Here is a 142,224-nt window from a genome sequence, read left to right as displayed (position 1 = left end):
ACAAAATTAAATTCATACTTTTTCTATCTCACTGTCCTTTCAGTGACGTCCTGAGAAAGTAGGAAAGTGCTTTCTGCACGTTCCAGAAAGTTGGTGCAAAAGTTGAGGAAATCTGCCCTCTGTGATGTCATAAAGGGGCATGAGTACACATCCACTCAGCTATTGGCTCCGTCCTCCGACACCGCCTCATTTTTGTCCAAGATCCAAGAAAGCATCAGCTATGGAAAGCCTTCTCCCTTTCCGTGGACTATTTACTGGAGTCGCGAATGGAAAATAAAATTCACATTTAATTTTTTTTAATTACTGTGGGACCTTTTAAGGCGTATTGATGAATAACGCTGCAGACTTGTAGATAATCTAATATGTCGTGGGCTTTAGGAATCCCACGAGAGCGCCCACCTTGAACGAACGCCCCCATGTTGTTATTTTTTGGGATCATTTACGGACCTCTAATTGAGACGTAAGTCGCGAGGTGATCCATCGTCGCAGCCCCGAGCCTCCAACTGTTGCTCCACCTCCCCAACCCCCTCCCACTCTCGCCTGGGGTTTTCACATACCTGACCCGCCCCTTCCAATCCTCGAATCCCTCTGCTGCACGCTGTTTTCATTCCCCCCTCCTCCTCCCCCCTCGGGCGCATCTCAGGTAAAAAGCATCTTCACCCCCACCACCCGCCGTTCCACCGCTCTCCTCCGCCTGCAGGCGCTCCCTCTTCTCGCTTCTCCGTTGCCGCTCAGCCTCGACTCCTCTTTTTATTTTATTTCACACCCCTTTTTCCGCTCGTCCTCGGGCATACATTATAACCAGCGGGGGCGCCCGGTGCTCCATCTTCTTTATTTATCCTTTCTGTGATTTATTCCCGATTTTTTTATTTTTTATTTCTTTCTCAGCTTCTCCTCGCCACTTCGTCATTCAACTAAACCCTCCTTTGTCTACAGCCGCTCACGTCGGCGGCGGCGGCGTAGCGGCGGCAAGCGAGCTCGCACTTGCGCCACTCGTCGGCCGTCGACCCCCCCTTGAGTTCTTTTCCTCAACACCCCCCACACCCCCTCCCAGCTCTCCCCCCGACCTCTCCCTCACCCCCCGCCCCCCTCCCACAACCCAGCCCCCGGTGCCTTTCGGGTTCGGTTTCCAGCTGCTCTGACCGTCCCAGTGGAGGTGTCAGCGAGAGCGCTATTAGTCTTCCCGCCACCCCACTACCCACCGCTACCTCCACCACCACCCTCCACCACCACCCTCACCACCGCCGCCGCCGCTTCCCACTCTCTCGCGCTCCCCAGTTGATCCGGGCAGGTTGGCTCGCAGAGCCAGTGGACTGTGTAAGACAGAATAATTGGTTCGCCGTAAAATGTAAGAGTGTCATTTTGAACAATGAGGTATGGGGAAGTGGAACAAATTGGAGGCTGGATTCGGAACATGAGGAAGAGGAAGGTGGTGGTGGTGGGGGGGGGGGGGGGGGGGTAGAGTGTTGAGCGTAGGGCGAGTGAGGGAAGGAGGAAGGAAGGAGAGAGAGAAGGTTGCTCATTTGCATCGCTGCGACGGGGACAGTCCACGCCTCTGCATCGGTGATGCGCCGCTGTGGTTTTGTGTTTCCTCACGTCTGATCCTCTCTGTCCAGATGATATCCATCCATCCATCCATTTTCAATGCGCGCTTATTCCTGAGATCAGGGTCACGGGGGTCTGCTGGAGCCTCTCCCAGCTATCATAGGGGCGAAGGCAGGGTGACCCCCTGGACAAGTCGCCAGTTCATCGCAGGGCCACGTAGACACAAACAACCATTCGCACTCACATGCACACCTACGAACAATGTAGAGTTTCCACTTCACCTCACATGCATGTTTTTGGACTGTGGGAGGAAGTCGGAAACCCATAGAGAACCTACAGGGAGAACATGCAAACTCCACACAGAAAGGTCCCATGCCCGGAATCGAACCCACAACCCTCTTGCTGTGAGGCGACAGCGCTAACCACTGCGCCCCCAAATGATATCGAAAGAAGAAGAAAAAAACGATTATAATTCAGTCGTTTATTAATAGTTTTGAAAACAAAGCTAGATCAGTTTTACAAATGTACCAAAAATCTCACAACAGGAGGCTAAATAATAAAGCAAATGATCAAAAATAAATATCAAAAGCCGCTGGAGATTTTTTTTTTTTTTTTGCCTTTTTTTTCCCCATCTGTCTCGGTTTATTTCCCTTCCAGTTGCGGAGACTCTGCACTGTTCATTACAATCTGCTGTGGCTGCGCTCAAAGTGCAAGCTGTTCCTTTGTGAGTCAATTACTCTCATTGAAACCTGCTCCTTGAGATGTGATTCCAGACAAAAACCACGTTACTGACGTTATCGCGCTCGCATCTAGCGTGTCGGTTCACTCGCAAGAAAAAAAAAGAGAGGTCAAGTTTTGTTTTTTGTTTATTATTTGCAGAAAGTTTGTAGTGAAAGAGGCAGACACAGGAAATTGGGTTTTTGTCCCGTCACAGAGACCTTCACTACTTCAGAGTTTTCAGATGTCAACAGAAGGTTAAGTATGCAGCTTTCTGGAAAAACATTTTCTTTTGTTTAGGGTAAGTAATTGTTTGAGAGTCTGGAATAAAAAAATAAAAATGTGAAAAATAAAATGTGGTTAGGGTTGTCTTGACCCTGTATACACTTGTGTTATTGCACGCTTGAGTTTAATTTCCTGAAAAAGGAGGGAAACTGCATTTAATTAGAAGTTTTGCAAAGCAAATAAAGGCCTCCCTAAATGTCTGTGCGAGATGGATAGAAACCAGCTGCTGGATCTTAAGTGGAGAATCAATCAGAGAATTTATGATAAGTTTCAGGAAATTTGCCAGCAGCGATGTAAAGCGTACGCACAGCGTGTGGTGTGCGCACAGTTTGACGCTAATGGGCGAGGACACGAGGACGGCGTCTGAGGTTCGTTCAGTGATGCCGTTTTATCCGCGCCATGATATCAGCAGATATCTCGCACGTCTGGCGGAATTACTAAAAGCTGCGCCTGCCGTCGGGGTCAAGATGATTTCTTCTTTTTTTTTTTATTTTGGTCCAAAGACACTGAAATATGTAACTTGGCTCCGCTACGGCGTGTTTGCACCGCCCGAGGCTGACAGATTCGAGGCGGATCAAAAGATTGCAGGCCTGTGAACTGTGGGACAGTTCGTGTTAACCTCAGGTATGCTGATTGGATTCATGAAAAGATTGGAAATAATCAAACTCGCAGCAGATGGTCGGCTGTAGTGGCGTACAGTACGACAAAAAAAGATGTTTCAAATAGTTTAACAATTGAAATTTGGCTTTAGAAAACAAACAGAAAACAACAGGTTCATGTCCATTTGATCATATTTCATAGAAGCTGACAGATTCAGTTAAGTCCTTGGGGAGTATACGTGTGAAGTGCACGATGAGGAACTGAAAGATCCAAGGCAACTCTGTTGTATATGGAAAATTAAAAAGCCTTTATTTTGGCATGGCTGCACAGATTAAAAATGACTGGAGCCACGCGTCACAGCTTTGTGCCTTCATCAGGGTTAAAGTCCAAATAAGTCATGAACACATCTCATACACACATAACATATATTATACTACAGAGAGACTTCAGTTAGTAATAAATCAGAGATCATGACACACCCAACCATGTAGGCTGCACCACAAATAAACAACCAATCAAATCTACACGAGGAATGAATCATTCAAAAAAACAAAATCTGATTCAGTACATGTAGAAAAAGGGGGGAAAAATGGTTACCCCGTAAAAAAGGAAGACAAAGGGCCAAAGGTTGGATTCATCAGTCCCTCATCCTGCACTTCACTCGTTCACTCCCCATTTTTTTGTGCAAGGACCTAATTGAATCTGTCAGCTTCAATGAATCCACCCCAACCAAAGAGCACCTGTTTTTGTTTTTTTTACTAATTTTATTTAAAGGACCCAAGCAGCTCCTTCTCCTTTCTTCTTTCATTCCATAGTGTGACTTTTTTTTTCCATTCAAAGCATTGAAAACTGCAGAGTGAGTTTGATCAGACATCAGACATCCATAAAGGTGGGAAACTGTAGATGTTTGATGGGCCAATCAGGCAAAACGGCTGTAAAAAAAAAAAAAAAAAAAAAGTAAGATGACTGGCTTCGACTGCGCAGCGTGATATGATTTTTTTTTATCCCCTTCATCGCTTGAGGTGAAAATTGCGCCTCTGTTTATGGCGCGCGAGCGAGTGCGCTTCCTCGGATGCAAATGCCCAGAGTTGAGTCGGCATAAACGCTCGGCTTTGCTGCCAAGCGAGCGTTAAAATCGCTTCTTGAAAGGAAAAGAAGAAGGAAAAAAAAAAAAAAAAAAGGCCGTCCACCGGTTCCTTCATGTATAATTTGAAACGTGGCCGTTCGCGATCGATGCGGCACAATATCGCTGTGAAGAGCCCTCACCCTGGAGAATAACACCTTATGAAGTGTAATGACTGGGAATGGCCGCGCAGCATGTCTTTTATGTTAAGGTCAAGGACTGTCTCGAGCGGCTCGCCACTCTCGCCGGCGAGAGGGTGAGAGTGGAGGGTGTAAAGGTGGGGGTGGGGAGGTGGAGGAGGAGGAGGAAGGAGAAGATGGAGTGGAGAAGGAGCGTCTTTGTCCTCTGCTTCGTGTTTGACGGCCCGCGTCTCTTCCTGGTGGACCTTGGAGTGCAGCTGCCACCACCGCCGCCACCACCTGCTACTGCACGTGCGCGCCCACCTGTGTGTCTGTCTCTGTGTGTGTGTGTGTGTGTGTGTGTGTGTGTGTGTGTGGAGAAGCCCCGTGGCGCGTTTGCCTTTTTTTACCCCCCCCAACCGACCAACCAACATCTGGATGAGCGGAGCAGAGAAGGCGAAGGAGGTGGAGAGAATGGACGGATGCGTCGGGGGGGTTTGGTTGGGAGGAGCTGAGCTGTCTCTCCTCTTTCCTCTCCCACTTCTCTCTCGGAGGCGAAGGAGGGGAGGAAAAAAAATATATATATATATATATATATATGGATGAAGGGAGATGTGGTGGTGGAGGAGGCGGGGCTAGGTTCCTGAGCTAGCGTCTGCCCCCTTCGCCCACCGCATTAAATGCATGGGGTCTCCTTGGCAACGGAGGGGAAAAAAAAACGCCACCATGGCAACGCTCATAGTATCAGGCAGGTGCTGAGTGAGTGCGTGTGTGAGTGAGAGAGAGAGGAGGAGGAGGAGAGAGTGGTAGAAGGAGGAAAAAAGGAGAGAGAGGGGAGGAGGGAGGGGAGGAGGAGGAGGAGGAGGGAGGGGATGGTGGGGGGGTCGGTAGGAAAACAGACAGGCTGTTAGCCCAGGAAAAATATGTTATTGCCGTGGCAACGCAACGTGGCAACTCTCCATGGCAACAGCAGGTGGTGACGCTGCGTGCATGTGTGCCCGTCTGCACGTGAGGACCCCACAAGTGACCGACCGCCAAATAAATAAATAAGTCAAATGAGCGGCCCCAATGTGGGGAGGGAACGTGTGTGTGTGTGTGTGTGTGTGTGTCATTCTAAATACGTCGTTGTGAGGACCACAGTATATTTTGTGATGTCCTCGCAACCTCAACATTCGATTGTGGGCCTTAAAAAAAAAAGTCACTGACTCATTTGATTTAAGTTCTTTTTTTTTTTTCATTTCAATTATTTTATTTTTATTTCAATTCTGTTCAACATTTTTTTTTTTTTAAACAATCAAATTCTCTCCCAAATCTGCTCATCCACGCTTCAAGACGCTTGTGTCGGTCGCACCATGTGACAAAATCCAAACCATGAGCTAGCTGGTATGTTTTACGCAACATTTTTGTCGTCTCAAACAACATGATTTTTTGAGTGAGACAAACTTATAAGACAAGACTAAACTTGATGAGCAACACTTTGTTGGTGTCGAGCTTTCCGACCGCTCCTACCTGAGACAGTCAAGTTGCAGAGAAACGATCCTCCCGCCTTCTTTCCTTGTTACGCTAATGGGCCTCATGTTACTGCCTTTCTTTTGTTGTTGTTTTATTTCTCTGTATGTTTCCACACCTCAAACGGCAGGTCTGAGCCCTTTACTGTGTTTGGTATTGTCTGTCCTGACACCGGTTGGTGCAACAAAGGCTGGCGGGTGCTGATTTATAGTCCTGTTTTGACTGAGGTTATATAGCATATCTGCACCGAATGTATGGCCCAGAAAGTGTGCGGGCCTGATAAGGGAGAACAATAAGTTTGTGTTTTTGCGTGTTCCTTCCTTATCCTGCCGCATGTTCTTAGTTCTGAGCTCTGTCGTGATACAACCGTGTGTGTGTGTGTGTGTGTGTGTGTGTGTGTGTGTGTGTGTGTGTGTGTGTGTGTGTGTGTGTGTGTGTGTGTGTGTGTTCACGGATGACCAAAATGTTGTCAGGCACGTGCGCAAAACCCCGGTCGAGCACTCAGCCTGGGAAAGCCTCTTCCTCTCCCTCACTCTCTTTTCTGCATCCCTTCATTTCCCTCCTTCCCGTCCTGCCTTATAGATCCGCCAGCGCGACCGTATCCATTGTCTCCCTTTGTGTGTGTGCGCACGTTTCCGACGACACGTGTGTGTGTGTGTGTCTGAGTGAAGACGTCTCCGTCTGTGTGAGAAATGCCGTCATTACCTCCCTCATTAGTGGCGCAATGATCACCTTAAGTGAGTCCCTGGCTTTGTGCCTTTGTGTGCCCGCGTGTGTGTGAGTGTGTGTGTGTGTGTGTGTGTGTGCGCGCCTGTGGTGGTAAAGCGCTTGTCTTGGTGTGTCGCCGCGCACCTATTGTGTCTTGGAACGCCCCCTACGTGACGCGGGCGCACGTTAAAACCCGACAAGTGCGTCTTCTTGGTCTTTAATCTCTGGGTTTGTTTTGTGTGTGTGTGTGTGTGTGTGTGTGTGTGTGTGTGTGTGTGTGTGTGTGTGTGTGTGTGTGTGTGTGTGTGTGTGTGTGTGTGTGAGGGAACTGTGTGTAACTGTGTTGAGGGAGAAGGGGAGCGTGGCAGGCGGGCGGATGGCAGCATTTGGGGGGGGGCGGTGGGGTTGGAGGGAGGGAGGGTGGGTGGTGGAGGGGGTTTGCTGTCATGAGAAATTACCCCCATAGACTGGAGCGGCGAGGCTGTAATTCTCCGAGGTAATCACAGGGAATAATGGCAACAGTGGGACACCCGGGAATCTAATCACTATAATCAGAAGCACTTGCTTATGGGCTCAAATTCCCGCCTCACTATCTGCGGCGCGGCGGAGCCCCCGCCGCTGGGTCGCTCGCGCCGCTGTAAGGCGATCTCATGATTGACCAGTCTCTCTCTCTCTCTCTCTCTCCCTCTCTCTCCCTCTCTCTCTTCTTTTTTCCCTGTAGTCCCCAGCTGTGGTCGGGGAGTCCCCTCTTCAGAAAGAACGGAGGAGTCCTGCTACAAGGTACCGTATCAGCGCCCGTCTGATCTCCCAGCCTCCCGCTTCCTTTCTTTCCCCGCCTCCTCCTCCTCCTCCTCGCCCCTCAACTCCCCCCCCCCCCCACCCCACGCCGCACTCCACCCTCGACAGATGTGCCAACTCCAATCATCTCAATTCCAAATCCCTCTTTTCAGCGGGGCACCTTGAGAATACCCAGAGCCGAGTTCTGACACTTGGCTCGGCTCCAGAGGAGGGATGCTTTTCTCACGGAGGCGTAACTGAAAGTTTTTCTCCCCATCTTTTTTCGGGGCGGGAATGAAAAAAAAAAAAAAAAAAAGAGTGAAGACCCGAGAGAGAAGAGAGAGGCGGGAAGATACCGCCGAATTTCCCTCTTTCTTCCCGTCTGAAACCAAGTAGAACCGAAGGTGCTGCTTGCCGATGCCAACACGCCGTCGGTGTGTTTGTGTATGAAGCTTTAAGTGATGCTCGGGCCAAAATTGAAATGTCGCCCCTTTCGCCGCGAACCACTTTGTCGAGAAGTTCCGGTGACATTTCATAATCCGCGTAACAACTCTGGACTTTGAGAGAGGCTGTGAATTCCACCCTGTATGAAGTACTGTAGCATGAAATTGGAACATCCAAGTGTCTTGTACTCATTTTTGAGTGTGTGTTGTGTGAAAACATCGACATTTGCATTGCGCTCTGTTGTTAGCCACAATATCCACTGTAGGCTCCTAGCACGGCCACCGTTTTCATCCAAACGTGCTCGGGATTGGAAAGATTTCCACGCAGGGAGAACTCCTCCACTTATATCTTATGACTTTGACACAAGCCGCCCTCTCTTGCTGTATCTAATGCAGCCTTTGCACAGCGACTTCCTGTAGTGTTTAAACACCAGTAGCAAGGGTGCAACATCTGCTCGATAGGGTTCAGAGGATATTTACGCTGTGTTCGCGGCGCTTTTTCAAATTTTTTTTTCAGAAATCCACTGAACACTTAGCTGAGCTCTAGTGAGGTATTTGAAGGCATGTGATGTTTTTTGTTGAGTGTTTTTACGTCGTAGTTTTTGTTTTTTTTAAAAGTTGGAGTCCATCGCAACCAAATCCTCCAGCGATACAGAGAAGGGTTCCAAGTGGTCGCAGTGTCAACTTTAGGTGAACAGGAAGGACATCAACCAAAAAACATTTGGCCATTTCAAATTGTAGCTGCCAAAAAGAAACTGATCTGCCCGACTCTTCCACTGGAAAGAATTTTTCAGCGCATTCAAAAACAGAGCCGAGCTATCGGCGAACACTCTGAACAATCCCCCCCCTGGGAAAAAGCCACATGCCAAAGGACGGAAAGAGATGGAAGTGGATCCATACGGAGGGAAAAATAGCGCAGACCTGTGTAAACACCGAAACTTACGGTACGACAGGTGATCCTCAAAGGGATACGTTTGGTATCGGCGACATCGATGTTTGAGTATCGACCCGCACAGCACTGGGTGAGAGGGAGGCAAAGAGAGGACGTGAAAACCGGAGCTCTCACTCCGAGCCTCGAGGCCGTCCTCCTCCCACCCGCCCCGTCCGCCCCGTCCTCGTTAAACACAGCTCATCCTCGCTCCTGTTTTTTATTATTTTATTTTTTCCATCCCGTGAGCTCCCATCTCCCATTTTATCCCCCTGGAACGCTCGCACACACCCCTCCGAAGCCGTCCCTCCCACCCCCCCGGTGGCCGGACGGCAGTTTAAATGGACATTCAATCCCAATCAGGCAGCACTCCGGGAGCTGCGCCGGGCTGCCGAGCCCTAAATGGAGGGGGAAATGGATACATTAGGCGTCTGCGGCGCGCCCTCCATCGCCGCCGATAATGGAGTAGTAATGGTCAAGGAGCCGAGGGCTGTGGAGGGTGGAGGAGGGGGGTAGTCTGAAAACCTGGACTCTCGCTGGACGTGGCAGAGTGTGAGGTGGGATGGACGCAGAGGGAGGGGAGGAAGGAGGCAGGACTCCGTCGGGTTGCCGTTGGTGACGTTTTCCTGGACGGAGGGAGTCTCGATGTGACGTTCGGTGGCTGCCGAGAGGGGACAAACTCTTGACGGAGGGGTCAGAGGCGAAGACGCGGTGGAGTGCGGGGGCGTTTTAAGGCTGTTATTACATCCGCGTCCTGTTCCCAGAGCTTTCAGCTCCGTTCTGAGGTGACGGGGCCCCGAATGGTGCCGCCTCCCGTGGGCTGGCAGTACGACGGAGTGTCCTAACCCAACCTCTCTCTCATTTAATGCAGATTTCTCCCCGGTTTATTTCAAAGGACAAGGCTGAATGTATCCGGTGGCTTTCAATTGCAAACCCAAGGTTTTTATCCACCTGTTGGCTGCGACGGAACTGGATTTGAATTGAACTGAGTCCTTGAGTGGTTGTAAATGATCACTCTCAGACTGGGTACGGCGTGTGTTATTGTGTTCTCCGTTGGGTAAGTGGATGTATCAGCCCAGCTCTCTCACGTTCTAATCACTGCAGCCGTGTTTACACCCCATCCGACTGCAACGCCAAAGGGCGAACTACACAACTGGATGTCCCGCTACGGGTCCTGCCGTGTTAATTGCTTACAAGGCCCTTGCTTCACAGTTTAGACAGGAACACCGGATTTAGGCGCGACCCCATTTCACCCTTTGCCTTTACCATTTAACCCCTTCCCCTGTGCTGTGTATGTCCGCGTTTACCTACAGGTTGGGCTAAATCTTACACAGAGGAAAGGCTGAAGGCATCAAACTTCATGTGATGGGCTGAGAGACATTTCGCCTTGAGACTCCATTGCGAGAGGTTTTCATTGTGATTTAGTTTAACATCATTCCAATGGATTTCTGCAAAAGTTCATTTTTAGTCACTTGTCAATGCGTCCGTAGCTACCTATCCAACGGCAGCAACTATAGCTGATGTTAACGTTCTATTTTACTACTGTTTTGTGCTTGACGGTGCCATTTTAAGCATACTTATAGCATGGCATGGCATGGAATGTTGGATCTCCATTTAAAAACACAGCGCTAAGCGAACAGCTACTTCCAGCAATAGGCCGGACTTGTTTTTGAAGGGATGTCCCATTTTGCAGTCGCAGATTTCCAACTCAGGCCCCTTGTGACTCAGTGCCAGAGGTCAAGGGTTAAAAATGGGAAACGCGACCAGACCTCGCTGTGCATACATCCTTACTGACACCAAGCCAAGAATGGCGTCAAAGCCCAGAGTCTCACATACTTTACACAGGCTTCTCAGTCTGCTATGTTGTTTTGGTGTCGGGCTGCGTCACATGGACCACAAAGGAGCCACCATTGAAAATGAATTGGAGGTTGTGGAGGCAAATAAATGGGGGGGGGGAATGAATGAAAAAAAAAAAAAAGTTTTTTTTTTTTTTTTTCTTACTGCCGTCAAAGAGGTCTCAGTAGAGTGTGTAGTACTGCTGTATAAAAAATAAGAATGTTACACTCCAGGCTGTGCTCTATCTATCGCTTAACAACATCGCTGAGGTGATGCAGTTGCGGGCATGAAGCCTGAGGCAGAGAGTCGAACTGCCTCTTGTTTGATACTGCTAAGTAACAGTCTGCGGAAGGGTTTTTACATTTTTCTAACACTCACTCTCTTTTTCGAAGAGACAATGGTGGTGATTGCACAAAGAGTTTGCGGTCTGCGATTTGTTCTAAAATTAAGTTAGTAGATAAAAGTGCGTAAATTTCCTCTGAAGAGGGACAGGAAACGCAAGAGAGACGAGGCCGCCCTCATTCACCCTGACTAGAGTGTAAATTGAGCTTCTAGGTAAGGCGACAAGTTTAATTATGGCAAATATCTTGAGTGCTTTCTTGCCACTGGTGGACAAAAGTTAATTAAGTAATGAAACGGTTGTTTATCCGAAGTTTACATTAAACTTTGAATGGACCGCAGTGCTTTTGAAAGAGTGAAGAGTCGCTCTTATCCTACCTTGGTTTCAAAATTTAAGAGGTTCTCATCGTTTGATCTCAAATTCGGTATGTGAGAATGTCAGAAAAATATTGGGGTGGGGGCGGAGGGTCTGGTGGGACTTGAAGAACCCAGAGCCAAGCTGAAGTGGTGGAGAAGGAAGAGGCGTGAGTGCAAGCTGGAGGATGTTGGAGAGCGTGCGGCGGCCACTGCAAGCGTTTCTTGGAGCCGTCTTTCCAGGCCTTATTAAGTTCCCAGTCAATTAGTGTTGCTTTTTAATTCAACCAACACCGTTAGTCATGCTGCGTGCCACTCAGCCCTTCACTTAGACGCTCGGCTGGAGCCGTCCGGTCAGGCTGCCAGCGCACGAAGAAGAGGGACGCTTCGCCCCAAACTGAAACGTAGCCGCTGTGTTTATGTTCGGTGGAATCGTCTCCCGAAACATCAGCCGGAATGCGAAATCTGCCTGGAGTTGGCGCGTGCAGGTCCTGCGTGAAGCCTGAATGCTTGTGTAAAGTTGTGTCAGACGCGACCTACAAGTTGCAATGCAGTGAGGAGAAGTCAGTGCAGTGCATGTTTTTGTCTGTTTTGTCTGTTTCTGCTTTCTTGGTATTGATTTCAAGGTTTTAAGATGACAAGATTTGAAGATTTCTAGAGTTTGACTGTCATATACGCAGTAAGCCAGGTAGGTATACTAAGCAGTGAACTTCTCAGTCTGTTCATTCTCCCCCACAAAAAATTGCAGTTCACACAAAAAAAAAAATAGATAGAAAGATGAAAATAGATAAGATAAAAACGATGACAGTAAACACATTGCAGAGTAAAATGGATTGTTGTGTATGTATTGTGTGGAAGATGCGCAGTGCAATATTATATATATCGGCGGCAGAAACAGACAGGGTAGCTTGCGTGTGCTTGCTCCCATGAGAAAATGAGCGGCGGGGGCCTCTGTCGTCATGTAGCAGTGTACGAGTTAAATAGGTGGCGAACTGTCCCTTTAACGGACCGCAATCCGAGCAAACGCCAGCGGGGCAGGCGGGGGGGATTTGGTGGGTGGTGGTGTTTTGACTGAGCAAGGATCCCCTTTCAAACAGTTGCCTTCTCGCTGTCTGCTGGGAGCGACCTTTGAACCTCTCTCGGCCGTCTGCATGTCTGCCCGTGTGTGTGACTTTCCCGTCGTGCTTTTTCTTCTTTCTTTTTTTTTTGTTTTTTTCTTTGTCGGCGCGCGCCTGTCTGCCGAGGCTGCAGCCCTGCAGGGCCATGTGGAACTCATTTAGCGGGAGAGCAGGGCGGCGGCGGAGGGGAGAGGCGGCGGAGGCTGGGAGAACGACGGCGAGGAGGAGACGCTCTGGTCGGGCAAAACAGGCGGGCGGGCGAGCGAGCGAGCGGGCGACGGGCGGCAAGAGAGAGAGAGAGAGAGAGAGAGAGAGAGAGAGATAGGGGGAGAGGAAGCAGACAGAGGAGAAGAGCAGACGTCGAAAGGGTTGGGAGGGGGGAGGAGGGGGAGGAGTTGTTTCATCTCCAGGAAATAAAAAAGAATAAAGCAAAAAAGGCAGAGACGCAGACAGACGTCCCTCCTCTTCCTCCTCCTCTTCCTCCCCTTCCTCCTCCTCCTCTTTTTTCTCCCCTCCCCTGTATTTACTTTGCTTCCATCGCCGTGACCCGCTTTCTCTCGCCCCCCCCCCCTCCCTCCTCCTCCCCCCACAGCCCCCATTTCACCACTTCCCTGGCGAACTGGTTTCCCCCCCTGGCGGCGTCTTCCTCGCCTCCGTTTGTCACCTCGTCTCCTCCGGCATATGTCCCCGGCCTTTATTTATTTTAACACTTTGCGGGGACGGGCGGGCGGGCGGGCGGACAGGCGGGTGGGCTCAGCGTGGGGTGACGGTCGGTGGGTGGGTGGGGGGGTGTAGCGCATGAGTCACCGCCGCACGTTAGAGCGCGACTGGCGGCGGTCGGCGGCGGCGGCGGGGATCGATGCTGTTGAGGCCGGTGTCAGTCGGGGGAGGGGGGGAGAAATAAAAAACAGAAGGGAGGAAAGACGCGAGAGGAGGAGGAGGAGGAGGATGGAAGACGGAGCGAAAGCTGAGGAATGTAAAACCAGGAGTTGTGCGTTGAACGCCAGCGCTCCTCGCCGAACGCCGCCGCCGAGCTGCGAGAGGCCGCGTCAAATAAAAAAAGAGAGTCCGGCATTTCCTCCCTCCCTCCCTCCCTCCCTCCGCCGCTCTCCTCCCCTCTATCACTTTCTCTGCTGATGCATGATCTACCACTCTGTGGCATGTGGAAGGGGAGCCGTTGCCATGGCAACCCAAAGCCCCGACTAGAGCGGGAGAGGTGGGAGCGGTGGGGCTGGGGGTGGCGGCCGGGGTAGCAGCGCACGCCGACCCTAATGCACTGCCCCGCGCGTGCACGGCCGCGCACGCTCGCGCACGTGCACGTGCACAGCCGTGCAGCCAGTGATCAAGATTATGAGAGAGAGAGAGAGAGAGAGAGAGAGAGAGAGAGACTGCGCTGGGACCTACTTATAAGGTTATGGAGAGCAGAGCTGGAGATATCAGGGGCAGAGCCGCACTAACTGGAGTCAATAAGATTACCGCGGACGCTGCCGGCCTGTCGGGGGTGGGGAGGAGGGGCGGGTCGGACGGTGAGGGGGTGGGGGGGGGGGCGGCGTTGGTGGCGACAGCCGTTGCAGCAGCGGCGGCGGCAACTGCAGGAGCCCAGCGACAAACAGATCCGTCATAATTCATCGGCGCGTGTTGCAACATGAGATCAATACGCGGCAACGGCGGTCGTCCACGGGGTGGGCGGGTGGGCGGCCGGGGGCCTCGCCGTGGACGCCTTGTAGGTTTTAATGAGCGCGCAGGTTCCCGACTCGGCTGGAATTACATTTCCGCCGCGTGACGTCGGCCGTAAATTTGACTGAGATTCTAAATCGAGGGCTGACATTTATTTTAAAGCAGTCGTGCTTTTTTTTTTTTTGTCGTTGTGTTTTGTTTTTTTTTTGCGCACAACCCAGATCTCATGTTAGCAAGTCTGGCTATCTAAAAGATTCATAACTACAGACAGATTGTTGTTGTTGTTGTTGTTAGTGTAGCTGTTGATTTTTATTTTTGGCCTAGTGTGTGAAGTGGTGTGTTTCAGGTACCATTCTTCTGTAATGTGCTGTGCAAAAATGCACCATGTATTTGCAAACTCCTGGTGGGTGAGATAGAAGCTGCACAACGTGGTATTACAGTATTGAGAGCATAAATTAAAGTATAAGTAAATAAATACATTTTGCATAAATGTCACTTTGTGTATTAGCTTTGTTTTATTTCCTTTAGAAATGTTTACCTTTGCTGCCTTTCCTGTCTGTTTTCAAGTTGCGACTGTAAAGAAAAGTAGTAAAAGTAAAACTTTGCATCCTAATTTCAAAACAGCAGTGCACTTTTGAGACAAAACTCAACGTTTGTGCACCTCACAATACTGTGTGAGTGAGTGTGGTGCACTAAGGGGTACTGACTCAACGTTGAAGGTTCAGGTTGCTCCCACCAGCTAATTGTGGTTAGTACGCGTTCAGAACTAGCCCCGTTTCCGTGACAGTTTGTCACAAAATAAAAGCGATAGTTCTAAAATTTCGACAAAGTACAATTGCTATTTGCAGGTTTTTCCATGATTGGTGTGAAGCGCATAAGCCGTAATTCGAGAATTATCTTTGCTTTTGTTTGTTTACGTTTGTTTGCTGTCAAGAATGGTTGTTCTATTTTTCTCTTTGATAACTTGAAGTGAACTGGTCACATGACGTGTAAATGCGAAACAGGTGTTTCCACTATATACCCCGCGATATACCTCTATATCGATATGCCAAAACCTTTTAGTTACATTTGAGAGATTTCTCGAAGTTTAGATGTTTCCATTAGCAGTTTTATTGCGATATTTAGGTTTTGCACAATTCCAGGGGTAATGGAAATGCAGCTAATTTTGCGCCGACCCTCCTGTCCATCTCCTGACATACGAAGCTAATCAGCGGGAGGGTTTGCTCCAGATTGCAGATAAACTCAAAGCGAGAAAGAGAAAAATTGCCGCCTCGGCGCCGACAGCGACGTCGAGTCTGCGAACTGTCACATCGAATCAGGGGCCTCGGTAAACATGATCCTCAGTCTCCCCGTGGATTTCTCAAATGGCCTGCGCTCCCGGCTCTAGGTGAGCCATTCCAAGGACGTGGAGGGATTGTTCCCAAAGCCGCTCCATTATCCCGGGCCGCGTGACGCTCGGCGTCGCTGGAAGACGTATCGCTGCGACGTCCCGCGGCCTTCCAGCCGGCGCTCGCTGGCCATCGAGCGGCACCTGGCAGGCGCCGGTCGAGACGCTCTGCTCTTTTTCCGGCGAGAAGAATTAAATTTTTGTCTCGTTAGGCGGTAAAAAAAAAAAAAAATGAAGCTCTTTTGTAAACTCCAGGTGGGCGGCCATATGCCTGTTTAGCCGTTGTGGCTCGCGGATGTCTGAAGCTTGGTTAGAACTGAAACGCTCTCCAACGACCAGAGTCTCCTCCTCTCCTGGGGGAAGCTCACTGTGCTTCAGACTTTACTTTTTTAGTTTGACCATAAGAGGCCCAGAGTGCTGTGTTCTGCCTCGCTGATGTGACCAATGAACAAATCTGAAGAGTGAGCGTTTTGGTTGTTTTACTCACAGATGAAAGTCCAATTGGTAGTTAATCATACAAACGACCTGAAGGTCGGTGAATCAACAACTGTAAGGACCTCTGAGTAGTGTTTTAGTACTCGAGATTGGTCTTGGTCTCGGCCTAGTCTCATCTCGGACTCTGTGGTATTCTTACTCGGTCCTGTCTCAGGTCTCGGACTGGGCGGACGGGGGATTTTTGATCAACGCCGGTCGTGACTCAGCCAACACTACAATGACAGATAATAACGGAATAACTCTTTATCATAAGGTCTTGGTCTCGTCTCGATCTCGATACTCACTGGACTCGTTAATGTCTTTGTCTCGGTTGGTGCAGTCTTGACTACAACACAACCTCTGTGTTGATCCTCTCTTGTAAACTCTTCAAAAAAAAAAAAAATGTAGCATAATAGAAGTGTTTTTCTGTTAGTTCGCTACCGACTGCCTCTCGAATCCGTTTGTTTCCTCCTGGAAGGCCTCCTGACGCTCGGGCCCCCCGCAGCATCAGACAAGGCTGGATCTCGCCGAGCCCCGCGGTCGTTGGTAATTGAATGATTCGCGGCGGCCTTAACTCATTTATGACGCTTTCCCGCTCAATTTAACCTTGCTCTGCTCATCAATATTGCCCTGTTGGCCTCCTCGGACGCACGGCGAATGCTCATCGAGCTGCTCCGGGGTCGAATCTGGAACACCGATTGGCTTTTTTGGAGGAGCTCCTCCTGTGTTGTTTCCGACCTGACGTGTGTGTGTGTATGTGTGTGTGTGGGTGTGTTTTTCTGTCTGCCTAATGTAGTGCGGTTCTTGTATCCACTGGTTGTTATCTTGAACTGTCATTTAGAACCTGAATGCTGTGAAAACGCCTCAGCTCATCGCAGCCCCTGTGATATGATAGGAAAGGGAAAAAATCCACTGTGAGCCAAAATTATTTTCTCCAGAGACCAGAGTTCTAAAAAAACGACTGTTGACAGCACATCTTGAAGCTTTATTTTGACTGTTACTAATTTCAAACGGTGAAGTTTTACAGTTTCCAGTCAGTTTTTGTCAGTTCTCAAAACTGAACGTCATGACATCATCTCAGTGTGAAGTAGAGCTGTAGCCACCATGTGAAACGCTGCGCGGCACGCTCAGTAGACCTCATATTACCTTGCGGCGCTAATGTACTGCTGAGATGTCTAGATTTGAAATCTTGCCCGTCCATCTCGCCGTGGTTACAACCCAAGACATTTCTGTAACCAATTAGCCTCAGAAACCGACAGAGCCTCGAAGCCGAACTGCGGCTAATGAAATTAGCATGCTAGGACCTGGACGAAGACACTAGCTGTGTTTCCATTACCCTTAGAATTGCACAGTACCTAAATATCGCAATAAAAAAAAACTGTAATGGAAACGCGGCTACTGCCGCTGAAGACTTTCCTCGGTGGGAAAGATGTTATCAGCGTGGCATGTTGCAGCTTGTATCGGGACCTCTTGACCAGTAGGAAGCTGCAAAACTGCTGCTAAGTTGCTGAACTTGCATTTCAATGTGGAAGACAGGCTGGTTGTTCATCCGAAGTTTAATTTAAAAAAAAAAACGAAAAAGTTACTCGATCAGATTTTACACAAAGCGGAGTTGGACTGTTCTTGTTCTCGCATTAATAGATTCCCATGTTCCTTCCTCTTTTTCCTCTTCTTCCAGTTCCTCGCGGTGTGATCCAGAACGGCGCCCGTGTCAGGAGCCAGGCGCTCTTCCCCGTGATAAGGCCTGTGCCTGTGAGCCCCGTGGGCAGCAGGACCTCGGCCATAAGGTGAGGAACGTTTTCCCTCCCTCTCGGCACCACAGACGTACAATTAATGTCAGTCAGCTCATCGGGGGCCGACGGACACAGACTCTCCCACGTGCCCCGCATGGACTGCCAAACAAACCCCCCCCCCCCCCCCCCCAAAAAAAAACCAAAAAAATAACTTTCCACTCCCACTATTTACGTAATTGCATCTTCGCTGTGTCCAAGCGAGGCTGTGGAGCATATCTCCCAATCTCTCACGCTGCTCCCTGTGTTCGTGACGTTTTATCCAGGTGCTTGCATGTAATGTCTCCCTCGCACGCACGCACGCACGCACACACACACACACGCGCAATGCACACGCGCACGCAGATTTATTAGTGGGTGAGGCCGTGTGATCCAAACAACATCGGGAGCATGCACGGACATGCGCGTCTATCACTGGGAAGCAGCACGAAAGAGCGCGACGGCCCGCGCGATAAATTAAACATAGCCAAAGTCTCAGTGAAGGTACGCAGTGAATATTTGATCGCTGTAAGAGGCGCGTGTTTTTTTCTTATAAGATATTAATATGCCAACTCCCTCATTCCAAAAGGGAGGACGCTTCGAGGTGGGGTGGGGTGAGGGGACTGCTGCTGCTGCTGCTGCTGCTGCTGCTGCTGCTGCTGCTGCTGCTGACGCTCCCTGTGATTTATGATTGGATGCCAGAAAGCTCTCCTGTCCTTTTAAAGGCTTACGGAGGGCCAATAGAGCTAAATATGTTTTTGCAATGTGTTACACAAGCTCGCTAGTCGCGCAGCGCCGCCAGACGGACCGGCGGGAAGCTGCTGCCTTGACTTTCTCTCAAGGACCCGCAGGTGCCGAGCAAGTTAGCGAAGCTCCTTAAAAGTTTCAGTTGTGTGCGGGACGGTTTTGTTTTTGTTACTTGAAGTGCTCGTGTTCTTGGTTTATCTCAGACTGGGCTCAGAAAGCAGCACATTGTCCTGACACATGTTAATGCAGGTGTGGTCATGTTGTTGTATTGTGTCCAGACTGTAATGAAAAACACAAGGTCAGCTGAAACATTAATTGGCAAAAAGTGAGGCAAAATAGAAAAAAAAAAGCCTTTGATTTTATGTATGAAATGCATTTTATTTTTCCAAGGTTCCGGGCAGCAGTTTGCAAATTTCACCGTGAAATATTTTATCACAGCCGCGCGTTTTTTTTCGCCATCAGAGGTGAAAATAAAACATGTGAATGTTATCCCGGCGCGCTGGACGAACTCTGCTGCTGGCATTGAAACACACCCTTTTTCTTTGGATAATTTAGCTTGTGAGACTGCAGAACCGGAATCTGGGTTGGGAAAAAAAGAGAAGATAAGATAGTGAGGGATCTAAACAGGAGACCTTTAACAGCCGCCAGTGAGGCTCAGTGGGTGGTTTTTTTTCAGCGTTGTGCTTTCTTGCTGTATAAATGCTGCTGAGAACGGTGTTGCTGGTACTTTTCTTTTTTTAAAAGGTCCAAGGTGAGTGAAATTTAGTAAGTAAGCCTATCTGTCAGCGCACAGTCTCGGAGCAAGACCCTCGGTCTGTGTATATTCTTGTATATATGCAAATCATTTTAAGGGTAGGAAAACCAAAAAGGCCTTTAAAGGTCAAGTGTGTAATATTTGGAGATATTGAAGAAGAAACAGTGACATCAAGTGGTTACATTTTAGATTGCAGCGTCTTTCACTCCATCCCCTACTGAGCTCGCCGGTTAGCTACGGTGGCCTGCACACCCAAATCAAACCTACTTGGTCCACCTTCTTGTATGTACGTATGTATATATATGTATGTGTGTGTGTGTGTGTGTGTGTGTGTGTGTGTGTGTGTGTGTGTGTGTGTGTGTGTGTGTGTGTGCATGTATATATATACATGTACTGTATATGTATATGGACACTGGACCAAGTTTTCAATCCGTCAGGGCAGGGATGAGGTTTTCTGTGTGGCCTGCAGGGGGCAGTAGGCATTGACGAACTGTATTCTGTGTCCACAGATCATCGCTGGGAGATTACCTGAGCCGAGGGCAGGAGAGCCCCTCCTGCTACTCCCCGCCCCTCTGCGGCGAGGACCTCCAGGACGACCACACCTACAGCACCGCCAAATCCCCCAGCGGGCTTTCCTCCCCGGAGGCCGACGCCCCGTCCTCCCCTCTGGACGACGACATCATCGCCGTGGAGATCCAGTCGGACGTGAAGGCCGAGCCGCGGGAGATCCCGCTGGATCCGCACGTGGCCGCCACGGCCGCCGCCGCCGCCGCCGCCTACATTTCCCAGCAGCCCCTGCGCGAAAAGAGACGCAACTCCGGCTCAGGGGTGGGGACCCTGGCGGGCAGCAGTTTGCCCTGGACCAAAAGCCGAGCGGCGAGGGCCGTCGGCGACACGCTGCCGCTGAAGAAGCGGCGGGCGGCGGTGGACAAGCCGCCGGAGAGCGACGACGAGGAGATGAAGGAGGCGGCGGGGTCGCTGCTGCACCTGGCGGGGGTCCGAGCCTGCCTCAACAACATCACAAACCGCGCCGCCAAGGCGGCCCAGAAGGAGCAGAAAGAGGCCCTGAGAAACTAAGGCGAGGCCGACGCGCCGCCAGATGCGCGGCCGCACGTGCACGCACTCGCGCGCGCGCGCGCACACACACACACACACACACACACACACACACACACACACACAGACAGACAAGCACTAACACCGCTCAAAAGCACGCACACACTGACACAGACACAGAAACACTCACGACTAGGTCAACAGGTATCGTTACTACAGCATTAGTCTCAACAGACACTTCTCATCTCCCTCTATCTATCTATCTATCTATCTATCTATCTATCTATCTATCTATCTGCAGGGCATTAGGTGAATCCTACTTATTTGTGGCAATATCAAAAATCTATGTTTTCCTACATGTTCAGCAACACTAACATCAAATGGGTATTTCTCATGTGTCTTTTATGTTGTTTTAAAAACGGGGATGAAAGCCATAAGTTTTCAAAAAAAACAAAAAACGAACAAACGGAGCATGTTTTTCTTTTCTTTTCTCTCTCTCTCTCTCTCTCTCTCTCCCTGTCGCTCTCTCTCCTTTGTTTTGTCACAAATTGGGACGAGCTCAGCGGCGCCGCATCACAGCGAGGAGCACACCTGACCCGAACACGCACGCAGAGGGGGGGAGGGGGAAAAACAAAAAAACGTACGTCAGTCTGTCCCGTCCGTCCGTCCGTCCGTCTGTCCGTCTCCGTGTGAATCTGTAGCAAAATCTCTCGCAAAGTGAAGCCAGCCATTAATTTAAAAGACACACAAGAGAAAAAAAAAATATATAAAGATGCTGAGTCAGCGTAACTTTTTTGGGGCGGCGCGGCCGAGCCGCTACGCTACGCTAGGCTAGGCCGGCCGGCGCTGCTCGCGCCCACCCATCCACGAGCACAAACGTGAGACTGTGCCAAAGATAAGCGACCAGGTTGCTCTCATGTAGCCGATACGACAGCCGACAAAAAAGAAAAGAAAGAAAACCGACAACACACACGCAACGCGCGCACAGCACACACACACACTCACGAACAGAGAAGAAGAAGAAGAAGACGAGGAAGAAGGAGGAGAAGAAAGTCGAGGCGAGCCAGGAACAATGAGCTTCAGTGTCGAGATAATTGTAAAACCCGATGTGATATATATCCATGCACTTAAGATTATTTAACGCCACTTATTAAAGGAGCATCATGGGTAAAAGACATGGTTTATTTCAAAGAGCACTCATAGTATTTAAGAATAGATATTTTAAAAGGATTAAAATTAAAAAAAAAAAAAAAAAAAAAAAAAAAGAGGGGAGGGGCGGGGCTCATGTTTATCACCATAGAAATGGATAGCGTGCCGGGTCTGAGGCAATATCTCCTTCATTTTGTTGTTGTTGTTGTTGCATAATGTAAAACGTCCTTTAAAAAAAAGAAACTCCCACCCCCAGTACTTCTTCTGTCCATAGTCGTAGACACCCGGTTATAGATACTCAGAGCTGCCAGTAGCTGCCACACCTTCCTGCTCATTTCTTTTTTGACAGTTGTCGCAGATAAACTATATACATAAACTCTGTGTGTGGGGGGGTGGGGGGGTTGGGGTTGTTTCGGGGCGGGGCGGGGCGGGGTGGGAGCGGGGGGATTTCTGTTCGTGTCTGTTTTACCCTCACTTCTACCCTCATAAAGATATAAGCAATTTGTCCCGCCGCGGGCAACTCTGTACAAAGGTTAGAAAATATTTTATTTTTGTTTTCCTTTTCTTAATTGAAGCAATTTGACCTGCAGGACTTTCTCAGTTATATTGCATGGGTGCTTGTAAATAAGATAAAAAGCAAATCTTTTTTTATTCAAAGATCATGTAAGATAAACGATGTATTTAGCATGAAGCATGACTTATTTTCATATAAACCTTGATCCTAGAGGAAAGAAAAAAAAAGTTTTGCCACCAATTCTTATACCCGTGATTCTAATGGAGGTTTTTTTTCTTTCTTTCTTTCTTTCTTTTTTTTGGCTGTTGTTGTTTTTGTTTGTTTGTTTGTTTGTTTGTTTGTTTTGTTTTTTTAATTCTTCGTATTCTAAGCGAGGACACGTCTTCAGGGAGGAACTTGGGACGTTTCTCCGACAGGGGGAGGGGCTTTTTTCCGGGTTCGGCCTTTGTAGGCCAGCAGAATCACATTTTCCGTCTTCTTCCTGCCTGTACAGTGGGTTCTTTTTGTTCTGTTTAGGTTTTTTTTTTTTTCTTCTGTTGTAATGTTCAGTTTTAAACGCCCCTGCCCACTTCTCTCTTTCAAATGTTATTACAGCAGCACACATCCGTAAAAGTGTGTGAGTTTGTGTGCCAAGGGAACACACGCACACCCTTTAACATTGTGCCTGCCTGCCTGCCAACCTGCCTGCCCTCAGTACCTCTGTGGTCATGTCTCATGACGTACTCCCACCTGTCTTTATTTATAACAGTGTTGTCTTCTTTTCCTCCTGTCTGTCCATGTTCTCGTGTCCTCTCCAATTTTTTTTTTTTTTTGTATTACTATTATTATCTGCATCATTTCTTGGATGCACGGGAGAACAATGTGGAGGTTTACCGCTCGTTAAAGGCCCAGTGTGTGTGATTTAGCGCCATTGTACCGCTGAGGATGCAGAATGCAACTGCAGCCTCTTTTTCCCCATTATATTATGTTCCTTTCCTCATAAGCTGTGCGGTTCGCGTGTCCTCCCCCAACTCAAAGTTCTGGAAAATTTCTTCAAATGGGGCTGGTCAAGCCGGTCATTCCACTTGCTAGCGCTGCGGTTGCACCCGCTGCAACTGTTGTGGTATCATTGCCCAAGTTTCTGAAACGGCCCACGAATTTGTCTTGAAGTGTGCCCTACATTTAGCTTCACCGTCGTCTTGGCTATTCTTCCACAGACTCTGTCATTTCGAGCCTATGGAAGGAACCTTTTCCGACTGGAAAGTCCTACACCCCCAAACCCACTAGGGTTTTTTGTGTTTTTGTTTTTCAGGGAAAGTCTCTGGTTTTGGGTAAAGTTGTTCCCTATAGTAATTTTGGTGCCAAGATTTTTTAAAATCCAGGGTAAATAAAAATACTGAAAGATCCTGCGACGAAAAAAGGGGCCTCAGTTAAAGCTGACCTGAGCCCTACTTCCCTTTGAACGATGGGCACGACAAAATTGCCCTCGAACAGCATCTATAAATGCTTCCAGTCAGGCGGTTTGTGTATGTACAAATATTGGCATTTGTGACTTGAATTTTAACTGTTCATCAGACTTGGATTTCATTTTATTTTGTACCGTAAACGTGTTAAAAAAAAAAGAAGACCAAACACGTTGAACCTTTTAAAGTTTGTTTATGAATAGGTAAGACTGCTGCTTGTTCCCTCTAGGCTTCCGTAGAAACATGGCAACTTCCATGAAATGAGACCTACAGCGAGGTACTCAGAATTGGCTTGTTTTAGGCAAAGAAAAACACAATGACGACTACAGGAAGGGTATTATAAACTGCAATAGCTACGCACAGTATATCGCATTCCTCACAGTATATTGTCCTAAATCTTACAGACGGGACCTTTTAAAAGTGTTGTATCTAATAAAAGGTGACTTTATCAGTGTTACTCATCCAAGGTATTAACTGCCAGTCAGAATGTCAACTTTCCAATTTTTCATGCTTTTTTTTTCTTTTTCGAGCCAAGAATATTATTTTTTTTTTTTAAATAACATTATGTCACTCTAAAAGTACTTTTTAATTGAAATCTCTAAAGTGAATACTGAGCTTTGAAGGCATTATAGTCATAAGCCCCTGATGCGCTCTGACACACACAGAGCCAGCCGTGCAGGAGGCTGCGTTCGCTTGCAGCAGCACAGTCACCCAAAGTACCATCAGACAAAAAGCTGCGTGTCGCGCATCCGCTGCTGCTCTTCCACCTCTGGCGAGCGTCCCCGACTTTAGCTGTGTCCCGCATTACATACTTTTGTCGTTGTTATACTTCCACGCCCTGCACTTACATGTGTGGCGCACTGATCTCGGTAGCGTTGTACTACCATTTTGCACTTAGCGCCACTTGTTCTTCATTGTCGTCTAATACTGGTACACATAAAAACAAGCAAATTGCAAACGGACAGTTAAGATGGTAGAGGACGCGTTTTGACCAACAACATTTGACCAAACACACAACATTAATGCTTAATGCCTGATTTAAAACAAAGACAAAAGTGCCTCTGCAGCATGCAGTGATTAGCTAGCTTTCGCTATATGCTATACGCTAGTATGCTGATGACATTGTACTACTTCCACAGCACTTCTTGTATGTACGGTTGAGCGTGTGGATTGTCCCACCCGTTATTTTGACCGTACTGAGCGCGTTGACAATTGTCACAAACTTCCCTGTGTTTTCACAGACTTTGCGCACTTGCGAAAGTACAGAAACAAGTGTTTCTGTACAGGAGTATGTGATTCGGGACACAACTAGCAAAAAGGCTAAAGGGAGACGCTGTCGAGGTTGTTGTTATTGTTGTTGTGTGCCATCTTTTGTTCGACAAAATCTTCCATCGTGCGCCTTTTTCTTCCCCCGTTGTATCCTGTCCACTGATGTGGTGTGAAGGTGTGGAACCCGTTGCTCTAGAAACCACACAGTTTTCCCCTCTGACTCACTCAGTGACATGCAGGGAACAATGAACTCCTGACCTCTGAATCCTAGGAAAAAAGAACTCGGGCAACACATAAAAATATGTGGGATGCCTTGAAGCAACAGGAAAACATTTACTGCCTAAACCTCCCAGAAAAACTAGTGCTTCTTATCAGTCTGCCGCGCAACTAATGCTTTCCAACAAAAAATGCTGCCATCTTTTTTATTTGCCTTTTTCATTTTCATGTATTTTTGTTTGTGTTGTTTTCTCGCTGGAAAAATAATCTTCACTGCCATGATTTTTTTTTTTTTCTGTGACTGTCTGAGCTAAACCGTGGAAAGCCATAGGTTAGAGATGTCAAAACCCCAAACAGGTTACTGATCCGTAAGATGTGATGCAGAGTCCACCCAGTTGTTGCTTTACCTTATGTTATTCTATTGTTTATTTCTTTTCTCGGTAAATGTTCTGATTCCCTCCTTATTGTGCAATCATATTGCCAAAGAATGATTTCAAGACCTATTTCATCACTACATGTAAATATCAACGTTGTCCAATACCGTGGCAAAAAAAGTATATAAATGTTGTTTTATTTTTGTTTTCCTTTTTTTTTGAAAAATTGCAATGATGTTTATGTGATGTATTGTCTTCCAGTTGGTTGCAATAATAAAAAAAAAAAAAGTAAACGAGTTGGAGAAGATCGCTTTGGCTTGTGTACTGTTTCCATGACTAGGATCAGACTCGACACAGTAAAATAGCCGGTTCACATTCCACGTGAGACTAGGAAAACGTAAGTAAGTAATGCCTTGAAAGAAAGCAGTATCGGCCTCCCCTTCCCCCTTTCCTTTCCTTGTTCTTCATCCCTTCATCTCGCAATCCCCCCATCCACCTCTGGGTAAGTGAGGGAAAGTGCTGTCTTTGTGAGGCTGTGTACTCTTTAATTTACTCTCAAGGCTGACCCCAATCATTAACCTCTCCTATTCCCATCAACAGGGGGCCTTATCATACCCGGTGCCTCTTCCACTGTTAATTATTCATTTACTTATTCTAATCATTTAAGTTCAATACTTAGTGATTAGAGTCCAAAGTCCCCTCCCCCCCTACCAAACCAACCCCTTAAGGGAAAGAGGTAAAAACCAAAGAGCTCCTCCGTCCCTTTATCGGTGCCATTTTGAGACCGCCTGGCAGTGGAAGCCCATTCATAATTGAAGCCGAGACGGGCTTAATCTGGAGCCCGGTGCCTCCTCGTGCAGCGCGCTCCCACCACCAACACAACTGGAGCTGTGTAGCAGCAGCAGCTCCTCTGTTGCTATGCAACTACAGCAAAGAAAGGGAGGAGTTGGGGGGTGGGGTGCTGCCTGTAGGAAGAAAAAAAAAAAGTGAGCTGTTCTCCAGATCTTTAGAGGGCATCACACTACTCGGTTACCAGGAGGCAGTCTCAAAGGCGGCAGCAGCGGTGTGACAAGCAGGGGTTTGAATTCGGCTCCCAGACACGTCTCCCCACAGAACTTTTTCTTTATGATTCCAGGTGGATGAGACAAGCGGTTTACCTCTGGGAGATGTGTTGAGAATTGAGGCAGGTGTCTTCTGTGGTGCCACACTGTCTGTTGTGTCAGGTGGACAGGTGGATGGACAGACAGCCTTTGATTTGCTGCGTAGAATCTGCTCTGTTTGCTAAAATGCGGGGTCAGCTTTCATCAATGGACAAGATTTATTGCTCTGTGTTTATTTTTAATCGTGTAGCTCAGGTAAAATAACTTACACAGCTTTTTGTAAAATACATGATACAAAAATCTCTGCCACACACTGTGCGTGTGTGCCTGTGTATGACGGAATCAGAGACCTACAGGACTTTCACTGAGTTCAGGTATGTGGTGTGATCTCACTCTTGTGGCGAAATGGCGTTACTACATGATAATCAATTTTGTTTTTGTTTTTTGTTTGTGTTTTTTTTTTTTTTTTAAATACAACGACATCGTTGCATCTGCTCTTAAAAAGGTCAATGAAGAAAATAATTGGGAAGGGTTAGGAAAGGAAAGTGACCCACAAAATAGTCATTGACAGGAAATAATGAAACGAATAAACACCATTATTAATTACTGTGGTAATTAATTTATGTAGAGTAGTTATTAGCATTATATTGTAAACATTGTCATTGTTGTTGGGAATATTTTCTCCTTGACGCATCAAAATCACTTTCCCTTTTCTGACCCATGGTGCCCTCCTTTTTGTTCTTATATGTCTTGCCATCCTATCAACCTATTTACCTGCTGACGTCGAACTGCAAAGACAGCAAATATGTACTGAATGTATATATATATATATATATATATATACACACACACTACCAGTCAAAGGTTTGGACACATACTTCTGATTTTATGTTTTATTTTCATGACTATTTACATTGTAGACCATTGGTTCTCAAACTTTCTCTGTCACGCCCCACCTTGGAGGAAGAAAATTGTCACCCCCCCCCCCCCACCCCCCCCAAAAAAAAAGATCCCGATGAACCTGCAAGTGACCCCATGTCTCTAGGACAAAGTTGACTTTTGACCCCATAGACTTGCATGGCATTAGGGTTAGCGATAAGGCTGCAATTAGGGTTAGGGTTAGGGTTAGCTGGAATTAGGGTTAGGGTTTCGGGGTTCCTCATGGGCTAGAAGCCCGAAATTTGACGTGGCTGTGTCTTGAAGGATCCGGATGAACCTGCAAGTGGCCCCATGTCTCTAGGACAAAGTTGACTTTTGACCCCATAGACTTGCATGGCATTAGGCCCTAATGCCATGGCTCAAGGCATCAAAACTATGAATGAACACATATGTAATATGTATTGTGGTATGTGGTATATGTAAGTGTGAAATAACTCAAACAAGTTTTATATTTTAGATGATCTAGAATAGCCTTCCTTCATATAAAATAACAAAACATATTTAGGCATTTAACATTTCTTTTCTTTTGCCGCATTAATCCGCTTTTCATTTTCTTATTTTATTTTCCCCCACTGCAGGTACAGTACATGTAATCGTCGAACCTTCGCCAGACCCTCCATTAGGTTACTAACGAGTTCGGTTGGTTTTACAGATCACACGAGTGCCGCTTGCAGCGCAACCCCAGACCACACTCAATTTCCCAGCAGCCCACGGATCGACTCTTCATCCGCTCCAAGTCTCGCGTGACGTGAGTCATGACTCTGCCCTATGTCTCGCGCACTCGCAGCGCCATCGCTCAGTATATAAAGCAGGACAACGACGGACGGAGGACGGCTGGGAACTTGCAGCCCGGGATTGTAAATAAGACCGCTGATAGTGTTTTATTTACAAAAAGTGATGCCGGCTGTTTTAAAACATCGCTCCCAGTTATTTTGAGCCGTTTTTACATAATTTTTGGCTTTATTTCTCGCCTCATTGCCGTGTGGTTTTTACACTACGCGTATAATGGCGAACTCGGCTAACTCGAACCCAGTGGTAAGGATGAATCTCTAAAAGGCTTGTCAGCGGGGGAAAAACGGGGTGAAAGATATTGGGGGAGCTGCCGACGAGCTGGTTTGTCTTTAATAGTCTGCTTTAATCAACACTTCACTTATGTATGAAGCAAAAAATAATACTATTAATAATTTCGGCCAATCAGCCATTTCCTCAGTTTTTGCGAAACTAACAGATTGCCACCTCAAGAGAACTCAATGAGGCAAAGCCGATGGCTGAGTTGTGTCTTGGTTAATTTCGAAAAATGGCCGAAGTGAAAGTGGCCCAGGGAATTAATAGTAGCAACGTTAAAGTTGTGATATATGCTCTGTGTGTCAGGTTAACGCAGGGACTGGCTGTCCGTTAGTGGGCTCTTGTGACCTAATCTTCCAGAGAGAAATCTTAACTCTAGCAGAAAGCAATCTGGAAAATGACGTTGAGCGTGCATAGATGGTATGTGTCACTGTACTTTAAAACCGTTGAGAGTTGTGCCGTGTATATATATCAAAGTAGACCTTAGCCAGCTGTATACGTACGCAAAGCACCTCGTTTCTACTCACTACAGACGCAATAACATAAACGTAAGACTCAAGAATCGTGTCGAGAGAGCGAGAGACGGAGTCTCCGTGGTCGTCAACGGTTGCAAATTCAACCGTTGTTGGCCACCATTCCGGGACTGACAAAAAAGAAAAGACAGTCAATTCGCCCCCCACTCAAAGAAAGAATCACTTCTATCCATCTCACAACACTTCTGTCCTGTCCCCCTTGCGAAAAACCACAACGGCTACGGAAAATTCGGGCGCCGGTGCGGTTCTCAAAGCGAAAATATGTCACGGTGGAGGCTCTCCGGAGTGCGCGCCCTGCCGCTCGAGCAAAATGGCCTCCACGTCTGCCTTCGCTCCGACTCTGGCCCTCCTCCTTTGCGCCGCCTGGGTTTTATACCGCCATATTGGCTCTCTAATATAGACTGCCGGGGATGGGAAGGTGCTACTCGTCGCTACGTCACCCGGCTGTACATATAAACACCAGACTGTGCTTTAAATAGTGGAGCAGACGGGGCCAAAGGGGGAGGGAGAGGAGAGGCCGACAGTCCGTGCTGCGGACACCGGGCACAGAGCGTCGACGGCGACGCAGTGTGGTGCTCTGCGTGTCGGCCGCCTGGAACCGTACGGTTACATTGTGTATTCACTTTGTTGCAATTTTTTTTTTGTGTGTGTGTGTGAGACAAATGTGCGCGGCACTGCAATAGCCGTCGCCACTTTGTTGCTCGTTGCGTTTAGACTTGAAGTTGTTGTAGTTCTTGATTCGCAACGTACGTGATATTGCAACGTGTCGTGGGAGCTTTTGTTTGACGTTTGTTTTTGAGTAGTTTTAGAGTTAAGCCAACCACAACTACCAATATGTACAACTCTCACAAATGTCTGTACTATGTGCCCATTTAAAATGATTAAACAGTTAAAAATGTACTCTGCTTTGGCAGCTTTGAAGCAGTACAATTTAAACATATCTGGTTATATTTTGTCATCATTGAAAATACAATAATTCGGGACTGTAATGGTAATTATAGTTATTTCCAATTTGCTTAATAAACTCTTTCTTCTGTTCTATTAACCATCACTTCAACAGGCCATAACAACCCTGCCAAACAATGTTGTAAAATCTGTATGTTCTCTTTTTTCCTTTCTTTCATTGGTGCCCCGCAGCCTAAACTGTATAAGTCTGTGATTGAGGACGTGATCAACGAGGTGCGAGAGCTGTTTCTGGACGAGGGTGTGGACGAGCAAGTTCTTCTGGAGCTGAAAACGGTAACAGGCTGCAGGACTGTTCTTTCCTCTTACAACTTCCTGAAGAGGAAATGGCATTATTCCCTCAAGTGTCTTCAGCTGGTTCATTGGTGTTTACATTTGTTATAAAAACAACAACAAAAAATAAAAATGAGTGCAGATGAATAGCATATGACTAATAAAGGTTTATTCAATTATATTTATTCCGAAAGTAAAATGGAATTTCTCACTGGAACGCACGTCCTGTCTTTTTACGTAGCTATGGGAAAACAAACTGCTGCAGTCAAAGGCAGTGGAGGGCTTCCACACTGAGGAGCAGGCAGCCCTGCAGGCCGCTCAGCAGCATCATCAGCAACCACAACATGTTCAACAAGTGCAACAAGTTCAGCAGGTGACACAGCCCGCGCAGTCGCAGCAAATCGTCCTGCCGGCCCAACAGCAGCCGCAAGGTTAGTGTGCACCTCACAGATAAACACCCCAGGCCTGTCATCGTCTCATGCAGCCGGTAGTTTTTTGTTTCTCTCTCTGTGTAAATTATCAATTTTGTCGAAACTCACAAACTATGAAGGCTTAATGACTTTTGAGATTAAGCTGCTAGTGTTGGTCAAATCCACTGTTTGTTTGAACCACAGAGGGTCTTGTTAATAATCAATGAGTAAAGTGTCAACACATCTGTCCTTGCAGCTCCCCAGCAGCAAGTCATTGTTCAGGATTCCAAAATGCTGCAACACATGAGTACTACAGGGATGGTGAGTCTTTTCATTGTCTGCCACCAGATAGTGATGTTACCAGCCTGACTGTGACTTCCACTTGAGTCTCTGCACATTAGATTTCAAGTCCTAAAGGCAGCAAACCTGGTTAGAAAATTTGAGGTTTCATTTTTATTCAATGGGACATCAGCTGCATTTCCATTCCCTCGTATTGCACAAAACCTAAATATCGCAATAAGAAACTGGTAGTAATGGTAACACCTTAACTTTGAAAAACCTCTCAAATCTCACTAAAAGGTTTTTACGCTCTCATGAGGAGGTTTTTCGGACGTATCGATGTAGCACAACATAAAACACAACAAAGCGACATGACAAGGCCCCCCACTGCATGAGACACATAGTAAGGTATTAGTGAATGACAAGTGGGGACAACTCCCCTGATACCAGCCATCCCACGCTACTCCTGTCTCACTGTTTGGGTTGTGCTCAGAGAAGCCATGCGGCACAAACTAAAAGCCGCGCGTTCAAAAAGTAACAAGCACTTGGTTGTGTCCCTGCTGGCTTTTACCTCCACACTGGTTTGGTTAAGACACAGATTGAGGGACATGAAAAGCTAAAGAGGGAGAGGCGAAGAGAGACCTTTTGAGATGGGGTTTGTCGGGGGAGGAGGGAGAGGGGGGCTACACCAACCAACAGGCTCGTGTTGTGTCTCACGCATATGCTGACAAACAAACCTTTTATTTCACGACGCTCAGCGCCGACACGTATTGCTTTTAGCGCTTCCTCCTACCCACAAGCCATCTGTTAATATCAATGCAGGCACCTGCGCTGTCACAGGAAACCTTGAGGGTTTTGTTTGTGAGGCTTTTTGTTTTGGTCCAAATGCGCAAAACGCCTTACCTCTGAAGCTCCACTTTCTAACTTTCCAACCTTTTTGCCGCCAAACTCAGCTTGTCGCTTAAACTCGTCCAAATAAGCGAGGTAAAAAACCCGGGGGGGACAGACTCTAAAACTTAAGTTAAGACATGTGTCTGTGTGTGTTTTGCGTATTTTTCAAACACCTCTGCAGAGACTTTTGCAGCTTGGACTTCAATACTTCAACACCCCCCCCCCCCTTTTTTTTTTTCTTCTTTCTCTTGCAAAGGCTGACATCACCCCTTGGGGCTTCTTCCTGTAAACCTCCTGCATGCATTTTCTCCTTTTCTCCTCTAGAGTGCAGCAGCTACCGCCGCAACCCTGGCTCTGCCCACCGGGGTCACTCCGTGCCAGCAGCTCATCACCAGCCAAGGTATGTCGCCTGGTGCAGCGCGGCTGCGGTTGCTCTCTCAAACGGTTGTAAACGGGCCCTCACGCGTCTTCCGTGTGCCCGCCCCTCCAGGTCAGCTCCTGCAGGTGTTTCGCGCTCCGAACGGGACTCAGTACATCATCCCGCAGACCCAGCAGCCGATCCTCCTGCAGCAGCAGATGCAGCACGGCGGCGTGCAGGCACCTGTCATACAGCAGGTAACAGACTGGAAGTGTTAGACAGGTGAACCTTTGAAAGGCAGAATTTTTTGTGTGTTTTAAAGCCCAATTAAATTAAACTTTTCCTCAATTCCTTTTTATTTTTTCTGGATTTATTTTTTGTGCATTATGTCTGTTTATATTATTTGAGATTTTTTTCTTAATTAGAATTTTTAAAACAATTTTACTGTTATTACTGTGTTAAATTTACTGTTATCAGTGGATAATATATTCACAGAATCTGCCAAGCTCAATCTGTATTTTAGGATAAGTAATGAATGCCATCTTTTATCTGCCATTTTTTTGTGAAAGTCAAATTTTGCAGAAAGCGTTGGGCTTGCGCCCTCAAGGTTAGCATCCAGCTACACAGAGTAGGACGACTGTGGCTAATTGGCGAGACTGTACCATTGTGTGATTCACCTGTACCATCCGCGCAGGTCCTGACTCCCCTGCAGGGAGGCCTACCCCAGCAGACCGGAGTCATCATCCAGCCGCCGCAGATCGTCTTGGCTTCAGGGAACAAAGTCCCCGGCAACACACAGGTCAGCATCTCCTCATCCCTTGCCTTCACGTTGGTTATCCAGGGTGTCTCAAAAAAAATTTGGCTGCAGAATAAAATCCAGTTTTCGAAGCAGCTCGCAGAGTTGTGCCCGCGGCCACCGTGTTGGTGACCCTGCAATCGTATTCATTGATTATCTTTTCTTTACCGCCATTCATAGCACCAGCTGATGCAGGCGGCGGCAGCCATCACGCAGCAGCAGCAGCAGCCCAGCCAGGCAGCGATGGCTCAGGTGCAGCAGGTGCAGCAGGCCCAGGCCGCAGCCGTGCCCCAGGCGGCGGCACCGCAGCAGCAGCAGCAGCAGCAGCAGGCGCAGCCTCAGGCCCAGCAGCCTCCCATGATGCTGCAGGTCGACGGCGCCGGGGACACCTCCTCCGAGGAGGATGAGGACGAGGAGGAGGAGTACGACGAGGATGAGGAGGAGGAGAAGGACAAGGACGGCGGGGAGGACGGGCAGGTGGAGGAGGTGGGCGCGCACTGTTGGTTTTTTTTTTTTCCTCCCAAGTTGATCCTCGGTTGAAAAGCAATACGCCCCGAGATGTTTTTCGCCTTCCTCTTCATTCCTGCGAGAATAAACACGGATGATTTGCCAGTGGTTGTCTGTCTGACAGCAAAATCAATGGGACATTTTGTTTACCAGGCACCCTGGCCTGTCTGCTATTGTGCTTGTTGGGCTTTTTTTCTTAATGTCTTATAAAGCAAGAAATCTCCTCTCAAAGACTGTCAAACACGTCTGGAACATGTTTTCATTGTTGAACTTTGCCGGCTTATGTGGGTTTTTTCCCTCCCTATGTCAGGAGCCGCTGAACAGTGGTGATGATGTCAGCGACGAGGAGGACAATGAGCTGTTTGATACAGAGAATGTAGTTGTGTGCCAGTACGACAAGGTAAGAGATGATTTGTCACCATGCACTTCGAGCTCCACGGTAGCAATTGAGTGCATGACAATTTGACCTCTTGAGAGTCGACATTGTGACCCCACGCCAACCGTTTGTCTCCGTTCCCCCCCAGATTCACAGAAGTAAGAACAAATGGAAATTCCACCTGAAGGACGGCATCATGAACCTGAACGGGAGAGACTACGTCTTCTCCAAAGCCATCGGGGACGCCGAGTGGTGAAGGCGGCGCAGGGTCGTGACCTAGAAACAAAAAGAAGAAGAAGAAAAAAGAGACAGAGACGCAGGAGCGGGAACTCACTAACTCCTTCTGTCCTGCTCAAAGACACTTCAGTATCCTTCCATATCCTGAGACTGGATTTGTTTCAGGAAACTTCTGCAGAGTCTTTGAGAACTCTCGACCAAACCCAAAGGACTGTGAGGTACCGTTACAGAGAAGAAAAAAAGAAAAGAAAAACAAAAAAAAAGCAACCCGGGTGTCTTGGAAAGACGCTGGGCCGGCCTTGCGGGACGTGAAAAACCGACAGGGGAAGAACAGCTTGCGAACAGAGCGTCCTTTATCCACTTCTCCTTTTTTTTTTTTTGTGCTTCTTCCAGGAGTTTTGTGCTTTCTGCTCCCCCACACAACCACCCACAGGCCACCTGAGAGTGTTTCATTTGAAAGTTAGCCATTTTTACGTCGCGCAGGTGTAGTGGACCAGAGTTGACCAGAAAACCCCTCCTCCTTTGGGGTCAGAGGTCATTCATTGTAACCCTCTAGACGAGCAACACCCATCGCGCTGAGCTGTAGCCGGTTGACTGAATTGAAACGGACTCGTGTCCTTTCCCCTGCAGTCCAGTCTTAGTGCCACCAGTCACAATCGCTGCCTTTAGAAGGACCAGAAAAAAAGATTCTGGCTGCTCAAGTTTTCTTTTGTTTTTTCGTCCTGGAATCGCCGTCGTTTTGTCCCAAAATACTCGTCACATGCAAATTGACGCTCCTAAATATTCTTTTTTTATGTTTCATATAGTTAAGAGCCGGTTATTTTAAAATATTTTTTAAAAAAATATTTCCATTTGAAGGTTAAAATGTAATCGTATAAGTTTAATTAATTGTTGAAAGTGCATTTTGGCCGTGCACGTTGATGGCGCCGAATGCGTAAAAAAAAACAAAAAAAAAACTGTCCGTTCGCCGCGTGTTTCGTCTTCTGCGGAGCGTCATTCCATCTCCATCCCAAATACGGTTCCAAAAGAGGAAAGTTTTAAAAAGTGAAACACTTATTTTTGAGGGGGGGGCGGATTGTGGGCACTGAAGGCGTTAAAGAAGTGTACAAAAAGTGCTGAAGGTTGTTGCGTCCGTGTTTTCTCTGGTTTTATTTCTGTAGAAGCTGTCTAAAGATTTTTTGCACTGTCTTGTTTTATCAGTGTGTCCTGGAATCAGTCGGTTGATTAATAAGCCAGTGTGTGTTCTGTTTGCGTGCACGAGTTTGAGTGTGTGCATGTGTGTGCGAGAGAGAGAGAGAAACAAACAGGGACCGGCTGTGCAAACATGTGGGGGTGTGACTGAAGCGTTGTCACTGCTTTTTTCCTGCTTTGCATCTTTTCTTGTCCCCCACTTAATCTTCCAATTGCAGTTCAATTGGTGAAAAAAAACGGAAAAACTTGTGTTGTGACGGCAGGATGCTTTATTTTATATTTGCGTATAAAATTGAGTAAGAAAATTGATAAGATGCTCCAGGTTTGCCGAGATTGGAAATCCACACCAATTTGTGCTCTTATAATCTTATGAAGTGTTCCTTTTTTTTTTCTTCTGTTGGCTTCTTTTTTTCTTTTTCTTTTTCTCCAAAACACTTTCGTCCACCAGATGTTTGTCTGTGCTTATATTTTATTACAACTTTTAACTTTTCTATTGAAGTGAGTGAACTCTTTGGAAGGGCGGGAGGGTTAGCTCGTGTGTTTCTCTGCAGTTTGTTTTTAGTGCCCTTGTTGCAAGAAATTTGAAATAAAATATGTGTTTTTTGGCTGTTCACTCCGTTGATGGTTTTCTCCGTAGAGCAATAGGTTTCGGGAAATACAATTTAACAAGAAGTGCCGACAACACTGAGAAACGAAGTAACGTGAATTGCTTCATTCCATTTTCTGTCTCCTTTGACTGAAAAAAATATTTGCACCTATTTTGTGTGCGCGTGTTTGTGTGTTCCACGATAAACAGGGTTGTGCGAAGTCGTGATCCCCTTCCTCCAATTGTGACGCTTGACTGGATGGTTCCATCACATTCAAAGACTCTCTGGTTGTTTTCGAACACTCAATGGCGACCTCGCTGAAGTCAAGTTCCTCCTATTTCATGTTCATCTGCAACCACTGAATGTTGAGTGTGCCTTTTTGAAAATTATTTCGGGTTTCCTAATATACTCACACGTGGTAGATGAGCTCATTAAAAAAAAAAAGGATGTCTATTAAACTATATCCACTGCTTTCTAAATGTTCTGTTGTCTGTGATTATAACTGTGCGATTTTATTTCTTTAAAATTAAAAGCAAATTTTGGGGAAATTATCAAAGCTTACCGTAGTTGTACCGTTGTGACAAATCAGTGTCTTTTAGCTTTATTTCAGTTCAAAAGACAAAGTTCTGTGTAGTCTGTAAATATCAGATACGCTGTACAGATTTATTACAACAATCTTCTGTTTAATAAAATAAACATAATTTATCAAAAAAAAAAAATTATGTTGCACATGGCAAGATTGCGTTGTATTATTTGATATGAAAACAAGTTGGTTCAAATTTACCATCCAGGCACATTTTCATCGGTATGTGAGCCGTATGCCAATACTTTGGATTCACCCCTTGATTCCTCCCAGCTTCAAATGACGCCACAGATGACAGTGCAGGTATTTGGGATATATAAACTACGTCTTTAACACTTTTCTAGGCTTAGCAACCGCTCGATCTTAGCCAAGCTATGCTTGCGCATGCCATACGCTGAATGTGCAATTTGATGCTATGCTGCAATCAAATGGCACTATCGCTAACTTAGTCTGTGTTAAACCACATTAGACGTTTGTTGAATCGACCCAGGAATAGCATCGTAAACTAAATTTCTGCAACTGAAATTACAACTACAGAGACGTTATAGCTTTAGCTTGCAGGCTAATGGTTTTGCCGGTAATGCTAGTGTTGGAAACTGTTATGTAACATAAACACATTACCTGAACTTTGTCTGTGCTATATAGAGCCTTTGCTAGTAGCTTCATGTCAGTTATTGTGGGCCGTCTTTTGCAATTGGATTTTGACCAGGAAGTTGACTCGCGCGTTTGAAAGCATAATTTTGTGTCCTGATTTACTTTAAAATTTCGCTTCCCTCCCCCCCCCCCCCGGTAAAAGACATTGAAAACGATCAGTAGAAATAGTTTAATTGCCGGGTATTGAAGTGAGTGATCATGCACCATTGGTACCTCCCACAGGAAAAGAAGCCCTGATTGGGAACACACCACCACCACCACCCACTGCTCGTCTTCAATTCCCGCCTCCTGTCGGTGTAAGCCAGCGTCTGGATGGCTGTCAGGGTAAGCACACCGTAGGCGCTGCTTTTGCCTCACCGCTAAGCCCTAGTCAAACTTGAGGAATCCCCCAGTATTTCCTTGTGTGTAATTATGAGCTAAAGGTGTGCTGCTGTCTGGAATTAGAGGTAAATCAAAAGACAACACAGAGATTTTTGCCCTTGATTGTGAATGGATTTAAACAAGCTGTCACATCTCCGTTTTTTTCTCTCTTTTCTTTTCTTTTTTTTTTTTTTTTTTTAACATCACAAAGACTTATTCAACCCCAAAACAGACCTAGCCAGGGAAGAATGTATCCCTGGCGGCCCCTGATGAAGTGGACTCTGTTGCTGCTCCTGGGCACTCAGACATAAAGAGTCTGCGCTGCTGGCGAATGAGCCCTATAATGAGGCCCTGGAGATGTGTAGCTCAGACTCCACAGCTCTTTCTACTTACCAGCTAACTGATGGGGGTTGCCAATCAGCTGGCAAAGTGGAGTTTTCTAAGCCTTGAGAGGAATGTGGTAGTTACATCTGTTGACTTTACCTTTGGCCTCGGAAAATGTGCGGCATGTAGCGACAAAGCACCTCTAACCGGTCCCCACTGAGGCTCCTCCTTTCCTGTTTTTGTCCTCAGATGTCTTTTACAGTGTTTTATGTACTGTCTCTGTGCTCAAGAGCTGCACGAGGGAAGAGGAGTTCAACTTCGAAATGAATTCACGTCCCGACAGTCGATATCATGTCGCTATGTGTTTGTGGACTTCCAAATGCGCCTATGTCCCAGCTTGTGCAGCGTGATGTTATTTTCCCCCACAAGTTGCCGACTAGAAACAGGTGCCGGTATTAAAACAAATGACGAACGAGCGAAGAATTGAGCGTGCCGTGTTCTTATTTGTAACACCTGTGTTTTTCCCAGTGTGACGTGTCCGTATATCTGCCAGGCCGTGACTCAAGGTGGCTTGAGTCGTGCATTATTGTCCTTGGCAGTTGAGTGCTTGAGTGCACAAAGTGTTTTGAAACTAAGAATTCAAAATGCAGTATATTATCCAAACATGATTAAAAAATTTGTGTGAAGTGATGCACACCTTTATATAAAACCCATACAAGCAGAATGTCACAAACATCTCAAATTCCAAATATGTACATATATATATATACACATATATATATATATATGGGTTAGTAATGTTTGCTATCGGTAATGTTGCACTCAAATTAGCCGGCTATCTACCGTCGGCATCGCCTAGCATAGCTACCAAAAGTACTCCTATCCATACAGTTTAACCAGGAATTAATGTTGTGGTACCCATTTGGTTTTCCCATAAGAGAATCCACTTTTGAAACAAGAGACACTGAAAAGTTGTGCTGAGACTGCATGGCTCGCTCTAGTAAACATTCAAGAGTTCTGTGAGAGGTAAGGCTTTGACTCTTTGAGAGCATTGCCCATGCCTACTGGCCCACGAAATAACGCAAAATTTAAAATGCTTGGATTTTCGCAGACCCGACGAGATTAACCGGACAGATACCTGAATGCTTTTGCCTCCTTGAGCTGCAAAAACAGAAGGTCCAGTTTCTTTATTTGGTTGTGCTTTTCTCTTTGTACTTAATTTGACCTCAGCAACCCAATTTGGTGTGTTGCGTTTTCGGTTCCTGCCCGTGCTTGTTTGAGGAATGACTCAGAGATGCGTTTATTTGAAATACTGAGCAAGGAATGATCAGAAAAGCCTGAGAACCAGCTACATGAAGAATGTCCAAATAAATTTCCTCCAAGTCTTAATCAGTTCATTTGGCCCCATCTTTCCTCTCTTGTAGGTTATGATCCCGCGTGCACACATCTTCAAATTCTGTGATGTGCTCTATGAAAATCCTGATGGATCTTTGGAGAGGGGGAAAAACTCGCGAATGTGCAGCCGTTTTGATTTTTACGAACCCTGACACGCAGACACTTGTGAAACAACTGTGAGCTAACGCTAACTGGCAGTGGAAGTGAGGGACATGCTCGCAAATGAAGCGAGGCACATCAAGCACCGGCTCTGAATGCTTAACGTTTGAAGGGATCCACAGTGGGTTGTGGTTAATGGGTGATTGGAAGGGATGGATGTAAAGCCTTGGAAAACTTTCAGCCGAAAATAATGTGGACTGGAACATACTAAGCAGGGGCTGTTGCGATTATGATTACAATTATTATTATTTATCAAAGGAGACATCCTTTAACGCACTGATGCATGGAAAATACATTAGTGTGATACAGACTTTGGAATGTTAGTCTTTAAGAAAAAAAAAAAATGGACACATTCTTATGCTGCCAGGTCAAATATCCTCGCAACGACTCAGTAATAAAAATTAAAATCTGTCTGAAACGGGGCCCCTTTCCTGGAAAGTCCCTCCCTACCCCTGAACCCTCTTCATCTGTAGATTTCATTGAAAAAAATGTCACCCAACAGATGTAACAAAACACTAACCAGATGTTAAACTGCCATTGACAGAAGGTGTCCACTTTAACCCGTAATGGCTTAATATGGTACAACTCTCAGCTCTCCATGGCTCAACTCTCCATTTTGAAAGCCTCGCCTGCCTTTGCCTCGCACTTGTCACGGAGAAAGCCGAGGCTATCTCTGCTGATTGCGTAAGCCACTTGTATCCATAAGAGGGATAAGAATAACACGGTCATGCTTGAGAAAACAACCATTCCATTCCAGCGGAGAGACGGGGCTTTAAGAGCATATATATTTGCGATAATCATAGCCGGCTGTAAAAATTGTTAATACACAAAGTATGTCTGTTGTTGACTTTTTGTAATTGGAAAGAAGTCAAAATAAGAATCCTGGGCTACATTTTTTTTTAAAAGCAACTTTTACTATAATATAGCGCTAAATCACATCTGTCAGCTAGAAACTACCTCCGCTGTAAAAATGTTCTATTCAGACAACATGGTTTACACAGATAAACTTTTGTTTATTTACAGTGAAGCTTTCAGAAATATACATTAGCAAAACCAGTTCATAGTTTTACTTCATACAGACAGTGGTTAATAAAGTTTTTCTATTAATTTATAAACCATAGTAAAGTTTTCATTGTGAACGGCACTGAGCCAGCAGGCTGTCCTCGAATACAATAACCCATTAATATGAAACTATATAATGCAAAAATTAAAGCCACATAATTCAATTTTCCTACCTTAAAATTAAATTTTCATGGTTATTACAATAATTCATTGAGTTGTAACAAGGTGAATGGCACTTCTGGACTAGAAAGATATATACATTCCTGTACCAGGTCAGCTGGGGGTTCTGTGGCAGTGATGCTACTCCTATGGCTGCCTGTCAAGGAGTTGTAAAAAAACAAAAATGTGGCACTATGGTGGACAAACTACACTGGTGTCACTTTAAACTATGTGCGCTGCATTAATTGAAGAAAACATATAGAAAAATACACAGGTGTAAGTTTTAATTCATGTTTATCACTCTGTCAAAAACTCTTTGCTCTTCTAGCAAAGAGCTCTGAATGCAAATGACAAAATGAACCTCATAACTTTGGTGACATTCGATATCTCCAACAACTGGCGCTAGAAAATCATCACAGCTGAAATTGGAAAAACAGCTGAACTTGGCCTGAATTTGAAAGCAGATTCAAAACTCTAGAGGTTTCTGTTAAGTACCCAAACAGATTTCCCCTTAAGGCCTCTCCTCTCCCACCTGAACCTGTCTCCCTTTACAACATTAACTTGCCATTTGGCTCACGTGTTCAGGCAGTGGCTCTCCTCTGGTCCTCTCTCCTTGAAAGCTGCCTGCTCCTTGCTCTGTTCGGAGCATTTCTTGAGGTGGATGGGCACTTCTTCCTGGCCTATGCTTCCACCTTTTCTAACTTTGTCCTTGCGGACTTGTGATGTCCCACTGCTGCCCTTTGACGAGACAGTCTGGCCTCTGAACAGTTGGGCTTGCTGCTGGCAAAGGCCCACCTTGCTCAGGAGGATGAATATATCCCCCCTGAATGCCTTGGTGAAGATGGCGTAGAGGAAGGGGTTGGCACAGGAATTGAGCGGGTAGAAGAGCACCAATAAGATCTTGGAGTTAGAGACAGTGATGAGTGGTCTGTCCAGCACAGCTGACATGGCATAGAAAGAGATAGGCGCCATGCACAAGAAGTCAGTAAAGATGAGCACTGCCATGCGCTTGGCAATGTTGGTATCCTTGGATCCAGAGTGGTAGTGAGGGTTGTGCACTGCACAGTAGATCTTGATGTAGCAAGCACAGATGACAAAAAAGGCTAAAATGTTGAGGACCAGAACTGACAAGATGTAGACCTGCGCCACTATGGACTGCGTGTCCATAGGGAGACAGATACTGACCTTCTGGTAACTGCTTACCCCAACCAGAGGTAGCAAGGCCAAGAACAGGCAGAAGATCCAGCCACCGAGCATCACAGCGGCAGCGTGATGCAGGTGTAATTTCCGATCCAGCCGCATTGCAAAGGTGATCGCGTACCATCTCTCTAAAGTGATCACCGTCAAAGTATAGACGGACAGTTCACTTGCAAAGACAGTAAAAAACCCTGCGAGTCCACAGCCGGGACCTGTCTGCCAGCCTATGGCGTGGTTGAAGTATTCACTGCGCGTGTGGAGGTCCACAGAGGCGATGAGCAGCAGGTAAATCCCCATGCATAGATCCGCAAAGGCCAAATGACACATGAGGAAGCGCGAGACTGACAGCTTGTAATGGCTGGTGAGCAACACCAAGAGTACCACCACGTTCCCCACAACAGCCAGCAGACTGACGAACCACACTGACACTCGCAGGAAGCCAAAACCCATGATGTCTTCGCATGGGTTGAATTCGTCAGGCTCTGGAGCACACGCCACCTCCACTCCCTCCTCACACGCCACATAATCATAACGATTGTCAAAGTCTTGGCCAGTGTCTTCCTGGGCATTTTTGAGGGTCTCTCCAAACCCCACATCTTCATCTGGCTTGCCCCCAAAGTAGGCGTGGTAATGGAGGCTGCTGTGGAAGTCCCCTATTCCCCAGTCTTGTTGGGCCTCTGTGTGGCCTTCGTCGTCTGGCACTGGGTTCACCTCGCTGTCTCCATGAAATGAGGGCATTTGTAGGTGACCGACAGAACGCTTGTGATGCTGGTCATAGAGAGCTGTGAGGTTACAGATGAGGTCCTCCAAAGGGCTGAAAAATATGCAGGAGAAGAAGTTTAATTGGGGCACATTAAATAATAATGCCATTCCAAATTTGATTTATGGCTTCAATTTAGAGTACTGCAGCTCCAAGTATTAAATCAAACTCGATCGCTCTTTCCTTCTGAAGAAAAAAGATTATTTTAACAATCATTAGTAGTCTCGTGTTAGCCTTATTCTTATACTAACAACAGTGACTGACACTAATTACAAAGAACTGTGTCGACCTTTAGGTAAACGCGTCATAAATTTGCTTTAGTTTTTTTGCTTTACAGCCAAAATCCACACCATACCCTCTCACTGTAGCACTTTCATTCACAAAAAACAAAACCAGCACCACAAGAGCAGTCTGTTGGATGCTTTTTATTTCAAGTGTTTGCGATGACACCAAATGGCCTCAGCACTCCTGGGAACACTCTATGACTAAGTGCGTAATTGAGAAAGGAGCTCACCCCCGTTTCTTTTTGACATTTTTGAACCCGCAGCAGTGGCTTGGGTAGGTGAGGTTGGCATTGGTGAGGTGCTTGAAAGTTTTGATGGGGGGGAGTTTCTTCAGGGCCCAGGCATCACGTGCCTTCAGCTCTCGGAGAGAATCCATTCCAGTAGTCGGGAGGGAGGCTATCCCCGTTTCTGACACATCTCTTCACAAAGAAAAGGAAATTAAAATAGACATATACACTAAGGTAGATATGGCAATTGGTTGGCCTGACAACCAAAGTCAAGAAGCAAGCTTTATACCAACATCAGTTAGTTTATACTGTTATTTATTTCCCCTGGCAACTTTTACCAAATGTAGATCAGCTGGCTGCATCTTTTAAGCACTTCTGAAGAGAGGTTAGTGTAGGTTTTGGGGAACTGATGGATTTTACGTTTGTTTCTTATCTTAATCTCTCCAGGAAGAGAAAATTACCAACTGAGACCATTAAAATACCATTAGGTAATCCAGCTTTCTCCAACACACAGGGAACTTGATATGACCATAGCACAGAATAGTAAATCCTCAGCTGGGTTCACATTTGGGGCAAGAGCCCTGATGCAGCTGACAACATGGGACAGAACATCATCTGAATTGCCAGATATGACGAGACAGAGTGTACAGATTAAACTGTACCTTCCATCTGTTTTCTGGAGCTCCCTACTCAATGCGTCTTAAACCCATTACTTTGTGGTATTTTCTTGCTTTTAGTCGTCATGCCAAAACCAGATCAACCTCAACCCCGAAAAGGCATGCAGGGAATTGTTGATCCCACCAATATTTGTCGGATCACAACATCAGGACACCCAGATACATACCCTTCCCCTTATGTCTATGTCAACCAAGGCAGCACCAAGTTCTCTTGAGCAATCTTTATTGTTTTTACCCAGTGAAGTGCTTAGTCATTGTGTATTCTGGTTGATTGAATTAAAATCTAGCTTTTTAAATAAAATAGTTGTTCTTTTTTAGTCACATTTGCTCTGCAAATATCTCTGCTTTCTGTTTATCTTTCCCCTCATGGGTCACATTGTGTGAGAGTGTGAAAAAAAGAGCACTTGATTTTGTCATTTGCAGATGTTTGGCTTATGACCTAATAAGTGACTCACTCAGGACAGGCTCCACAGTGGAATGCAAACCCCATTCACCTTACAGGCGCTTAATGGCTTGGTCGGAGTCAAACAGGAACCAGATAGCCGTGGTAGAGGTTTAAAAGTGGCTTTCAAATCTGGAAATCATCTTTAGAATTTTCAAGAATGATATTATCAATAATAGGGACAGTTCTCCCCACAGTCACACACAAGATGCTTTACATATTTTGTAGTCAAAGACACAGCTGTAGAGGATTGACTTGTGCCTTTTCCTGAACGTCTGTCCCATTTTGCAATAATCTGATCATTTGTCTTGTTTACTAATCTGAACATCTGGCGAAATCTGAAATTAAACTCTGTTCTTATTTAATAATAGGCTTAGTGGGTGACTGTAGCCGCAACACAACACGGAAACTATAATTTAATTCAATCATCATTGGTCATTACAGCTATCACCACATCATCATGTTTGTCAGATGACTCAAGAGATCCAGTAAATGGCCTAGCATTAAGTCTGGTGGCAAAAACAAACATCCAACCATCTCAAAAGGTAAATGGTTGGCTAGTATCGGTTAACAAGCTTGCAAGCTCCTTGCTATGGAAGCACATTTAAATCATGCGTGAAGGTGGTATGTGTTTGCTTAATGTACAGTCGAAAGTCTTTCATACAATCGTCATACAGAACAGAATTTACAAAAGGAATTAAAAAACAAAATGTTAAGTGCAAAACAGCAGTGTGCAATTTGGGACCACACTGTCCTTTTTAAGATTTGTGCATTTCTGCATCTTAAGCACACTGATGGAAGTACCAGTGTGTGATTCGGAACACAGCTGTAGTCTCATGCTCATAGTGCTTTAAAGCATTCACATCAAGATTTAAAGATGCTATACTTTTAAAGAACAGAATCTTAAGAGCATTGCCCTCACTTCTGCGTACTCACAGAAACAGTGGCCCGCTGATGGTGCCTGCAAAAGCCCTTTCATCCATCTTGGTGAGATACCTGTTCCTGTGAAGGTCTCTGGAAAGGTAAGCACATCTTAAATATTAAGAGGACAAACTTTGCATTTTCACACTGACTAAGGCAAGGCATGGCATTGTACCCTTTCCTTTACCTTGTGATGGCTTACTTTTTGCTCATGTTTTCTTGCATTTTTGAAGTGATAAAATGTAAGAAGAAGTTGCAGCTTAATCATGTTGAGTGAATTTGGAACAAATGTGATTTGATGGTGCTTTTCTTTTTTTTTACATACGACACTGCCTCACTAAACATGAGGCTGAATCGCTCTAAAATATAATAATGATAATGAACATGCAACGGGGATGTTTGTCTTGGTCAGGCTGCTCTGGGTTCACTTCCCCCCTTTGGAGCAGATCAGTGGCCAACACAAACATCTATATGCGAAAACTCGCTAGTCACAGTCTGATGGCTTAATTAGGCTCTCCTAAGGACCCGGCATGTGTGTGGGGTTGCAAAAGGGGAAATGGGTCTTAAACTGATATCATAAATACCTCATATCCTGAATATGCAGGGCTCTCATCCTGTCCTTTTATGAAGTATCCACCTGAGGCAACTGAATACAGTGTGAAATTGATTTCTTCCATTATGACAAAGGACCAAGGGTCCAACGTCAGCGTAAGGCAGGGGGAAAACTTTAAAAAGGGTGTCCTGATTTTCTCCTCTGCATAGACACTTTCACATGGGAACAGTGGCGAACCTGCCCTTTTTTCATGCTACAACTGCAATAAGGTGGTCTGGGAATGGGCCCACACGTGCCAAACACATGTCCCTAAAGTTCGCAAAACTACTATTACAGATACTGAATCAAGTTATTAACCATTTTTACAGACCATATATGGTAGAAAATACCTACACTTGGTCTAGCTTGGTCCTGTTAAAGGCATGATGATGGATTTCTCGGAAGCCGTTTCCATACAGCATTCTGGCAAAAACAGAGAAGATGTTTCCACATGAAGCGGACTCCGTTGTTGCTTCAGACTCAAGAACCGCTATCGAGCAATTGAAAACATTTTCCATGTGGGCAGGCTCCGCCGATATCTGCTCAACAGCCACAGAGATAAGTACTTACTTAGCGTATTTTTACGTGCTATGGTGAGGTCGGTGCAATTTTGCGGCCTCACCGCCTGACCAGCAGCGTCCGTAACATCCTGTTTTGCAGATTAAAAATTGCAGACCCACTTCCAGGCCTGCCAGAACTTGGCCACATACATTTCCCTGTTGTGTTGTGTTCTGGCTGTGCAATAGCTTTTGGTGCCTTGGTGAGATTTACATGAGTTAAGGGTGGAAAAAATGTTTTTAAAATTATGCAGTCTCCTTTGCCAGTGGCGATTATTTAGAGGTTTAGTTTATCAGAAAAAAAAAGTGACAGTACTTGTAATGTGTTTTGTATCAATTGCTGAAAGGTCTCAAAGCACCCTGTGTTTTTTCTGAAGGCTGTAAACAGAGGGCTAAATATACCTATTACCTGAAATCTATAGAATTACATTTTTTGGAAACAATCATGGGAGGTGACGTTGTGCATGCAGATGGCTTACACTGTTAGGACGTTGTTGGTGATGCCACGGAATGAGTTGGCCGGGATCACGGTGATGTAGGGATGATCAACAATTTCCCTGCAGAGGATGAAAGAGGACGTCAAAAGTGGAGCTGCGGTGGTGAGGCGCTCCGAAGCGGTGCGGCTCAGGAGGAATATTAAATTAGCGAGTGTCGCGAGGATGTGCCCGCGCAGTTATTCTCGGAATGACGGATGGTTATTGAGTCCAAACGGCAAATAAGGCACCCTTGCATACACACAGACATAGGGTGCAAACGCTGTGTCAATAATGCGCAATCCGATTTCTAACGGAAAAGTGTCTTGTTAGCGGCGGCGTTACTCAGATTTGAGACCACACACTCGGCGCTCCACGCGATCTCTTCTTTCTGTAAGTGCCCTTTCATTCTTCTTTGTGACAACCCAAATATTAAGGAAGCCCAGGATGTCCCTTTGCAGAGCAAGGAGCCATCCATCTTCATGAGTGTGAAGTGCACAGGGGAAGCTGATAGCGGTTATTATGACAGCTGTATTGGTCTGTAATAGGGTAATGTTCCGGGGAATGATGCCGCCCAAATATTGATCAGTGTGTCTGTTTTATAAGTTGTGAAGTTATTGCCACTTACAGTATGAAGTTCACGTCATCAGAGCGGATGCTGCTCAAGTCGGGGAAGACAGTGAGACCAGTATTGAAAATTCCCCTAAACAGAAAGAGAGCGTACAAATACAGGACATACAAAATGTTTCAAAAGGTGTCAGCACTCGTTTTGCTGTGTAATTCAAGTGAGAATTGCCCATCACGTAGCAGACCTTTGGCCAAACATGCTTTCTGCTAGAATCCATGTATTCTGTCTGGGTCATAAATTGTTTTGACCTGTGATGTCTTTATGCTCAGTCCAGAAACTCTATGTGCTTCTGGCCCTTTACGCTGCATTAAACTCAGGAGGAATCCAAAGTTGACTTGGCCCTACGTCTGCGCATGCACTCGATGTTAATAAATTGCCATGACTAAATTCTTTCCAGACATCAATACTTTTTAAATACAAAGGCGAAAGAGAAAGCAGTACTCGGTCTTACAGGTATTTGAGGTTCGGGAGGTCTTTAAAGGCCTCTCGGTGAATGTAGGTCAGACTTCTTGCGTTTCGAATCTCTCTGGAAAAAACAAAGCAAAATGCTGTGAGTATATATTATTCTGGAGGAAAAAAATAAAAAAATAAAAAAAACGTGGTAGGTAACCTTGTCAAGATATGCGTGAAGGAATAATTAGCCCTGAAGAGGCCAGATAGTTTTATTTTGGTTACTCAGGTTAACCTGACCAGACAAGCCAAACAAAATGTTCAGCGAATCCATTGGATTTATTACACATATCTATCTCTGGATCAACCCATTAATTAAAAAAGTCTGGAAAAGGAAACTACTTTGGGGTGAAGATTGGACCAAGTCTCTATCATCCCAATCAAACTGGACCTCTTGTGAGTCAACCTAAAGTGGTCGTATGCAGTTCTGGTCAGTCACTGTGGTGAATGAGCACCATTGTGATGATTACAAAATCATTATACTTATACTTTCATTTGACTTGCTTCAGTGTGTGTTCATGCCAAAAACTTTAGAATCTCCCTGTGGTCCAAACACACCCGGAGCCGCACCCTGTGCTGCCCCCCTGTGGCATGGCAGTGAAATAAACAAACAAAAAATACATACGATACCTTCTACAGAAATTAAAACTGTCTACATTGGCTTACTGCCAGCTGGCTGGGATGAGACTGAAGCTACATATTAGTGCCAGCGGTGGTGGTAGTAATCTGGACATATGCAATCAATGCGTTGCACTTTTAATGAAGTTCTTGGCCAAAGTCAGTCGGCAGTGAAGGGACAATGTCTTTTCCACCAAAGAAAGTCTTCGGTGGCGTTCTTTATTCTTCATTTAATGCAAAAACGCTTTCTAAATTTGACAGAAATTCAGTTTGTGCAAATGCCGTCCGCAGCAGCTAGCCCGTCTCTAGTTTACCTTCCTTTACATCTGCATCTTCTGTGGTATGTGAGGCAGCTCGAGGCAGTCGCTTAATGCTTCTGCCACAAGCTCTGCAAGATGGCTGTGTGAGATTTCAGAATAGAACCTTCAGCTATCCGTTGCCTTGCAAGGTTCAGGGATGACCTAGTCTCGGAACGGACAACTCTGTCTGTTGTTTGAGGCCACGCCAGCAAGCACCTGGCCACTCTTGGTAAAGAGTATCTGGCCGGGTGTGGTTCATTTTTTCAGTGCATGACTCTTATGCAGCCACGCCTCTAAACGATATGCTATTGCCTCTTATAATCACTAAATTGTTTAAAACAGAGAGATTACAGAACATCAAGGAGGCATCGCTCTACAAGCCAAAGCGGTGAGGCTACCAGGACCTTGAATCCATCACAACTCTTTGAACTCCAGATGGCTGGACAGACATGACCAATGGGAAGAGATTTTTCTTTGACATCAATTTTTATGCAGCTGGGGTTGCCAAAGATAGAGTTTTTATTTCCCCTGGCATCAGGCCGGGGAAATTTGCAACCAGAAAAGGTTTATGAGAATCTCACATCTATTCATTTCAAGAAAGAACATGAATGCTGCAAACAAGCTGCCGAGGCAAAGTTAAAGTAGACTCTTTTGGATTTAAGGGATTTTTTCCAAAAATTGATTGAAATGTGGACTCTTGAGCGCATTAGACACAGATTGAAGCATTTACCAAAACTGAGAAGTGCCCAAAAATAATTGCTTCCTGATTAAAAAAAAATGGAGAAGAAATAAATACCTAAAACCCTGCGGTTCATCTAAATGGCGGCGCGATACACAACCTCAGCACTGTGTGAATTCTCAGCTCCGGCTGCAGTCCTCGACCTGCAGCTGCCGTTGGCCTCAAGCCGCCGACAGGAAGTGGGGCATTAATTTGTGTCTGACCCTGAAGGAAACCTGAGAGAGATGCCATTATCTGATGTGTAGCGCCGCGCCAATCAGTGGCAAAATAGGCCCCCGGACAGCCAAAATACACCGTCAAAAGCACAGATACAGCCCTTAGCCAGCAGGACGAATTAGCGTTTCTGTCTTTATTTTGACATCTGGGAAGAGGGACAACTAAAGTAAACATGACAGTCAAATGATAGCCTAGTGGCTAATTACAGCCACTCTCTTAAACAGCTGCGCACCGCCACCAATTTAACTGAGCGTTTGAAGAGTAGCAAACAAATTGCCCGCGCCTGAAGTGGCGCAAACTTGGCTCAAACCATTCATGTATCATTCATGGCCGCACAAGTAGCGCATCAGGTGCTGGAAAATGCATGAACCCGCGTGTAAAGGTTCATCATAAACAAGACAAAGAACCGGGATGGTCTTCGGGCCTCTCTGCTCCAACGTGATTGGCCCAGGCAGTTTCCAACTTGGGTTAGACACAGCTTGCACGCGCCGATCCCACGGCAGGGGTATTCCTTCAGCTCTCCTTTAATTGCAGCTAAGGGCTTACGCGCTGCCTCACCCTGCAACAATGAGTAGCACTCAGTGGTGCCACGCAACGGAGGAGAGAAATTAGATTGTAATGTGTTTCTCCTGCGCTTCCTTTTGCTGCCGGCGAGCCTCAAAATGAAGCATCTGGCCCTCTCGAAAGCAGCAGCTCAGTCAATCCAGATCAATAAAGAGCGCACCTTTACTTATTAAGGTATTTTTTTTCCAACCTTCAGTTACTTACATGTGCGTGATTTTCCTCAGGCCGTAGAACGAGTGCCGTTCGAGCCTCCGCAGAGTCTCATCCACATACATATATCTGAAGGGGAAAATACAGGAATCTCAAACTCAGTGTAACGCACATATTGTCTTTTAAATAGCGAAAGAAAAAAGGGAAAAGTTTACTTTCTACCACCTGTCTGGCATGTAAGAAAGGAAGCAGTGTGCCAGCAGTGCTGTCGGTGAAATCCAAGAGGTGTTTTCATAAACCACTTTGAAACGCGTGGCTACGAAAAACGATCCCAAAAAGCCGGGAACTCCTTCCCGAATTTATCAATCTGCCAAAGTCGCAGGGCAATTTTACAGGAATGCACCTCGACATATACATTACCCAGGAATCAGTCGCCCTGCGCCCATGTGTTGGTGCTTGGAGACAAGTATGCTCTTAAAATAATCGCCCTCGGAGCTAAATGACTTACTTATGAACCAAACAAATGAAATATTTTGCCTTCAGGCAGATTGGACTGTGTGATCAAAGCTCCTCATGACAATTAACCCTTCGACTGATAGTCAATGGACTGTTTTAATCATTTTATCTAAAATGTAGATGCACTTGGTGTCTCGTGTCTTAGTCGGACTTTGTAAAAACGTCCCTTCACGCATGACTTGGAGTGAGACGGATCGAGGCACCGGTGTATATTTTACCTCTACACACGGGCTTCACCCCATACTGGGAATCTTAAAATCAACTCACACACCCATGAAGGCAGTGCTGGAATACCGGCACAATGTCCAAACCCCACTGTGGTCGAAGCGGGGTTTGGACATTCCTGCTGATGGAATGTTTTGGAGCTTCCAGGTGTGATTAGGAGCCAGCGGTGATACTAAACAGAGAGGATATCATCTGCTTGGGCGGTAGACAGGAGAAGGCTAGTTTGGAGCCAGCTTTTTCAGTTGGGGTTTTTTGGTTTTTCTTGGCAAAGCGGTGGGGAGAAAACAAGTGAATCAAAGTCAATTGCTGAAAACAGTGCACAAGACTATTAATTCACATGGACGAATCGCCACTCACATCCTGGAAATGTTGGCCATGCTGGAAAAGGCGTCCGCTTGCACCGTTGACAGTCGGGTTTCGAAAAGCCATCTGGTTAAGGAAAAAAAGGAGGGAAATTTTATTTGTCACCAGGAATATTTCTCTGCACCGCCAGCTGTTTAATGATTTCTGTCATAAAAGGATGCATAATTTTGAGTATTTTGTTTTGCAGCACACAACCAGACAACTCAGCTTGCTAGCTAAGCGTCTCCATTAAATGGCAGAAAATACCATGGCTAATAGTTGACTAATAGTTTCCCAGCACGGATAACATTTCACCTGGCACATGTTTGAGGCTAATAGATGAACCGACCCAGACTAGCATTTCTTTTCTCCTCTTTATGCTATGCTAACTGTGTCCTGGCCAGAGATTTAAGTTGTCCACTCGTAGCTTTAAATCACTTTAAACGTGACAGGTACAATTTCACAACTTTAGTAAAGGTTCTGGAGTACTATGCTATCTGGCATCTTGAAAAGCTGTCAGAACGGATGTAGGATCATGTCATCGCTCATAATTTTGAAACCGAGTCTGCTTGTAGCATTTCATTTACCTCTCTGGATACAACTTGCAAGGTGAAAGAGAACATGGGGCGGATAAAAGAATTGAGTCTCTACAATGATACATTTTTGAATGAGGTGAAAGGTTTATTTGAAGCAAATGGTGAGGCAGCTCTTCCAAGAAGATAGGAGAGAGAGAAAAAAAAAATCAAAGACCAAAGAGTTGGATTGGACTGGACCTGCAGCTGGCAGCCAAATCAAACAAAGTCTGGGGCTGTTTAGGATAACGTTTGGGGAAAAGGTTAAGGGCTGAGGTTGTGATACATGGACCAGAATGGAACTCTGCACTATTGCAGGATGAATTACAGCCCTATGTTGCAGCTACAGGTTGCAGTTTCAAATTGTTGCCTGCGATAGTAATCCTAAATTTCTTGCATAGCTGGGTACAATGGAATACATAATGATTTAAATCCCCCTATATTTTTTTCACATTCTTACTTTTTATCCTAGACATTGGTGGGACGTTCTAATTATCTCGCGTATCAAAAGATGTACATAAAGTAGCATATTTAGCCCCTTGTTTACTGCCTCCTGCAAAGATGCTTTGGCTTCCCACTAAAACTGATTTCTTTTTTTATGAAAGATTTTTCATCTGGGAGAGGTATCATCAGCGTGGGGTAAGCACAAGCAGAGGATGGACTTTCTTAATTCTCGGTGGTTGCCTAAAATTATTACTAAACATATTAATAAATGATAAACAATCGTTGCTAGACAGCCTTAAAAGAAGAAACTTTGGATAAGCGTACATCCAAACCATCTGAAAAAAATTGAGAAAAAGTGACAGTGGGAGTTTACAGAAGTCTACTTTCAAGTCTATTATTTGCCCCATGGGTGTTGGAGATGAGGGGCGTTTGGTGAGTCAGTCGGTAGAAACAGGAGCCCGCGCTCCACGCACACAGGCTTTGACAAGCTCAAACAAACAGAGAGACACTGAGCAGACCGCCGACACCAAACGCCCCCATCCGAACCACGCCGCTCCAACGTCGCTGCCGCAGCCGCCTCCTCCACCGCGCTTTAACCCAAATAACCGGTGTGTATTTTCCCTCTGGGGACCGCCGGCAGAAGACCAGCCGGCACGTCAGACGCCCGAGGAGGACGAGGAGGAGGAAGGTGCTCCCCTTCAATTTGTCATTTTGGATAGAACCCCCAAGAATAACAAACAGGCTGTGGGAATTGGGTTTGAAGTGGTGAGAGGCCGCGTAATTCATGACATTACAGGGATTGGATCCACAACGTGACTGTGTTTGCCACGACGTTGTCCCATTTGGCCGCGTTGCACCCTTGGTTTTGCGGAAAGTGGGAAGTCGTTGCTGCTTTCTTCTGTCAAAATCTTTCTGTCTTTTCTGTCTATACTTTGTTCAGGTTGTAATCGCACATCAATTTGTTCCGCCGGAAAAACTGAGATAAAAGCCGGATGTGCTGAACAGTGATTTCTACTGGTTTCATTCTCGGTCTAACGGCCCCATCGGGCTCAAGACATTTTTAATTCATCAGCATTTTCCAGCACATTCTGTGTCTGTAGCCTAAATTCCTAAGAAATTAGAAAAGTGTGTTGCCTGCGTCACTATTCAGAACTTATGTACTGAAACAATCTAAACGTCAAACCCTTTGTGATGTCACAAAGAGCACTTGACCTCATCGACAATTCTCCCAGCTTTTTAACCACACCTCCAGTCAGTTGGAGCCGCCTTGTTTTCATCCCCTTCTGAACAAACGCATTCGTTTTAGCAGAAAACTAAAAAATATTTTAGTAAATTGGAGCAAATGTGCTGTTTTCCAGAAACTTTTTTTTTTTTTCTTTAAGCGGTGAGTCGGTGTCTGGGATGAAAAATAAAGATCTGAGATTGGTTGGAATACAGGCCAGGGATACATAAAAAAAAATAAAAAAATAAAAAAATTTGCAAGCCAACTGATGGGTCCCATGAACACATTTAGCCACCGTTGCCGGGAGTAAATCGTGAACGGTAACAATTTCCACCGTGTGATCCCTCGGTGCAAACACGCAGCTCAGAAAACAGTCAGTATTTCCAGTGTTATTCAGCAAGGGTTCACAAATGCTTCTCAAATCTTATTTCCCCAATTAATGCCAGCGCTCATCTGTTACCAGTCAGGGAACGGGATTAGAATCCAACTCATCAGGCGGCTGTATTAGCAGAGAGGTTGAGGGACAGCAAGCATCACCAGCGAATTCAAACTCCAATCCAAATAACATTCTGGGGTTTATGGAAGACCGGAGCTGCCGAGCTTCTTTTTTTTTTTTTTTTGTCTCCCCTTCTTTCTTTCCCCTTGAAGCCCCCCTCCCACTCCTCACCCCCGCACTCCCCGCACACACTCCACTTTAATTATTCTCAAATGGAACTCTTGGGGTGTTTGAGAAATGTGCTGTAAAAAGTCAATATTGCGTTTGAAGGCATCGTCCAGGCGCAGTCGGCAGTCACGCTACGGCGACTCCTTCGCCGCGTCTGCGCTTTGCTTTGCACCACTCGTAGTCCCAGTGACACATGGAGCAGCCTCGACAAGTGCAAACACAAACACACACACACACACACACACACACACACACACACACACACACACACACACACACACACACACACACACACTCTAAACTCTTAGCATCCACAGGTTCACACCAACGTCTGCTGTCCAAATCACATTTTGAAAAAAAAAAAAAAAATCTGTTTCAAACTTTTTTTGACAGTTGAAAAAGACATTTATTTAATTGTAAAGCTTTAAAAAAAATTATATTTTCAAAGTTATTGTATGGATTTAAATAAAGCTGTTGATGCGAAAAAAGAGCTTTAAAAGAAACCTTATAAGGCACCAACATTCATTCATAAATATGATAAAATCTCATCCTTTATTTACAAAAAGTGTGTTCTAACACAATCTGGTCCTGATATCACCCCTTTGTGATGTCACAAACAACCCCACCGCGCCAGGTGCTGGTTTCACCCTCTTGTTTATGGCCCTTTTCTCTTTGTTGGAAATCACGCCGGGATGAAAGAATAAAGATCCGAAAAAGGAGGATCGACTTTAACGATAAATTATTCTGTGCCTTCTGTTACTTTCAAAGAATAATATCACTGTCCGCGCAGAGTTGAGGCTGTTTATTAATTCAATAGAATTTGACCAGATTTCTTTTTCAACTTTCCTTTTCACAGGCATGAAAAAATATACTTTATAAATGTAGCCCTCCACTGGAGGACGAGTTAAAATCAGTGCAGCAGCAGAATCGAGGGTGTGTGTGTGCTTGTGCGTGCGCGTGCGTGTGTGTGTTTACAGCCAGATCAGACTTTCACCGTCTAGTTCAAGTTTATCTGGCAGATATTTTTGACAGTGGGGCTGGCGCTCTGCTGCTCGGCGGCAGACTGCGGTGCCGCTCTGTCCTCCGGCGGGGGATTCTGGGTAAACTCAGGACAGGAATGTGAAGTGAAGGAATGATTGCAGCGCGCGCACCTGTGAATTGGGGCAGCGGCAGGAGGATAATTCAATGTGACGGCTTGCGCTCGGCACGGGGGGACATCCCAGACCATGATAAGAAAAACAGATCCTCACTCTCAGGCCTCCGCTTAGCACTTGATTGCTAAATTTAAAGGGCCTTTGCAGTCATTTTTTCCCCACCGCGTTTCTGTCCCCCCCCCCAGGAATCTAAAAAACCTGTCGCACAAATTGAGAGAATGTGAATACTTCAAATCAGCGGTGAAGCTGATGGTCTTCCAAGCAGATCCGAGAGGCAAAAATCACTGCCGCCACACTTCACAGCTCCGGAGAATCTGCCAAGATTATCTTTAGAACCGCTGGGCCTCGTTTGTCCTCAAGTCATTTTAAAGAAAAGATCCCTATATTGAAAAAAAAAATAAATACATAAATCTTGCCCACACTGACTTCATACACAAGCCATGCTCTCAGAGTAAGTGGCCAATCAAAAGCCTGAAGAAAAGTGGAAACTTTACACGACCGATTCAACAAAAACAACAACAATAGCCAGTAACCAGTGTGAGAATGACGACCACGTTGATTTATTCCTAATTCTAAAGCTGCAGTACAAAGTTTAACACCTAGAAAAACACAACCGTCTGATACCTTTGGTCACTTTGGAGAATAGATGTAAATATATCTGAATGTGTGTGAAAAGTGTTTTTCTTGTCTGCCATTGACATTATTGTGTAGGCAATCAAAAAAATACTTCCTTTTTTTTTTTCAAAATGCCCTTTTTAGTGAATTTTAAAATCTGTTTGCACGTAGATGAAAAGCCATAATGCATAGAAGAAGCTTGTTCAAATACCCAGGTACGTGCGGACAAGGTCTCCAGTAATCAGGCCTTATTGCTGACTGTGTTCAGACTGGTTGATCTCGTCATGTGTGCCCAATGCTTGACTCCTGCATGCTCGGCGGTTCCTCTGCAAAGGACTTGAAGACATTTCGTGTTGAGGCTGCAGAATGCGACCAAGCAAACCGCTGTTATTGCGCCTTATGCCACAGCGTCGGGCTTTAGTAAACACGCAAAATGCAAAGAGCCCTACTGTGTCCACTCGCCCACTTCAGACAAGGATCTGTCTGCTACCCTTTTGGACGCTGGGAGACTTTGCCCCAAAATGTCAACCTCAAAAAAAACCAAAACAATCAATGAATGAATCGGCTGGACGATTCTGTGCACTCTTTTGAGACATTTCAATCGGGACAGACCAGCAGGTGGACAGACACGCACCGTCCCCGGAGTGGTGCAGCCGTCGCGGCTCTGAATGTCATCAGTGAGCATTTGATGGGTTCATCTTTGGACGGATCAACATGTCACTGACCTCAATTCTGCCCGAGAAAGAGTGCCACTGGCTGGATTTACTGTGGAGTCGAGTTAAAAAAAAAAAAAAGAGAGAAAAAAAGCCAGACAGCCTCTCCTAGCGCTATGCAATTCACCACACCTGCTCCAAAACTATTAATATAAACTAAATTAAAGTACTTTCATTTAAATTTTTAAAAAAAGAAATCTACTGGCTCTTTATTTTGAGTAAAAAAAAAAACAACAACCTTTTTTTCCCAGCATAATGCATCTCAGCAAAACTCCCAAACTTTCACATGCGACAAAGGCTGCATGTGTTTCCGTCACTCAATAAAAAATAAAAAAAAGAGCACATGTCGTCGGCTGTTGCGTAATTCTCAGGCCGCGCTAAAGCAATTTCGGAAGCGTTGAGAAGCCCTGCTGCATTTCTCCGAGCTGACCCCCGCACATGACATCATGTCGGCTCCCAGGATCCCTCGCAGACACGGATTAGTTCCACGGGTCAAAAGGATTCCTATTTTTCCACGTTTTATTGCAATTTTATTAGCTATGGATTTTCAAGAGAGAGAGAGAGGGGGGAGAGAAAGCAAACACCCCTGAGTGTCAACCATCGAATGATCCAGCATTAGCATTGCTCGCGTGCGTGTTAATAGGTTCATCAAAGCTGAGGCTAACTGAATAAATGTGAGTTGGTGTGTTTAAACAGTTTCTAAGGAATTATTATTTTTAAAGGCCTTTCAATAAATGAGACACAGGGGAACATTCAAAACAGGCTTCAAAGCGCAAATTAGGAAAAGCAGTTTAAGTTTAAGTTTGTGCTATTTTCAATTCAAAAGCAACAAACGTGCCACTCGGGCCGCCGTGCATCACACAGTCTGCTGAGTAAACTGTACGAGAGCTAATTAGAAGGGCAAGCGGTCTAATAAGTGGAACACCCCCCCCCCCCCCCTCACACACACACACACACACACACACACACACACACACACACACACATCTCTGCATTTATATTAGAGACATTAAAATAACACAATAAAATACTCTGGCAAACACTGCACCCCAACCGCTGCATTTTATCACTTTCTAATTGCGGTTTGTTCATTTTGCGCCGTGCATCAATAACAGAAGTTAATGGCTCATTGCTGCTATTAATTTGCGCTCTCCAGTTATTACACATTAATAAGTTGTGTGTGTGTGTGTGTGTGTGTGTGTGTGTGTGTGTGTGTGTGTGTGTGTGTGTGTGTGTGTGCGTGCGTGCGTGCGTATGTGTGTGAGTGTGTGAGTGCGCGCACGTGCGCGCCTTTCATGCCTTTCAAAGACTGGCTTCATTTCACACTGCATTAGGAACACAAGTCACTCTGACAACTGGAACAGGGCTTGTTAGTAACACCGGGACACACACACACACACACACACACACACACACACACACACACACACACACACACACACACACACACACACACAGAATAATAATAATACCTTGAAATGGAATAACCACTTAAGATCACAGACAGCCCTCTGGTCCCTCTGGGAACACTTTGAAGGAATAATCGTGATATTATAATGATTTTTTTTTTCTTCCCCTCTCTTTCTCGGGGGTTAAGAGCACTTATTTAAAATGCATGGCTTAAGAGAAGAAGAAAAAAAAAACAGCACAAACGCCTTTCACAGATGCGCCTGGATATTCTTCTCTTTTTTTGAACGCCTACTACTCACAGAATCTCCGTGCTCGCCGGGAACCTGGGCAGAATATCAATGTCGATACAGGAGATGGTGCGGCTCATCCACTCGCTGCACTCGCACACGGCAGGGCAGGAATCGACAGCCTTCGACGCTCGGGCGCTGGCACGCAGGCTGAAGAGCGTCAACAGCGCGCACGTTATCACCTGCATCGCTGGATTGGTTGGCCTCAGAGATAAAGATAAAAAAAAAAAAAAAAAAAAGCAACAGGAGCGAAGTTTGTCACTGCAGAGCTCCACTCGGTGTCCAAAAATAAAATAAAAATGTTTGGATCCAGTTTAATTCAAGAAAATAAGACAAAAGGGTTAAACATTAATGTGCGGAATTTCCTTTCTAAGGAAAAAAGAATCCACAGGTAGCTGCAAGGAGGAGCATTGCGCACTGTGAGGTTTGCGCACAGGGGCCGCAGGAGCTCATGATGCTTCAGGACTCGTGCTGGATTTGGAGGTGGTCTTCAGTTTTGGAGGAGGGTGGAACTTATGAGTTGCACAGTGCAATCCAGACGTTTGAAGAAAGAAAAAAAAATGCTCGTTGTTCAATATCAAGGCTCGATTAATGACAAATCAATGTCTTTGAAACACTGGAGAAATTGTAATACATCTTATTTTTACGTTAGTGGAAAAATTAGACCTAAATAAACCACATACAATAGCTTATATGCTGATTAAAACATTACATTGTTTTTGTTTTGTTTTCATGTATTTGTTTTGTTTTTTCTTCTTTGTCTTTATTTTTAAGATAAAACTTTTACTTTTTTTTCCACCTGATGAGCGGCAACACAGGCGCTAAATGCATTCTTTTGGACAATGTAGTTTATCAAAGCTGCGCTGTAACGCCGTCTGTCGAGTCGACGGAATACATTTCCCGGCATGCCGTGCGGCTCACCGTGCTCGCTTGTTTTTATTGCTCCGACGCGGTTAGTTCAAGTTGCCATAGCACAGAATAGCTGGCACTGGCTCTTGCGTTTACCCGTGAACACGCAACTCGCTTTTGGACATATTAACTGCTGGTATGCGTCTGTTCCTGACCATTTTGGACGTTTGGAATTTTCAGTACTTTTCACGGTATTTGCCACAAGGCTAAACAATTTAGCTGTGTTTAGCTTTGTGTTAGCTTGCTTAGAATCAGAACTTCCACTTGTTGCTAGCCGCTGCAAGAGGAATCAAACGCGACAAACAATGAGCGACTCAGTGATTTATGAGGCACAAGACCGATTCAGTCGAGTTCCTGTGTGAGGCAGAAAGCCTCATTTGTCCGCCATGCAGCTTTTGCTAACTAAGCCCAAAGTATTTATCGCAAGGAAATGCATCAATCGGACCCTTGCGTGCGTTAATCTGCTTAAGTGGACGTCGCAGCGGACGTTGTGCCGTTTCCGTAGATGACGCCGGTGCTGGTCACCAGTCGCCAGGCGTTTGATAGTCTGCCTTTAGTCAACTGAAACCTGCCGTTGGCCAAACTATGAACACGTCAAGCGGGTCGGAGTCGTACGACCGGACCGGACGTGCGCACCGGCCCCGTGGGCGTGATGCCCACCACAGGTCGAGGGGCAGAGCCAGCGGGAGTGCAGATGGAGGTCAAGACGGAGACATCTCGGACAAAATCAGCACGCTGGCCAGCACGTTAAAGGTATTACACGTCAGGAAGAAGACGTCATGTCGATCAGATATTAAACAAGATAATAAGAATTTATTTTTTTTTGCCCCTCCCTGGTAGGACACCAGCAGGAACTTGTCCAAAGTGGACCAGATGCTGGGAGAGTACAGGGATCACACAGACGATCAAGCCCAGGCAATGACACTGGTCGGACCACCGACTGTACAATACCACACACTACCAGTCAAAAGTTTGGACACACGTGTTTCTTCTTTATTTTGACTACTTTCTACACTGTAGATACATCCTGAAGACATCAAATATGTGACCAAGACGTGGATTAATGTGGGAAAAGATATGTTATGTTATATATATTTTATATGAAGGGTGGCTATTCTGGATCATCTTAAATATAAAACCTTTTTGAGTTATTCAAACTTTTTGGTTTAATTCTTATTCCATATTTGTTCTTTCATAGTTTTGATGCCTTAACTGACAACCTACAATGTAAATAGTCAAGAAAATGAAAGAAAAAAAACATTAAACCATTATGTGTCCAAACTTTTGACTGGTAGTGCACCTTAGCATAGCTTGTCAGTGAACTCTCAAATAATGAGATGTCCATTGATGACTTTTATTGCTTGATTCGCCTTGAAGAAAGTTAATTTAAAAACATTTCTGGAAGTCTGCCCTTTGTGACATCACAGAGGGCACTTGTATTTCAATGAAACATTTCTTAGATTAGTGTCAGCCAAGTCGCTGCCTAACGTTAATATTTGGAAGTTCTGAATTCTATATTGGACTGTGTTGTATTTTTATTTTTATTTTATAAAGTACGACACATTATTTTCCTTGAATATTTTGTTTTATTCTTAATGCCTTTATTGTCATTTACCTTTCCTGCACCAGCTCAGGGAGAGCCTGGAAGAGTCCATCAGCCAGCTGCAGTCGCAGCGGCTGAGCAGATCCAACGGTGCTCGCAGTGCGTCGGCCTCCACATCTCCCCTGCACACCAGCGACTTGGACGCGTGCTCAGGATCAGGTGTGGAGAGACGGCAATTCCCTTTTCTTTTTTTTTTTTCCCTTCTCCTTTGTAGTCGTGGCGAAAACAATGTGCAATGTTATCCTAATGTTTCAGATGGTCAACGTTTCTACCCCACCTCTCCGCTGAGGGACTATACAGACACAGCACGTCGGAGGACGAGGAGGAGGTCTCACTCTGCTTGTGTTCGTTTCAAGGATGCCAGAGCGACAGAGGAGGATGTAAGGAATTCAAAGCCTGGCTTTGGATCACTGCCAATGGCTACTGTAATATTTTTTCTGCTTGTTAGCAGCATGCTAACCAGTTCTCTTCACATGCACTTGCTACACTCTTTTGTTCTCTGTTTGATTTTTCTTGATAAAGCCGCCAATGACAGGCAGCAGTGGACAAATTGCCTCTTTAATCTGCAATGATTGTGTGTCATTTGTTACACTTAGACTCACACTGTGCATCAGTCCTTGAGGGATCTGCGCTGTGATCAGCAGAGACTGTCTCAGGACCTGGATAAAGAAATTCTCAGGAGAAACAGGTAGTCGCCAACAGTCACAAATGACACTGATACAGACAATCAAGCTAAAACATTACACGTTACTTTCATATAGAAATGAGAAGTGTCAATTTTTTCTTCCACATTTTTGTCTTACATATTCTTTTTACACGGGAAGTTACCAGATGATTCAGGTTATGAACATGTGGTTTAAAGTTGGCTAAGTTTAAACTTTGAGGAGTAAAAAAAAAAGAAAAGTCTCCTACGTCTTCTCCTTGATGTGAAAATGCTCAGGTGTTGCTGGAGACGTGAGATCACTCTGAAAAGTCAAAACTCTCACAGCTTGCATTCAAATTGACATTTAAAAATAATTGGAAAAAAAAACCCACTTCTCCCTTCAGCTGCTGCTGCTGACCAGACCACATTAATCCAACATCACATATCTCAGCATCTGAAGCAGGGAGATTAATTTAACTCCTATCACATTATGCATTCATATTCTGCCCAGAGGTCTCCCAAACCAGGATTTTTTATTTTCTATTTTTAATCTACATACTTTCCCTTTTTTATTTATCTTTCCAGGTCTGATGTTGACACCAGACGAGCGATGGAAAACCTCTTGGGTCACATGACAACTTCCAAGACACAGAGCTCAGTGAGTCAATTTTCATCTCTACCTTATTTATGTTTTAAAAGTGTGTTGCTGCATGCTACTGATAACTTTAATATGCAAAAAAAAATCCTGCACATGGAAATGTTACCTCGGTTGTCTTTGTTCATGAGGTGAAACTAATGCAAAAAAAACAAAACAAAAAACATTTTGAAGCGCGACTTCCGGGCGTCATAACTGCTCCGATAAATAGACTGCTCCTGCTGACAGCTCACGCTGAATATATTTTTAATCTTGTAAACGTCTTTGGATGTGATGAGATAAGCTGACACTCCCCGATTGGATGAGGAATCCTCGCGGCGGCATGACCGCAATACCTCCAGTCACTTCTGGCAGAGCTCTAAATGTGTTTTTTCAACTCGAATTTTAAAATTCCTCGTGTTCCACCGCTCATATCTTTCTGCCATCCCTGCAACAGAGATGTCATGCGCGACTGGAGGTAAACTCATCCTCCACCTCCTCCTCCTCCTGTCTGCAGGTGTCGTCTCAGGTGGAGCAGCGTCTGGAGGAGCTGGAGAGGGAGATTCGCATGGAGGGCAGGAGTGAGGCGGGAGAGAGGAGGGCCGAGCACCGGGCGGCGGCGGCGGCTGACGAGCGGCAGGAGGTGACACGTCCCTTCAATCATTGGCTGTGATCCTGGAGTCACACGCAGTCCCCCCCAACCCCAAACCCGCTTCTGACACTGTCATGTTCTCACAGACTCAAAGAGAATAACAGAATAAAAATCTAGAGATGAAGGGCGCTCCAAGTGATTCGGGGGCTGGGACATCACGGCACGTCTTCTGGAAATGAAGAAAGTCATCAGGACCAACTTCCCACGCTATTGTTCTTCAGTATTAAAAGGGGTCGCTGACATTTACACAATTTATTGACACTCTGTCAGGCGGAGAAAAAAGAAAACTCATTTATGCTGCTTAAAATCTTGGTTTTAAAAGCACAAAAGTTCTCCAGATCACCAAAAAGTATTTAATTGGCGAAAGGGAGAACAGAGTGCGCGTCGCAGACCTCTCACTCCCCCAAATGAGACTGCGAAGCGACACCGAGGCAATTACCGCCACGCAGCCGCTAAAGAAAGTAATTGCTGCTTTCCCATTTTTCTTGCCAGTCGTCTTTCAGAAAGCGCAATTTGTCTTGAGGCAGTAATGGCTGCAAGCGCTCCGTCACTACGTGCGGCTCCAGTGTGGCAGACGCGGTGCACTCGGCGTGTCGCGCTTGTGCGCGAAAACGCATTATCATGCATTATTTTTCTTGTTGTTTTTTCCCCCCCTTACACCCCTACTTTCCATTTAGCCACATAACGCATGCATAATACGTATCATCAGGATAATGTCGGGCTTGTTTCTGAAATGCCTCGCAGGCAGCCGGCCGACGGGCTTTTGCATAAGTTAATCAGTGTCACAGCGCTCGTTTCATTTTTATTTATTTATTATTATTATTTTTTTCCGGATGCGGCAGTTCTGCCTGCACCGCACTGATGCGCCACAGAGGGGTGCTGTGGAGCTGTAACCCTGGCCGCGCCGACCCTGCTGAGGCAGACCTCTCAGCACTCTGCGAAATAATTGTGGCTACTAATTCGCTGGCAATCGACTCCTCCGTACTGCTCTAATGGGACGCCAGCGAGGCCAAAGGCGACGGGGAAATAATACATTTGTCCAAAAAAAAAAAAATAAAAAAAAATGTCAATAAAAATAAGGCTGAATAAACAAGCACAGAGTAAAATGTAGAGGAAAACAATCTCTCTTTCACTGTAGGGGAAAAGAAAAAGCCAGAGCTGTGTGGGGTGGTTGGGTGGAGGCCACAGCTATTCCCCACCAGTGGGCCCGCCGTGATGTGAATCAAACAGATGATGAGTCACTCGGGCAGAGGACGCGGTTGCGAGCGGACACTACCGCAGCCGCGCTCGGAGCCAGTGGGCTTTGAGTGGGATTTCTGAGCCGCGGCACGAATCTGCAACCGCGCCGCTCAAATCCGTTCCAGGAGGAAGATGTTGTGATGCAACCGCCGTCTTTCATCTGGCGCGCTCGCTCCGCTCCCTCCATTCATGCGAGGGATGGCGCCAGGACAATGAAAGCGTCGTGAAAATTTGCTCGGATTGTACGTGATTCCGACGCAGATTTGCACTCGTCGCACACGCTTCCGCACCCGCACCCGCACTTTTTTAATATCCCCATTCATACACGCCTAATTGTCTCCCCAACTTTATAATATTTAGCCCCCTGTTTACAGCGTCGCGCAAAAATTGGATCCTCTTTCTCAACGGCAGCAGCTTTAGACTGATTTATTTAAAAACACATCAAAAGTTCCGATTCCAAACCAAATTCAAAAATCCCTTTCTTTATATCCTTGTCTTTCATCCCAGACCCGAGCAAAGCTCAAATCTCTTCTAGAAGAAAGCTATTTAACCCTCTGTTTGCAGCCTCCTGCTAAGAAAACAACAAAAACGTGGGTCTAAACTGGGTTTTAGCGTCCTGCAAAAACTGATACATTGTTGGAGTTGGTATCATTATCTGTCATTATCAGTGACCTGTCTTTGAGTTTTGACATCTTTTTGAAATAGCAGCAGCTTCTACAACTTGAAGAATCCTTTTAAACGATGTTACAATGATGATACAGTGAGAGCATCAATATTTCCTCTTAATTTTATAACTGATTGCGCACCACAATGGCTATAGTCGCAGCTGCTTATGGATGCCATCGTGGTGCGGTGAATCATCAGCGCGGGCGCTCGGTCCATTATCCTCGCCGTGATTGTTGCCGGTTGTCGCAGATGGTTGTTTGCAGTTGTGCGTTTGTCTCTTACAGTCGGCAGCGAGGCGCCGGGTCCGAGACCACGAGCGGGGGGAGGATGTGACGGCCAGGCTTCTCAAAGCGGAGAGCGAGAGGTCAAAGGTGGGCCAAACGACTTCGCTGTTTTCGGTCGTCTTCAGCACTCATGAGCGTTCCAGACGTGCTAAAGCAATAGAAATGATTGTTCCTTCACTCTCGGAACAACAGCCGCTACTTTTTTTCACAGTTTTTTCCCTCACCATGTCACGCTCGTCTCGCCCTCTGCAGGTGGATCGGGAGCTGGAGAGAGCTCGGCGGCTGCTGGAACAGTCGGAGGACAGCAGAGAGTCGCTGGTTCAACAGGTTTGTCGCTTTGCACAACGACGAGCAGCGTCACGGCAGCATCACCGTCCGTCACTAAAACAGATGTCTTTGTCTGCCTCACCCTGGCTCCTATCTCCAGGTGGAGGGATTGCGCAGTGAGCTGCTGCGGACGACGCACGAGAAGACGGAGCTCCAGAGGACTCGGCTGGAGGCTTTCCAGCCCAGCGCGCCGCCGCATGGCAACCACATCGACGGGCAGGAGGGTGGAAGTGGACGGCGAGCGCCAGGTACTCCATGTGGGTCCGAGTCAACAGACGGGTGGGGGATGCTGGGGCTGCAGATTTTAGCCCGAGGGACGTCCTCTTTTTTTTTTTCTTCTTCTTCTTCCTTTCAAATTGCACACTAGTTCAAGTCAGCAAACGTTAATCGAGCCAAAACAAGTTTTTTTTTGAAGCGCTGCTGAACGCACCACAGCAGGAGCAGAGAGGCTTGTGATTAGACTCAAGGGCCAGCAGTGATCAAAAAAATAAATACAGTGAGGCCAGCATGATGTGAGTAGTTGAGAGAGAATAGAAAATGTATCATACCGCAGAAATAAAAAGAAATAAAAGGATAACCTCAAGGGTTTCATCTTAAAAGAAAAGAACATTGATTTTTAGATTTGAGGGGATGAATTGTTCATCAATCTCAACCATCAGCCTTCGTTTTTCTTTTTTTTCGGTTTAATCGAAGCGGCCTTATAGATATGTATATGTTTATATATATGTGTATGTATAAGTAATAATTATCTGTGGATGCTTTGCTGGTTATAAAAAAAAAAAGTCTCTAAAATGAGTGTGTTATGCAGCCTACGTTGAGAAAATGAACAGAATCTGGGTGAGTTTGCCTTTTCACTCGTCAGTTTCTAAAACGCGGAAGAACATCTACATCCGCTTCACATCTGCTTAGCCTCGATCTGTCCCCAAGTGACCCGGTTAGGTTATTGTTGGAGTGCTGAATATGAGCCGCAGATATTGGTTACGCTTGGGCACCGTAATCCCAGCGGAGCAGAAAATTCACCCGAGTGGAAAGCCATCCTGCAGAGTGGCTGTGTGTGTGTGGTTTGCAGAGGGTGGGGGGGGGGGGCATTGGGGGAAATGTGAAAATGGGGAAAATGTCTGCTTATGTTAAAGATGGTTGCACTGCTTGATAAATATTAACCGCAATTCCCACTCGGCAGTCTGTTTTGCGTCTCGTGACTTGATGGTTGGTGAGAATTAGAAAAAAAAAAGACAGCATTCTTGCTATTTTACCTTTTTCCTTAGATTCAGCAGTCGCTAGGCCACCGACCTCCTTCGTCTCACAACGCGCTTCGGTTCCCACACGTCGAAACTAATTCTGACCATTTTTTTTCTAACTAATTGATTTGTTTAGATTCAGTCAGCTTGGAGAGAGAGGTGGCGGAGCTGCGATCGCAGCTGCGCGCGGCCACGGTGCGCAACGAGACACAGGAACTGCAGAAGGCCCTGGAGCGCAAGGAGAAGGAGAGGGCGCAACTCGGCTTACAGGTGGAGGTGTGTATCCAAGGAAGCGCGTCACTACAAAAAAAAAAAAGGCCTTTGAATAAACCAACAAAGAAGAATTTGGACCAGGTATTCAGGTTTGGGTGCGCAGGGTAGTTGGGTAGCTCACCAGCAAGCTCAGGAGGAGGAAATATGCTGCAATTTTGAAATGTAACCATTTGATGTCACTGTTTCTTCTTCACAATCTCTAAATGATACACACTTAACCTTTAAGAACCCCTCTACCGGTCCCTCTAACTCAGTAGTTCTCAAACCTTCTCTGTCACGCCCCACCTTGGAGGAAGAAAATCTTTCATGAGGGTTCCTCATGGGCTAGAAGCCCCAAATTTGACGTGGCTGTGTCTTGAGAGATCCCAATGAACCTGCAAGTGGTCCCATGTCTCTAGGACAAAGTTGACTTTTCACCCCATAGACTTGCATGGCATTGGGGTTAGCGATAAGGCTGGAATTAGGGTTAGGGTTAGGGTTACTGCTGGAATTAGGGTTAGGGTTTCGGGGTTCCTCATGGGCTAGAAGGCCCAAATTTGACGTGGCTGTGTCTTGAGGGATCCCGATGAACCTGCAAGTGGTCCCATGTCTCTAGGACAAAGTTGACTTTTGACCCCATAGACTTGCATGGCATTGGGGTTAGCGATAAGGCTGGAATTAGGGTTAGGGTTTCAAGGTTCCTCATGGGCTAGAAGCCCCAAATTTGATGTGGCTGTGTCTTGAGGGATCCCGATGAACCTGCAAGTGGCCCCATGTCTCTAGGAAAAAGTTGACTTTTGACCCCATAGACTTTGCATGGCATTAACTGTTGATCGCATCCTCCACCGGCCCCAGCGCCTCAAGATCGTCAGATGACAGACAATTGGAGATCACGACTTAAACAGCAGTCATTTTATTCGTCTCGGAACCGGCGCTTCCGTCACCGCGATGAGACGCCGAGCGGAAAAGGAGTAAAAACGTGCGAGCGCTCAAGCTGCATTGACGGCGTCGTTAGAAAGTAGCCGCATTTCAAACCATTCAGTCATCACGCAGCGTTTCTTAATCTGAACATGCCTTTAAACTCCCTCACTGCCTGGTAGGTGCTGGAAGACGAGGTGAGGCAACTCTTTCTGAGTTGCTTCTTTTTTTTTCCCTAATGTCCTGATCAAAACAGACGTGAGAGTTTTTCCTTTCAGCTGCGAATGATTAAAAAAAAAAAAGACGGAATGAAGAGATTGAGTTGAAAGATGCAATTTCTCAGTGAGTGAATCCGCACACTGTCGCCGTAGACCCGCAGCTGATAACTCTGAATAATTTCTCCCAGCTGACCCCCCCCATCTCCCCCATTTACTGTGAAGCACCTCAGTGGCTCTTGGCTGACCTTATTACGACTTTAACTCTGGCATCTTTCTTACAGCAGCGCCAGCTGTGATGTCAGGGTGAAATCATGAAAGCATGAGCACAAGCACGTTCTGGGCCAAGAGGAGTGTTTTTTTTATGGGAATATAAATACTCCCTGTTAAATGAAAAACACAGGTTTCAGTGACTTTTCCTTGGCATTTTTCTGCCCCTTATAAACGCCAACAAACCGCTTTAATTACGTTACAGATTGGGCCTTTGAAGTAACTTGATTTTTTTTGTGATGATGAAAGAAATCCCGGTCGAAGTCTCCGTCTCGCTGGCGATCAGTTGAAAACATAACCTATATTCCTTTATCCCTGTTTTGTCAGTCAGCGTGCGCTGCTCCGTTCCCCCGCCGCCTGTCAGACTTGTCGCTCTGTTTATCTGCTCGTCAGAAAGGAAACCCTCACACGTGTGCAGCAGGTCCGCGTGGACGTGCAGACAAACATCTTTTGACTTCCCTCTGTCTCTTCCTCCCTCTCTGTTTCTCTCCTCTCCACGTACCAGGAGCTATCGTCGGACCTGGCGCGGCGCGAGACGCAGCAGCTCTGCCTGTTAGAGCAGCTGAGGGACGTTCAGGTATTTTATTATGAATCACCGCCGCGATCCACCAGCGGCTAGTTACTTTAATTAAAGCGCATTAATCAGGGGATGCTTTTACAAGCGGCAATTTAAAATCGCCGTGCCTACTGGACACAGGTTGACGACAACAAAAAAAAAAGTTGCTGTAATGAGATACTGCAATAAGTAGCCCTATGAGAGTTTCAGGGCTTTTTTTTGTTTTGTTTTTTTCTTTCCTGAGCAGAATAAAAAAAACACACTGGCGCAGACCGCAACGATCGAACAAACACTTTTGTTTTTTTCTCTCTCTCTCTCCCGTTATTTTCTGCGCTCCTTCTCCAGAGCCGAGGGCAAACAGAGAAGAAGGAGGCGGAGGCGCTGCTCCAGGAGAGCGTGAGGACCAGGGATGAATTGAAGACCAGGGCCCAGGAGGCCGTGCGCCAGTGGAGGGCAAAGTGTCGGAGGCTGCAGAAGGAGCTGCAGGACGCGAGGGCTGACGCTAGCTTCCACGCGGACAAGGCCTCGCAGGTCAGTGGGGGGAGGCGCGCTGCTCTTCATCAGCGACGCCTTTGAACAAGCGGCAAAGCTCGACTCCACTCGGAGCCACAACTCGGGCTCAAGGCAAACACAACAGCATTGATCCTCGCAAACACTTGGCAACACTTGGCACACACCACCACCGCCACGCTGATGCACATCAGTCTCTACTGTCGGGCCCCGAGGAATGATTAGCCTTTTGTCACTGCATCGATTTAGAGGAGGTGGTCTTTGATGAACATCCTACGGATTTCAAAAATTCAATCCTCGTGTGATACGAAGGCGGCAGTTCAAGGCGTCTACCCACTGAAATCGCCTCAGCGCTCTTAACAAAGGAATGCAGGTTGTGATGCCCTCCATCAGTATTAAAAATTCCCATGGTTGATCAGGTGCTGCAATGAATGGAATATGCTACTTTGCTGCTAAGATGGGGTTTTGGGGCTTGGAACGGTGCGAAGAACCGGGTCGTCTCAGCATTTGCGGCTTAAATTTCAACAATTTTTAAATGATTTTTTTGCCTTTGAGGATTTTCATTCGTACGTAACGAACCCGGACTGCTGCAGCTCCGTCCCACAGGCCTGCTTTGCATCTTACTTGAGGTCTGACAGTAAGCAATTATTCTTTTCAAGAAGCTGAAATCCAGCTTCCTGCATAAAATCGGACAGGCCAGCGGAACTCACAGGAGAGGAGACGAGATCAGCGATCGATCAGTAACGAGCAGAGGAAACCGTTTCCCTCCGGCGATTCCTTCAGCGTTTCCGCCGAACGCCGACTCGCACGCCACCGTTGTTCTCCTCCAGAAACACGTCGAGCAGCCGGAGGGCACCTCCCCAATCTGAAATTCATGTCAATTCTCGCCCCAGCTCTGGACCGAGTGTGGGAATCTTTTGCTGCATTTTAATGGCGGCGCCCTCGAACATAGTTGTGCTCTGACTTGCAGATGTTTGTTCTGGGGAAAGACATACAGAGAGTGAGAGAGAGAGAGAGAGAGAAAAAGAAGAAGAAGAGAAAAAAAGCAATCAATAATTCCTGTGCTGAGATGCTGTTTCTAAGCCCGCAGCAGCTGACTGGTCTGTGGTGATGCCCCGGGTGGCGAGGAGAAAAACAAAGCTTAACTCTGAGCTGAGCTCTGCTCGTGGCGCCGCGACCCACCGACGATGCTGGTGGGAGCAAAGAAAAACGTGTTTTGCCGCATTTGGTAACAGCGAGCAAAACAAACACGGCGCTCTGCAGAAAAAGTTGTTCTTCGGTTCCCTGTTTTATATTTCGAGAGGAAGGGACGCCGGCCGCTTGTTATGAGAAGACGGTATTAGGGGTGCCACTGTTTGGTATTTTTAACTTTTTTTTTTTTTTTTGAAGACTCTGTTGCCGCCTCGATGAAAAGTCTCACTCGCATTTGCTGCACCGATGCCACACTCGCATCATCCCGCACCTGCGCTTTATCACGGCTGCAGTTTATTATTTGTCCCCGTTCGTTCTGCTCTCATTCTGCGGATTGGTCTTTCTTCTTCTATGGTGCACAGAGAGCGACGTCGCCTGGTTTGCGCGGACAAACTTGGCCGATAAAGTTGTCTGTGAACCAATACTACACACACTTTTCACTTTTCATAGAGTGCAGAGTCATCACAGGGGAAATAGAGACGTTCAAATATTTATGCCCCCCGAGTCGACTCTTATTTTAGGAAACGACATGAAAATCTGACGTGGCATTGCCGTATTGTATAATGATTGCAAAATGTAGCACGTCAGCAAAAAAACAATTCTCCCAGATTCTCTTGCAGTCGCTTCGCTTGTCGAAACAAACGGTCAATGAAGTCACGCTACGATTTCATCTCACGCTGAACTCGTACATGCCGCGTTTTTACCAACGTAGCGGAGAGAGACGCCCCCTCCCCCCCCAAAAAAAAAAAAAATAACCCTCTTGAATAATTCATTTCCAATTATCTTAATTATAATTTACCCGACAAGAAGCCGAGTCATCTGGAAGCACCTTCCCTCGCGAGGGCGGCGCGGCGGCACTTTCGCTTTATTTGAATAATTAACGACCGAGCGTCGTTTGTTTTGGTTGAAAGTCACCTATCTGAGATTTCCATTCCGTTTGAAGCGAGCGAGCGAGCGGGCGGGCGAGCGAGTCACCTCCAAAACTCGCTGCCTCGCTCCGCCGAGCGCGCGCACCCAGACAGACAGACAGACAGACAGACAGAGCGACAGACAGAGCGACAGGCGGGCCGACTCCCACCTGGCGCCGCCAGACGTGACGCGAATTAATTACAAAATCGTTTCTGCCCCCTTAATGAATTAAGGGAGGAAATCAAGTGCTCAATTAAATGATTAGGTTCCGAGCTGCGGTGCCGTCTTGGAAAAATTCCCGTCAAAGCCGGAGTATTAGAGGCAATCTGCCTTGAACAGACCTGACCATTGTCCCTTATCAGCCGGCCGAGTCCGAGCGCTCCTCCTATCAGCGCCAGAGCTGCTACTGCATATGTTCCCCCCCCCCCGTCACTCTGTCATTCTCCCTCCCGCTCTCGTCAGGATTGTTACAGCCCTCTTTTTTTTCTCTCTCTCTCTCTTTCTCTCTTTTTCTTTGCCATCTTCCGCCTCTTTTTCACTTGTCATTCTTCATTTCCTCCGTTTCTCTCATCCTCTCCCTACCTCCATCCGCACCCCTCCAGGCAGCCAGGGAGAAGCAAAGCGCCCAGGCCCAGCTGAAGGCGCTGAGCCAGCAGAGCGAGGCGGCCCGCAGGGAGCTCGCCGACGTCCTGGGCCGCCTGGCCCAGCGCGAGGACGAGCTCCACCGCAAGGACGTGGAGCTGTCCGAGAGCCGCCAGCGCCACTTGTCACTGGAGCAGGAAGCGCGGGAGGTACTTGGGTGGAGGGGGAGGGGTGGGGGGGGGGACTGCCTGAGAAATAAAAATGTACATTATTTCCAAACACAGGGGACGTATGAAAACTCCCCCAGCCGCGTGCTGCAGGTCAAGGTCTCGGCTTTGGCATTAAAAATTCAAAGCGGCTGTAATGTGGGCGAGTCACACTGATGGGAACAGGAAGCATCAAGTGACACACTGGAGTTTTCTTAAAGGTCTCCTGTCAGGCTAAAGTCCGTCCAATTATTGTTTTCTTCTTCTTCTTTTTGAACAAAAAAGTGTCTCTGGCCTGTAATTCTGTCCTTTCGTTCTTTTGCCTGCTCCACTTTTCAAAGAGTCTACAGGAAGACATGCATTTCTGAAAATCAGGACGTGTCATAAAGGGCACACCCAAGCTAGGTGCTCCCTCCGCCCTTCACCGCCACCTTCATCATGTCCCCTTTCAAACATGTGGAATGTCCAAAAAAGCATCAGTTTTAGCTGGAGGCTGTAAGCAGAGGGCTAAATATCCTCTCCCTGAACAAATATAGAGAGTTTTTTTTCTATTTTGAAGGGGAGAGGAGGAACATTGTTAATCATGCAACATAGTGCCACCAAAGTCCTGGATGAAAAATAAAGACCTCTGAAACAGGCAACCTTTAAAATACCAGCGTGCTTTGTAATTTGCAGAAATAATTGTAATTCTTGCGCTGGATCCAGGTTAACCACAGAAAGAGCCGCTCCACTGGCGGCCCAGAGCGTAGCTCCAGCACAAATTATGCTAATCCGTCGTCCGAGGAGCCTCCGCGCGACTCTAACGGCACTTCTGCCCCCAGTTGAAGGAGGCCTCGGCTGCTCTGGAGGAGAAGACTCAGCACCAGGCCGCCGTCCAGGCCAGGCTGGAGGAGGAGAACCAGAGGCTGGAGGAACGAGCCAACTCCCACAACCGGCAGCGTCACAGAGATCAGGACGCGCAGGCGGAGCTCCAGGCGGCCTTGAGGAAGATGACCTCGTCCAGCGACGAGCTGTCCAAACAATTGGCCGAGGCGGAGAGGTCCCACCGGGAGCTCCAGAAGGGCTCCGCGGAGATGCAGGCCAAGCTGGCGGTGGCGCGCGAGGAGAAGGCCGCGCTCGGCCAACAGCTGCAGCTGGAGAGGGAGGTGCACCAGAAGGAGGTGCTGAGCTTGAAGGCCGCCGTGGAGGACGGCAGGACGAAGAAGGAGCGGGAGGTGCAGGAGACGCTGAAGCTCTGCCGGCGGGAGCGAGACGAGATCCACGCGCATCTGAGCGAGGTAAAGGTGAGAACCGCTTAGAAATCCCCGGCTTTTTTTTATGCTTTTGACCATGTTGAGATTTTGCATTCTCTCACTCCATGGAAGGGTGTATACTGCCTCAGAGCAGTCCTCCCAGTGAGTTTTAGAATGCGGTCTGCTTTTAAAGATGCGTCTGTCATTGTACCTTCTTTCATTGTTTTGGGCCCTCGGGGCCTCGCTGCAAATTCCTTCCAAAAAATAGATCTGTTCTGTACACTACCAGTCAAAAGTTTAGACACAACTTCTCATGCATTTTTTTTTTTTTTTTTTTAGCTTTACAACTTTTTATACTGCAGATATATACTGAAGACATATGTACATATATATATATATGTATATATATATATATATATATATATATATATATAGATAGATATATTGTTTCCTACATAATTCCATGTGTGTTCATACGTTTTCATGCCTTCAGTGAGAAACTGCAACATCAATAGTCATGAGAATGAAAGAAAAGACCTTCATTTCATAGGGTGTGTGCAAACGTTTGACTGGTAGATGAGTAGAAAGAGTAAAAAGAATAAACACAGTTTCCTGCTATTCAAACCGCTTCCGCAGACATTTTACTCCATAAATTTAAGTAAAATGTCTAAAATGGAAATGAAAGTTTTTATAAGGGCAAAATAAGCTGCCCAGGACTCTTAGCTTAGCCCAGCAGACTCATAGCTATAGAGCCTATCTTTCTAACTATTCTTGTGATTCTATTCTAGTAATTCTGAGTCACATGACTTGGGAGGGCGGCAGGGGAGAACGGCTCAGCCCCCCTGGGCTCGCCTTTACCTGCAGAGGAGCTGCAGAAAGCATTTGGTGTGCTCCGAACAAATGTAAATGATTATGCGCGCAGCTTCATTTGCAATCATCAGCACTGAGCTGAGCTTCGACCTCTGTCGTTATTATCACGGCAACGAGCAACACCAAAGGTCCCCCGTTTTGCGAAAAACACGACGACGCCGATGTTTTCCTAACAGTCCTGCACGCCTGTCGTGTCTCTGAGCTCCCAATGAATGAGAGGAGGCCATCTCTTGACTGCTCCACTTTCCATCGCCGATGCTGTCAGAAGAATAAAGTGTTTTTTTCAGCGGTAGGGGAATTTGCCACGTTTTCCTTGGGACCTCACCCAGTTTCTCAGTTTGCGCTTTTCATCATAAATGCACGATTCTTTAGAAGTGGGACGTCGTCAGCGAGGCGAACGATCAAGCTCTCCCGATGAGAACGGATTCAATGCTAATGACCAAACAACAGAGGACTTATTTAACGTTTTCATTTCACCATTGGAAACTTGAAAATATGATTTTTTTTTACGTGAACATTTTCAGTTTCCACATGAAAACCTGATCTTATTTTTTACGTGAAAATTTTCAGTTTCCGCATGAAAAACTGAATTTTTTTACGTGAAAAATTTTAGTTTCCACATGAAAACTTCCCCCCCCCCCCACACCTGGGCGAAAGTCGCCGGGTGCCACGGCCCGATTTCCGCTGAATGAATCCACACATTTCAGATTTTTTACCCAACACGGGTGAGGAAAAGAAATCACCCGCAGCCTGAGTCGCACTTCTTCCACAGAGTGAGACGTAAACGAAGTCGGCCTTCGTCGGCCCGGACATGGCCGTCCCAGCGAGGGTGAGCCGAGGACGAGCTGAGAGCGGGCCGTGCTCCCTGGTGGAGTTTTTTTTTTTTTTTTTTTGCCCCCGTGGTTCCTCTTGGCCGACTCGCAGCCCCGGGCGTGAATATTAAATTAAAAAAAACAACCCTCCCCTGACTTCAGACCTCAGAAGTCTCATCAAGGCAGCGCTGCAGATCCGGGACTTTGCATGACTCCGTCCCCTCCTCGGCCTCAGCCCCGCCCCTCAACATCTCCGGTGCCCAGGAGCCCTGGTGGGTTCGTTGTTTCTTAAAGGGCATGGTCCTCGCTGATGCGGCCCAGTTTAGCCCATTAGCCGCGCTGAATGGTGTTAATACGCCGCATAGCTCATTGTAATGGTGTCATTTCTGAGCGCGGCGAGGACAAGGGCGTTCGCCGGGATATTTCTAAGCACCGGCCCACGGCCACTGCAGATGTTCGCCCCCGAGAGGCCCAGCCGGTAATCACACGGCGGCTCGTGCTTTTTGCGGTTTTGATACAGTCAGCTGAGAGAGGGGGAGAGAGAGAGAGAGAGCTTTAAATATTCTTTCTCTTTTTTTTGCCCTTGTCCTCTCAGTCTTAATTTCTCCTCCACTCTATCTTCCCTCTCGCTGTCGCTCCCTCTGCCTTAATCCCTTTCTCAGTGCCTCCCTCCATTTCTAATTTTGCATTTTCCATCTGTTTTCTCTCCCGTCACGCACACCCTGCAGTTTTATTTTACCCTCTTTCTCTTTTTTTGGTATTTATTCATTGTCTGTGCAACTTCCATCACTGGCAGTCCTTGGCCACCGCCGCAGATTAACCCCAACTGCACCCTGAGTGTTCGATCCCTGCAGCTTAGCAGCCGATGTTTGCATCTGAAAAAATTAAGTCATAGATCTAGAATTCAAAAGACTTGGCAATATCTTTTACTGGCACAGATTGTTATGTCCTGCCTTTATGCAGATTCCATCTGCTGCCGTCAGATGTTGCTTTAAAAACGTGCAAATAGATATCTTTCAAATACAAACTGCTGCAAATGGACTCAAAATAACATCCCGCGTGTCAAGGAAACGGCAAAATTAAAAAATACTTGACATTCTCTGCTTGCGCGCGAGCAAAACATATCAGGCTATTGAATTTGCACGACTGGCCTCAAACTCACGGCGCCCCCTTTCAGGCGGACGCGGCGTCGGACAAAGAGCTGTGCGAGGCGCTGCGCGTCAAGTTGGACCGGATGAAGAGCGAATGCGATAAGCTGGCGACGCAACTTAGCACAAGAGAGGAGACGCACGCGCTGCTCCTCAGGAAGTACCAGCTGCTCAAGCAGGAACTGCACGATGGGGTAAGTAAGCCACACGTCTTCCACCTCGGGCCTGTTTTTTTTTTTTTTTTTCTTGCAAAACTTGGTGACTGGTGTCTCACGGAAACTTCCAGTGGACGTGCCGAAACGCAGCTGGGCTCTGGCTTAAGTTTCTCAAAAATCTGATCCCGATTAATTCTGACAGACCAAAAATGGTTTGACAAACTGTGCAGACATGATTGGGCTGAGCTGTACTGAAGAGTTCCATTTTCACCAGTAAATTTGGGGAGCTAGTATAGAAAGCGCTCACCAATCAAGGCAGAGTCACATCTGTGTTTTCCAGTCATTGACTTAACCTCACCGAAAGGATGTTGTCATGGGCTTTATAAATAAAGTACATTTACACTTACATTTACATTAACTTCCTGCCTGAACGATTCCCCCTGCTGCGATCGACGCGGTTGCAACGCTTACAGCGTGACCAATGAAACGGCCGCGTATTTTTCCAAAGCGCCCGGTGTGAACGGTGTGCACATTGACTTTAATGGCCGCGCTCTGCTGCGGAGCCGCGCCGCAGTCGCTTTTGGTTTGAATTTGGCGGCCGTGGACAAGATGGTTAAAAGGTCTCTTATCGTGCAAAGTTCAATTCACCAATGCTTTTGGGTCTCTAATCTGTCATTGAACTGCCCAGGGAACTGGGAAAGTTCATCTTTGACTCTGCTCTGCTTTCCGGGAGACACGTGCTAGAACACCCAGTTCTGTAAATCACCTCTTTGTGATGTCATACTAAAAGAAATACAGTGCTGCTTGCTGCAGAACTTGAGAGTTTTTTTTTTGTTTTTTTTTAAGATAAAGATAATCAATTGTGTGAAGCTGCTCCACTGGAGTCCAGGATGGGAAATAAATCTCAGAAAAAGGGGGAATTATTGAACCTTTAATCGCTGCTCTTCTTTTCTTTGAAAATTGAGGGTCGTCTTTAGAGGTCGTGTGATTGGCTTGAAAGGGGAGAGTGTTGCTAAATCAGCGCCTTTCTTTTGTTTTTTTGTTTTTCAACGAAAGCTTTATCAATAGATGTTTTACAGCAGCAGATGAAGTACTGAGGCCCCTGCTGGCCCCTCTGACAGACCACTGACAAGTTGCGCGAGCCTCTCTCGGGAGGAGGAGGGCGTGACCGTTCATCGATTTTAAAAATCAGTCGAACGGAGAAAGAGGGGCCTCTTATTAACGGAACACAGGCGCTTTATTTTCCCGCCGACGGGATAATGATCCACGGTCGCTGACCACTGCTGATCGGTCGCTTCCTGCGCTCCGGACGTATTGATTGGTAGCCGCGTCCTGGTGTGTGTGTGCGCGCGCATATCTGTCCCTCTGAACCCACCTGCGTTTCTCTCCTCCTTTATCACCTGTTTTGTTGGGACTCTTCATTCCTCCCCTCCACACTCTCTCTGCTCGTCCGGCTACTCTCCTTCTCTTTGGCTGTTTGCGAGGCCCTCTCGCTGACACCTAGATTGTAACACTTGAGTGTTCCAAAAAAGCAGAGAAGTCAAGCACATCCATTAAATAGGTGCTGGACTGAAAATGAATCACAAGTAGATAAAGAAAAAGAAGCCACCACACACTTCTGCTCCCTCTATGTCCATTTATTTCGCACATCCAAATAGTGGTAAGTCACATGATCAGGGAAATATATCACCTGTAAAAAAAAACACAGTGATAAGTAGAAATAGAAATGGTAAATATTCACATATGCACAACAATACATCAAAAGACAACATATGCACAACAATACATCAAAAGACAACATATGCACAACAATACATCAAAAGACAATAAATGAATTCTTATATATACAAAGAACTCCAAACCAGATAAAGACACATCAGGCCTACTGGCCATCATATAAATCAAGTTAAAGATGGAGGCGCCTCTTAATATTTTATTAGTAGGATGGCTAATTTAAACATTTTCAAGGTTAATACTTTTAATTTTTAAATTTTTGATTTTTTTTTTACATTTAACCAAATTTTAAAGTTAAAGTTAAAAAATGTAATCTGATATATCCTTGGATAGGACAAAAATACCCACAATACGCATGGACTCAAGTAATACAGAAACATAAATTAACTAAATAAATGCACATACAGGGAGCAGAAGTGTGCCGTCTCTTCTTTTTTCTTTAGATACTAAGTGTTCCCAAACTCCTCTGCTTCCTCCGTATGGGAGGGAAAAAAACCCACCCGGCTGTAATGAGTGTCCTCACACTGCGAGTTCTAAATGACCCACCTGCAAACGGCGGCGGCGAGCGCCAATTTGCAGCCGCCGCGCCGCGATCCCCCCCCCCAGCCCCAGCCGCACCCCCACCAGCTCAGGCCGTCTGCCGTCCTCCGCAGGTCAGGGCGGCCGAGCGCCGCCGCGCCTCTGAGTCAGAGCTCGTTAAGCTGGAGGAGAAGGTCTTGCACATGGAGGCCGGGCAGGAAGCCGTCTTCACCTCCGTGGGGGAGGAATTGGATGCCGCCTGTCGCAGCCTGGCCGGGGACGGCCACGACAAACTGGAGGTACGTTCATTTTTTTCTTTTTCTGACCGTGAATTTGCTCGCTTCGTACATCCGTGCCGTTATCAACTCCCCAAAAAAAATCCCGCCAGGAAAAAAGGAAATGCCTCATGTACCAAAATCGTACATCATCCACCTGCCACCCGCCAAAAGAAATGTTTTATTTTTACGGCGCCTCCGCGGTTGGCTGGGAGCGATATTGCGTCTTAAATTATGCCAGGTTGCTCCGTCTCCGTGGCTGATTTCTTTATTGTCTGTTATTGATGCATGAGTGTTTTCTCAAATGATTAAAGAGGCGGATTTTGGGACTTTTGCAAAAAACTTTCTTTGTGTGTGTTGGTTTGCCACGGATGCAATTAAAATGTATGCAAAGAGAAGCCAAATCTTTGAGCAACAGCAGAATTCATCTTTTGGCACCTAGAAATAATATACTCGCTAGCTGTACGTCCGCTCCGGTTTGTACTATTTGCATAAGAAGTTTGATTAGTCTCAGATTCTGACCAATTGGACCTAATGGTGAGACGGTTTATAAAGAAGTCCATCTTTATTGCTTCTATTGCTTAAAGCTGTGCATGTCAACTTGAGGGCAGTAATCTGACGCTTCTTTGTAGCCGCCTTGTTTTCGTCTCCTACCAAATTCGTCAGTAGCTGTGTGACCCCGTACGTCACATCCGCTAACGTGTAAATGTAAATGCGAACGGTGTTTCCATGACACGTTTGCGATATACATCTATATTGATATGTCTGAAAAACCACCTCATGAGAGCGTAAAAACCTTTTAGCGATATTTGAGAGGTTTTTCAAAGTTTAGGCATTTCCATTACCAGTTTTTTAGCGCGATATTTAGGTTTTGTGCAATTCTAGGGGTAATGGAAACACAGCTAGAGTCGAACAAAGCAACAATTTTATCCTGAACAAAAGAACATTTTTTGCGGGAAGCTGTCAATAGAGGGCTAAGTAGGCTTTCATGATTATTTTTTTTCTAGACAGGTGAGGCTGCTGAATTATTAATGATGAAAAAGAAAGATCCCAACATTGGGTAATGCAAGACGTTTGGGATTCAGTGTTTGTAAGCCGCTCTAACTTGCGTGAGAGTCTGCACATCTTAAAATCGAGGCCAAAGTCTCTGCAGATGGGAGATAGCAGCGGATCTAATCTCTGCCATTCCTTTAATACAGCTTCATGAGTTTTATAATTAGCTGCCGACTTTAGAATGCAGCAATGTGCGACAATTCTCTTGTCGCACAAGCAGTTAGGTTTTCCTCTTGTACTTGTTGACTTGGTTCTTTGGGTCTCATTTCTTGGGACTCTGGACTGTTCAATGCTCTGTTCTGTAGACAAAACCTGCCCCCATACCGCCGCACGGTAACGTGCTCGCCACCTCAACCCATTTTCACACTCGCCTTGTGCTCATCATAAAGACCGTTTGGGTGCAAGTCAAAGCTCCTGCTGACAAATGCTGATGTTTAAGTGAAGTCCCCCTCTGCCTCTCCAGGCTAATGAGCCCCAGCTGGATCCCATCTCCTTGTATGGATTTCTTCAGTCTGTGTGCAGGTGGGTGGGCAGGCGGGCGAGCGAACGCCTCGCCTCATCTGTAATCTGTCATGTTGGGAAGAAGTCAAACCCGCGAATGAAAGGCCTAACGAGGGGAATCGGTAATTAACAGTTTGGAGCTGCGTCAGGTCGTTCCCCTCACTCTTCGGCACGGGGCTCTAATGCAGCAAGTTGTGCGACGCTGAACCGCACAAAAAGTTGGAAGGGAAACTTTTCCCAACTCTCACTCAGTTGTACTGTCAGCTGTTTTACAGGCGTTTTATTTTTGTAATGCGGTCTGTGGGGGAAAAAAATGCTTTTTGGACCATTTTTGACTGCAGTACCTTGAGTGGCCACTGGAAAATAATAGCCACGCCACCATATCACCATACAGCCGCTATTCAGACAAGCAAGCGGCAGGCATTTGGATTCCGTCCGCGCCGGCGTCTCTTTGCGTTCAACCTGATTCACTCGTTCAGCTCTCAGCCTACTTGTTGACGTTCTTTTTTTCCTCATTCCAACAGTTTCACCTTCCTTTTTGTCTGCCTCGGCGCCGAGCAGCCTTTGATGGTACCGGGTGGGCGGAGGGGCTGGGAAAAGAGAGCGAGAGGCACGTTTCATCCTCCCACGCGGGCTCGAGCTCCGCCGTGCGATGTTCGCTCGCCTGGGCGAGGACCTCAAAGTGCCGCCGCCGCCGCCGCCGCCGCCGCCTGCTCGGGACTTTCGTTCTCGCTTGGATCCAATTTTTGAGTGACGTGTGGGGTGGGATGGATGAGTGGGGAGGTTGTTGTTTGCCAGGGAGCAGGCCGGAAAAAAAATAAAATAATAAATAAAATCCTGCTGTCTAACCTTCCATGTCAGTGGATCATGTGTAAGAAACGCTGGCAGTCAGGGAAACATGAGAAAACCTCCGTCCCTTCAGTGCCGCATCTTCATGCCTTCTGGCCGTGGTTTTTTTTTCTTCTTCTTTGTATATGTGAGGCGGTTTGCTTTGCCTATTTCACAATCAACAGGGTGCCGGCATTTATTTTCCGAATCCATTTGCACAAAATGGCTCAGAGGTAGAAAAGACATGGCAACTGTGGAAGATTTAAAAAAACAAAAAAAACAACAACATAGAATTCAGTTTGGAGCTGAAAGGCTGAAATGTGATGAATAGGTTTTACCATTAATTAAGTAGTGCCCGGCAACCAGGGGAACAATTAGAGGCGGCTATTCTTTCCGGTCAGGGGTTTGAGTCAAAATTCGAGGCTGAGCCAGAAAGAACAAAGAATGTTTCAAAGTTAGGCAGCCAATATAGATTATCACCACTCCTTTAAAGCCAATACAGGTTATTAACATCAATTTAAAGCCGATACAGAATATTACTATATTATATATAATATATATGTATTTTTCTGAACAACAAAATAAAATAAAAAAAATATGAAAAGAATGGTTTGTATGCTGGTTCGGGGCGATTTCTTTCTTTTTGTAGACAGAGCTAATGGGCAAAAATGTTGGACGGAAACAGGTTTGTCGAATAAACTCTGGCAAAGCGTTCCGCGGCCGATGCTCGCTGACCTACACGAGTAATTACAGCTCGGCCAGCTGGCAGCGATTCCTCAGCCGAATGAATAATACACTATTTTAAAGGAGTTCAACTTTAATTATACAAACCAAGTTGTCGTCTCTACAAATTCTCTCATCATTGACATGCGTTACTAATCTCTACGCATGATTTAGTTTAACAGTGTCCTCTAACAGTAACCGCTCCTTTAGTTTGTTTTATTTTGCTAGCATGAACCTGAGCTGACGGCCCAGCGGCACCTGGCCAATAATTCCCTCCATCCTTAAGTTCCTCACACCAGGACCGAATTTGCGAGGCGAATATTTGCCTTAAAAAAAAACCAAAAACCAGAAACCAAACTCTTCCACACTACCAGCTAATTTCCACGGAGCAAAAAAAAAAAAAAAAATAGCATTTTCGCGCTGTTTATTCGCGTTGCTTCGCCTATTGCCCGGTGTGTGATTTTCTATATTCTCGTAACGAGGAAAGGCAAAAGTGTGAACGCTCGAAATGCTAACAACGCTAGCGGGAGTTTTCTGCCTTCAGACTAGCAGCCGAGCGTGCGCGCACGAAGCGGAAGCGCGGGACTTCCCGTCGCCCTCGTTCCTCGATTCGCAGCGACTCTTTAATTTATTTTTAACACGCCTCGCCGTGCTTCCTTCTAATGCACCGCGAACAGACGGCGGCACGCTCGCGCTGCGGCGCTGTGATCCGTCAGTAGCTGAGTAGCTGAGACGTGCTGCACTGCAAGAGCTGCCTCTTCACAGGAAGGGCATTATTTGAAGGGGTTTTTTATGGTGTAGGTATTTATGCTATGCCGGCGGCTGCGCTTCAGTTTCATGTATTTCATTTGAAAGTTTCACCGTCGTTGGTGCTGCACGTTTGGCAGGTGAAACCGCGAAGTTGAGCTTTTGGAAATGTATTTTCTTCTCTTTGAATGAGAAGTTGCCACCACAGCTTTTCACATTTTTTTGGGGGGGGGGGGGGGGGCGGGCGGGATGATGTTGTTTGCCAATTTACTTTGACATACTTCTCTAACATGACAGAAACGTAAAAAGTATGTTTGCCATTTTAATGAATTTTTTATGTATCATAAAATCAATGCCTGGCTTTTGGAATCACATCGGACATGAAAAATATTAGATTACTGCATCCTCAACTGATATTGGAGTGACACCCCTCCCAAGTCCGTACTTAATACTGAAGGGAATATTCAGTTAATCTTTTATATATATATACATTTGAAAACAGGTGAGCTTCAATGAGACGCGCTATTATTGGCATGCACACATGTTGTCTAATAAGGCACAGATGGAAATATTAGCCTCTGGTAAATATTCCATATCGGAGTTAGCTGACGCACTCTCAGGGAGCTCTGTCGAGTTATTTTGATGTTTATCTTTGAGTTTTCTGCTGTCTGCAGAACCTGTTTTCACCTCCTGACTGTGTGTGTGTGTGTGTGCGCGTGTGTGCATGTGCGTGTGTGTGTGTGTGTGTGTGTGTGTGGATGTCTGTGTGTGCACAATCTGTGTGTGCGCGTGCATGAGCTTGTGAGTGTTTGTCAGCAGTCATTAGAAGTGAAAAGACAGACACAGTGCTTCTGGTGCTGACAAGCTCATCTCCCCCTGCTCTGCTCATAGTGTGTGTGTGTGTGTGTGTGTGTGTGTGTGTGTGTGTGTGTGTGTGTGTGTGTGTGTGTGTCACAGGGTGTCTTAACACATGCACAGACCAATTTAAACTGGCAGGAGCAAGTCTGTCCAAAAGTTAAGAGTTTGTCAGGATGCTGTTTTTCTGATTTTCAGCCTCTTTGCCCTCCACTTTTTCTAAAATGTCAGGTTCCCCCCCCCCCCCCCCCTCCTTGCAATGTTATGTAACTCTGTGATTGTTCTCATCTATTTTTATGTCCAAGTATGTGCAGCTCACTCTACATTCATCGAATCCCCAACTGCGGAATGTGTCAGCACTTCACAGTGCCCCCCCCCCCCCTTTACATCAACAATGCAATTGCAGCTTTTCTTTTGAATTAATCTCCTCTCTTCTGTTCCAGGCGATCTCCCAGAAACCTGGATTAGCAAAAGACCCACATCGTTGGCTCGCGGAGACAAAGGTACGATGATTACGCCAACCGGCTCCGGCTCCGGCTTTCCAACGCAATTCTGCGAGTGACGAAAAACGAGATTAAGCAACGCGGCAGCCTCACCAGGAACGTCGGGCTCGTTTCAAGGCCCACACTCCAGAGAAGATTAATCAAAGGCACAATGGCTCATCCCCGTTTTGTTTTTCCTGCGTTCCAAACAACATTTTTTTTTACGTCGCAGGAAATATGACTCACTGCCGAGGAAATCTGCTCTGCTCTGGCCGTAATGGAACTTGTGAGGTTGACGGATTTGCTGGGGAATTTTGCTTCGTGTTCATTTGGAGGAAAATTGTCAAATTGCACAGCGCCCTCACCGGTTCACGCCCTCTGCTTTATCTCCCTTCCTCTCAGCCTGCAGCATTGCGCTTATTATGATGAGCTGCTCCGCTGACAATCTGCAGGGTTTTTATTTTATTTTATTTTATTTTATTTCTTCAAATTTATACATTTGAAAAACTGAGAATTTAAACTCTTCTCAGTTTCTGTTCCGCAGACCAATCGGTTCATGTTTGGCATTGGGATAATTGCATTCCGAAGGGCAACGCAATAACAGCGGTGGCGTTGATGAACTGTGCTGAGCCGGAATGTTTGTGTAAAATGTTTGTCACCGTAAAGTATATCTGGTGTCAGAAAGCCTCCAACGCTGCTTGCGGTTACAAGAACGTAAAAAGTCAAGTACCCAAAAAAGGATAATCGGCTTCCGCATTTGTGCTTTTTCTGCTGGTAAAAACTAAAAACGTTGGCTTGTTTATCGCATTTTGTGCCGCAATCTTTTGAATTTGCTCAACCGCTCCTCGATGATCGTGATGATGTTGCTTGTGCCCGTCGCACTCACTTATTTTTCACTTTTTTTTTTGGGGCCGTTTCCACTTCACCAGATTGCACAGAACTAGACGAAATAACGATTCAATTTCCTGTTCAGGGCCCCCCCCCCCCTCTCTTTTAAGCAGCAGGAAAAATTAACATGAAAGAGTTCTGCCTCACGAGGGAAAACCGAATTCCCCAGTGGTTTTCCTCTTACGGCACAGTTTCTTGTGGATTAAGATGATGTCTTTGGCATTAATTAGCGTGCACTCGTCAGAAAGCCAGTTACTGCACAACACAATGTCTTTAGTGAATCATCCTCGTACTGGGTTTTAAAAAAAAAGGAGAAAAAAAAAGAGTCCTTTGAGAAGAAATTTCATCTATTTCCTGCTCACCACTGTGTTGACGGAGGCTCTGCTGGCAGTTTTTAATCCCCGCAACCATCCTGGAGTTTCACACAGGGAAAGAATTCCACCAGTTGTAGGTACAATGGAAGGAAGCCTATGATGGCCATATACTCAACTGTAGTAAAAGCCAAACTAAGTCTATAAATTACCGACTGTGTGACGTCGTCCGAGTGGCCAGAAAACTCAGCAGTCTATTATTTTATAATATTAATAAGAAAATCAGGGAATGCCGGAACCTAGTGATTGTCGCTCATGGCTCACAAAGCCGACACACATGGTGGGATATGCAGTTTGTGTTCAATGTGCACTTGAAAGCATCGCAGTTCGCCACCATCAGGTTCACCTGTTTTTAACCTTTCACTTTAAAGGTCCAGTGTGTAAAATTTTTAAGGAAGCCCGCCTGATAGCACCGTGTCTATTGTGTATTGCACTGCGAATATACACTTTCATTAATGTAGTTATGTGCAGTATGTTGAGCTTTCACCAATACAAAAATCATAATTCAAGCCAAATGTTACACACTGGACCTTTAAGACTTTGGACTTTAAGACCTTTTTAGACCTTGTTGCCTTCACTGCCAGTAATCGAGTCATCTGTTGTTGTCTTCATGTTTGTTTTGGACCGCCCAGACCAAGGTGCGCTGGCTGTGCCAGGAGGTCCAGGAGAACGGTCGGAGGGAGCAGCGCCTCAGGAGGCAGCACCAGCAGACCCGGGATCAGCTCAAGGCGCTCAGGCAGAGCCGCGACTCGGAGCACGCGGCGCTCACGCAGCGGCTGGACCAGCAGGAGAAGCTGCTGCAGTCCCTCAGCGCCGAGAAAAGAGGTACACGAGCACTTTAGAAGAATGGGAAGAGAAAAAAAGAATCAAACACACATACACACCAAACAAAAGAAAGAAACACTCGTGTTTATTTGTTTTTTTGCCACGAAGCATCAGGTGAGAAGGCGGTGCCGCGTGTTATGTATTACGCGTGGGTGGACTCTCTTTACCCCCCACCTCCCATGCTTTTTAACAGTTGCACTAACGCCATCAAAGCGTGCCAGTGAGTCATACCAACACCAAGTATAGCGTGCTCGAGACTAATCAGACAGTGTGTTCTTTATTAAGCGGCCAATTCCAGAGAAACAAAACGTTGGATTCTAAATCCTCTGATGTCCGCTTCTGTGCAATTCACAATGACGTGGAACCTACTTTCTCTCTCTCTCTCTCTCTCTCTCTCTCTCTCTCGCTCGCTCTCTCTAATGCCGCCTGCTTTTAAATGTACATATTCCACTAGACTGTCAGATGTCTTTGCTTTTAATTAATGCAGCCTACTCGGATACGGATATATCTTTTTTTTATTTGAATGCTCCTCATTTATTTTTAATTGCCATGTCATTAAAAGCAGCGGCTAATGCACCGCTGGAGTGTTCCTAATGCATTTCAAGGCTGCCGCCTCTGATGGCCGTCTGTCACCGTGCTGTCTGATTCATTCTCGGGTGGTTCCGATAAAAAGAAAGAAAATCAAAAAAAATGAATCCTGCTCATGAATAATCCCTTTGTTAAAAGCGCAGCCCCATCCCTGTGTTTGTGAACTTTGCTCCTTCCCCAAAATCTAGCCTGATGTCTTCGGTTCTAATTTGCTGTCGGACTCAAACTCCCCCACTAATGAGCTCTAACCACCAGCCGAGGAACAACTTGTATTTATTTTTTTTTTTTGCCTCCCCCGGCCCCCTCATTTGCACGGTACAAACAAAACGGGCCTCGTTTACGAGCCATTAGGAAGCGGACGAGAGGCTTGAAGAAAGACGGAACACCTGCGCGCAGGGGAGCGAGTCCGCGTGTTGAGTCGTTTCTCTCTTTGCCCCCCACCCACCCCACTTTCTGCCGCCGAAGTTGTATCGCATTATTTCTGATAAGCTATCAGATGATCCAGGCACCGCCCCGCACCTTCCTCCCCTTTGCAGAAAGCGACTGACTCGCTCCGTCTTAAGACCCAATCAGCCGGCTGACAGCGGCTGCCTCCCTCCGTCGAGGCACCGCGGGGCAGGGAGCGCAGATACGGTCTCTGTCGTAATTAGACCTGAGAGTAATCCACGTGCCAAAAATAAAACAGATGCCGCGATCTGGATCCATTCGAACCCCCTCCCCCTCCCCGAAGGCGTGCGGAATTAAGATTTGTATCGCGCGCTCGCGCTTTGAACGCCTCGTGCAGAGCGGGCGAGGACGCAGCAGCAGCTCCTGTCACAACGTCGTAAAGATAAACTCTTTAGACGCGTCTGCATCACCGCTGCTCCTTCCACCTTGCAGAATGTAAATCAATTTACACTTTGCCTCGTTCCGCCCCGGTTCTCTTCAATTGTTTCCGCGCTATTTCCCGACTCATGCCGGGTTGCTGTTGTTGTTGTTGTTCGTCGCTCTATACGGTTTATTTTTCTCTTTTTGGACGACTTTGTCTGCCCATCTCAGCAGATTAGCTAATGACAATGCTCAGCGCGGCGCCCTTTCTGTGCCACGCGCAGTAATTGTCATTTAGTGAATTTATTGCCATCAGATTAAGGTTGCGCCCCCTGCTTCCTTCCAGTGGAACAATGGGCTCGCTGGGCATCTGCTCTGAAAAATGCAGACTTTTGGATTGTAATTTATTTATTTATTTTTGTGAGCGTGCGCGTTTGTCTCTGAATGCAATGTCGATAAGTTTAGTGTACATTTTTCTTTATATTTTCGACCAGTATGTTTTGCAGATAAGAAGCTCCCCCCCTAGAAAACATCACCATATGTAAATTATGAAAGAGCTATGCTGAACTGAAACAGTGAAAGTGCGACATTGGAAAGGTCTCTGATAGGTCTGTATGCTAAATAAAAGATAAAATATGAATAAATTTAAACTTTTTCTGCTCGATAGTTGAAGTTGACATATTGCGAATCATTTCCTCTAACAGCACTCTGTGTTTCTGGCTTCCACCTGGCTTCCACTCAACTAACCAGAAGTGAGAAAAGTTCATCCTTCACTTCTTATGTTGCTGTGTTATAATGTAGGCTAAGACACACAGTTCTGGAAACGGACCCTATGTGATGTCACAGAGGGCCTCAGAGGTGAGTGGCCACTTCACCAAACAGGTGCTGGCTCCGCCCACTGAGACGGTCTACGAAAATAAGGCGAAATAAGCCATTTTCTAGAGAACAACTAGAGCAGTCGTAGTAAATCCAGATTGTTGCTACTCCTGCCAGCTATTCCTGTAATTTGGGGCTGACTTGAAAGTGTGCAATTTCACTATGTTCGCAAATAAGAAAAATCAGCACTTCTTTAAAGTGGCAAAATTACAAAACTGTAAATTTTGGTTCCTTGAATTTTTTTTTTTAAATTGAGGTACATGTAAGAGCACAACATAAACGGTCCTATTTTCCACTGGCTACAGTTATGGAATCAACACTCACATTTGTCTCTTCAGTTCTGTAATGCACTTTATTTAATGCACCATAAACCGGGGGGATTTCGGTCAAGGCGGTGATTGCGAGTAGAGGCTCAGCCCAAATCAGCGCTGCTTGCAGCTTCAATCAACTCCTAAACAACAAACAGCAGCAGTTTTGTTAATTATCTTAACAGCGAGGTGTGTTGGCGTGCAGGGGAAAAGAAACACTTGCAATCACTGCGGCTCCCCCTTGTCTTGCTTCATTTCAACTGGTCAAACAGCAACAGGCAAACTAAGAAACAAACAACATTTAATGTTAAACGACGTCGATCAGTTAGAAGTGAAATAAGACAAAGACACAATGAACGTGAATTTCATTCATGCCTGATTCGTCAGGCAAGTTCTCTTGCAATCGATAAACTGCTGGTTAGAAACCGGCATGAATTCACGGAGTTGAATCTCACCCACCGTCTCCTGTTGCCGTTTCTTTCAGAGCTGCTGGACCGGAGTCGCAGGAAGGAGGAGGAGATGAGGAGCCTTCAGGTTGGCGTCTTCCTCGTCGCCGTTGCCGCGTGTTTTGCCGGCGCAAATGATAAATAGTAGATTTCTCGCGTCCCTGCTGCCAGATGGAGACAGCTGGCGCGACTTAATGTTTACTCACACTGCCTCTCAGATTCCTCCTCTGCGTTGCGTATCTGCAGGGTTTATTTATTTATTCATATATATATATATACATATATATTTGTGTATTTTCATAATTTCCCCCTCCCTGCGTAAACTGCTGCGTTCCGAGCCGCAAAGAACAAAGACGCGAAGGCCACCAGCTCGCCTTCCATCTCTTTGTCTCTCTCTGCCTCTTCCCACCCGTACACCTGCGAGCGTACAACGTATTTGCGCTGGACGATGGTCCCCCCCCCCACCCACCTGCGCCTGTAACCACCTGCCAGCGCTCGCGTGCAATTAATCAGGCCCCTCAGTCCCATCCGAGCTTTTAATTATGAAGGATGAAGGTGCTGGGGGAGGGGGAGGAGGGTGCGGGGGGGGTAGAGACAGTCAGATTAGGGGATGGCGAGAAGACGTTGGCGGGAACCAAATCGTCATTACGTGGGGGAGGCGGGGGAGGGGTGGACAGGGAGCAGGTGTGGGTTTGAGTGGCAGATAAGAGGCGCAGCATCACTTATGCATTGTTAGAGAGGGGACATCAGTCAGTCGGTGGATGACTGCCGAAGTGTTGTGTGTGTGTGTGTGCGTGTTTCCGCTCCCTCCGAACCCACCTGCGTTTCTCTCCTCCTTTGTCACCTGTTTTGTTGGGACTCTTCATTCCTCTCCTCTGTGGCAGTTCTCTCTCTCTCTCTCTCTCTCTCTCTCTCTCTCTCTCTCCCGCTCCCGCTCGTCCGGCTTTTCTCCCGCTCCGCTCGTCTGCGTTTCCGAAGCTCAGGAACGGACGACAGGTTGTGTTTGTCAAACTTGTGTTACAGCGCTGTGCCTCCATCTTTCTTTCCTGTAATCCTGAGGCTATTGTATTTTTTTTTTTCTATGTCACAGCAGCTGCAGAGATTTTTATTGATTCAAAGCGCAAAGACGTCTCTATGAATGCTGTGTGTGCGTTTGTGTGTGTGAGAGGAGAATTATAACGTTTTGCTGTTTTGTTTTTTTTTGTTCCCTTCCAGGATCATGTGTTTGATCTGGAGACGGTAGGTTTTTTTTTTATATTCCTTCACTTGAAACAGTTGATAGAAGTCAGTGGGGGGAAAAAAAGAAATAAAATAAATTGCGTATGTTCATGATTGATTGCTTGACAAAGGAAAACAGGCCAGATGGAACTTATCTCACACTTCCATCAGGGGGTAAAGAGCCTTCAATGAAGGCGACCAATCAGAACTGGCACTGGCCGAAAAAGTCGCTAAATCTGGAGGCTTTCTATCAGTACAAAGACCAACAATGGCGGCGCCTGCTGTCAAGCTATTACTTCTTTCCTTCCCCACTCCTGCCAAAGCCAGTCCTGAGTGAAGTGAGTTTGCACACCCAAATCTGCATACCTCATCTACCTTCTTCTTTGTTGGTTTATTTGAAGACGCGAGCAGTCACCACAGATTGTAACCGCAGACTCTGCCCGGTCTCTTTGCCCCCCCCCCCCCCCCAGACCGACAGAAGGTCGGCAACGATCGCCGACGTCAAGGCCGAGAGGCGTGTTGGCGGTGATAAGTCTCGCTGATGGGGTGAAGACCCCTGAGCTGCGCCCATCGACCTCCATCAGCCTTCACATCCGCACGCCGGCCGCCGACCCCTCTTAATCAGCCGCCTCGTTTCGGCCTGAAATTATTAAGCTCCGCGTAATGGTTTTATTGACCTGCGTGCCTTTTTTTTTTATTTTAATTTTTTGCTTGTTTTCACTCGTCTCTAAAGGGGAAAAACATGGATGAAGCTGAAGTCCAATGCAAAGAGGCCCAGCTGGCACAATGACATAGTTTGTTTGTTTTTGCCAGTTTTGACAATTTGGTTTGACATTTTATTTAGCAATTAGGGTTTGGAGAGAGAATTCAAAACGACAGTTGCACACTTTAAAAAAAAAAAGAAAAAGAAAAAAAAAAAAAGGCTTTTAGCCAGTAGAACAATTTAGAGTTTGATGTCGAAAGCCTCTGAAATTAGTTTTGCGCAAAAAACGCTTCCGTCTGACAGCGTGTCTCTTATTGTGGAGGCTCAAAGCACATTGTTATTGTATAGAAGATGTTAATTTAGATATACATTTTTTTATAAATACCTTGTTAAGGCCCGCAAAAAGCAATTAGGAGCAGGAACCCGGTCAGCCGTGCAGCTCGCCGCCGTTCTTTTCATGTCGGGGGAACCTTCTGCAACGGATTGTCTCAGACATATTAGAGTATTAACGCAATGATAACGAGTGAGAGAGAATCTTCACGATAAGACGACCCCTCGTCACCCCACCTCCTCCGCTTTGCTTTTACAGACCCGGAAGTTCTTTGCAATTAGCTTGCAACGCTCTTGTCTATTTTAATTCCTCTCGCGGCGGCCCGAAAGCCTTAAAGCCGAGACCACCGGAGCAGCTGACACACGTCTGACCACACCGCCGCCTCCGTAATCCACTGCGTCCCGCTGCTGATCCATATCCTCCCATCGATCTGCGCTCCTTCCAGGTCAATAAACTGTCACTTCTCGCGACGCCTCCAAGGCTGAACGGCCGCGTGACTGTCAAGCGCCGCGCTAAAGGGCAACAGCTGAGCTTTTTCGCAAAGGAACGAGTTTGTCTTTGCAAACAGTGTAGAAATTTGCTCGTCCAAAAGAATCTGGCCCTAAAATATTGCTTGTATCCTTGAAATATATTGATTTTTTTCAGTGCCCCCTAGCAGCACTGGCACGGAGGCACCGGTTTACTCTCAATTATCTGAAGCGCACACACCGGCACGTAATTCCATCTAGAAATGCTAACAAAGCAAGGCACTTTCAATAATGTAAGAAATTTGTTTTAAGGAGGTCTAGCATTCGTCTGGCCTCGAAACCTGCGCGGATGTGCAATTTTAAAAACCAAACTGAAGGCCGCGAGTAAGCAGGACGACTGAGCAGCCTTTAGTTTTCAGCCGCGCTGGGTAGTCGGTAGAAGAGAGGAGGAAGAAAGACACGGCAGAGGAGAGGAGCGGAGAGGCCGAGTCTCCTGGGGGACGATGATGTGGAATCTGAGCGTCTGACAGCCGAGAGAGGGCGAACACGCTCCCAGGGCAGCCAGTGGTCCGAGAGAGGCAGAGGGAGGCGAGCGTGAAAAGAGAGGGCGCGAGAGTGGCGAGAATGGAGAGGAAGGAAGCGGCGCCGCTCGGCCAGGTGTCGGTGCAGAGGAATAAAAAGCAGCGGCGGCGCTGGGCTGAGGAACGCGGCTGGTGTAAAAAAAAAAAAAAACACGGATCGCACCTGTGATGGTGCTGTGCTGAGCAGCCGAGGAAGGCCAGTGAAGAATGGGAGAGCCGAGGGAGGGAGCTCTGTTTTTATTACAAGAGCTCAATTAAAAGAAAGGAGCTTCACACTGCTCAGACTGTTCACACCTCACGTTGAAATAGAAGCAGACTGCGAACACAGCAACGGGTGTCAACTCTGGCTAATTCATTGTAGTGCCGCGATCGTGCTCGCCGCCTCAGCAGTGTCTTATTAGGGAGGAGGAAAAAGGTTTTTCAGTGAGAAGGAACGTTGACCGGCAGTCAAGTTGCTCCCGTTTCAAAGAGCCAGCAGAGAGCCTTTTCAATCTGTTGAGTCACCGTGGATTCCAAAACCGGTCCGCTTCCTTTTTTACGGGTAGAAAGGCAGAAGGTTGGCGGGTAGTGATGGGAGATAACATTTTTCAAATTCAATACGGTAATCAATATTTTTGGGATCAATATTGCAATATCGATATCAATCCACGTTTTCGTTTGTATATATATATTTTTTTTCAATAAATTCAAAGTCAAAAATCCTGAGACACACGTTAAAGAAAATGTTCAAAGTGCCATGAAATTTAAATATAAATCATAAATGTAAAGTTTGTAAAGTTTACAAATCTCATGTGCTGTTGGGTGCAAAGGGAAATTGCATAATTCTTGGATTTGATTGGCTCTTTGAAATGAATAGGACCAAGCTAAAACTAAACAAGGCTTAAAGGTTTTTATTTTAGCACAAGAGAGAATGTCCCCCCCCCCCACACACACACACACACACACCCTGGTTACAGTGTCTCAGGCTAAACCATGTGTTTGGTTTTCAGAACACAAAAGCAGCCTTGGACCACTTGGAGGCAATTCCGGAAAAGCAAGGTCTGATGGAGAACTTCAGAGATTTGGAGGTGCGTTCAACTTTCTGTCCTCAATCGTTTGTTGTTGTTTTTTTTGTTGCTCCTCGCGGCCCAGTTTAGACCCTTGGTGCTGACGCTCGCCTTTTTCTTTCTTTGTGTGTGTGTGTGTGTGTGTGTGTGTGTGTGTGTGTGTGTGTGTGTGTGTGTGTGTGTGTGTGTGTGTGTTTGGCCTTCAGCAATCGCAGCGGGAGAGGGAGCGAGTGGAGGAGCGCTACATCAAACACCGAGAGATTATCTGGGACCTGCAGTGGCAGCTGGACGAGTCCAAGCGCAAAGTGCAAGAGTACAGAGTACGACACCTTCACCTTTATAGACTCTTTTAAAAAAAAAAAAAAAAGTGCGGCCGCCACCGCCGCCGCTGGCCAGTCTCCCACGGCAACGCGGCCCACACCTTTTGCTATTTGCGTCGGTAATTGCTCCGCTTGTTCAAACACACGGCGGCTCGGATTGGCCGAGAGCCTTTCCTTTCCTACGGGCCCCCGGCTCGCCCACGCCGGCCGCAACTTATTTGCAACCGGTGTGAATACATGAATAATTTCACCAGCCATTACAGTAATGTGGATTGACAAGGGCGGGTGAGAAGGAAAGGGAAAAAAAAAAATAGAAAAACCCCAAGCAGCGGCGGCAACGTGCACTCAGACAAAACCCAATTTTTTTTTTTAGCCAGTCGCCGTTGATTAAGTCAGCCGTCACGCAGGCTGCCGACCCGTCGGGGGAGCCACCAGGACCACGTCGCCGTTGACGGCTGATTGCCATCAGCGTTTTGCCAGCCGCCCCTAAACAGCCGCACTGTCACTTTTAAAACGCTTTAATCTGCCGCGCGTTGCCAAACGGCCCCGGCGGTTGACTGGATAAGTGGCAATTACATCGCTATAATAGTCGCTGCCCACTTGCGGATCGTTAAAGGCATAAAAAATGGAAAAAGTAAAGAAGAGGCAGCAGAAGAAGGTGACCGGGCGGCTCGTCTTTGCAACGGCCTGCGGATGCAAAAGTCAACAAACAAGTTGAGGTGTGATATTGGCTTTTTGCCATGGAAAACCGGAGCTTTTTAAACTCGCCGTTTTAAACACCGATGATCGATCTGCTCCCTTCGGGGGGGATGATTTGTGAGAGAAAACTGCTGAGGTGGAGCCGAAACCTGCTCTTTACGGGCAAGTGAAGATTTCAGCAGGGGCTTTTAGCGCACAGTAAAACCTGTAGAGAGGCAGAAAAGCGGAGCGACTGCGACTCCCTACAGCAAGGGGGCGCCAACACGGTGCCCGCAGCTACCAGGTTGCCCCAAAGGCCCACATGAGCTGAATCTAAAATTAAATTTTATCCATTGTTGATAATTATTAAAAGCTCATTAACACGATCCGTATCATTAATAATAATAATATACACTACCAGTCAATTAAATACCTAAATACTTGTTTGAGGTATTTCACACTTTTTTGTTTGTTTAATACATATTCCAGATGTGTTCATTCATAGTTTGGATGCCTTGAGTGACAAACCTACAATCTGCACGGTGTTTTTTCACCTCAGCAGCGTGATGAGAGTCACAGTAGCCTGCTAGCACGTGCTAATTAGCAGTTAAGCCTGGCGGGAAAGTTATTTTTGTTATCTGTCGAAGGATGAAAATGAGGGGATTTTTGGCATGTGAACCATGTTATCTTTTTTGGGCGGCGGGGGTGGGGGGGGGTGTCAATAATCGTGAATGTTCTAATGATTAGACTTTAAAAAAAAAAAAATGTGTGTATTTTGTGTGGCCTGCAGTACAAACCGCTTAGCTTATCGGCTTTGGTGAGTGCGCGCCGGCGCCACCCTGTGCCCTCAAGATCTAAAAACTATTTCCAAGTTTGCTCGTTAAAAGTCATCCTCTCCGTCGCCGCGTGGCTCTGTCCCTGCAGGACGAGAAGCTGGACGCCACATCCAGGAGCCGGAGACTGGCCGCGCTCTCCTCCTCCATCAAAGGCCGCGGCTCGCCCACGTCTGACGCGTCCTGTGAGTCTGAGTCTGTCAGTGTGTAAGGCTGCTGCTGCTGCTGCTGCTGCTGCAAAAAAAAAAAAAAAAAAAAAAAAAAAAAAAACCCCGAGCTCAGACGGATAGATCCCCGATCCATCAGCTGACACGCGCTCTGTTTTGCTTTTCTGCAGTGCAGCGTAGTTCTTTATGAATGTTTTATAGCGCAGTGCAGCAAGTTAGGAGGGTGGGGGGGGGGGATATTACAAATGTTGGATCCAAAACATGATGATGATGGTGGTGGTGAATAACTAAAGAATGCTGCTACTACGATCTGGTAGAGAGGGACGTTTTTCATCTTTATGTCAGCAGATGGTTGCCCCTCCCCCTCCCCCGCCCCCTTCCCCTCCCCCGCCCCCGCTCGCTACTTCCAAGACCGACTGTAAATACTGGTTTTTACAGTGCTGCGTCAACACCGGGTGTAATGCACCGGTGAAGTGCATTACAATGCTTATTACATTACAGCACTTTTCTTTTTTTTCTTTTTTTTTATGGCAGCTGAAGCATCGTCTCATTTAGTATGTCTGCAGTGAACTACAGCCGACTCCTTCCGTCAGCTCGGTGTGCGTCTGTCTCGCCGACGGTGGCTCACTTGTCGTAAGCCGCTTACAGACACTTGGCAAAAGTGCTGGAGGAGCGTGCTACTTACCGGCCCCACGTCTGTTTTACTTCCACGGCGGCCAAGTCACGTCTCCGGCCGCTCAACGCCGGACTTAAAGGTCCGGTGCATAAAGTTTGGCTTGATTTGTGGTTTTTGTGTCGGTAAAAGCTGAACATACTAAAAGTGTGGACTCGCACTACAACAAAAGGCATTTGTTTTTCCAACCCTTGGAACACTTCTCATATATATATATGAGAATATACTGTACATAGAGCAAGGTCCTTGCTCCCAGTCATCCTGCATGACCATTTATTCAGAAAGTACCTAGAATACGAAAACACAATCGCTGCGTTTCCATTAGAACCCTTCGAATTGGGCAAATCCTAAATATCGCAATATAAAACTGATAATGGAAACACCTATCACCCCCAAACTATGGCCAAAAGGTATTTATACGCACTCATGAGGTGGTTTATCAGACGTATCGATATTGAAGTATATCGCGTGTGAGTCACGTGACCTATTGCGGCTTCTGCGCTTCGCACCATTCAATGGAAATGCAAATGGGATTTTAGAAATACCGCTTTTATTTTGCGAAAAAATTGTCGGAATTAAAAAAAAAAATTGACACGCTGAACCTTTAAGCTTGAGTTTGCTTCAACAATGTTCTCTTCCCATCCTCTCTTCCTCTGCCGCAGCTCCCCGGAAGCACCTCACCACCTCGGACCTCGGCGACTCCACGGTCACCAAACCCCTCCCAGATTGTCTTAGCCACAAGTGATCAAAAGTAAAAGTCACACAAAGCCAAACCATCTGCCAGGTTACTCGCACAGAACGGAGAGCATGCTGGGAGGCCTTCCCACGATTCCCTGGTGCCGCCCGATACAACAGGGGAAGAACGGTGATGGATCTTCGAAAGAAGGGGAAGCAAGTCTTGATATTTAAACGCTATTTATGAGAACTTTGATGTATTTGGTGTTTTTTAAACCAAATATTTTTTTTTACAGATGCATTTTTGGTATTTTGTTTTTTTTCCAAATATCCCTTTGGCACCAGAGCTGTTTAGAATCATTAGGTGCCGTTCAGTGACTTGGAGAAACAAAGTCACAATGTTGTGACAGCGCCCCCGCCTGGCCTTGTACAGAACCCTTAAGTTTGGTTGCCATTTCCATTTTGACATTTATTAAAATAAATAGCCGAATGAAACAAAACAGGACCCCTGTTGTGAATCCAGAGCAAATGTGAGGAGGGTGTTCAGAACACTCTTCTTTTTATATATGAACACACAAAGAACCACAAGGAAGAAGGAAAAATATTTAAAGTTGCTGCAGGAGAGCGTCGGTTCAAAGATTTTTTTCTTAAACCAGTGCACAGTTTTGCGTTTCTTAAGGCAAACTACTGACTTGTCAATTTCTGTGTATTTTCCCCGTTATTAAAATATGAAAAGCTGCCTCACTAAAGACTCGAGTGGCAGCTTTTGAGGGAGAGGATTTGCTTTGTTTCTGCTGGTGCACAGGAAAACTACTTCCGTACAGCCGCGTTTCAATGTCTTGCTTACGATGTAAAAACAAACAGCGAAAAGCATTGAAATGCAAAGGAATGTCACTACTTAAAAGCTATACATTCTATACCTCTTCGGCTCTTTGTTCACAATCCTGGGGAGACGTCTCTTCGTTTGAAAACTTCAAAAAAAGCTTGCCGACATTTTCAGTTCTTGTTGAGCTAAAGCCCAGGAGTGGGAGTCCCTCAAATTCACACTGCACTGAGAACTACACTTCCCAGAGTGCACCAGCAGCAGCAAACCAACCGCATTTCCTGATCTGCCACTCATTTAAAGCACCTGAGGAGCAGTAGGGTTCCTCAGTCAGTTTAAAACGGCCTTCGAAAAAATTCAAGGGAAACAAGTTCACTCAAAGGTTCTTTCCAAAGACGCCAATCAATGGTCGGGGAAACACTTTGTTTACCCTCAAGGTGTTTTGAAATGCTGTGATTCACATTTATGTTTGACTGATTATATTATTGCCGAAGCAGAGAAATTAAAAATTTAATTTCATGCAAGTCATGTAATCATTTAATCACGTTTGTGCAATTCAGTCATTCAATCGCATTTGAATTGTCAATTGACTTATCAACCCGGTGAAGCCAACCATTCAACAATCAAAAGTTGGAAGGCAATAACGTTGATGAAGTCGGGAAATCGGAGTTGTCCTCGCGTCCTTTGGGTTTGAACTAGGGAAGGACTCGACAGTTCTACTGAAATACAACGAAGAGTGCCGCCTTTTGTACACTGACAAAGAAAAAATCTCTTGCGACGCAGAAAAACGTGCAGCGGGTCAGTCTGCTTTTGGTTCTTCTCCAGCAGAACCGAGACGACGACGACGTAGCATTGGGGCCGTCAACCGTCTCTCCGCTTCTGCTGCACAGCAGGCCCAACGCTTCGCTTCACTCTCTAACGAAGGGGACTTCCACTGGAACGAGACGTTCAGACGAGGCTTGACTCAGACTGCACGTTTACTTACCAAGTAAAACGTAGACAGTCATTTGGATCGATAAACATGTTGTACAAACAGTGGATAAAACCATGAATAAATCTACATACAAAGCACGGGCGTCTCTCTTCGCATGGCGATGTGGACAGCGCGGTCCATCGGCGGAGGAACTGCATAATGTTCACGAGGCACCATCACAATTGTGCTAAACAATTTAAACAGAAATCCATCACAGTGACAGGCAGACCGGCTGCAAGCCGGCGCCTTTTGCACCGCAGGCGTCCTCCAGTTCCACGCAGAGAATCGACCATCGATTCGTTTGTCCCACAGAAAAATGGACAGAAAGTGGTTGGGTTCCAACCTTTCCACTCCAACCTCAGAGTAAAGACCCTGATGGTTGTTTCAAGCATTTTGGAATGAGGTGAGTTACAGGAACATTGCAGTGGGGAACTAACCCCAGGAACCGTGATCACAGTTTTCACTGGAAGGGGGACACTGATGGAACTGAAGTGACGTAAACTGGCTGAGGCTCCCACGCGGCAACTTGAGCGTTGCTCTCTTGAAAAGAGAGTGGCCTTGGTTGAAGCTCTTCGTTTGTTATCTGTCAGGGGTTTCATAACTGAAGGTGAATATGCTCAAAATATATCAATAAATGACAAAGACTCGCACAATTTCAGCGGAACGTTTCCTTCACCTCAAGAGCAGAGTGGGAAACAAAATGATGCTTCCAATGACCGGCGAATCTTCAAAACTCGCTCGCCGTCAACCAGTGACGAAACATCATCACGCTTCCTGTTGTGCCGTATGTTGGTTTCCTAACTTTAAATTAGAGTTTCAAAATCATCTTCACAATTCATTTATTTGTAACGGGACAAAGGCACCCCTGCCACTGGACAAGCGCCTCCTGTTGGCCTGGTACAGAACTATTAGACTTTGGATAACTGGCAGACGCATGCCTGTTCAGTGTCTTGCATGGGCACTTTCAGCACCCCTTTCTCAATTTCACCGACATTTTTTCAGTTATTTCAATTTACTCTTTCTTGATGTATGGAAATCTAGAGTTTAAACTACAGTGTTTTACAAATTTGGAATTGACGGTCCTTTACTCTTGCTATTTGACAGTCTTTTAATGTATTTCTTTAATGACTTTTTCAACAGTGCAAATATAAAAGGGCCTTTAGTAAATGCAGGGCCCCCTCCGTGTTGAATTGGCCTCTTGCAGCCAATCAAACAGCGATTTGCTGCCTACTGCTGCTCTAATGCCGGTGTAAGCCCCTGCAACAACCACAAAAGCTGATTCCCATTAGAACAAACCCATTTAGCTTGCGTTACAAACCCATTCAATCAGGCCGCCGCACTCTGCTTATTTCCTTTTTTAAAGCCTGCAGGCTGAGGGTGCATCAAGCCGCTGTTGTTCGATAAATGAATGGGTTATTGCGGCTGAGTCTCGGTATCAACCTCTCTTTGTCCTGGGCAAAAACAAAAACTAAGTAGTTTTCTCTTTATGCAAATCAATTTGCTTCAACGGTCTGTTTTGAAAAATGAGACAAAGTGCTGAACGGTGGTGAACAGTCGGGGCCCTATTTGCATGTCTGATATTGCCTCCTGAGCATGGTAGAATCTATGGCGACAAATAAAGAACTCTGGGCCCATGACTTGTTCTTCAACGGAAAACCTCAACGACTACTCAAGGTCAAGGTTAGCGGTGAATAGGAGTTCTGCGACTGGGCCTCAAAGATTTTTGAACATCTCATGTTTTTCCTTTAGACCCCCCCGAAGAAAATCATACTTCAACGATGGGGAGGTTGATTTTATTTAACAGCATACTTTGTCATTCAGTCTGCACCCAACAATTCAGTCCACTTTACTTGGTGAGAGGACTGGACTGTATTTCTTAGACATTTTGGTGATTTTGAAGTTTTTGTACAGAGGGTTTGCAGAAAGAAAGAAAAAAACAAAACAGCACCCAGAGAGTTTTGATCTTTGAAAAAGCAACGCTGTACTCAAGATTTTGTCCTTTCAATCTTGAACTGAAAGGACAGAAACATACGAATCACCTTGAGGGAAACACACACACGCACAAATTGTCCTTCATTGAAGAGAGTAGACACTTGGCTTTGAGTATTTGTACAGAAGCTGGCCCACTTTCATTGTCAGGTGCACAATGAAGCTGTTGAAAGGCCGAAGCAACTTGCAGTCGGCTCTGCCAAAACCTTATCCGACTGAAGAGGAGGACGGCCGGGCACCGGCTGTAAAGACAGCACGAACTTGAACGAGTTAAAGGATTCACTGGAACCACTGGAGCGTTGAGATTTTGAGCAGCTGTGGTTTTCTTTTGCAATCATCATATATAGTCATGAATTATACAATTTTTATACTGGCAAACGTCCATCAGCAGAACTGTTGTGCGTGATCACGGATCTTTTCTTCTTCTTTTCAGAGCCTTGTCACAACGTACATGTACACAAAGCCAAAACTAAAACTGTGTTGACACTAACATATACTCCCCCCAAAAAAAGTTGAAAAATGATGAAGGTTAGAACTTTGCAGTGATTGCCTGCTCATTCCAAACTCTCTACTTTTTTTTTTTTTTTTCTTCGTTTCTGACTATAAACTAGATTTGTTCTCATTAGTGGCAAAACCTCAGCCAAGGTCCATCAGCCTAAAATCATTATTTCCTCAATAATGTATGATGTTTATTTATGTATTGGTTAATGCAGCATATTTACAGGAAAAATCTGCCTGAGATAATGTGACGGCGCGTTTGCAGATATCGAACACTTCTGCGCATGGCATCATTAGTGGATGTTTTCATAGACGCCAGCTAATTTTGATACAGCCTGTGACTTAGCAAAAAAAAAAAAAGCAAATAAAGTTTCAGTCTCAGAGCAATGTTTGCCAGGTCACTTGTGAGACTGATAAATTAGAATCAGTGTCAACTGAACAACAATCTACAATTTGAAGCCTGATACTCACACATACGTATAGAAAAGAGAAGTATTCTAGTTCTCCTTTTAGATAATGCAGCAATCCAATCAGAAGCGGCATAGCATCGCGACAATAAATAGCAGCTTGCTGGTGAGTCACAAGGCCGTGATTTTCACCAGACACAAATTGTTGCCAGAACCCAGTTAGGTGTTTTTTTGGAAGGTTTTATATCAACAACAAACTCAATCAAAACAGATTGCACGTGGCGGCTGGCTCGATGCAAGATGGCAACTAACTGGGAGCAAGACCCTTGCTGTTACTGAAATTACTTTCAACGTACCGCAATTACACACTGATGTATATATGGGCAGTATATTAAGCTTTTACCAAGATAAAAATAATTGATCCAGCCAAATATTACACACAGGACTGAACTATCTCCAAAACCTTATTAAATAAACCACACGTTTATTTAATAACACCGTGTGTCAGGTTGGCGCAAAATACAAAACTGCTAGCATCACCTACAATCAGCTGCTCTCATTATCCTGGGGTTTGTTTTATGTTTTTTTATTTATTTATTTATTTTTTTATCCCTGCCGCAGTCACCTTCACAACAGCTGGGACGGCTTTTAAATTCATTCACCGGACGTCGTTGCTCCCTTCACATCACTCGCTGGCTGAGGTCGAGGAGAAGGGACGGGACTCGCAAGCACTTCATTTGGGATTCTGAGCGGATCCAGTCACACCGTCTGTCACTTTGTGGCACTGTTCTCCACCGGCATCGCACATCCTCACACGCTGATGCTTTGCTCCTCCGAGACTGAGTCAGAGTGCTATGCTATGCTATGCTATGCTAATCCCCCGTCTCTGAGTGTTTGGGGACGTGAAACGAGTGGGAACGACAATTGTTACCGCTTAAAAAAGGGCGACACATTTACCGACTATAGTACAGAAAGTATCAACGTACTAAATTCCATTCCCAGTGCTATCAATGGTGAACAAAAACTGAAATACACCTGAGAACATACCTGCTGTTTCCATGACTCTGCTATCAGTGCCTCGAGGGATCTGGCCGCCGTCTCTTCTCTGTTGGATGAAGGTTTTCCACCGTTGGCTTTTTGTGGACAAAGTGAAACCAGCGGCAGTGCAGCGTTTCAAGTCCAGATTCCCCACGTTCTTTTTGAACACTCGTCTGTAGGCAGGTCATGAAAACACTAGCTGTGTTTCCATGACAGTTTTTCATGGAAAAAAAAAAAGCGATATCAAAAGTAAATAAATAAATAAATTCATAAAAAATCGACAAAGTACAATTGCCATTTGAACTTTGAACTAGTTCATGTAGAAAGCAAACCTTCCCAACTCAAGAGTGAATTTGTGTTGTTGCTTTTGGTGGTATTAATTAAATTAGAACACATAAATTGGCACCTATGTTTATGGGTGCAATGCTGTTGAAGTGGCTCTCTTTAGTCAGGTGGATAGATGTTAGGAAAAGAGCGCATTGATTGCTTCTGTCAGACGTTGTGCATGTTTGGAATGAGACAAAAAAAAACAAAAAAACAAACAAACAAGAGGGAAAAACCTGGCACTTAGCTGGGGGCGTCATGACTAAGGTTAGAGTGGCCAAGCTACGAGAGTTCATGACCTCATCATATTTCTGAGCATTGCAGGGCTTCAACGCATTCTTAAAAAGGGGAGCAAGCAAAAAGAAACAAAGTATGAACAGAGGACAGGCTGGCATTTTTGGAGAAAACATCGCTCAATATCGAACCGTATGGGACCACTAAAATCAATTATGATCTCCATATTTTTAGACAATCCCTCTCATGCCCTCTACCTGAAAATGCACAAACAGACAAATAAATAATCGGGGGGGGGGGGGCGGGCATCTCTGTCTCTTATCCCAGCAAATGCATTTGCACTCATCACGTTCTGCGGGGGCGTTGGAACGCTCCCGCCGTGCCAAGCCCACTCCCTAGATGGCACTGTGCTCACTGAGCGAGGAGGCGGCCGCCGTGCCGTTTATCACGTTGCTGTGACAGGCCGCCAAGAGCCCTTTGTCAGTGGAAGTGAAGATTTAGGGGCCAGATTAGCTGCATTCATATCATATCGTGGCAGTTAATTAGGGCTGAGGAGCAGAAGAGAGTGACGGAGCGGAGGAGGCGCGCTGGGGGTCGGGGGGGCGGGGGGGGGGGAATCGTGTACATTCCCGCGCACACCTGGCTATTCTACTCTGTTAACGTAATTGCCTTGCGCACCCGGGAGGGGACATGCGGGTGTAGACGCTTAACATGCGCGTCGAGCTACTTGTGTATAAACTTTACTGCAGTTTAGGGATTCCGCCTGGTGGTGCGCACGCCCACGCAGCCGACAGGAAGACACAGGCATCTTGCGCGCCCTTCATAACGCTGCCGTTAAGGTCAGCGGGCTCATATTCTAGCTGTCAGGGCTGATCACCGACCGAGAGCTTCTCGCAGCTGCTCTCCCTCGTTCCACAGAGGATACAGCGTCTCGACCGAAGCCGCCTGCCTTGCTCGAGGAGGAGGAGGAGGAGGTGGAGCCGCATTCGGCAGAAAAATGCTCCCCGCATGCGATGCGTGTTGAAAGCATCCCGCCTCGAGCAGGTTGCGTCTACCTGCTGACTGATGCATGGCTCCCGTAAAACTGCTGTTTATGTAAATGCACGGTGGGGCCGTGCTGCAAGGCTTTATAGGGACGCTGTCCGCAGTCCTACCTAAACTAAAGTACGCTAAGTTTGTCCACTCCAGAGATCTCTGCATCACATCTCTGTACCAAATACCTTGATCTTCTTTTTTTTTTTTTTTACTAAAACTTATTAAGATTTAAAAAATAAAAACAAAACAAAACAAAACAGCGAGAAACATAAGAAGTTGAGAGCGGCTCCAGCTCGAGACACAACTTAGTGTTGCAAACATTCCTTCTTTGAAGAGACAGAGTGGCAACGTTCTATGAGACGTTCGGCAGTGCTTACACAAGACAAAGCAGAGAAGTCCAATATACACACACTCACTCACACACTGGAATCCATTTGGCAAAGCCATTAGCAAATGTAAATTGTTTTTCTTCTTCTCTCAATTAAGGCATGAATTATCCAGCCAACGTCGGCGGGATTGATGTAATCTACCTTCACTAATTTGACTAAAACAAAAAGTAGTTGCTACACATAAAATCCAATCAATAAACTTTGGCAGCCGAACAAGCATGCGACTAAATGGGCTGTGAATTGCGTTTTTTCCCCCCACTTGCCGGCTGATAAATGTGAAAGTGACTAATGCTCGCAAGAGGCAGCGAAACACCTCCATCGTTCACGGTCGCCGCACGTAAGCTGGAGCTAAACGTAGATTTGTTTTCTATTTTTCCCAGTCGACTTGTCGTTTTGGACAAGTCAGGTTAATTTACGATGTGTGTTTATATGTTAATTGGGTAAATCAGTGGCTGAATTGTAATGCATCTCGTGTTGAATGCGGCATTTGCCTCCCTTGTTTTGCCGCTGATGCCATTTTGCATAAAGATGATTTGTGTATATGTTTCAGTCTGCACTTGAGGCCAACCGGGGAGGAAATCTAGTTTAACACTAATACAGTTTTCTTTCTGCATTTGGCTTCCATTTCACCCATTAAGAAAGCTCGCGTCCTGATGCAACATCCGGGAATGAGCCTTATTGTTTTTGACAGACGCCGCTGATCCTGAGGAAATCAGCTCTGACAGTCGAGAGATGTCAGAAAAAAAAAAAAGGGAAATGGGTTCCACCAGCAGAACAGCTTGAGGCTCAATTTACAAAAGAGCAGATAAAATGAGTGATTTTAAAAAGGGCAGTGGACTCATAAAGCAGCCAATCGTGGATGCCAAGCAGCTTTGGCGCTCTGCTTTCCCTATGATTGGTTCAAAAACGTCTGTCTTCATGTCTGCGGGACAACGTCAACAAAAAAGACGACTCTCCACTAAATGTATGACACGTCGCGAGCGAGGATAACTGCGTATTTAAGGTGCGACGTAAGCGCCGACATTCAGCGTGCACTTACATCCATTAGGGGGAAACCAATATGAAAATAAAACTGAGCATTACGTTTAGAATGATTGAAATATAACGTGGGTCACCCTCGGCGAGCGTTATGTGTCAGATTTAAAGGCTGATTTTATTTCCTCATTATTACCCGTGTTTTTATTCCCGCTCATGCTCCTCCGAACCACAGTGTATTGATTAGAGCCTCTGCAAAGCTATTTTTCTCAGCTGAGTGGCCCCTTACAGTCACGGCTCCCTGCCTCTATTTGGCTGCGCTAAGATTGAGTGTTGATTGAAAGGCGCTGCTCGCCGAGATTAATGTTATTTTCAAACGTATTAACTTTTTTATCGGGTTGAGTTATGCTGAGCAAATTTCCGTGCATATTTTGCCAATGAGAACGGAAAGGGGGGCGAAAAATAACACCACCTGCCTTTTCTGGGGTTGTAAAAAAAAAAAATTGGCTCTCCAAGGGGGGAAAAGAGAGCAAGAAAATCCCCGCCGCCCTCTTTTTTTCCCCCCCAGTGCTTGTGGCTGGATGAATGAGTTAATATGTAGTCATTGTGCGAGCTGGATATACTCACACGCACTGCTCTGATATCCTACATCAATGGGCTATTGCAAGTTAATGACCAGCTCTGTGAAGGCCCATTTGCACGAAATATGGACGGTGTAAAAGCGAGCTGTGAGAACAGGTGCTGCAGCCATTGAGTGGCTCATAACCCGGCCATATGCTGCTCGCGCAGAATCTCATTTGGCTGCGCGCTCTCACAAAGGCGCGACTTCTCACAAAGGGGGGAGGGGGAGGGGGGAGCCAACGGCGGTTTCCTCCGCTCTCCGTGAAAACTCCGGACCCCTTTCAATAAATGTTTTCTACCCTTCGTCTCTCGTTGCATCGGTGAGCAGCGAGCACACATTTGCATAGCGATCTATAGGCAAATGGCAGCGGTGAGCAGCTACGCTCCGGACTTCATTTGAATGGAAATGACACCACTTTTAGGACTATAAAAGAACTCATCGGCCGTGATTGAAAATGGATGAGCGAGCGCGATCGGGCGAATCATCCTCGCCGTGGATGGCTTCTGTCTGTCAGAGTCGTTCTCAGCGTGCCGCTGCGACTGACTGGCAGCGACCCGCAGTGCATCACCCGCCACGTTTTGGGAACAACAGTTGTGTTTTGTTTTTTGTTTTTTTCCGTTTATTTCTGGGAACTGTCTGGAGTCAAAGGAGCATAAGACAATAATAATCAACTGGTTGAAAAAAGCCAAGTACCAACACAAAAAAAAAAGAAAGTAAAATCAAAGCGAACATACACACTGACTGATTTTTGCATGAAAAAAAAAAACTAAACGCATGAGAAACAATTAACATCAGCAATGAATGATGACATAAAAAAACAACATATTGCCAGAAGAGTGTCATAAAAATAAGACGTTAAATTAACCTACACATTAACCGAAAAAAGAGAGAGAGAACGAGAGAAAAAAAAGCAAAAATAACAAGCAGACAAAGGACATTTAGGCAGTAATATTTCCTCAAAAAGACAGAAAATAACCTGTGAGTCAGTAATTTGCTTTCATCAGTTCCATCACAATCTGCCTTTATTCTCTTGCTCTGGTTTTTCTCTCTTTTTTTTTTTAAATTTCCAATAAAAAAATAAAGAACATGATGAAAGTAATTTCAGAATAAGGAGGAGTCCCTATTACAAGATCTGAGGAGGGTGCTTTTTTTTGTTCCTATTCGACTGACACCATCCCATGGTCAAATATCCATGCGACTGAAGAGAAACACCATCCAGAGAGACTAGACGTCTAATCTAACAGCTCTCAGCCTAAACAAATGTTCCAGCGCACACTGCATTTCTTTTTTTTCTTCATCCCCAGACGTTGCTGGCAAAAGAATAAAAAGGTTTTTGTCATGTTGCTACAGCAGTAAAATCAAATCGACTGGTCTTTCTATACAAGAGAAGGATCCGAACAAAACCGGGGAGGACTTGAGTTTTCTGTACAATGTTGACCTGCAAAGGACGTATTGAAATATGTAAACATATTCGCTGTTTCTGACACAGTCGTCCGTGACAACAGATAGATTCCCACTGAGGTGTTCGGCCAATTTTTTTTTTTCCCCCCCCCACCTCATTTGTTTTCACGTCACAAATCATCGTTATGCATTTTGTCACAGCATGTCAGGAACGGTACCAGACTGAAAATTATAAGGAAAGATAAAACAATGCAATCAGATTTTTCTAAAAAAGAAAAGAAAAAAAGAAAGAAAGAAAAAAAAGACAGAGAGAAAATATTATGAAGATTAACTGTGCACTGCACCTGGTGAAACCGCTAATGTGCTCTTGTTCAAGCGTGCAATAGCGCTCAGCCACTCGGAATTTGGATGCGGTGCTTCGGAGTGCAATCCTTAGCCAAGACGTGAGGGAGGAAGGGAAACAAAATCGAGATACATTACTGTATCACATCTGCTGAGCTCTCAACACTGCCTGCTTATCCCTGCCGGGGCATCTTCCTTCAAAACCAGACCTAAATTCAATAAGTAAAATCACTTACCAAAATGGATAAATAATTAAAAAAACAACAACAAGAGAACAATGAAAAGACAATCTTGAGTACACGTACGCTTTAGCTCAAATCTGCATCCATGAAAGCTACATTTAATGAAACCGCCTGTGATGTGAAATCACGTTTTTGACTTCCAACTTTTCCCGACAATCATAGTTTTTCTGAAGGTCCCTCACTTACACAGATGCCAGCACCACGTCACATACACCTCACATGCATGCTCAGAATGGCCGAAAAATGACAGTGATAGTATTTTACAGGGTTACAATGGACAAGGTTGTTAGAGCTCCAAGGATAACACACCTCTTGACAGTCACTTCGGGTCACGTGGTTTTAAGAGTGATGTTGATTTGCGCTGTCAAATGTCTCCGGCTGGGACTCCTGAAAAAGATCCACGCCGAGTCCCGGCGAAGATGCACGGCAGCGTCTCTGCGTAAGTGTGTGCGTTTCCGCAAGGTTCTTTTGTAAATGTTCCGGCGACTCAACACACTTTGAGTACTCAAGAGATTTTTTTATCCTTTTTAAATCACAGTTGCCAATATGGTACTGTCAGAATGTTTATAACTTTGTTCCAAAAAGTTTTTTTTTTTTCTTTCTAGGTGTTGGGAAATGACTTGATTTCTATACATAATACTCCTTGTCCTTATCTTTCGGTCTCTTGCTATTAGCGCTGCCTTTGGCGCTGCCACTAGGTGTTTTATCCTTCACTACGGCGCCATTGGTCTGCGCCGAGTTGCTGATGTAGTTGCGCGTCTCGTCCACTTGGTAGGAACCCTCATCCCTGTTCCTATACTTGTACATGGCGTAGAGGAGGATGAGGATGCAGAGGGCGGCAGCTGAGACAATGCCCACCACCATGCCCGTGGTACTGCTGGATTCCCGGATCACCTCAGAGGCTCCCACGGGCACCCGTCGCACCACGCCTGGCACCGTGGGCAAGGGGGCGGGCACCGTGCGCAGCATGGGCGAGGTGATGAATGGACCTCTTGGCTTGGTGCCGTCCAGATCGAAAGAAGTTGGCAGGGGCAGCAGGACTATGTCCGGCTGCGGGGGTTTTACCTCGCGGTTGTTCATTTTCCCTGCAGGCAGCTTGGGGGGCGTGTCCGAGGGAACAGCCGCCGCCGGCGTGCCCCGGAGGTCGGGCAGAGGCGAGGTGGGTGTAGTCCTACCTGCCTCAGAGGCTTTGCTAGGCCTCAAGTCCTTGGCCTCCCACTTGGGTGCGAGAGCTTTGTAGCCGCCTTCATAGGCCGATGTGGTCAAGATCTTATCTGTTACCAGGGAGAAGGTGGTGTAAAAATCTTCATCGTCAGTCGGGGGCAGGCTTGAGTCGAAAGCTTCGCCAGAGCCAAACCCCGAAATCACCATGCCATCATCATCATCATCATCACCATCATCACCACCATCACCACCATCACAATCATCGCTGCCTCGGTCCGACAAGCAAGGTACCCCCGCCTCAGTGGCCATGGCCATGGATTCTTTGGTGGTCTCAATAATGGTGAGGACGGGGCGAAGGGTTGGGGGGAAGGGAATGAAAGGAGAACGGGTGGATACAGAAGGGATGTCTATGGGGTCCTCGACTAGCACGGGGATGACTAGCTCCCCTCCTGTGAAAGTGAAAGAGAGAAAGAGACACCAGTCAGTGGAAGGACCCTCGTCAGGCCGAGCAGCAGAAGGCAGCCAAACACCCACAAAAGTCAAATCAATAACCAACAAACGTATAAAGCAAAGAACTGAAAAGAAATAAGGAAAGAACAGAAAATACTGTACCAGTGCAAAACCAAAGAAACTCAGAACCAAACAAGACCCAAACTGAAAGAAACCAACAGCCATAAATAAAGAATACATTGCATCAAAAGGCTTTGAGGGTTGCAGAAGGGTGAGCCAAGGGAAACTCACTCTACAAGTTAACGCAAAAACACGTACTGCGTGTTCCTAGACTACAGTGTGACAACGTCCTGCTGGCTCTATGTTTTGCATGCATATTCATGAAAGAGTTAATCATGGCCCAGCGTCTATGCATATCTCTCTGCATAAATAACTAATTTAAGGCTTTACAGAGGGCTGATTCATATATATTTCTTTTAAAGGATGCGCTCTGAGTCGAAGGTAAAAAGGGGCGAGTGGGGGGGTCAATGAGGGCACATCGGACCCTCAGACTTTGGGAACACGGACCACTGGGAACACTCTTTGCTATAGTCTCATTATCTCTGGGAAACATAGGGCCCTGGGACCAACTGGCCTTTGAAGATATACTGCCCTCAAACTTCTGAACAGAGTGGGAACATAGGATTCCTTGTTATAGTTCCGTTGTCTACCTGGGTAACATGGGAATATAGGAGCTGGGAAGTTAGAGAACATGGGATCTATGGCCCATTTATTTTGCTGGCACTGAGCACCTTGAACAAGGCACACCCAAACTTGGAAACACAAGGCACTGGGATCGTACGTCCCTTCAACCATGGTCCCCTTATCTACAGAAGAACCTCGATATGGCTCCAGAACATAAGGCTCTGTGGACAGATCAGAGCTTTCGGGTGGAAGTCTGGTCTGGTGGAAGGTAAGCCTCCGAAAAATCTGTCCCTGGGTTTGAAGCTGATCTCTTAAAACTTAACAGTAACTTTTCTTTTACAGACAATAAATGGCTCCCCTCGTTGCCCTAGCCTCGTGCCTTTTGACCACCTACAGTTACCACAATGGCACAAAGTCACTGAGCAGTTCAACAACACCTGAATGTTTGCTTGATTGAGTGCCCGTTTTTGGAGGCACAAAGTTCCCTCACTGTGAAGTCTGACATTAGAGATAGTAGGCTTTTAAACCCTGTCTAATCATTTTTAAATTAACTTATAAGAAAAAACAAGCTTTTCATGAGCAAAAATTGCTGTATTGCTGTCTGGCGACTGCAAAGAGCCCGAAACATTCAGATGTCCGTTGAAGCTGCTTATTCTCTTGCCAAAGTGGCTCGTTTGCAAAGCCTCACAAACAGGGCACTATAAAGAGATGCAAACCTTTTGGAACAATAAAGGAAACAACACAACAGAAATAAAATAAAAAAAAGGAAAACAAAAATGTAAATGAAATTAATAAATTAAAGCAATGCAAAAAGGATTTCAGAGTTAGAGCAAACGCTGTTAAAAAACAAAGAACACATTCACAAAGAAAAAGTCACAGATAGAGCTTTCCAGAGAGGGATTAGTAAGTAAGTAAATAGCAAAAAAAAATAAAAAATAGGTAAAACTAAAGTCAGCTTGAGAGAAATCATAGAAGCCTACAAGAAAGAAAGAAAAAACAGAACAGAACAGTTCTCAAAGGAAGAAAGCATACCATCAGTTTTGTCAACTTACATCAACAAATTGCCCGCGTGATTTTGGCAGGAAGAAAAAAAATTTACAAAAGAAAGTTGTGTAAGAATGCCTTTGGACAAGGTAGGTTAGTGTCTTCTTTTGTTTTATGCAACTTCTGGTTAATTAAGTTATAATATATTTCTCTTTTTAGACAGGATGGTAACAGGGAGGCAACAACACATACATCCACACATCATGACATGAAAAATAATCTTCACCATTCTGTTCAGAATAACTTTTTTTCCATAGTTATTTTTTTTAAATATATATGTATATGAATAAAAAAAAGAAAGCTGTATATTTATAATTCTTGCTCTGATAGATAAGTCTCTTCATAAATATCTACAGCCAGATTAGATGACTCTTTGTCATTATCCTTTTTTTTTCTTTTTTAATAATAATGCTCGACTTCATCGGCAATGAATAAATGGATGACTGTACATATCTTAGAATTTCTACGTAAAGGGGTCGGGAGGAAGGGGGTGTGAGACGGGAGGGGGTGGGACCTATGAACATACTAGGAAGGAAATGACATAGATGGGGGTGAACGTGTACATCAGTTGCCATGTCCATGTAAAGGCGGCACGAAGCGGTCGGGCGGCATTAGAGCTTTTGGCTGTAAGGAAGGGATGGGGATATACAAACAATGAGCATATACATGCCCATCTACAAAAGAGAACAGCACTCTCAACACTGACAGTTTTACAGACCCTAAGCTGCAACTTCTTTGCCATGCACAGTGAAAATTTTTAATTGAGTCATTTGATCCAAATTTCAAAATCAGATCTAGGCTTTTTTGGAATAACAGGAAATAATATGAAGAGATCAGCATAGAAACAGCTTTTGGAACAGTTTGCACAGATAGATGAGTGGGCTCTACTTGATAGTTTCTTTTTTTTTGTATGTGTTTTTTTTTTTTTTCTCCATGACGTATATTTGAAATTCCAATGGGGCATCTCGGGTCTGCCACCCAATTTTAATAATAATAAAACCCAAAACAGTCTGTCGAAAATGAATTTGTGAATAATTCATGGAGAGAAAAAAAAAAACATCAAAAGGGGGAAGTTGTCATTTTAATTAGCCAAGGAATAAATCATCAAAACACTGGCAAGAGATAATTTCTTTAAACTAGCAGATAGCTAAAAATTTGAACATTTTCAGTGAAAGAAACATACACATATATGCGCGTCGACATATATGTACAAAAAAGACAAAAAAAAAAGAACAGATTAGCAAGCCAGAAAAGAAAGGCAGTCAATTTCTCACACTATCAAAGATGGACAACCAGAAAGCACACACTGAGGCAGACAGAGAGATAGAGGGGGGGACAGTTTGTAGGAAAAGTGTCACCACCTTCGCCTAACTAATAATAGCCAGTGTATTATTAGTTAGTTCAGAACAAATTCTCTTGTTAGTATGTTTTTAAAACACAGGACAGGGCGTGCAATCTGGATGTACGTCAGAGAAATAGGGGGGGAAAAAAGGTCAATCGGATGTGGCTTATATATATATATTTTTTTTGTTGCAATTGTTTTTTTCTTAGCTCCACTCTTGAGAAGTCGGGTTAACGCATGCTTCAGTAAGTTGCATTTAGGGAGAGTAATATACAGTAACAATACAGCAAGCCATGGGACAGGTAAGGTGGAAGTGGGGAGGGAAGGGAAAAGGTGGGGGTAGGGGTGGGCGGGGCCTTTCGTTTAAAGGGTTGCTGCCACCAAAGGGCTGTAGGATATTCTCTCATTGGGCCAGGAGGAAGCATTCATCAGCTGCTGACTGGAGGGATGGAGGGGAGGGAGGTGCGCCGTGGGTGATGTATAACCCACATTATTTGGCATTTAGGCCCAGCGCCGTCGCTAATTAATCAAAGGGGGCGGAAGAGGTGGAGTGATAATTAATGAGCTGGCGTTTCATTAAACGTTTGGATGCTTTTGTCGCCATGTGCATAACCAACAGCCTTCGTTTGACAGATAAAGACACCGTGTTAGGGGGGAGGAGTTCCACAAGAGTGCGGCAGGGCGTTCGGCAGCTCGTTCGATAGTTGGTTTTCCCCCACGCGGGGTGAGCTGAAGGAGATGCCACTTACACCTTCGTCTTTTTTTTTTTTTGTCGGCAATTCGACGTCTAGCTCGCTCATTAAATCAAACTGTGAGGATGAGTTATCGTTGAGGAAACGCGACATATGTCTCCGCGAATGTGACAGCGCGCTAATGTGCGTCTCCTGGCGCCGGCGCGAGCTCCCGACGTGATGTCAAATGGTTCCTCTTTTGCTGAAATCTCCGGCTAGGCTCGGCTGGGATGTGATAATATGCTAATACCAGAGACAAACTCTTCTCTGTGTTGACTAAACAATACGGGCACAAGGTAAATGGCTTCATCTGCGGCTTTTATTTATCCAACCCGGGGACTTGTTTGCATCCCTTCACTCTGTTCCCCCACCCTGCCCCCGCCCCCGCACCCCCTCCCTACGGCTAACAGCTTTCGGCGACTGTTAGCTTTGCGCTATGTCAACAAAACACTTTGGAAGGGGGGGGGGAACCGCCGCAGTTAAGGGTCTCTGGTAAAGTCAGCGCGGAGGACCTTGATGTTTTGGTAAACACTTTAATCCTGTGTAAGCTCTCGCACAAGCGCCGCACATCTTGCTGCATTTCTGAGGCAGACAAACACGGCGGTTCCTAATGGGTTTGCTTAACCAGACCAGCGTTTGCTTTCGCACTCGTCAGGCCGGATGGGGGGATTTCACTTTAAGCCATCCCTGGCAAATAATTCTCCACTTCGGTAGACTCACCCCAAGTTAATCTGTTTTCGCACTTTCCCCCCCCTTTTATTTATTTATTTATTTTTAAAACCAAAGGGAAGTCAGGACCTTTGATGAACAAGTGTTCCCCGCCGCGGCCGACAACCAGCTAGCCTCTGCATGCATGAAATGAGAATTTCGTTTTAATTAACGATGATAAGTTAAAGATTAAACCAGACTCCCAAAAAACGAACCGCTATCTGCGGCGTGCCTCCTCTCGCTTTGAAGGGGAATTAAATCAACTCATTCACTTCTTGAATGGCCGGATGACTACCTCAGCAGCCTCGGAGGCTACAGATGCAGAAATCTCACGGCAGCACATTCCCGCCACTATCCCCCACCCCCCACCCTCGTCCTCCCCTATCCCCAACTTCACGCTCCCAGCCTGATCCCCGTGTCCATCCAGTGTTTGCTGAGGCTTCCAAATGAAGATGAATCTCGACGGCGTGTCGGGGATTTTGACGATGACACGCCGTTAAAGCGGAAAACAGGTGCACGGGCGCCGCTCGCGGATGAACTGATTCAATGGGATTTTGACACTGCAAATTGTGGGTGAGTCAGTAGTTTAGGGGCCCTGAAATCCCCTTGTGGCTGCCTTGCATTGTGCCCAGAGAGTCGCTGTGGCAGATTCATTCACCCCAGCCCGCCTAGATGATTAGCAGACAGCCAGCTAAACATAGATTCTCGGCAGTGACACACTTCAAAGTCAGTGTCGAGGATTAGGTCGGTGCCCTGCGCGCTGGCTGAGCTGTGTAAAAATCAACTTAAAAAGTGCCATCAAATTATTTTCCATCCAGTCCCTACATGCACCTGCCAAGGCAGGGCTAAGTTATTGCTATTCTTCACGTTGGCCCTCGCTCCTCTGAAGCCCTGTCCACTTGTACATGGGTATGTAAAAAAAAGAAAAAACACACATCTGCAAAGCAATAAGGACTCAACGATAACGTGCTGCTTTATCTATGCTTTATAGAGTCTTCAGACTTCAGAATATTGCTATGGAAACAACAACAGAATGTTGTTGAAAAGTCTCAAAATCAGCCAAATCGCATCGAAAAATCTGTGACTGTAAAAAAAGCAAACGAAACAAAGCACACCCGTGTACATGTGGACATGGCACAAAAAAAACCCCAAACAAACCTCTGGATGCAGACAGAGCTGCCTGTCCAGGTCGGAGTACTAAAGACTCATCGCGTGGCAGGTGACTCTTCATCCGTCATCGCCAAGCCGGGCGCACTCTGCCGCACCGAATTGGCATCTCCAGGCGGGCGCGCCGACTCGCCCCTGTCAGCCGCTCGATTTACCGTTTGCACCGCGGTGCCCAGCGGACATGTGTCAGCTGGGTAACCTTAGAACCGATTCGGGCGCCTGCGCCGAGGTGACAGCCGGCCCAACGAGGCTTGACGGATGCCCTGAGAAAACGCACTGATCCGTCTTGATCATACTTCATGCCGCAACCTACGCACGCTACTCCAAGAGAGGCCTCGAACCCAAAGTCGGACTTCTCGCTCTGTGCCGTCTTTCCTAATGACTGCTGCACAAGCACTCCGAGCATTTCCCTCGGCAGGATGTGGAAAAAAAAGAAAGAAAAACAAAAAAACAAACGCTGATCTGCCAACAAAAACAATGTCTCCATTCAATTTTTGCTGTATATTCCCAGAGGACGCTGAGCCTTGTCCAGCTTATAGCAACAACAGACAATATGATCTGCTGTGATTGGTGCTATTCCTAGACGGCGCGCTTTAAAAAGCTCAGTTCCGAACTTGGTAAAATCTAGGGGTCGATGGTGAAAGATGAATTGCAACGTCATCATCAAAGAAACACTAAGACAATAAGACCAAAGTACAGCTACCACTGAGATTTTGTGTCATTGTACATAGTAACTACGATCACCTGTGACGGGGACGATTCAATAAAACTGACAATTTGTAAACGTCCTTTTCTCCGTCATTCTGTTCTGTTTGTTGTTTATTTCTACAACGTGTTGCTTCCATCAAACTCAAAACAAATCAGGGTCTACAATGTTACACGACTTCTGGGTAACGCAGATTTAGCACGTATGTGCTGTACAAAAATTCGTTAATAACTAGAATCAGTCAATTAGTTTTAATGTTCACGCCAAGTACCAAGGATTTTTTTTCTTTCAAAAAATAAAATCAGAATTCTGTTTGGCAACACTAATATTTATGCCTGATGGGATTTATGAAACCAACCACAGCAGTGGCAAATCAAACATTCTGACCATAGTTGTGAATTCATAAGGAAATCATTCGCACCGTTTGCTAAAACATAATTACAAATTAATCGTTGCAGAAAAAAAAATCAATGATTACACGGCAATGACAAGCTGCAACACTTTTAATCTGCTAATCACTGTGAAATTAAATCAGAAAATTGCTTTTTGCACCAGACTGCGCATTCGATCGTTATTTTTTTTTTCTAATATAATCATCGGGACTCAGGTAGGTTTCTTTTTTTTCTTTTTTTTAATTCAAGCTAATTAGCAGTTACGTAAACACAAGTGGGTCCTTTTTTTCTGCCTAGAATCGCTCCTTATTCGCCCTCTTGTGGAACTCTTGGGTGGCAAGGGATGGGGGTGGGGGGAGGGGGTTGGCAAGGAGGGGAGGCATAAAGTTTTAACAGTTTATCAGACACACACTCACACACACACACACACACACACAAGCACGAGACGACCACCGACAGCAGACTGACAGAGACGCTGCAGGCAACGAGCACAGGACGCCTTCGAGAGTGTGTTTGTGTGTGTCTCTGTGTCTGTGTGTGTGTGTGTGTGTGTGGTGGGGGGCGGGGGGGTCGGGGGGCGAGGCGCTACAAATGTTGCCGCCCCTAAGCCCTGGCCCGCCTGCGTCCCTCAAAACACACACACACACGCACGCACACGCACACACTTCCAAACACAGACTGACATGTAGTAGAAAGCCAGCAGGGGGCAGAGGAGGGAGACGGGATTTAGCTTGAAAGTCATTGGTGGGAGAAGAAGCAGCGCACAAGAATGGAGGCCAATCATAGTCATGCACAAAGCGAAGGTAGGGTTGTTGGGAGGGGGGGAAGAGGTAGCGTAGGGGTAAAGGGTGTTAAAAAAAAACCCAAAAAAGTTAGTATACACAGCTGCGGCACAGTCCAGTACAGTGTGCATGCCACAAATGCCTTCTACTTGGAGCAACAGATAAGAATAGAAAAACAGATATACTTTGTGGCAATAAAAGTCTTTTTTATGCCATCCGCATTCAAAACAGACATGTATATGCAGAGAGGCTGAAAGAAACGGTGGGCGGGGGAGGGGGAGGGGCTTGGGATGGGAGGTTAAGGGCGAGGAGGTTGGGGGGAGGGAGTCTCGGATGCTGGATGGGTGGGTGGGTTAATGCTCGGGGGAGGAGACGGGAGGGGCTGAGGGAGCCGGGGGAGGCGGAGGTGACTGGGGTGGGTGTGGCTGGGGCTGGGGCTGGGGCTGGGGGTGGAGGTGGGAGGTGAAAGGGGGGGGGGGGGGGGGGGGAGTCATTCTTTCACACACAACTTTCTTGAGACAGAATGGGGTTGCCTGCACAAGGCCAAAAACAAGTCAAAAATAAAACGGAAAGAAAAATAGGATGATGGCAAGAAAAGATTTTGTTGCCGTTCATTTCCCTGTGTTAGAGTCGAGGATGGAGGGGATGGGTGGGCGGAGGAAGAGTTTATTATGGTAATGGGGGGTATTGGGGTGAATAACGTGATGACAGGGGGAAGGAGGAGGGGGAGGAGGAGGACCACCAAATTTCCAAACCACCAAAATGTTCATGCGCCACAAGATGAGGCAAAACACGTAAGGAAGGGCTTGAATATGTATATATCCTTGCTTGGAGGATGGGTGGCAGACGATGGGGGGATTTGGGGGCACCCGAGGAAAAGAAGGGAAGAAACATAATCGAAATGAAAAAAAAAAACAAGGAAGCAAAAAAAGGAGAAGAAGAAACGACACAAAAACAACCCACTCAAATCAATCCAGCAGCCAAAGTGAAAAGCAACAAAAAATAAAACAAAAACACAAACAGAAGCAAAACAAAAACAAAACAAAACAAGGGAGAAGCTCAAAAACCCAGGAGCTGCAGGGTCCCCCCCCCCAAAGGAAAATAAAAAATAAAAAAATCGATTCCAAAGAGATGTTCGCAAGTGCATCACAAATGAAATTAATGAGAAAAAAAATACACAGAGAGGGAAACAATAGAAAGCGACAGAAAATAAAACAACCAAGTTCTTGTCATGCGAGTTCATACGACAGGAAGGAGGGGAGGGAGGAATTCCATGTGGGGACAAGAAATGAGAGTGAATTTCTGTGTCAACATGGTGGGATGTGACCACATGTGCATGAGTGTGTATGCGGCTCCGTACGTGTATGTTCGACACCGTGTGACAGTACGAGGCTAGGCTTCAGAGAAAACTAGTTTCTTCTTCTTCGTTAAAAAACAAACACACACACACAATAGAAACCCCGCAGCTTTGAGCTGCTTGCTAAGCATGTAAATTCTCCAAGCTCAAGACGCCGCCGACGGGAAAAACTTTGCTAGACGAAGCGGCTAAATGCTACGAAGGAGGAGGCAGGAAAAACGCTTTACTTCTCTCGTTAATCGACGACAGGCGCCCGGAGGAAAAGGCGGTAAAACGCGCTTGTGATTTCAGGTGGGAGGGGTGGGGGGTGTTACGGTGAGATAAGACTTAACGTTAAACGACTTCCTCCCCCACGTCGGATGAAAAATGGGGGTTCGGGAGGGGAAGAGTGAGGATAAATACACCGCCACATTATATGCCTCCTGTCTGACGCGCTGTCGCGATTCTTAGCGCGGGCTAACTGATGCTAGCAGCGGCCTGCGCCGCTTATCAAGGATGCCCCACCTACCTCCTGCGCACTCCGAATGACTCCCGAAATGCCTTCAAGAGAGACGCCTCCCCTCGTGCCGAGACAGGTTTACCCCGCTACTCCGGTTCGTGCTCGAAATGGCGCGCGCGTGTTACTGACAGTTGTGCGTCGCGCAAACCCAGGATCCCTCAAAATAACCCCTCCTTTAAAATGTGCGGTTTTATTTCCAGCTTGTTTTTTTTTTTTTTTTTACTTTACCCCCCATTTGCTCCACTGCGCTGAGTGAGTGTCTCATCACTTTGATCCAATCTCAAAGTGATATATATATATGTGTGTGTGTGTGTGTGTGTGTGTGTGTGTGTGTGTAAAGGGAGGAGGGGAAGAGAGACGATGCGCACAGAAATTCGAGGATATCTGTTCTCTATTAGAATGTTTCAGGTAAGGCAAGCCTCCGACGAAGGGGGGGAGGAAGGTAGAAGGAAAATTAAAGAAAAACCAACAGAAGTACGAACAAGAGAAGAAGAAGAGGAAGAGGAAGGAGGAGGGAAGAGGGGAGGAAGAGGCTCTGTTGCAGTTAGTCTGCTACATATCACAGAAATCTATGCTGAAAGCATCTTTGTTCTCGAAAGAATCTCAAAATGTATCCTCTGTCGAGAGAGAGAGACGCACACGCACGCACACACATACGCACAGAGGAGATCAAACCATGTACAGGACAGATACATTTTGAAGCATCAGCGCGGGCGACATGGGGGCTTGATACTAATTTGAGTGAGTTTTTTTTTTACTATCTCTCTTTTCTCTCTCTTGGTTTTTTTCCTCTCCAGCGAGACGCCGAGAAGAAGGAAATTAGTATCAGCGCTTCGACATGTCCGCGGCCAGTGGTCCCCATCGCTAAGTGTAACTTGACTCGAGAGCGGCTCGCAAGAGGGAGTTTGCCAACTTCAGCTACGTGAAGGAAACAAAACTCGCGACTAGAGAGCAGAGCCGAGGATGGAGAAAGTTGGTTCTTACGGCTTCTATCCATCCCCGGAGTTCTTTCAAAGTTTGGATTTTCAACAGAGCGCCGCCTTCGGAGAGGCTACTTTCACTTATTTATTTATTATTATGTTTTCAAAGGGCTCCTTTTCTTTAATTTATTTATTTTTCTGTCTCTCTCTCTCTTTTTAACTTTTTTTTTTTTTTTTTGAAGTTACACTTGAAGCTCCCGTGGGACTTGATGCTGGGGGAGGAGAGGCTCCTCGGTGGCAAATCAAAGATAGATAGGGAGAAATAGACCAGGTTGAAGAGGCAAGCACAACTCAAACACACACCCATCCCACCTGCGTGTCCGGAGTCGCACTCCTCCAGGTCCTCGTCGTCGCTGGAGCACTCGGCCGACGACACGATGTCGTCCGTCGTCTGCGGAGGGAGGGGGAGGGGGGGAGGGGGGAGGGAAGAGGGAGACAGAGAGACAAGGCACATCAGACGGACGCGCTGGGAGCCGGAGTGAATCCTCCGCCCTGCTGCCCACAGCCATTCCCCCTCCCGCTCAAGGATATCTCCACACAGCACGCACACACACACACACACACACACACAGCACACACACCTCTATCTTCGTCCGTCCGTCCGTCCTTCGGCTTCCATATATCACTTGGAGTCAATCATACTTCCCAGTGTTTATCATTCTGTACTTTATGTGCTTTTCCGCCGCCGCTGCCAGATAATTGTTTTCCTTCACCCCCGCGACACCCTGCCCGCCATTATTTATGGCCCCTCCCCGCCTCTGCCGTCCGCAATCAATGGTCCCGCCAGGCCCTCGCAGATCAACGCCGTTGCTGCCGCCTGATTTGTGCCGACAGAGGGATGGGTGGGGGCGTTGGGGGATGCCGGAGCTCATGCCGGCTCTCCGCCAGGGATCAGTGAAGCATTATGTGCAGTAGAGGTGGCAGAAGGATTTGCGTCCTGTACTTAAGTCAAAGTACGGATACTTGTGTAAAAAAAAACAGTACTGATTCAACTCAAATATATTATTTTATTTTTCTTTGTCCTGAAAATGCACTGAACAGCGACCCCAAAGCTGAGGTAAAACTATCGTCCTCTAAAATGTGATCCACTTTTATACCGAACTCCACAACAGCATAGTGCAAGTAGCGCCAATTCGAGCAACAACGGCTATTTTAAAGACTTTAAAACACAAATGTGACTAACATGTTTTTCCAAATGTAAGGAGTAGAAAGGAGAGATATTTAGGTGAAAATGTGGCGAAAGTAAAAAGTCGTCAGATACTAGTAACAAATGTACCTTGTTACTTCCCCCCTCCAGTCCATTTATCCAGCCCAGGCCTCCCCAGGAGGCGACGGCGAAGTCTTGTTCTTCCAAGAGTTGGACCCGTGGATAACTGAGTGCTGGAGGAACGGCCTGGCTGTATTTCAGTGTCGGGTGGGAAGCGAGGGGGGCGCCGGGCAGCCGCCGTTTATTAGAATAAATCAGTGGGGCCGATAAAATAAGCCCTGTCACCGAGCAGGGTTATGAAATCAGGGTGCTGATTGAGTTTTCCACTCCTGGCCGAGCGTGCGAGGCTCTAAATATCATCGGGTCTGACAGACTAATGAAAAGCGCCCCCTCTGTGATCATTGAGCCACGTTCTACGGAGGCCCGGAAAAGAGTCGGCAGTGGCGGCGGGCGAGAGCAGGAGGGGGGGTAAAAAGCAGCCCATATCCTCGGAATGCACACACGACGCAAGTGGCTATTTCAAAATGCGCGATTATGCACAGAGGATCGCGCTATTTTCGGTCACAGAGCACTTGATGATGGGTTTCTGCTGCCGGCGATGGTGCGAATCATCATGCACTGTAATCCGGCAATAGAACGCAGGGAGGGGGAAAGAAATAATAATAAAAAAAGGAGCTGGAAAGAAAGAGTGCAAGCAGGAGGAGCCGAGGCTCTGCACTAAATAGCTGAGAAATACGGGCCCTGCGGTAAAAAAACACAACTATTTATCGAAGTCACACTCGGCGCCGTAAAAAAGTCTTGGTTATTGCTTGTTGTTGTTATCGTTGCGGCGGCAGACCCGCGCGGGGATGTGACAACACGAAGAGGAGGAGGAGAAGGAGGGAGGCATGGAATAAAGAAAAGGAAAAAAAATAAAACAAGCTACGCCTATTTCAAAGTCCAGCAATTTCAGGAGCCCGGACCGTCGCACCACAATCCAGCGGTGGCGAGCTGAAAAAAAACAAAAACGCTGCCCCTCTTTTTGCCCGACTGTGCCACATTTCAGCGGCGCCGTCAGCGGAGAGCAAATATTTTTCCCAGCCGTGGGAAGGCAGCGGCTCACAGCTGAGTCTTGGAGATAAATGAATTTTTTACAGCAATAGTGACTCAGAGTTTTTTTTTTTTTTTTTTTTTTTACCTTCCCGCTTTCAGACATATGCGCGCGCCTGTCTGCAACTTTTATGTGTGTGTGTGTGTGTTATTTTCTTTTTCTTTATTTGCTTGAGTGCTTTGGAGGATTTTACACTTCTGTAACAGTTATTAACACAATTAGGGAACTGCGGAAAAAAAGCGTTCAAAGGCCAAGAAGATTTGGTTGTCTTTAACAGGAGGAAGGTAGATTCTCTGTTTCCACCCCCTGACAAGTGTAAAATATATGGGTAATAAAAAGCTCCTTATCCTGAATTCCATTCCACACCAGTAGTTCCCTTTAAATGCTACACATTAAGTCTTCAAACACATTTGCAGGCCCACGTCAGAGTGCCGAGGAGCGAGAAACCTGTTTTTCCGCAGTTGTGTTTTTTTCTTGAGACCGACGAACTTGCCAATCCATGTCTGTAAATATTGCAGGGATTCTCTGAACATGTGCCTCAACAATGTTGGCTCCATGAAAGCACAACACATTGACTTTTATCTATCGGATAAGAGAAAAAAATGAGTAAAAAAAGAAAATCAGTACATAACTTTGCCTAAGGGTGAGGGCAGGGGCTAAACCTGTCCTCTGAACCCGCTGCGGCAGGTACACGTGCACTCACTGCCGTGTAATATGAAAGAGGCGAGGACGGCGGGAAAAGACAAGGTTAAGTGATCAGAGATATTGAAGACGTCTTGCTCTCGCCGAGAGTGCTCTAATAAATTTGTAATTCCCGTCATCTCTTATGCATGAGGAAAATGAAATCGGCTGAATAAACCATAAAATACACTAATGAGACGGATCTGCAGTCGCGCTGGAGATTGGACCCGTGGCCGCGGTGGCCGGTGGAAAATGAAGTTCTTTCGCTTTTTTTGCACTTTGAATATTAAGAAAGGAATAAAAAAAAAAAAAAGAAGAGAGAGACGGGAAAATTTTTTGATCGAGACAAATCCCTTGATTTTCGCCAGGCGGACCATCAGCGCAGCAAATCCATGTGAAGAGCATAAATGTGGATTGATCACAGGCTTTAAGTAGAAAGCGTAAGAACTGATGGAAACATTTGGTTTCCAATTGGTTTTAATAGTTCTTAAAGGTCCCATGTAAGACCCGATTTAAATTCTTCATTTTTTTTTATAATAGACTGCAGTGGAACAGTTTTGCACAATTAATCATAAAAAAAAAACACTGTGTAGCTCTCCAGACGCTGTGGTTTAGCTTCCAGCTAATTCTGATGCTCTGCTGGATCTTCCACAGCTCAAGAGAACTTTATCTGTCATAAAAGGAAGTAAAGATGTGGCCGATGTTGGACAAGTAATACAATGAAACCAGAAAAAGATGCCATTAAATTATCACCTAATGTTGGGACTTTAAATTCAGATAAGGCAGAGAAAAAAAAAACCTCCCTTTTTGTCTGTAACGTCTTTCTGTGCAGACCAAGAGAACTCTCACAGTTACCCAGGGCGAAAAAAAAAGTAAAACCAGCAGCTCACACCAAAACAATTTAAATGAGGTTCAGATTAAAAAGAGAAAAAAGAAAAAGGGGGAGAATATGTTAAGGAGACTGCTGTGACACCATTAAGGAGCTCATTTTCCAGTCCATCCACACGAGCTCACCTTGTGAATTCCAAAGTCTGAGCACCAAGACCATGCATTCACTTTCCACTCGGCCGAAAATCATCTGTAATTCAGAGTACCGGAGCACCGGCGCCGCTGAGCGACTTTGATTTCTCTTCAGAGAGACTGAAGAGACCTTTATTTTTGTTCCAGGTTGCCATGTTTGACACGTGCTGATCCACTAAGTGCTTGCTCACTATTCTTCAGAAAGAGCAGCTCCGCCAGTTACACTGGGTCAGACTGGAGTGACTCTCATGAGTAGCTTATGGGGTTGCTTGCCATTTTATTTTTTTTTCCCAGCCATTCGCACTAATGCAGAAGCGGTGAAGTAGCACGCCTAGCGAACGCCGCCTTTGTCTCAGTCGGCCGCAGACGTCGATAATACCATCCCACGCCGAGGCCAGATTCTGTAAATGCAAAAGGAGCTCGCTGAGTGAAAAAAAAGAAAGAAAAAAAAAGCCTCGGCATGCGTGCGGCACCGACCGCTGCCTACAGTGCGGCATAAGCAAAAACGCTGCCGTTGGCCAGCGGGACTACAAAAACTGATTTCACAGCTGGGGAAATCCAATTCTGCGTCTAAATCTCCGGAACACGGAGTGGGATATGTTTTGGCTGCAAAAGTGATTTCTTTTTAAGGGTAATTATTCCCAACCAAAACCAGCTTCATTTTATTTTTAAATTTAAATTTTTTTTGATGGAGTCCTGGGTGGTGGTATGATTTGAGAGTGTAAACACTCAGTGGCTGCCTCAGAATCATGTCTGATTATCCTGATTAGCTCACCAGTTGAGAGATATCCCACAGCCTCAGCAATAGAAGGACGTGGCGAAAGCGACGCTATGCTCAGACTACTTCACAACGTCAAGATGAAGGATCTGTGAAAATAATCTTTTTTTTTTTTTTTTTTTGGCCAAGACCAAAAGAAATGACATTGTCTGCGAGTACACAATTAGTGCAGCCGCCTTACAGCTCATTACTGAACATCGACCTCATTTAATAATGTTGACCAAAGGGTGATGTTGGTAGGTTACACACCAGAACCACGCTGAACCAGAGTACCAAGACCTTCTTGAAAGGCTCATCCTGATACGCCCTCAAACAAACTCTGGTCATCCAACCTTGATGAGACCGAACTGCTGGAAGAACTGAACCTGATTCCAACCAGCAGCTATGCTAAGTTGAAAAAGCAGCATGTTGACAAGAGATTCCATGAGCAGGCGTTGGGTTCGTTTCACCAACTCTCACCAACTGGTTTGGACCAGAGTCTACAAGCACCCTGACCATGGTTGCCAAACCAGAAAGATTTGTGTGTCCCAATTGGACGAATCACACGAGGAGCCGTGAAGGTAAGCACCAAAACTGACCGATTGGATGGTGGAACGAAAGGTGGGATTTTTGATCCAGAAGCCAAAGGAAAAAAAAAAAAATCTTTGAGCAGCCCACTGGGACAGTTCCTAGTGGTGCCAGATGACCCTGACGAAGACTGACAGCTACCTCAGGAGACGGGTCCCAGACAAAACAAAGCATTCTCCTGTTCCACCGGTGATACACAGAACACAAACAAAGCGGATAAATCCGCAGAGACAGAAAGACAAAAAAAACAAAAAACTTCTCTGAATGCTAATTTGGAATTCTGGGCCTGTGGATCAGCCGGCAGCAACCCAAGAGATTGTTAACAAGCAAAGCCGAAAACACCTCAGCAAGTGAATGAGGCTTACGCGACATCGCCAGTCAAGCCTGACCTTGCCCAGACATAAAAACAGCAGAGCAAGATTAATTAACAGGAAACTCAAAGCTCGGGAAAACAAAACTTCTATTATTCAGACTCTCTTTCTCTTTTTTTTTTGTTACCTAAAGAAAAACAACAATGAATTTAATTAATTCAACCCTGATTTGCAAGGCGAAGAAGCCGTGAGGGATGGGAGCCCAGTTAGAGGGCGCTGTTCATCACAGATTCCTTTTCACATCTACGTTTCTATTGTCTTCAACAGTGTCGCCCGTTGTCAGAAAACGGCTGCCCCACTGACAGGTCCAATATTTTTTGGGTGACATTTCAGGTATTGCAGTAAGCCTGAAGACTTGAGGGGCATATTTATACCAAGCTTTTGCAAAATTTAGAATATATATATTTGTGGGGACCTGCTATGATTGGCCCACAGACTGGTCGATGATCTCCTTGTCACAGTTCGACCTCCAACCTGAGGTGATCAAGTCGTTTCGTCTTCAAAGCAACAAACTTCACCACCGCCAATGAGGAGGTTGACTGCGATGGCTGAGTGGCAGATGACGTCTTTTCCAGGCACAACCCGACGGCGTGTTCGCAGCCTGAAATATTCAGCAAGTGGAGCAGCGTCTCTATCCGGCCATGAGCCCGCAGGAGCGAGACTGTGTTCTCACCCCTTCCTCACACTTCAGTCTAATAATAAACGTGACTTGAGTTCAGCTCCGTCCGCTCTGAGGTATCTGTTGCACAAAGAGTCTCGGCAGACTCTCCTCTGTCATACAGACAAGGCTTCTGTGATGCAATGCCGGGTTGTGTAATGGAGAAAAATGGGGGGAATGGAAAACGGTGGTCATCACTCTTTGGCGATTCCACTCCACTCCCCTGAGATCCGTGCAGTGGGACTGTTTCAGTCTCGCCGTCGAGATGCTTTGGTCAGGTGTCTCGCCGTGCCCCGACAACTGCTGCTCTTCCAAACACGTGCGCGGCAACGGGAGCGCCCGCCACTCACGAGGCTGCAGCAGCGGAACGTTCCGGCTCCCGGCTTTGACGGTGATTTGATTGTGCGCATCAAAACGGTCGCTTGACATTATTCACTGGACCACCGTCAGCAGCACCGTCTCTCCTCCTTCCACCGTCCCCCCACTACCACCACCCCCGGCCAGCAGGAAGAGTGCGAAGGCTCATAGACAGCATCCACGACATGAAATGTGTGTGTGTGTGTGTGTGTGTGTGTGTGTGTGTGTGTGTGTGTGAACGGCACTTCTGTCTCAGAGAAGCGAGAGGAAGCAAAGCTCACACGCTCAAGTACAGTACAGTGAGTCATCGGCGTAGGGTGGGAGGAGGGAACAGGGGGGAGTTGCTCCTGAACGCAGCACGGCCTTATCATAACAAATGCCCTTCACATGTTCCTGTGCCCTGAAGGCAAAGAACAACACAACACTACACATCCACATTACACATTACACCCCCCCGCGCCCCGTCGCTATCAAACGCAATTTGCTTTATTTACAATGCCAGCGTGCCCGATGGCGAAAGTGCAATTTCTCTTCTTCTTCTTCTTCTTGGCACTGATGGGAACAAAAAGCCCCCTCCCAACCCTCCCCCACAACAAATCAATTTCCCCGCAGCGCCTCATCCTGGCAGTCACGGATATCCAGTGCGGTTGCACGTTCCGATATCAAAGTCGCAACTTGGCGGCAAAGGGCGAATCAGAGACGCGCGATTCAAAACGCTTTCCTCCCCCTCCAGCCCCCACCCCCCACCCCCGAGGTGAGCCTTGGTCACCTTGGAAATAAATTTTTCCTTTCCACGCACGTTAGGACAAAGACAGGGACAGGGTACAGTTATTTGGGTTGAGAAAGCCCAGTAATTCGGCAGAGGTCAGGGAGACGACACCCCTCCCACCCCCAACCCGACGTCCTTCCGCTCGCTATCTGGCTAATTCGCATTTCAACCGCTCCACTGGCGCTGGAAAGCAAAGTAAGATAGTCATCTCCGCGAGGTGCGAAGGTTTTGGGGAGGGTGGGGGGCTCCGTAAGCTTTGGCTGGCTATCGACGGCTGTCTGATGCCGCACGCTATCCTGTCCGATCTGGGCTTTGACAGGAGGTCCGACGAGGAAGAGGCTTGTATTACAGCCGAGAATCGATGCAAGCGGGCCATATCCCCATCAATAGGCGGCCGCAACTCTCCTGGCTTCCCGCTCTGTGACGGATAAGATGCTTTATCAAAAGGAAAAAAGGGCAAAAAAAAAAAAAAAAAAATACAAAGGGATTGCGGTTGGATACGGTGGCAGGCTAAAAATAAGCCGCGGTGGCCAAGCCCGATAAAGAACGGGGCTGTGATGTTTCTTCTCCGTCGGCCGCTCGCAGCAAACACGCTGTGGCGCGAAAAATGCAGACGGAGAGCAGGCAGTGATTATCCGCAGCAGAAGCGGCGCGCCGACTGGTTCACTACGGCGACGTTTTGCGTTTCTTTTAATCCGTCTGGCTGATTTATCGCAAGCGTCCATGATTGTTGTTCCCGAAAGGGGGAAAAATAAGAAGAGCAAGAAGACGCCCGAAAAACTTGGTCAGATTGGCCTCATATGACATTGTTGTTTTAACGCGGTGGTTCTCAAACTTTCTCTGTCACGCCCCACCTTGGAGGACGTAAAGTTTTCATGCCCCCCCAAAAAAAACAAAAAACAAAAATTGGGGCTAGAAGCCCCAAATTTGACGTGGCTGTGTCTTGAGGGATCCCGATGAACCTGCAAGTGGTCCCATGTCTCTAGGACAAAGTTGACTTTTGACCCCATAGACTTGCATGGCATTGGGGTTAGCGATAAGGCTGGAATTAGGGTTAGGGTAAACTGGAATTAGGGTTAGGGTTTCGGGGTTCCTCATGGGCTAGAAGCCCCAAATTTGACGTGGCTGTGTCTTGAGGGATCCCGATGAACCTGCAAGTGGTCCCATGTCTCTAGGAAAAAGTTGACTTTTGACCCCATAGACTTGCATGGCATTAACGTTAGCAGTTTAGCGTAGCTTTTAGTCTCTTTGCTTGGGTGGACTTTGCACCTCTTCTCATAAAAAAGCAATTAGAGCTTTACGGGACGCATTTGGGTTTGTCAGTCTGTTAATGGACTTTATTGTGCTTTAAAGGTTGTTGAATTGCTAAACTTGGCTTTCGCAGTTAAATCCCAACGTACGTAATGGTTTTCTTTATAGCTGGACTCGACTAAGCTAGCACTTTCCTCCGTCTCTGGCATGGCTGCTCTTTGCTTCCTTCCTCCCAACTGCATTTCGCGCATCACAGGATTTGCCAAAGCAGGACGAAGGCCGTTCACCCTCTCCTTTGTTGTAAGCGGATGAATTGCAGCGAATCGAGCTCCAGAGAGTTAACTTCCGGGGGCCGCAGAGACATGCTAAATGACTGCTATTATGGTTCAAATATTGGTATTTCAACAAACACCTTTGACAGTGTTTTTCTTAGCAGTCAGCATAGTATTTTTCCCCCTGCCTCCTTTCTAGCTTTGTAGAAAAACAGAACGCTGGCCAGGTGAAGAAAAAGAGCGGCTAAAGACACTTAAAAGAGAGAAAAAAAAAAGCATTGGATTTGTTCGCCATCAGCACGGTGTGTTGTTTCCAGCAGTGTTTCTGTGTTTCTCAAGGAGCAGGATCTTTGTACACAGGGTGGCGAGGGTTTGCTGGCTCACAGTAAACTCTAATTGCCCCAAAGCCAAAGGCAGCCACTTTCAAACAGGGTCATTCATCTTCCCACGGAAAAAAAAAAAAGGGGGAAAATGGTCCCGGGCCCTGATCCTTAATCACCCTCTCCTGCCGCAGCGTACAAGGTCGCCAGGGAAGTCCGGTGACAAACACGGCGGCAAACACAGACGCAAAGACGGACAGACTGACAGAGAGACAGACGTGAACGTCTGTCACCCGTCATGTCACAGGCGGCAGGGCTCCTCGGGAAGGCAGGGAGGAAATGGAAGGTGGGAGATTTCTTCATCTTTCAGGTGAATGTCGAGCAGCGATTACGGCTCCGGGTTACGGTTTGTGTTACCGTTTGCGCTTCTCTCCCCCTTCAAAGAGGAAGTGCGGAAATTCATGTGGAGGCTGCGGTGAGCCGCCGCTGAAAGCCGTGACCGGAGAAGAGCTGGAGAGGAAGAGGGGGATGGAGGAGGAGTGCGGAGGGAGGGGAGTAAAGGGGGGAGGATTGCAGAGGATTGCAGGGACCGGCCCTTCTCCAGATTGGTCCAGGATGATTTCAGTAAAATTGGGTTATTGTGATAAATAATAATAATAAAAAATAAAATAAAATAAATCATCAAATCATCAAAATATACTCAAGAGAAATTGCAAAGTGGCACTGTTCTATTTCACTGTGCTCCTGCACTGAATTAGCCCACTGTGAACTTTAATAGCGTTTCCTACTCGGCGTATGGTCAGAATCAAAGGTTTGAAAAGAGAGTCTTCACATTTCAGAGGCGCAGAGCTTTCAAATGAAGACAAATTGGTGGCCGAAACGGGAACGGCAATCCTCTCCGTTGCTGTGAAGATCACACACTCCTCGTCTCTCCCGCCACCCTTGCAAGTCGATCCTCTTGAGTTACAAGAGGCCGGACGCGCAGTGTTTGAACAAGGGTTCAAGTAAATCCACTCACATCACCTCCGAGTGGGATACAGGATACAGTTTATGTCCGGATCATTTTGTCAGGCTCACTCCGTGAACTTTTGGGGGGGGGGGGCTAAAACCTACTCAAAGCATCCACAGTTTAATCCTCTCAAAATATTCTTTTGAGATGATTAAAGTTTTCTTATCTTTATTTTTTTTTTTAAATATGCATCAACCAGACTGTTCTGCTCTGTGAATAATTGAATTGTCCAATTAAAATGAAATCTTTCAGGATACAGTATGTTAATTTGCTGCCTCAAAATTAGCTAAAAAAAAAAAAAAAAAAAAAAAACTCTAAAAAAAAAACCTCCAGCTTATTCCCAAATACAGAGCACTTTGCAACTACTTACTTACTACTTCTCTGCATTAGGTAATGCACAACTGTCAACAACCAATCACTGGAAATTGGTCATCCCCGACTGATAACATTAGAATAGAAACACAGTTCTGTTAAAATAAATGGGAAATAACAGAACTTGGGAGAAAGTCAAATAGATTTTCTATAGAAAATAAAATGTCTCTTCATCGCGACTTTATAGAGACAATTTCCATTTTCTCCGGGTCTCTGCGCGCAAAACCAGAGTTGACCGCACTCGTCGCGGCGGCACAATCAATGAGTAAAACAATATCTCAAACTGTGAAAGCTATCGCTTTTCTTGACGCGCGACGCCTGAAATCAGAGCTTCCAGCGCTCTCGCCTCTGGGCGCGGACGGCACGCCGCCGCCGCTCAATCTCTCTCAATCTCGCCGGGTTTCCTGCAGCCAGAAGCTGTTATGACCTCCAGGCTGCCTCGCCAAATCAATGTGGCCGTTGCGTAATGGCTCGCGCCGGCAGCTTTACGTCTCCCAAATTAGCCCAGACTCCCACCGGAGTCCCGTTCCTAATAAGCATAAACCAAATTAAGCGTCCTATTGAGCCGCTTTTTAAGAAGATCAAAGTGGAGAAAAACTAATCGCTAACCAATTGAGAGACGATTTGTGTAGCTCACTTTGCGCTATTGCTAGCCGGTGCACGCGCGAGCGCGGGGCCTGCAGACGCCCCGACATTTATCTTCCGCCGTCCTGAGAGCAACAGGTTTTTTTCTTCTTCTCTTTCGTTCTTTTCTCTTTCCTTTATTTACCGCAGTTTGCAGCGACTCGCTGCAGACCCAGAGGAGAAACATTACTGGGACTTCGCTAATAGCTCGGCCGAGCAACGGAACAGAGCGCATTAATGGCGGGGAACATCAAAGGCTGCGTCTGTTGCGATACATATTTAATTAAATCATCTTGACTCCGGCAGACGAGCGGTGCAGAGACAAAGACTGCAAAAGATCTGCAGAGAAAAATAAATAAATGAATAATTAAAATCCAGCAAGGACGCCACCCGTCGTCTTCTCCCTCTCTGCCTCACACACACACACACAGACATAAAGACATGAATTCACTCAGTGGAGAGTGCGTATAATAAGCTGGCAGCCATACACAGTGATTCATTACGACCACTGTGAAATAAGTCAGCTGCTCAGGCGAGCGCTGCGCTAAAATCAACCGCACCTGAAGTTATGATTCACAATTATGGCCCACAGTGGCCCACAATGGCCCGGCGCGGCCCGGCAAATTTCATTACGCTTCTGTCTCGCATGGAGATGAATGAGATAATCGATGGCAATTAAAAAGAAGTGGACGACGGGACTTTTTTTTGTGTGTGTTTGTGCAAACTCGGCGGGGTGACGAGAGCGAGACGGTCGCCGGCATTTGACCAAAGACCATAATTAAGTTGTTGGATCACAACCACACCCACAAAAAAAACCCGACAACTTTTCTTTCATGATTTAAGCAGGCATCTAGTTTGCAGCGCTTTTAGCCTGTTAGCTAATGAACTCAAGCCAGTTGGCTGTCAGCAAAACACACATGTCCAGAGGATTGCGTTTAATGAGGACAGACACGCCGCCGCAGTGCTAAATGTTGGGCTAGTTAAACCAAGACGTCTCTATTTATCGGCCAACACTGGTTAAATATTTGTTGCGACAGTTTAGAAGCCCGAACCCTCTTAATCTTGAGCGAGTCAAAGACAAAACAAAAACAGCAACATGCAAAATCAAGTGGAAACAGACCTTTCTCTCTGGAATCCAGAGCTAATCTATCACATGCTACGTCGACGGTGACAGGGGTTTTCTTTAGCTAGCTCTGCACTTTGCTCTGTGCAATCGCTCAGAAAAAAAAGAAAAAAAGTAAAGTGTCTCTGTGAAAACTGCTGACGTTGAGGACCGCGGGTTGTCATGCGTAACCGGGTCGCAATTCCTGGAAGGGACAATGTGATTAGCCGTTCGAAATGCTTTTAATTGGCGCTGTGAGCGCCGCCGCGCAAGCGCAATGTAGCTTCAGCAGAATTGGAGGGTAGAGGGGGCAGAACAACGGAAAAAAAATAAGTAGAAATCAGACCAATAATTCAGTTTTACATTTGTTTCCTGCGCCACTCACGAGCGGCTTTGCTACTGACGGTCAGCAACTCTCTCTCTTTTCTCAGCGACACGGACGCTGAGTTTATAACCAGGCATCTGCTGCGACATGAAGCTCAGCATGGAAGGTGGGAGCTTGCGCACCAGCAGACGCACGAAGCGGACGTCCCGCTGGTCAGCTCGGGGACAAAAATGCAGCACCGTGCACCAGTGTGTGTGTGTGTGTGTGTGTGTGTGTGTGTGCGTGTTGTTTGGCTGATGAGGAAGGTACGCACACGCCTAGGCACGCACGCACGTATCCACACTTCCACACTCACACACTCACACACACGTTCCTGCACAGATCTATATAAGCTGTGTTTTGAGGCATGGGGACATCCATTACCAAAAACCCCTGTGGATCAAAACCCCTGGTGTTAGCTGCTGGTTGTCGCACACTGGGCGACAAACTGCCTTGAAAATCACACTGCAGGCATAGGCGCGCGCGCACACACACACACACACACACACACACACACACACACACACACACACAAAAGCGAACCCATGACCTACAGCTACAGAATTGCAAACATCTGCAATCACATCCACATGGAAAGTGGAAAAATGGAAATGGCCGCTCGCAGACTCACTGCCGGATGAGGTGAGAAAGGCACAAAAGGCGAGTGCCGCACTCACCCGACAGCACTCGCCAGACAATCAAGGACCGGAAAATTTAAATATATATAAATATATATCCTTTTTTTTTCTGCGACTGCCGCATGTTTGCTGTGTTGATGGAACGAGACGGTGGATTTTTGCCGAGTGTGAGAAGCAGCTGCGTGCACGTTCGCACAACGACCTGTTGTGAGTCTTTCAGGGCCATCTGCAGCTGCTACGGTGCTTGTGTTCGAAACGGCTCTAATTCAGTTGCGTGATGCAAATATTAAGAGGTCTGGGTTTTCTGATGTGTTTCCTTTGTAGTCGGTGTGCGTCATTGTGTCCGCACTGTCTATGTTGTGTCTGAAAATGTGTTCCGGAACTTCTGAGATCCAACATTTTATTTTATTTTGTGGTTATTAAATTAGCACTTTAAATTTAAAGCTCCCCTTTTCTATTATTTTTTTTTTTTCATTCTACACTCCAGAGGATCAGCCGTGCAAGATTAATTATTAAAGAAAGAAATGAATCTGAAGGAAAAAAAAAAAGTAGTTGAATGTTTTGTTTCTGCCGTTTAAAAAAAGAAATACTCCCAATATGAGAACTTTTGCAACTCCTGTCATTGTTAGAATTCCAGTTTATGGCTCGTACTGACATCAGAACAGAACATCCGGAGAGAACATATTACTTTTTATTTTATTATTATTATTTTTTTTTATATTTCCAGTCAGTCCCAGCACCTGCTCCACATCCATCACCCACAATGCAACTCAACTCGTCTCGAACGGAGAAGAAGAGCAGCCTGACAGACGTCTGGTAAATGCTCTCCTTTCAACATTCGCTCACTTTTTCTTTCCTTCTTTTTTTTTTTTTTTTTTTTTTTTTTTTAACCCGTAGACTTTTTCAAACTTGTAAAAAGAAAAAGAAAAACAGGAAGAAAAAAAACTGCCTCAAGTGACATCAATTTATCTGAATTTGCACAGCTCCCCGCAGAGCCGCAAACGCCTCAACGGGACGTTTTTTCTTCTTGTCCTTTCTCTGGCATATGTAGCGCAGCTGCACAAGACACAGAGGTGCACTTTGATGTACAATTGGCAGCGTTCCCCTTTAAGAGATTGGCTCCCATTTTTTTTCCTTCTCTGGCTGTTAAGACGCTGTAACTTTTGCTCGCCTTCCGAGGAAAAAAAAAAAAAAGACGAAAAAAATTGCGAGGTTGTTTGTGAACCAGGAACCGTTTGTGAACGACGGCGGCGTGGACGTGGAGTTTGGTTCCAGCCACTGGCCTGATTAAAAGGTGCAGTATTTGGCTAAAAACAAAAGCTCAGAGTAAACATACAATATTTATTCCATTATTCTTGTTCATGTAAATTGAGCGGCGCATTAGCCCCATTCAGAAGCCTATTTACTTGTCTGGCCAAACTCACTAAAAAGCTTATTAATATTTATGATGATGGGATGGAAGAAAGCACAAAGCTTTTTTTTTTTTTTTCCGGTGGGCAGGAGGTGGTGGGGGCAAAGTTCTTGGTCGGGAACTTTTGAGTCCCCCTCCTGCATGGTAATGATCAGGCCTTGTCTGAATGCATGCAGGTATGTTTTTTTTTAAAGAGCATGTTTATTTTGTAGGGAAGATTATCAGGAAACTCTTGGCTGCTTTATCGTAACTGTGTGCTCACATTAAACACGTTTTTTTTTTTTTTTTGGCCCGGTCCCTTTGGTTTAACGCCATCTTTTGTGACTAGTTAAAAAACCTTGGAAGCAAACTCACAGCTCACAGAAGAGCTGCATGTTGCAGAGGAGAAAGAGAGTTTTAAAGGGGAGGTTTTCATTGAACATAGCCCAGATGTGCTGCGACGTGAAGTGACAATGAAATACTTTTAGATTTTATTCAATTTATTTTAAACTCTACAACGTCGCCGTAGCATTTTATGCGTGTTGTGTTTTTTTTTTTTGTCGTCTGCAAGCCTAAACCTGGGTATGCCTGCATGTTGAATGCGGGACCTAAAAGTCATAAACGTCAATCTTTGAACGCGGATCTCCAGACCTCAATCCAAGAGGTGTCACAAGGCTGTACAATTAACGCGTTATATTATCGCGTCTCCTCCGCTGGGTGCGTCTGCGGGTCCCTCGGTGGACGAGCTGACCTGCCAAGCAGCCACGTAGTGGAGCGGCGGGGAGACGGAGGGCGAGACGCGGCTGTTTCCCGGCGGAGCCGTCATTAACTAACCGTGTGATTGCTTCTCTACACTACTCGTCCCCCCCCCTCGCTCTGCTGACACCGAGACGTCAGGCGCGGATTCGCTGCCTCGCACCTCCGAAAAGGACGGAGGAAAAGGCAGTAAAACACGCTGATTTTCGGTCTCAGACCTGCACTCTGGTTACAGCTGTCTTTAGCGCTGCGGTACATTACTAATGATAGCTTAACTCCCTCAACTCGCCCCATAGTGGCCTGAGGGGCGGAGGAATCGGGCAAAGTGGCGGCGGCGCCCTCGCCCTTTACCTCTCACGCCGAGCTGTTTGACAGCCGACGAGGGAGCCGCAAAAAGTAAATGGAACGGTGCGGCACAGCAGCGTGAATCACGGCAGACGCTGCCGCGGGAGGCGGCGGGAAAGACGTATGAACGAGGCTCAAATCTCGGAGGGAGCGAGGAAAAAAAGTGAAGTGAGAAGTTGGGGAGGGGAGGGGGGAACCTTGCAGTGAGCGGAGGATTTTTTTTGTGTGTAATTATTTGATGTTTATGAAAAAAGAAAAGAAAAATGTAAAATGTGCCACATTTTATTGTGCGTCTTATCAGAATCGACCTGGCCAAAGACGTTTTACGTCTTATCTCAGATGTTAAGAGCTTTGTAGCTTGCAGCATTGGCTTAAAAGGTAGTGAGCTAGCATTTCCAAAGCATTTAAGAAAAAAAAATATCACCCTAAAACAACCGCAAACTTGCATGAGTTTTAATACAAAACTTTTACATGCCAACATCTATCATTTTCGCAAGCAAAAGCCTTAACGATCCCACGGCCCAACATGCTACGCTATAACAGCGGACCTGCTTACAACACATACAATTCAGATGAGAGGCCTTCCAGGTGCAGTTCTTTATGGATCACCTGGTATTTAGATGTCTTCCAACCTCTCTGACTCCCCCCAAACCTAATAAAAAATGAGGCATCAACGGCAAGAAAAGAAGGCCATCATAGTGGAAAAACAGAGGTGAGGAGGCTAATTACCAGCAGACAAGTCACACCCCGTCAATGCTACCTATACGTCAAGGAGAAAATATTGCTTTAATATGAACAACAAATGGCCGAGTTGGTCCTCGGGGGTCTCAGAGGGCCGTTACGTGTGATTACTTTATTGGCACGCCGGTGACATTCATTGGCGGCAACCCAAGACTTATTGGTGAGAAGCCTCTGTAAGGTTGGATTAGGGGACCGAGGGACAGAGATGGAGAAAGGCGGCGCGAAAAGCAAAAGGTACACGATAAAACCTCAGAGGGAAAAAAGGTAGAGAATAAAAAAAAAATACAAAGCAAGAGAGAAAAGAGAGCAGCGGTGAGGCTGCACGGGCGGGTGAACTGCAGCTTGATGCTGGTGATAGAATATGAAATACAGTATCCTGACCTTCACCGGCCTGGTCGGGGGAAAAGACCGCCTACGCACACGGCTTCTGCTGGTGTTGACATTTCCGCTTTTAAATCTGATTATTGCGTGAAAAGTTGCGCCCGAGGCTTGTTTTCCACAAAACTCCGCTTGCGCTATAATCCGGGATTTAACGGCCCTATTGGCGGCCACCGATTGGCTCCCAGCGTTTAAATAAAGAGCGAAGGATTGTTTTTCATTTTTTTCCCAAAAGGATGGATGATAGTTGATGTTAGTGAGTTCCACACAATATTTCCCTGTGGCAAATATGCAAAATTTTGACTATGAAAATGCACTAGGAAGTAAGAGAACAGTCAATATATTGATTGTCAAACAATGGAACATTCACACCCTCAACCAGTAGTGGGAAAGGCATAGTGGGATCAACTATGCGAGCTAAAGTTAGTGTCTGCTAGCTTTTGGTTAGCTGTTGATGTGATGTGTGTTGTGCGTTTTTTTTGTTTGTTTGTTTGTTGTTGTTTTCTTTTTGTAATTTTCAACCCAAGTTTCTTCACTATTCATTTTTTATGTGTTGCTAAAAACACTCAAAAGTAGTTTATGTTGTGAATTACGACAATGCGACGAATGTTGACATTTATGGCCCATATCATAAAGTGACTGTACTAAATGCTACACTGAGACATTCCAATGGACTCATACAATTGTGGAACAATATTTTGGAACAATATTGACACTGTGTTAGCACAAACACAGCAGAGCTAAGAAGCGCAGTACATTTAATGTTAGACACTCAAAACAGAGTGTATGATTTGATTTAAATAAGTCAAAAACACCTATGACAAACATTTGTAAATATTGAAATTCACTTTTTTTTTTCTTTCGTACAGGTGCGTTCGCTTTAGCATTGTTCAAACCACATCCCTGTCAAACATTTGACCACACAATCACTGAGCACCGGAGCACACAGCTTGCCAACGGGCCTACCTGGATAGTTGGTGGTGAGCGCTGCTTGCGGGTGGTCGTGGTGGACAGCGTGGTGGTGGTCTCAATGAAGGTGGTGGACATCTCGGGCGGCACCGAGGTGGTGGTGCGTGCCGCGCCCCTGCTAGTGGGCACGTCGCCCACCAGCCGCACGCTGCCGTTCACCTTGATGTTGACGTGGCCCTCGGCGGCCATGTTGAGGACCTTCAGGCCGTTGTAGTAGAGGCCGGAGAGCTGGCCCTGGTAGGGCCGCTTCCGGTCGTTGCCGCCGATGGAGATGGTGGCCTGGGTGTTGAAGATTGTCAGCTGCCGGCCTGGCGTGGGGTTAAGAGTGGTGGGAGGTGAGTGTGGTTGTTTTGGAAGACGTGGTCATAAAGCTTGTTCTGTCCAAGTCTTGTTTAAATGTGCAATTTGGGGAATACAGCCAACATTCAGAAGTATTGTCTTTGAAGGCATATATTTCATTATGGGGTCGTAGCTCCTGGAATATAGCTAGCACTGAAGCTAGCACAATGCTAACTGAGTGTAGCCTTCGAGGCCTCAAGTGTGAGACATGAGTGTATTTATTTTTAAATTTTGATGATGCAATAACTACAAAAGATGAATAAATGTTTCGATGATGCTAAGGGGCTAACAGACTAGCTTCTTTAGCTTTTGCCTTTAATTGCCAACCTGCACTGCCCCTCCAAAAACATTGCAGGGGATTTCTGTTCTTGTGCCGTTCCAATGCAAAACTTTATCAACTTGTTTTTTTTTTTTTTTTTTTCTTCGGCAGGTTGGAGGACAAATTGCTGCTGCGCATCAGCTTTAAATCAAGTATGGGCAAAGTTAAAGGTGTAAATGTAACCGCTGTGTGCACTGTGATTGTGTGTGTTACGGCTATATGGAACAAATTGCACATTAAAACAATGGCGTTATCTCCATAAAACGCATTAACCAAAAACACACAAACAAACACATATACATGTCAACAGAGGCTAAATAAAATTATTGGCGCGATCAGTTTACTGCTTGATTGCATGATGGGGGTGGATGGAATTAAAAGAGTATGCAAATGAGACGGCAGTGGTTGGGGGGGGGGGGGGGGGGGTACATGCTTTTTACAACAACGCCTCCACCTCCCTGTGTGTGGAAGCTGCGTGCAGCGTTATCAAACGCCGCAGAGTGACAGACACACTGCAGCAACGGTATCGCAGGGAACACATGCAGGTAGGAGTGGAAAAATGAGCTGGGATGAATTCCGAAGGGAGCAATATTGGCATTCTCCGGGAAAAGGAAAAAGGAAAAAAAAGGGGGTTTGGGGGTGGCAAAACGATTAATAAATATGTATGGAGGCTTTGACGCCTGGCGATAAAGTGTGGAGCGAAGCACACAATCACTCCACGTCACGGTCGATTTCATTAGGGAGAAGCCCTAAATATCACTGTCAAAAATGAGTGGGGAAAAAAAACAAATAGAAAGGCAACAACAACAATAACAATGCACATGGCTCGTGCTTTAATTAGGAAAACAGAAATGCGGGAAAGTTGAACAACACAGGAATCATAATTAAAAATCTCATTTGTATAATTTACAGGCACACGCGCACGCACACAAACGCGCACACACTGCATTTGCAGCGTTTGCACAGAATGAACAATCAGAGAATGGAATGAGGAGTGAGGGACAGGCGCGCACACCCATTCACCCACCCCCCACACACACACACACACACACACACCGTTCATCATCACAGAAGCCAAAATGAAAACGGCACGCGTGGAGTCATGCATGCAGCGGCGGTGATGGCATTTTTCAATCCTGGCTGGTGTTTAGGGGGCTGTTAAAGGGACTTTTATAATCAGGTTAAGATGTTTTTTTTGTGCAGTGACCTTTTATATGCTGTTTATAATGATATTATGTTGACTCAGAAGATTTATGGCGCAGCAAAGGGGGGGGATCGGGGCACCAAAAAATACTTTTTTTTTTTTTCTGTAAGTATTACAAACATCAACAAGGTGCAGATTTAATAAAATCTGAAAACTCAATTAAGGCTCATTTGTGACATTTTGCCATTTGGGAGAAAAAAAAACAACAACTAGCAAAAAAAAAAAAAAAAATTCTTTGCTCAATTTGCTCTCTATCGGCAAAGCAAAAAAGGGGTTCTGGTTTGCATGATTGGTTGAGTCGCAATCAGATAAATTACAGGGAGCAGAGGAGGGAAGCACCTGATGCTTTGGGAAGATTTCAGTCGCTGATTAGTTTTTGTTCTCAAACACAGCAGAAGGTTTTTGAGATTTTATTTTCGGAAAATGACTTTTCCTCCCAAACGGCTAATGTCACAAAGTCAGTTTTTGTAACGATTCAAGATGCTGCGTGAACCGTTTTGGAAAATCTCTTCTCAGTCCCTTTAACTGGACGGCATGGTTTGACGAAAGAAATCAAAAAATGACAATGACAAGAAACAGGAAGTAGAGAGTGGATAGAAAAAAAAAAATCAAAGCAGTAGAACAGGAACATTTTGGATTGACTTGTATTTTTTTTTTTTTTTTTAAAGGAGGGTTTAAGGGTTAATTATTCATTCTCACAAGGTCGACGAGGGGAACAAGCCGATGGGATGACAGGAAATAAAAATAGAAAGAGAAAGACATTCTAGAAGTCGGGTGAAGATTTACCTTTCTCCTGAAGCCAATCTTCTACTGGCCGGGTATATTTGAACGGGATTTTCTTATTTGCCATTTGATAGCGCTCAATGTCGCTGTTGCCTTTAAAGTTTGAGAGTTTGACAAACAGCTTGAAACAGTCGGAAGCGAGCAGCACACATCATCACACATTTATACACTTCGGTTTATGGCGAGTTTAAACAGCGTTTAGGAAATATTTATGAAAAGCTTTATGAAGAGATTTTTTTTTTGTTGTTTGCACTCCTGCAAGCAGCTCCTGTTTAAATCGTTTAAATTCGGATTTGTTTTTCTTTTTTTTTCCCCTTCTTATCACTCCACGTCTAAACAGCACAACAACGCACATCAGTGTGTCCCATGCATAATTCATCTGCAAGAAAAGAAGGTGAATAACACAGTAGTAAAAACAAAACAAAACAAAGAACAGAAGAAAACATCACAGCCTATGCAACAGGTCACTGGTTAGAATAATGAGGCTGCAGCTGGAGACATGCGTCTAACTGAGGGAAACTTAATGCGACCGAAAACGTTCCCACTGGACACCACCTGCTTTTTGACACAGTCTGGGGTCGGGCGAAGGGGGGGGGTGCAGGATGCTGTTAGCCGGTTTATTTGGTAGGAGGAGGCGCTAATTTGGAGTGCGGCGGACCTCATGGGAGGGGACGGAAGTCCCGCCGCGGCCTCGGAATCCGAGGAGGAGAGACGCATACAAATGGCATCATTACGCACATGGCGGGAGGCGGGAAACGGACCCCTGTCGAGTTATCACAGACAACAGGCTGTCACAGTTTATTCTTTTTTTTTTTTTTACATGCGCTTGGTATGTTTTTTTCGACGTGACAAAACACTTTTTTTTCACCTTTTAAAAATATAGATATTTGTAGGTCAGCTCTGCCCTCTCTGACTAAATCCACAGCGGGACAGTACTACACTCGAAACTGCTCCACTGTCCATCGAAAGGGGATTCAGACCATCCAATCATAACGTGGAATCCCAGTGACCAGGTTCACGCCCTCCTCTGTTGACTCTCAGAGAAGCTCAGTGGCCGGGGGCGGGACTAAACGCAGCCTTTACCCAATGAGCGGCTAGTTTCACTACTGTGAAAGAAACGACTGCACGCCGCTCGATTGGACCGCAACTGCAACGGACTTTGATGGACAGAGACGCAACAGAAACAGAAGATGAAAATCTTATCTGAGATAAGTTTCTGATTCTGAACGGATTCGTCGCGGAGTTGAAAGCATCCCGACGCATTTTTAGACAATTTCAGAAGATATTTGACCATTTTGGTTTTTTTTTGACATTTCACAGGAAAG

At 46.1% G+C, this 142,224-nt stretch overlaps 5 protein-coding genes across 13 annotated transcripts in view; 3 read left to right on the top strand and 2 right to left on the bottom strand.

Moving 5' to 3' along the window:
- The window catches only part of LOC142903011 (forkhead box protein N3-like), a gene marked incomplete at its 5' end in the record, with an annotated part of 22,339 nt that extends 682 nt beyond the window's left edge, over positions 1-21,657 (top strand). Inside the window, 3 exons of the mRNA XM_076048400.1 lie at positions 7,328-7,386; positions 17,618-17,726; positions 19,719-21,657. Of these exons, the coding sequence (XP_075904515.1) occupies positions 7,328-7,386; positions 17,618-17,726; positions 19,719-20,286 (736 nt within the window). The remainder of the gene's footprint in view (positions 1-7,327; positions 7,387-17,617; positions 17,727-19,718) is intronic.
- A 6,366-nt stretch (positions 21,658-28,023) lies between these two features.
- gtf2a1 (general transcription factor IIA, 1) lies at positions 28,024-36,213 on the top strand. 2 transcript variants are annotated; one of them, XM_076048330.1, is made up of 10 exons: positions 28,024-28,125; positions 30,004-30,105; positions 30,344-30,533; positions 30,769-30,833; positions 32,007-32,082; positions 32,173-32,297; positions 32,735-32,839; positions 33,017-33,322; positions 33,654-33,743; positions 33,868-36,213. In XM_076048330.1, the coding sequence occupies exons 1-10, from the start codon at positions 28,024-28,026 to the stop codon at positions 33,973-33,975; spliced, it is 1,269 nt and encodes a 422-aa protein (XP_075904445.1). In that variant the 3' UTR covers positions 33,976-36,213. The 2 variants fall into 2 exon arrangements, with proteins under 2 accessions (XP_075904445.1, XP_075904446.1); XM_076048331.1 differs by having other exon boundaries at positions 28,068-28,303.
- Positions 36,214-40,180: 3,967 nt separating this feature from the next.
- On the bottom strand, positions 40,181-58,576 carry tshr (thyroid stimulating hormone receptor). The gene is made up of 9 exons (XM_076048327.1): positions 58,401-58,576; positions 50,279-50,353; positions 47,640-47,714; positions 47,189-47,263; positions 46,567-46,644; positions 45,885-45,953; positions 44,954-45,031; positions 42,902-43,090; positions 40,181-42,441 (listed from the first exon to the last, which is right to left on the bottom strand). Exons 1-9 carry the CDS (start codon positions 58,574-58,576, stop codon positions 41,004-41,006), a joined length of 2,253 nt encoding a protein of 750 aa, XP_075904442.1. The 3' UTR covers positions 40,181-41,003.
- Positions 58,577-59,242: 666 nt separating this feature from the next.
- cep128 (centrosomal protein 128) lies at positions 59,243-97,427 on the top strand. 8 transcript variants are annotated; one of them, XM_076048337.1, is made up of 25 exons: positions 59,282-60,050; positions 60,138-60,224; positions 60,927-61,059; positions 61,156-61,280; positions 61,497-61,588; positions 62,129-62,201; positions 62,695-62,820; positions 65,019-65,105; positions 65,271-65,345; positions 65,446-65,593; positions 66,720-66,859; positions 68,744-68,815; positions 69,140-69,325; positions 72,007-72,195; positions 73,014-73,469; positions 76,284-76,448; positions 78,797-78,961; positions 84,088-84,147; positions 86,018-86,210; positions 89,274-89,323; positions 90,451-90,474; positions 93,525-93,602; positions 93,788-93,901; positions 95,504-95,597; positions 96,915-97,427. In XM_076048337.1, the coding sequence occupies exons 1-25, from the start codon at positions 59,883-59,885 to the stop codon at positions 96,995-96,997; spliced, it is 3,183 nt and encodes a 1,060-aa protein (XP_075904452.1). In that variant the 5' UTR covers positions 59,282-59,882; the 3' UTR covers positions 96,998-97,427. The 8 variants fall into 8 exon arrangements, 7 of the variants coding, with proteins under 7 accessions (XP_075904456.1, XP_075904455.1, XP_075904457.1 ...); XM_076048335.1 differs by having other exon boundaries at positions 59,284-60,050; positions 73,014-73,475; XM_076048338.1 differs by lacking the exon at positions 90,451-90,474 and having other exon boundaries at positions 59,284-60,050; positions 73,014-73,475.
- A 10,355-nt stretch (positions 97,428-107,782) lies between these two features.
- The window catches only part of nrxn3b (neurexin 3b), a 272,751-nt gene continuing 238,309 nt past the window's right edge, over positions 107,783-142,224 (bottom strand). The window contains exons 19-22 of the mRNA XM_076048392.1: positions 140,903-140,992; positions 138,252-138,562; positions 120,538-120,616; positions 107,783-109,832 (exon numbers count right to left, since the gene is read on the bottom strand). Of these exons, the coding sequence (XP_075904507.1) occupies positions 108,847-109,832; positions 120,538-120,616; positions 138,252-138,562; positions 140,903-140,992 (1,466 nt within the window). The 3' untranslated portion in view covers positions 107,783-108,846. The remainder of the gene's footprint in view (positions 109,833-120,537; positions 120,617-138,251; positions 138,563-140,902; positions 140,993-142,224) is intronic.

The sequence above is a fragment of the Nelusetta ayraudi genome, unplaced genomic scaffold, assembly GCF_046127955.1.
Source record: "Nelusetta ayraudi isolate G7.1 ecotype Tasmania unplaced genomic scaffold, CSIRO-AGI_Nayr_v1 ptg000100l, whole genome shotgun sequence".
Classification (NCBI taxonomy): Eukaryota; Metazoa; Chordata; class Actinopteri; order Tetraodontiformes; family Monacanthidae; genus Nelusetta; species Nelusetta ayraudi.
Note: the sequence above shows the minus strand (reverse complement) of the source record. Positions and strands in the feature narration are given on the sequence as shown.

What these genes read in the sequence shown, in the direction of transcription:
- gtf2a1 (XM_076048330.1), top strand. Translation starts at nt 28,024, where the DNA reads ATGACTCTGCCCTATGTCTCGCGCACTCGCAGCGCCATCGCTCAGTAT. An exon ending in ACATGAGTACTACAGGGATG is followed by an intron (nt 30,834 to 32,006) that starts GTGAGTCTTTTC and finishes TTTCTCCTCTAG; the next exon opens with AGTGCAGCAGCTACCGCCGC. An exon ending in AGGACGGGCAGGTGGAGGAG is followed by an intron (nt 33,323 to 33,653) that starts GTGGGCGCGCAC and finishes TCCCTATGTCAG; the next exon opens with GAGCCGCTGAACAGTGGTGA.
- tshr (XM_076048327.1), bottom strand. Translation starts at nt 58,576, where the DNA reads ATGCAGGTGATAACGTGCGCGCTGTTGACGCTCTTCAGCCTGCGTGCC. An exon ending in CTGAGGAAAATCACGCACAT is followed by an intron (nt 47,715 to 50,278) that starts GTAAGTAACTGA and finishes TGTTTTTTCCAG; the next exon opens with AGAGATTCGAAACGCAAGAA. An exon ending in AGGACCAAGCTAGACCAAGT is followed by an intron (nt 45,032 to 45,884) that starts GTAGGTATTTTC and finishes TTACCTTTCCAG; the next exon opens with AGACCTTCACAGGAACAGGT.
- cep128 (XM_076048335.1), top strand. Translation starts at nt 59,883, where the DNA reads ATGAACACGTCAAGCGGGTCGGAGTCGTACGACCGGACCGGACGTGCG. An exon ending in GAAATTCTCAGGAGAAACAG is followed by an intron (nt 61,589 to 62,128) that starts GTAGTCGCCAAC and finishes TTATCTTTCCAG; the next exon opens with GTCTGATGTTGACACCAGAC. An exon ending in CGGCTGACGAGCGGCAGGAG is followed by an intron (nt 62,821 to 65,018) that starts GTGACACGTCCC and finishes TGTCTCTTACAG; the next exon opens with TCGGCAGCGAGGCGCCGGGT.